Below are 124,390 nucleotides of genomic sequence, written 5' to 3'. Positions count from 1 at the left end.
ATGTGGCTATATACAGGGAGTAGAACATAACGTGGCTATATACAGGGAGTAGAAAATAACACGGCTATATACAGGGAGTAGAACATAATGTGGCTATATACAGGGAGTAGAACATAACGTGGCTATATACAGGGAGTAGAACATAACACGGCTATATACAGGGAGTAGAACATAACGTGGCTATATACAGGGAGTAGAACATAACATGGCTATATACAGGGAGTAGAACATAACACGGCTAAATACAGGGAGTAGAACATAACACGGCTAAATACAGGGAGTAGAACATAACATGGCTATATACAGGGAGTAGAACATAACATGGCTATATGCAGGGAGTAGAACATAACATGGCTATATGCAGGGAGTAGAACATAACATGGCTATATACAGGGAGTAGAACATAACATGGCTATATGCAGGGAGTAGAACATAACGTGGCTATATACAGGGAGTAGAACATAACGTGGCTATATACAGGGAGTAGAACATAACGTGGCTATATACAGGGAGTAGAACATAACACGGCTATATACAGGGAGTAGAACATAACATGGCTATATGCAGGGAGTAGAACATAACACGGCTATATACAGGGAGTAGAACATAACATGGCTATATGCAGGGAGTAGAACATAACATGGCTATATACAGGGAGTAGAACATAATGTGCCTATATACAGGGAGTAGAACATAACACGGCTATATACAGGGAGTAGAACATAATGTGCCTATATACAGGGAGTAGAACATAACATTGCTATATACAGGGAGTAGAAAATAATGTGCCTATATACAGGGAGTAGAACATAACATGGCTATATACAGGGAGTAGAACATAATGTGGCTATATACAGGGAGTAGAACATAACACGGCTAAATACAGGGAGTAGAACATAATGTGGCTATATACAGGGAGTAGAACATAACACGGCTATATACAGGGAGTAGAACAGAACACGGCTATATACAGAGAGTAGAACATAACGTGGCTATATACAGGGAGTAGAACATAACGTGGCTATATACAGGGAGTAGAACATAACATGGCTATATACAGGGAGTAGAACATAACATGGCTATATACAGGGAGTAGAACATAACGTGGCTATATACAGGGAGTAGAACATAACACGGCTATATACAGGGAGTAGAACATAACATGGCTATATACAGGGAGTAGAACATAACGTGGCTATATACAGGGAGTAGAACATAACATGGCTATATACAGGGAGTAGAACATAACGTGGCTATATACAGGGAGTAGAAAATAACATGGCTATATACAGGGAGTAGAACATAACGTGGCTATATACAGGGAGTAGAACATAACACGGCTATATACAGGGAGTAGAACATAACGTGGCTATATGCAGGGAGTAGAACATAACACGGCTATATACAGGGAGTAGAACATAACACGGCTATATACAGAGAGTAGAACATAACATGGCTATATACAGGGAGTAGAACATAACGTGGCTATATACAGGGAGTAGAACATAACACGGCTATATACAGGGAGTAGAACATAACGTGGCTATATACAGGGAGTAGAACATAACATGGCTATATACAGGGAGTAGAACATAACGTGGCTATATACAGGGAGTAGAACATAACGTGGCTATATACAGGGAGTAGAACATAACATGGCTATATACAGGGAGGAGAACATAACGTGGCTATATGCAGAGTAGAACATAACACGGCTATATACAGGGAGTAGAACATAACACGGCTATATACAGGGAGTAGAACATAACACGGCTATATACAGGGAGTAGAACATAACACGGCTATATACAGGGAGTAGAACATAACACTGCTATATACAGGGAGTAGAACATAACACTGCTATATACAGGGAGTAGAACATAACGTGGCTATATGCAGGGAGTAGAACATAACACGGCTATATACAGGGAGTAGAACATAACACGGCTATATACAGGGAGTAGAACATAACACTGCTATATACAGGGAGTAGAACATAACGTGGCTATATGCAGGGAGTAGAACCATAACACGGCTATATACAGGGAGTAGAACATAACACGGCTATATACAGGAGTGAAACATAACGTTGGCTATATACAGGGAGTAGAACATACAGTTGGCTATATACAGGGAGTAGAACATAACATGGCTATATACAGGGAGTAGAACATAACGTGGCTATATACAGGGAGTAGAACATAACGTGGCTATATACAGGGAGTAGAACATAACGTGGCTATATACAGGGAGTAGAACATAACGTGGCTATATACAGGGAGTAGAACATAATGTGGCTATATACAGGGAGTAGAACATAACGTGGCTATATACAGGAGTAGAACATAATGTGGCTATATACAGGGAGTAGAACATAACATGGCTATATACAGGGAGTAGAACATAACGTGGCTATATACAGGGAGTAGAAAATAACGTGGCTATATACAGGGAGTAGAACATACACGGCTATATACAGGGAGTAGAACATAACATGGCTATATACAGGGAGTAGAACATAACGTGGCTATATACAGGGAGTAGAACATAACGTGGCTATATACAGGGAGTAGAACATAACGTGGCTATATACAGGGAGTAGAACATAACACGGCTATATACAGGGAGTAGAACATAACACGGCTATATACAGGGAGTAGAATATAACACGGCTATATACAGGGAGTAGAACATAACACGGCTAAATACAGGGAGTAGAACATAACACGGCTATATACAGGGAGTAGAACATAACGTGGCTATATACAGGGAGTAGAACATAATGTGGCTATATACAGGGAGTAGAACATAACGTGGCTATATACAGGGAGTAGAACATAATGTGGCTATATACAGGGAGTAGAACAGAACGTGGCTATATACAGGGAGTAGAAAATAACACGGCTATATACAGGGAGTAGAACATAATGTGGCTATATACAGGGAGTAGAACATAACGTGGCTATATACAGGGAGTAGAACATAACACGGCTATATACAGGGAGTAGAACATAACGTGGCTATATACAGGGAGTAGAACATAACACGGCTATATACAGGGAGTAGAACATAACACGGCTAAATACAGGGAGTAGAACATAACACGGCTAAATACAGGGAGTAGAACATAACACGGCTATATACAGGGAGTAGAAAATAACATGGCTATATACAGGGAGTAGAACATAACATGGCTATATACAGGGAGTAGAACATAACGTGGCTATATACAGGGAGTAGAACATAACACGGCTATATACAGGGAGTAGAACATAACGTGGCTATATACAGGGAGTAGAACATAACACGGCTATATACAGGGAGTAGAACATAACACGGCTAAATACAGGGAGTAGAACATAATGTGCCTATATACAGGGAGTAGAACATAACACGGCTATATACAGGGAGTAGAACATAACGTGGCTATATACAGGGAGTAGAACATAACACGGCTATATACAGGGAGTAGAACATAACGTGGCTATATACAGGGAGTAGAACATAACACGGCTATATACAGGGAGTAGAACATAACACGGCTAAATACAGGGAGTAGAACATAATGTGCCTATATACAGGGAGTAGAACATAACACGGCTATATACAGGGAGTAGAACATAACGTGGCTATATACAGGGAGTAGAACATAACACGGCTATATACAGGGAGTAGAACATAACGTGGCTATATACAGGGAGTAGAACATAACACGGCTATATACAGGGAGTAGAACATAACATGGCTATATACAGGGAGTAGAACATAACATGGCTATATACAGGGAGTAGAAAATAACACGGCTATATACAGGGAGTAGAACATAACATGGTTATATACAGGGAGTAGAACATAACATGGCTATATACAGGGAGTAGAACATAACATGGCTATATACAGGGAGTAGAACATAACATGGTTATATACAGGGAGTAGAACATAACATGGCTATATACAGGGAGTAGAACATAACACGGCTATATACAGGGAGTAGAACATAACACGGTTATATACAGGGAGTAGAACATAACATGGCTATATACAGGGAGTAGAACATAACACGGCTATATACAGGGAGTAGAAAATAACACGGCTATATACAGGGAGTAGAAAATAACACGGCTATATACAGGGAGTAGAACATAACATGGTTATATACAGGGAGTAGAACATAACATGGCTATATACAGGGAGTAGAACATAACATGGCTATATACAGGGAGTAGAACATAACACGGTTATATACAGGGAGTAGAAAATAACACGGCTATATACAGGGAGTAGAACATAACACGGCTATATACAGGGAGTAGAACATAACGTGGCTATATACAGGGAGTAGAACATAACGTGGCTATATACAGGGAGTAGAACATAACGTGGCTATATACAGGGAGTAGAACATAACGTGGCTATATGCAGGGAGTAGAACATAACATGGCTATATACAGGGAGTAGAACATAACGTGGCTATATACAGGGAGTAGAACATAATGTGTCTATATACAGGGAGTAGAACATAACGTGGCTATATGCAGGGAGTAGAACATAACGTGGCTATATACAGGGAGTAGAACATAACGTGGCTATATACAGGGAGTAGAACATAACGTGGCTATATGCAGGGAGTAGAACATAACGTGGCTATATGCAGGGAGTAGAACATAACGTGGCTATATACAGGGAGTAGAACATAACGTGGCTATATACAGGGAGTAGAACATAACGTGGCTATATGCAGGGAGTAGAACATAACGTGGCTATATACAGGGAGTAGAACATAACGTGGCTATATACAGGGAGTAGAACATAACGTGGCTATATGCAGGGAGTAGAACATAACATGGCTATATACAGGGAGTAGAACATAACACGGCTATATACAGGGAGTAGAACATAACGTGGCTATATGCAGGGAGTAGAACATAACACGGCTATATACAGGGAGTAGAACATAACGTGGCTATATACAGGGAGTAGAACATAACGTGGCTATATACAGGGAGTAGAACATAACGTGGCTATATACAGGGAGTAGAACATAACGTGGCTATATGCAGGGAGTAGAACATAACATGGCTATATACAGGGAGTAGAACATAACGTGGCTATATAGAGGGAGTAGAACATAATGTGTCTATATACAGGGAGTAGAACATAACGTGGCTATATGCAGGGAGTAGAACATAACGTGGCTATATACAGGGAGTAGAACATAACGTGGCTATATACAGGGAGTAGAACATAACGTGGCTATATGCAGGGAGTAGAACATAACGTGGCTATATGCAGGGAGTAGAACATAACGTGGCTATATACAGGGAGTAGAACATAACGTGGCTATATACAGGGAGTAGAACATAACGTGGCTATATGCAGGGAGTAGAACATAACGTGGCTATATACAGGGAGTAGAACATAACGTGGCTATATGCAGGGAGTAGAACATAACGTGGCTATATACAGGGAGTAGAACATAACGTGGCTATATACAGGGAGTAGAACATAACGTGGCTATATGCAGGGAGTAGAACATAACGTGGCTATATGCAGGGAGTAGAACATAACGTGGCTATATACAGGGAGTAGAACATAACGTGGCTATATACAGGGAGTAGAACATAACGTGGCTATATACAGGGAGTAGAAAATAACACGGCTATATACAGGGAGTAGAACATAATGTGGCTATATACAGGGAGTAGAACATAACACGGCTATATACAGGGAGTAGAACATAACGTGGCTATATACAGGGAGTAGAACATAACACGGCTATATACAGGGAGTAGAACATAACACGGCTATATACAGGGAGTAGAACATAACACGGCTAAATACAGGGAGTAGAACATAACACGGCTAAATACAGGGAGTAGAACATAACACGGCTATATACAGGGAGTAGAACATAACATGGCTATATACAGGGAGTAGAACATAATGTGCCTATATACAGGGAGTAGAACATAACACGGCTATATACAGGGAGTAGAACATAACGTGGCTATATACAGGGAGTAGAACATAACACGGCTATATACAGGGAGTAGAACATAACGTGGCTATATACAGGGAGTAGAACATAACACGGCTATATACAGGGAGTAGAACATAACACGGCTAAATACAGGGAGTAGAACATAATGTGCCTATATACAGGGAGTAGAACATAACACGGCTATATACAGGGAGTAGAACATAACGTGGCTATATACAGGGAGTAGAACATAACACGGCTATATACAGGGAGTAGAACATAACGTGGCTATATGCAGGGAGTAGAACATAACACGGCTATATACAGGGAGTAGAACATAACACGGCTATATACAGGGAGTAGAACATAACACGGCTATATACAGGGAGTAGAACATAACACGGCTATATACAGGGAGTAGAACATAACACGGCTATATACAGGGAGTAGAACATAACGTGGCTATATACAGGGAGTAGAACATAACACAGCTATATACAGGGAGTAGAACATAACACGGCTATATACAGGGAGTAGAACATAACACGGCTATATACAGGGAGTAGAACATAACACGGCTATATACAGGGAGTAGAACATAACATGGCTATATACCGGGAGTAGAACATAACATGGCTATATACAGGGAGTAGAACATAACGTGGCTATATACAGGGAGTAGAACATAACACGGCTATATACAGGGAGTAGAACATAACATGGCTATATACAGGGAGTAGAACATAACGTGGCTATATACAGGGAGTAGAACATAACGTGGCTATATACAGGGAGTAGAACATAACGTGGCTATATACAGGGAGTAGAACATAACGTGGCTATATACAGGGAGTAGAACATAATGTGGCTATATACAGGGAGTAGAACATAACGTGGCTATATACAGGGAGTAGAACATAATGTGGCTATATACAGGGAGTAGAACATAACATGGCTATATACAGGGAGTAGAACATAACGTGGCTATATACAGGGAGTAGAAAATAACGTGGCTATATACAGGGAGTAGAACATAACATGGCTATATACAGGGAGTAGAACATAACGTGGCTATATACAGGGAGTAGAACATAACGTGGCTATATACAGGGAGTAGAACATAACGTGGCTATATACAGGGAGTAGAACATAACGTGGCTATATACAGGGAGTAGAACATAACACGGCTATATACAGGGAGTAGAATATAACACGGCTATATACAGGGAGTAGAACATAACACGGCTAAATACAGGGAGTAGAACATAACACGGCTATATACAGGGAGTAGAACATAACGTGGCTATATACAGGGAGTAGAACATAATGTGGCTATATACAGGGAGTAGAACATAACGTGGCTATATACAGGGAGTAGAACATAATGTGGCTATATACAGGGAGTAGAACAGAACGTGGCTATATACAGGGAGTAGAAAATAACACGGCTATATACAGGGAGTAGAACATAATGTGGCTATATACAGGGAGTAGAACATAACGTGGCTATATACAGGGAGTAGAACATAACACGGCTATATACAGGGAGTAGAACATAACGTGGCTATATACAGGGAGTAGAACATAACACGGCTATATACAGGGAGTAGAACATAACGTGGCTATATACAGGGAGTAGAACATAACACGGCTATATACAGGGAGTAGAACATAACACGGCTATATACAGGGAGTAGAACATAACACGGCTATATACAGGGAGTAGAACATAACATGGCTATATACAGGGAGTAGAACATAATGTGCCTATATACAGGGAGTAGAACATAACACGGCTATATACAGGGAGTAGAACATAACGTGGCTATATACAGGGAGTAGAACATAACACGGCTATATACAGGGAGTAGAACATAACGTGGCTATATACAGGGAGTAGAACATAACACGGCTATATACAGGGAGTAGAACATAACATGGCTATATACAGGGAGTAGAACATAACATGGCTATATACAGGGAGTAGAAAATAACACGGCTATATACAGGGAGTAGAACATAACATGGTTATATACAGGGAGTAGAACATAACATGGCTATATACAGGGAGTAGAACATAACATGGCTATATACAGGGAGTAGAACATAACATGGTTATATACAGGGAGTAGAACATAACATGGCTATATACAGGGAGTAGAACATAACATGGTTATATACAGGGAGTAGAACATAACACGGCTATATACAGGGAGTAGAACATAACACGGCTATATACAGGGAGTAGAACATAACACGGCAATATACAGGGAGTAGAACATAACATGGCTATATACAGGGAGTAGAACATAACATGGCTATATGCAGGGAGTAGAACATAACGTGGCTATATGCAGGGAGTAGAACATAACGTGGCTATATACAGGGAGTAGAACATAACGTGGCTATATACAGGGAGTAGAACATAACGTGGCTATATGCAGGGAGTAGAACATAACGTGGCTATATACAGGGAGTAGAACATAACGTGGCTATATACAGGGAGTAGAACATAACGTGGCTATATGCAGGGAGTAGAACATAACATGGCTATATACAGGGAGTAGAACATAACACGGCTATATACAGGGAGTAGAACATAACGTGGCTATATGCAGGGAGTAGAACATAACACGGCTATATACAGGGAGTAGAACATAACGTGGCTATATACAGGGAGTAGAACATAACGTGGCTATATACAGGGAGTAGAACATAACGTGGCTATATACAGGGAGTAGAACATAACGTGGCTATATGCAGGGAGTAGAACATAACATGGCTATATACAGGGAGTAGAACATAACGTGGCTATATACAGGGAGTAGAACATAATGTGTCTATATACAGGGAGTAGAACATAACGTGGCTATATGCAGGGAGTAGAACATAACGTGGCTATATACAGGGAGTAGAACATAACGTGGCTATATACAGGGAGTAGAACATAACGTGGCTATATGCAGGGAGTAGAACATAACGTGGCTATATGCAGGGAGTAGAACATAACGTGGCTATATACAGGGAGTAGAACATAACGTGGCTATATACAGGGAGTAGAACATAACGTGGCTATATGCAGGGAGTAGAACATAACGTGGCTATATACAGGGAGTAGAACATAACGTGGCTATATGCAGGGAGTAGAACATAACGTGGCTATATACAGGGAGTAGAACATAACGTGGCTATATACAGGGAGTAGAACATAACGTGGCTATATGCAGGGAGTAGAACATAACGTGGCTATATGCAGGGAGTAGAACATAACGTGGCTATATACAGGGAGTAGAACATAACGTGGCTATATACAGGGAGTAGAACATAACGTGGCTATATGCAGGGAGTAGAACATAACGTGGCTATATACAGGGAGTAGAACATAACATGGCTATATACAGGGAGTAGAACATAACGTGGCTATATACAGGGAGTAGAACATAACACGGCTATATACAGGGAGTAGAACATAACATGGCTATATACAGGGAGTAGAACATAATGTGGCTATATACAGGGAGTAAAACATAACATGGCTATATACAGGGAGTACCAGTACGAGTCTACTGTATGTACTGTACATAAAGGTAGGGGTAAAGTGACTAAGCAACAGGCTAGATTAGACAGTAGCAGCAGCGTGTGTGTGTTTCCGCATGCGTGTGTGTATGGTGTCAGTGTATGCATGTTATGTGGATGTGGATGTTTGCAGTTTGTGTTGTGGTGTCAGTGTAAGTATGGGTGAGTAGATTTGTGTGTAATGAGAGATTCCATTATGTTTCCCAGGCCTACTTAAACTAGAACAATTAAAAACGAGAGAAAATGTTGCTCTTTGCCTTACACTTCAAATGTTTGCCCAACAATATCTAATCCTTCCTTTGATCAAATAAATGGATGTATCTCTAGCATCAGTTACTTTCCTGATCAGTGAAGGCCTAATGGGAGACCATGCAGTAGACCCTATGCCCCCTATCTCCAACCCTGAATGTCTCTGCTAAAATGGTTTGTATAGGTATAACACAGTTATTAGCATATATCTTATGACTGTCTTGGAGATGAGAATTCCTTCAAATGTAGGCTTTCTGATCAGTCTCAGATTTTTCCTTACACAGCATGGAATAGCACGTACAAGCGGTAGGAGAGTGCCACCACCTGGTGAGAAGTACAGAAATTGTCACCTCTTTCTTTTCAGAACTGTATATTAAGGTTTATTAGAAACAGACTACACAAGGTAAAATAACTGCACATTTGTGCAGTAGTTTTACATGATTGGTCTACAACTGCTTGCACAGGAAACATCAAACTAGGCAGCTATGTTCATGAATCAAACACATTTACTCACATGCAGGCCAATATGTTTCTCATGTCCCTCACCAGTTGTGGGAAAGGAGCCTGGCATGCAAGGTTACTTCTTCACATGCAACATTCTCAGCAATGCTACAGTCAGCCGTGGCTAGGAGCCTGATAGCATGCAAGGGTACTTCCTCTCACGTAACATTCTCAGCCATACTACAGTATTGTGAGAGAGGAAAAGATGATCGAACAAAAGTGAGAAAAGGAATGATCAAACAAAATAAAAATAAGGAACTAACAGCAAATTATTTAGGTTGACAGGTCTGTGTCATTACCTCCTTGTCTTATTGAATAGAGCTTCAAACCCTCAACCATTGATCTGTAGAGGTGAAGAAAAAAAATTAAGTTAGACAGGCCCAATAGGTAAAAAATTGACCAGCACATGGTCAATCCGCCCCTGCAGGTCTACCTTTACTTCGCTTTTTCTTTTCAAATGTCAGACTCAAAGGTCATGGGATGATTCCGGACGCCAGCAAGTGGACTAGATAGAAAGGTTATACATTCACTCTGTCTTCAATAGAAGAGCCTAAAGCAGTTAGCAGTAATTTTAATGGCCACTAGATGGCTGTAGAAAGTAATTTACTGTGTAATAGGTGGGCCAGGAGAGATGAGAAGCCTGCAGCACAGTGGAGGCTGGTGTGAGGAGCTATAGGAGGACGGGCTCATTTGAATGGCTGGAATGGAATACATGGAACAGAGTCAAATATGTGGATTACATATGTTAGATGAGTTTGATACCATTCATTTATTCCATTCCAGACATTACAATGAGCATGTCCTCCTATAGCTCCTCCCACCAGCCTCCACTGCTTTAGCAGTGGTTAAAGTTAAGCTCGCTTGCCAGGCTTACATGTCTGAGAACAAAACTAAGAGTATAGCCTAGACAATGTGCGGGGGAAATTAGTCCCCCCCCCCCCCAGAAAAGTTTTCTAATTGCATCCAGTGACATTGACATACCCTAGTGATAACCACTACACACCTAACACCTAATCTAATATATTGTAGGCTACTCAGTACAGCCAACTTATTACATGTAATATGATTACAAAAAAACTAAATCAGTTACATTAGCAGCAAAAATATTGTGATCAGATTACAGATACTTTTGAAGAACTAGAGATGATTGCTACTTGAATTACCTTTAAATTCATAAAAGATGTTTGCAAAAACATACAGTACCAGTCAAAAGTTTGGACACACCTACTCATTCAAGGGTTTTCTTTATTTTTACTATTTTCTACATTGTAGAATAATAGTGAAGACATCAAAACTATGAAATAACACATATGGAATATTGTAGTAACCAAAAAAAGTGTTAAACAAATCAAAATATATTTCATATTTGAGATTCTTCAAAGTAGCCACCCTTTGCCTTGATGACAGCTTTGCACGCTCTTGGCATTCTCTCAATCAGCTTCATGAGGTAGTCACCTGGAATGCATTTCAATTAGCAGGTGTTCATTGTTTAAAGTTCATTTGTGTAATTTATTTTCTTCATAATGCGTTTGAGCCATCAGTTGTGTTGTCACAAGGTAGGGGTGGTATACAGAAGATAGCCCTATTTGGTAAAAAATACCATGTCCATAGTATGGCAAGTACAGCTCAAATAAGCAAAGAGAAATGACAGTCCATCATTACTTTAAGACATGGAGGTCAGTCAATAAGGAAAACTGCAGTCACACAAATCATCAAGCGCTATGATGAAACTGGCTCTCTTGTGAACCGCCACAGGAAAGTAAGACCTAGTTACCTCTGCTGCAGAGGATAAGTTAATTACAGTTACCAGCCTCAGAAAATGCAGCCTAAGTAAATGCTTCACAGAGTTCAAGTAACAGACACATCTCAACATCAACTGTTCAGAAGAGACTGGAGTGAATCAGGCCTTCATGGTCAAATTGCTGCAAAGAAACCACTACTAAAAACACCAAAAAGACAAAGAGACTTGCTTTGGCCAAGAAACACAAGCAACGGGCATTAGACCGGTGGAAATCTGTCCTTTGGTCTGATGAGTCCATATGTTCGATGTTTGGTTCCAACTGCCGTGTCTTTGTGAGACGCAGAGTAGGTGAACGGATGATCTCCGTATGTGTGCTTCCCACCGTGAAGCATGGAGGAGGAGATGTGAGGGTGCTTTGCCGGTGACACTGTCAGTGATTTATTTAGAATTCAAGGCACACTTAACCAGCATGGCTACCACAAAATTCTGCAGCGATACTCCATCCCATCTGATTTGTGCTTAGTAGGACTATTACTTGTTTTGCAACAGGACAATGACCCAACACACCTCCAGGCTGTGTAAAGGCTATTTGACCAAGAAAGAGAGTGATGGAGTGCTGCATCAGATGACCTGGCCTCCATAATCACCTGACCTTAACCCAATTGAGATGGTTTGGGATGAGTCGGACCACAGAATGAAGGAAAAGCAGCCAACAAGTGCTCAGCATATGTGGGAACTGTCACGACTTCCGCCAAAGTTGGTCCCTCTCCTTGTTCGGGCGGTGTTCGGCTGTCACCGACCTTCTAGCCATTGCTGATCCACTTTTCATTTTCCATTGGTTTTGTCTTGTCTTCCATCACACCTGGTTCCAATTCCATCAATTACATGTTGTGTATTTAACCCTCTGTTCCCCCCCCCATGTCCTTGTCGGTAATTGTTTCTTGTAGTGCTTATGCACGGTATGCTGGTATTTACTGGGTTTTGTTTGACCCATTTATTGTATTGTTCTGTTGACGGTGGTTTATGGATATTAAACGACACCGTTGTAAATCAGTTTTCGCTCTCCTGCGCCTGACTTCTCTGCCGCCAGTACGCACCTCACTACAGGAACTCCTTCATGACTGTTGGAAAAGCATTCCAGGTGAAGCTGGTTGACAGAATTCCAAGAGTGTGCAAACTGTCATCAAGGCAAAGGGTATTTTATATCACATTTTTGGTTACTACATGATTACGTATGTGTTATTTCAGAGTTTGGATGTCTTTACTATTATTCTACAATGTAGAAAATAGTAAAAATATTAAGAAAAACCATTGGAGTAAGTGTGTACAAACTTTTGACCGGTACTGTGTTTTCTCAATTATATTAAATTCAGCATTGACAAAAAGTACAAGTTTAAATTTGTTCCACTTGAGCGAGTCTGACCACAAGTCAGAGACCACTTTGATGACACACATTTTTGACTTCTTCTATTGCCTCTAAGGTGAAAGTAATCCAAAAGTAAATGAAACTAATCAGATTACATTACTGAGTTTGGGTAATCCAAAAGTTACATTTCTGATTACAATTCGTGACAGGTAACTGTAATGGATTACATTTAGAAAATAACCTACCCAACCCTGAGTACAGCACACCTCAGATGACACTGATCAACTGTCAGTCCACCCCACTAAGAGGGTCATTGCTATCCAGGTTGCTTGGAATGCCCCTACCATAAACTCTAAACCTAACCTTAACCCCTAGCCTAAACTTAACCATAACCCTTACCTAACCAATTTAAAATGTAAACTTCAATGGGGTACAGACGTCCCAAACAGATAGCACGGACCAATAAATGGTACTCTGGCCTTATACAGGTAACCATGTCCTACCAAAGGTCATGTTTGAGCTCAGGCCAACTGACATCGACAATGAACTGTCTTTTACAAGGGACTCTCTGCCCCACCTCCCCATGGCAACATAATAAACTATGGCCACAGCATGTAGAGTAGTCATAAAAAATAAGGGAACGAGGGAAAATTAACACGACATGTAGCATAGGCCACACTCCAGAATAGCTTTTCATTAACCAAGTAAAGTACATGTCAGATAAACAAATGTAATGACACACCTGATGGAAACAGAACATTTTTCTGTAAACTTTCCAAAATGTCGACAAAACAGTATGCTAGACAAGGTGGGATCTTTGTCTGTCGGTAAAAATTATTATGCGATAAATGTCGTTGGAAACGCTTTTATGCGCAAATATTGATATAATAACTATCATATCAAAGTAAATTTGGAGTCACAGCATGCAGCATGTTGGGTGGTCCTCCCACTACACTCGTCGGGAAAGCATGCAGTTTATTAGGCTACAGATTAAACAAATAATGAACTTCACAGGGTGGTGAAAGTGAAAAGTGATGAGCTTGATGCTCCTTTCCAATAAATATCCAGTTTTCTTTCTGGTGACATGATAATCGATGCTTGGCTGCCATTTGACAATAATCTCACTATTTTGTCCATGATAATAACAATCTCGTCATGGTCTATATGTGCGCTCTAGCCAACAGCACGTAGATAGCGCTGTTGGCTAGTGTCACTAGCCAACAGCGCCAACTACGTGCTGTTGGCTAGAGCGCAAATATAGACCATGACGAGATTGTTATCGAGAGACCATGACGAGATTGTGACTAGGGTGGGCATTCTAGTTTCTTTATTTCTATGTTTTCTAGTTCTTTGTTTTTGGCCGAGTGTGGTTCCCAATCAGAGGCAGCTGTCTATCGTTGTCTCTGATTGGGAATCATACTTAGGCAGTCCTTTTTCCCTCTTTCATTTGTGGGTTCTTATTTTTGCATTGGTTGTTATTTTGCCCTGCAGAACGTCACGTTCGTAATTTGTTTTGTTGTTGTCGGTGTTCATTAAAGAAATATATAGAATGAACACATACCACGCTGCGCTTTGGTCCACTTTTTCCCATGACGATCGTGACAGAAGAACCCACCACAAAAGGACCAAGCAGCGTGGCCAGGAGGAGAAGAGTTCCTGATCAAATCAAATCAAATCAAATTTTATTTGTCACATACACATGGTTAGCAGATGTTAATGCGAGTGTAGCGAAATGCTTGTGCTTCTAGTTCCGACAATGCAGTAATAACCAACAAGTAATCTAACATAACAATTCCACAACTACTACCTTATACACACAAGTGTAAAGGGATAAAGAATATGTACATAAAGATATATGAATGAGTGATGGTACAGAACGGCATAGGCAAGATGCAGTAGATGGTATAGTGTACAGTCTATACATATACATATGAGATGAGTAATGTAGGGTATGTAAACATTATATTAAGTGGCATAGTTTAAAGTGGCTAGTGATACATGTATTACATAAAGATGGCAAGATGCAGTAGATGATATAGAGTACAGTATATACATATACATATGAGATGAGTAATGTAGGGTATGTAAACATTATATTAAGTGGCATTGTTTAAAGTGGCTAGTGATACATTTTTACATAATTTCCATCAATTCCCATTATTAAAGTGGCTGGAGTTGAGTCAGTATGTTGGCAGCGGCCACTAAATGTTAGTGGTGGCTGTTTAACAGTCTGATGGCCTTGAGATAGAAGCTGTTTTTCAGTCTCTCGGTCCCTGCTTTGATGCACCTGTACTGACCTCGCCTTCTGGATGATAGCGGGGTGAACAGGCAGTGGCTCGGGTGGTTGTTGTCCTTGATGATCTTTATGGCCTTCCTGTGACATCGGGTGGTGTAGGTGTCCTGGAGAGCAGGTAGTTTGCCCCCGGTGATGCGTTGTGCAGACCTCACTACCCTCTGGAGAGCCTTACGGTTGTGGGCGGAGCAGTTGCCGTACCAGGCGGTGATACAGCCCGACAGGATGCTCTCGATTGTGCACCTGTAAAAGTTTGTGAGTGCTTTTGGTGACAAGCCGAATTTCTTCAGCCTCCTGAGGTTGAAGAGGCGCTGCTGCGCCTTCTTCACAACGCTGTCTGTGTGGGTGGACCAATTCAGTTTGTCCGTGATGTGTACACCGAGGAACTTAAAACTTTCCATCTTCTCCACTACTGTCCCGTCGATGTGGATAGGGGGGTGCTCACTCTGCTGTTTCCTGAAGTCCACAATCATCTCCTTTGTTTTGTTGACGTTGAGTGTGAGGTTATTTTCCTGACACCACACTCCGAGGGCCCTCACCTCCTCCCTGTAGGCCGTCTCGTCGTTGTTGGTAATCAAGCCTACCACTGTAGTGTCGTCCGCAAACTTGATGATTGAGTTGGAGGCGTGCATGGCCACGCAGTCGTGGGTGAACAGGGAGTACAGGAGAGGGCTCAGAACGCACCCTTGTGGGGCCCCAGTGTTGAGGATCAGCGGGGTGGAGATGTTGTTACCTACCCTCACCACCTGGGGGCGGCCCGTCAGGAAGTCCAGGACCCAGTTGCACAGGGCGGGGTCGAGACCCAGGGTCTCGAGCGTGATGACGAGTTTGGAGGGTACTATGGTGTTAAATGTCTTGAAGCGTGGAATCAGATTGGTCGGACCAGCGTTGAACAGACCTGAGCGCGGGAGCTTGCTGTTTTAGTTTCTGTTTGTAGGCTGGAAGCAACAAAATGGAGTCGTGGTCAGCTTTTCCGAAAGGAGGGCGGGGGAGGGCCTTATATGCGTCGCGGAAGTTAGTATAACAATGATCCAAGGTTTTACCAGCCCTGGTAGCACAATCGATATGCTGATAGAATTTAGGGAGTTTTGTTTTCAGATTAGCCTTGTTAAAATCCCCAGCTACGATGAATGCAGCCTCAGGGTGTGTGGTTTCCAGTTTACAAAGAGTCAGATAAAGTTCGTTCAGGGCCATCGATGTGTCTGCTTGGGGGGGAATATATACGGCTGTGATTATAATCGAAGAGAATTCCCTTGGTAGATAATGCGGTCGACATTTGATTGTGAGGAATTCTAAATCAGGTGAACAGAATGACTTGAGTTCCTGTATGTTGTTATGATCACACCACGTCTCGTTAATCATAAGGCATACACCCCCGCCCCTCTTCTTACCAGAAAGATGTTTGTTTCTGTCGGCGCGATGCGTGAAGAAACCAGCTGGCTGCACCGACTCCGTTAGCGTCTCTCGAGTGAACCATGTTTCCGTGAAGCAAAGAACGTTACAATATCTGATGTCTCTCTGGAGTGTTACCCTTGCTCGGATTTCATCAACCTTATTGTCAAGAGACTGGACATTGGCGAGTAGTATGCTAGGGAGTGGAGCGCGATGTGGCCGTCTCCGAAGCCTGACCAGGAGACTGCTTCGTTTGCCCCTTTAACGGCATCGTTGTTTAGGGTCTGGAATCAGATCCATTGTATTGGGTGGAAGGCAAAACACAGGATCCGCTTCGGAAGAGTCATATTCCTGGTTGTAACGATGGTGAGTTGACATTGCTCTTATATTCAGTAGTTCCTCCCGACTGTATGTAATGAAACCTAAGATTACCTGGGGTACCAATGTAAGGAATAACACATAAAAAAACAAAATACTGCATATTTTCCTAGGAACGCGAAGCGAGGCGGCCATCTCGGTCGGCGCCGGAAGTAGAGAGGATCAGCGCTGATCACGGGAGAGAAGGGAGTTTAGGACATCGTGGACATGGGAGGAGATCATGGCAGGCGACAAAAGCCTGCAATGGAAACAGGCGGAGGCAGATAGAGAGGAGCGGATAGATCAGGAGTTACGGCAGAGTCGGGAGCACGAGAGGCAACCCCCCCAATTGGCACACGGGTTGGCGAGCGGGGCGAGCGGAGTTGGTCATGGTTCCAGTGCCATGTTTTCCGGTTTTACGTGCAGTACATGCTCTCCGTACCTGCCGCGTAAAGAGGGGTATCCAGACAGGAAGGGTGGTGCCGGCTCAGTGCTCCTGGTCTCCAGTGCGCCTCTTCGGACCGGTATATCCTGCGCCGGCTCTGCGCAAGGTGTCTCCAGTGCGCCTGCACAGCCCAGTGCACGACCGGAGACTGAGATAGCTACTAGACAGACTGAGAAGCATCAACTTGATATTGAATATGGACAAGTGCAAAATCAGAATGACAGAAATTCTCTACATTGACATGTGTTAAGCAAAGTAGACTTGAAACCAGCCTCCAAAAAGGTCAGAGCAATACAAGAAAGGCCAGGGCCAGAGGACAAAGCAGCGCTTCAGAGGTTCATGGGAATGTTGCAGTACATCACAAGGTTCATCCCAAATCTCTCAGATGTCAGCGCACCACTGAGACAACTGCTGGAAGGAGAAATTCAGTGGGACTGGGAGTCTGCACAGGAACAGAGCTTCAAAAGCATGAAAACACTTCAAATCAAATTTGTCACATGCGCCAAATACAAACGGTACCTTACAGTGAAATGCTTACTTACAAGCCCTTAACCAACAATGCAGTTAAGAATAATGTGTTAAGTAAAAAATAGATAAGTATAAAAATATAGAATGAAAGTTACAAATAATTAAAGAGCAGCAGTAAAATAACAGTAGCAAGGCTATATACAGAGGGTACCGGTACAGAGTCAATGTGCGGGGGCACTGGTTAGTAGGTAATATGTACATGTAGGTAGAGTTAAAGTGACTATGCATATATAATAAACAGAGTAGCAGCAGCGTAAATGAGGGGGGAGGGGGGGCAATGCAAATAGCCATTTGATTAGCTTGTCAGCAATGCGCCAGTGTTAAAGTACTATGATGTTAAAAAAACTGACTGTGGATGCAAGCTCAGAAGGCTTGGGAGCTGTGATCCTGCAAGATGGTCAGCCAATCGCATACGGGTCAAGATCCATCACAGACTGTCAAAAGAGATACGCTCAAATTGAAAAAGAGCTAACGGCAATAGTGTATGGCTGCAAGAAGTTTCATCAATACCTGTATGAAAAACAGATCCAGGTGGAGTCAGACCACAAACCCTTGGAAACAATCTTCAAGAAGTCGCTCCAGAAAGTACCAGCCAGACTGCAGAGAATGCTGATGAGACTACAGAGATACAGTCTACATGTGACAGACAAGCCAGGAAAGGAGATACACGTCGCTGATGCACTGAGCCGAGCATACTTGAAGGATTAGAGAGAGAAATTGTTCGATGGTGAGCTGGATGTAAACTACATCGATCAAAAGCCTGTTTCAGAGGAGAAACTGCAGCAATTCAAAACAGCAACAGCAGAAGATGGAGAGTTAAAACTGGTCACAGAAACAGTTAAAAAAGGATGGCCAGACACGAGAGGGAAAGTTGCAAAGAAAATACAGCAACACTGCACCTTCAGAGAGGACTTGAAATACTCAGATGAACTGCTGTTCAAAAGTTAAAACTTGTTGTCTCTCAGAAAATGAGAAGAAATCTGAAAAATCCATGAAGCACACATGGGAATTGTAAAATGTAAGGAAAGAGGAAGGGAAGTTCTGGCCAGGCGTGGCTAAACAGATTGAAGATGTAACAAAATGTGCAGTCTGCAACAAACACAAAAACAACAACCAAACAGCCGCTCATGTCCCATCCAATATAAGAGAGAGCTTGGGCCAAAGTTAGAGTGGACCTCTTCCATTACAATGACACAGAATTTCTACTATGTGTGGATTATTACAAAATACCCAGAAATCTCCAAGTTCAGTGGGACAGCAAGTAAACACGTAATTACAGCACTAAAGTCGATCTTTGCAAAGCATGGGGTGCTCAACGTTTTGTGCCCCACTCACAGCTTGTGAGTCAAGAAATGTCTTGTGAGTCAAGAGTTTTCTACCAGCTGAGAGTTCAAACATGTCACGTCGAGCCCTAGATTTCCACAGTCAAACGGCCAAGCTGAGAGGGTAGTTCAGACTGGAGAAGATGTATAAAAAGCAATTTTTTGTACCTTTATTTAACTAGGCAAGTCAGTTAACAACAAAATCTTATTTACAATGATGGCTTGGGAACAGTGGGTTAATCTGCCTTGTTCAGGGGCAAAACAACAGATTTTTACCGTGTCAGCTCAGGGATTCGATCTTGCAACCTTTCGGTTACTGACCCAACACTCTAACCACTAGGCTACCTGCTGCCCCACATACACTGCATTTGGAAAATATTCAGACCACTTGACATTTTCCACATTTTGTTATGTTACAGCCTTATTCTAAATTTGATTAATTTTATTTTTCTCCTCAATCTACACACAATACCCCATAATGACAAATCGAAAACATGTTTTTATAAATTCTTGCAAATGTATAAAAAAACTAAAACAGAAATACCTTATTTACATAACAAATTCAGACTCTTTGTTAAAAGACGCGAAATTGAGCTCAGGTGCATCCTGTTTCCATTGATCATCCTTGAGATGTTTCTATAACTGGATTGGAGTCCACCTGTGGTAAATTCAATTGATTGGACATGATTTGGAAATGGCACACACCTGCCTATATACAGTCTCAAGGTTGACAGTGCATGTCAGAGCAAAAACCAAGCCATGAGGTCGAAGGAATTTTCCGTACAACTCAGAGACAGGATTGTGTCGAGGCACAGGTCTGGGGAAGGGTACCAAAACATTTCTGCAGCACGGAAGGTCCTCAAGAACACAGTGGCCTCCATTCTTAAATGGAAGAAGTTTGGAACCACCAAGACGCTTCCTAGACCTTGCCGCCTGGCCAGACTGAGCAATCGGGGGAAGAGGGCCTTGGTCAGGGAGGTGACAAAGAACCTGATGGTCACTGAATGAGTTCTAGAGTTCCTCTTTGGAGATGGGAGAACCTTCCAGAAGGATAACCATCTCTGCAGCACTCCACTAATCAGGCCTTTATGGTAGAGTGGCCAGACAGAAGCCACTCCTCAGTAAAAGGCACATGACAGCCCACTTGGTGTTTGCCAAAAGGCAACTAAAGGACTCAGACCAAGATTGAACTCTTTGGCCTGAATGCCAAGTGTCACGTCTGAAGGAAACCTGCCACCATCTCTACGGTGAAGCATGGTGGTGGCAGCATCATGCTGTGGGGATGTTTTTCAGCAGCAGGGACTGGGAGACTAGTCAAGGTTGAGGAAAAGATGAACGGAGCAAAGTAGAGAGAGATCCTTGATGAAAACCTGCTCCAGAGCGCTCAGGACCTCAGACTGGGGCGAAGGTTCACCTTCCAAAAGGACAAATACACTAAGCACACAGCCAAGAAAACGCAGGAGTGGCTTCGGGAAAAGTCTCGGAATGTCCTTGAGTTGCCCAGCCAGAGCCTGTACTTGAACCCGATCAAACGTCTCTGGAGAGACCTGAAAATAGCTGTGCAGCGACGCTCCCGATCCAACCTGACAGAGCTTGACAGGATCTGCAGAGAAGAATGGGAGAAACTCCCCAAATACAGGTGTGCCAAGCTTGTAGCGTCATACCCAAGAAGACTCAAGGCTGTATTCACTGCCAAAGGTGCTTCAACAAAGTACTGAGTAAATGGTCTGAATGCTTAAGTAAATGTGATTTCAGTTTTTAATTTTATTTCCAAAAATATTTGTTTGTTTTTTCTTTGTCATTATGTGGTATTGTGTGTAGATTGATGAGGGGAAACGATTTAATCAATTTTAGAATAAGGCTGTTACATAGTGAATACTTAGCGCTCATTGAGTAAAGAAACACCCCTGGATGGAGTAGGTCTCTCACCTGCACACCTACTGATGGGAGGGAGGCTGCAGACAAAGATTTTGAAGTCAGAGAGATTGTTAAATCCAGGACTTTATCAGCATATCAGGAACAGGCTCACAAGCAGACAACAGAGACAAAACACTACCTTGACCAAAGCACATGTAAGCTTTTGGTCATGAAGGAAGGAGAACGAGTCAGGAACAGACAAGACAACAAATGGCAACCAGCGATTTTAATTGGAAAACATGACCAGCCAAGGTCATACATAGTACAAACACAAAATGAGAGAATCTACTGAAGGAACCGGAGACACCTGTTAAAAAACACATGAAACACACCCAGAGAGACACTCAGAAACCATAATGGACTTACCTTATCCAGTGGAAAGAGAACCTGAAACAAGTGTCAGCCTGGAAGAAAACTACTCACCTGTGTGTTCTCCAGCACCAACAAAACCAAAACAAACAATGTAAAGCAACAATGTAAACACTGACACACCAGTGAATTCAACTCGTTATGGAAGACCTATCAGAATGCCAATTCTGTCAGTGTTTGTAGTTCAAACAGAGACTGTTGAAAAACAAACAAAAAACAAAATAGAAGAAAAAATAAAACATTGACAAGACATTAATAATAACAATGTAATGACTATTGTGATGTCTATATTACCAAAAAAAAAGCAACGTTTGTTTGCATATTGTTTGCAATGTGAAACACTGAGTTGAAACAACATTGTTTTGAGAAACAAATGATCCAAAGAAAGGGAGATGTGATGCATATACTAACCTGTAGTGCCTGAGGGCTGCTCTGTTACTATTTACTATATGTCATCATCTGTACGTTGCACTTCACCAATTACATCAGATAAACATGGTTATTTTACCCGCATTCCTGTGTGCTAGTATATTACAAAGCCTATTGCTCATATGCCACAAGAAAGGAAAGGTCAGTTATTTCCATTACAACTTAAACAACGTTAGAAACGGATAGTAGTATCCAACTTTCACTTAGGGAAGTGTTTTTGTTCCATAATGTCCATCTAATCATCATATGTGTAGGTGTTGTTTTGGCCTTTGTCATCACTAACCAGGTCAGTGTACTCAAATACCAAGATTGACACCTTAACCCTGTTGTGTGGTCCGGAAACTTTCCCCAGGTCAGCCACAAGTAACCAAAGTGAAACCATAAGAGGTGCACAGCACAGCCTGACATGCAGCTGAGACTGGGAGATTTTAGAGATGCAAACATTTGAAACACAACCTTGTGACATGTTATCATATTAATGTGCTGAAGAGTGGGGTTTGAATATGTTGACTTGACCTGTATTTTACTACAGTACTTTCGCACAGAAAGAGAAAGAGGAAGAGAATAGAAAAAGAAAGCGAATTACACACTGACACATCAGGAAAGTGAATGGACTCACATTGAACAGTGCCAAAACACTATCAAAATCTATCGGTTCGATTTGGTTTATAGTAGTAGCTGACAAATCACATTGTAAAATCTATTTAGGGGAAGGATGTGAATGACTCATTTTCACTTAAAGGTCAATGTTTATCACGCCCTCGTTTTCTCATTGGTTGTGAGTGGTGTTCCTCTTTCTCTATGAGAGTAGTGTGAATAGTAGGAGGGCCAGTCCCCTACGTGAAGAGTTATCTAGTCTCTTTGTTTTCCTTCAGTCACTCAGGAAAGTACCAGCCCAACCTGCCTCCTGTCCTGGACAGCTACAGAGGAACACAGAGCAGAACACAGACATAAAGACGTCCTCGTCGGATACAGACGCAACACACACACAGCAGTGTTCTGAGGTTTCACAGCAGAGGAAGCCAAGAGGACAAACACACACAGTGGCTCCATCTCTCTCTCTTCCTGCACTCCCTCTGCTGCATCTCAGGGGACTGAGGTTGCTCTACCCGAGCCTCTCTCTCCCCCACAGCCGGACGTTGCAGATTGATGATGCCGCAGCAGTCAATGGATCGCTGTGAGGTTTCAGAGAACTGCCACCATCATAGCCCGGGGGCCCATTCGAGCCAGCGGCGCCTGGTCAGTGGACTCCTTCTCTGGGTCGGTCTCCTCACCGTCAGCCATGTGGTCTCCATCACCCTACTCATCATCACCAGGCCACACGCACTGGTAAGAATGCTAACCTGCATAGACACACACTTACACACTCTTTGGTGTGTGTTAACTATGTAATGCTGTTGCTAGTTGTTTATTGAAAAAGAGCCCCTGACCATCACAACTTAGGGAGGGACATAGTGAAATCAAGTTGAATTAAATCTGAGATATGTATTGTAGCTCCCTTTGTGTAAAAATAAGATGAGATCTTGAAGTTGGATCAATGTGTGTCAATAGAGCGGTGTATTGTAGCTGTGGTAACACCTGCCTGTTGCACCTGTTGAGTACAAGCCTCTGAAGTGGTTTCAGTAGCATCACAGCTGGTGGGGGAAACGCATCACTATGTGTGGTTTAGTACTGGTGACATCAGAACCCTGTTCTCCAATATGAAAGGGCTGGTTGTGTGCTACTGAATGATCACTGTGTATATCATATTAATACTGTTTCATAAAGCCTACAGTAGAGCTGAATACAAATGTCTTTCTCAGGCAAAACGTAGTTACTTAAAAGTTACTGATAAGACAATCGTCATGATATTTCCCATCTCCCTCCCCCAGCCTCTGACAGAAATAGTTTCAGCTCCAAAACCCACAGCAGACTCATCTCTGGTAAGCTAACCACAAGACGGGTTTAAACATGTTTCCAACCTCTAACAAGTTTTAACATGTCTCATACAAACGTTTTGTTCATTTTTGCCCCCTCCAAGACAGAGAGTAGTCAAAACATCATCATCATCATCATCATATACATGGCCCGCCAATAGGATATACAATAGACCAGGGTTTCCCAAAACTCAGTCCTGGGGTCTCCCTGGGGTACAGGTTTTGGTTTTTGCCCGAGTACTACACAGCTGATTCAAATAATCAAGGCTGGATTATTTTAATAAGCTGTGGTGCTAGGGCAAAAACCAAAACGTGTACCTGTGGGAGGACCAGAGCCTAGGCTAGGCCATACCTCGTCAGTCCTGCTTTCTCTGTCTGACTTATCAACCTCCAGGCTCTCAGACAGTAGAGGGCTCAACCACCAGCCTCACCGCACTGCAGGGAAAGGTGACATGTCATAACATCATATCCACATGCAGGGAAATGCCACTGTGCAGATTTTCCTTCTCTGAAATCAGATTTCAATCTCTATTTTACGATCATGAAAGTGTGGCATACTCCATTAGTAAATGTTAATGGAAGCAACTAGTTCAAATTAATTCCTAAATGTGATAGGCATGCAACATCTAGCCCAAATCTAGACACCTTTATTACTATTTAATGTATCAATAAGCCGTGTCTAAGGGCATTCCATAGAGCTTGCGAGAAATCGCCCGACCCGTTGTTGTACATGTTTTAGCAGCATGTTTCCCGTGTTGGATGGTATCCGTAATCGTTTCTAATGGAAACGTTGTTGTACATGTTTTAGCAGCATGTTTCCCGTGTTGGATGGTATCCGTAATCGTTTCTGATGGAAACATTGTTGTTTGCGTCGCTGAGCAGTGCACAAGAAAGTATTAAATCCAATCGTTTGATGCTAACCCCATCCCCTCTAATTTAATTAGAAGATGGATTCCCCAACTGAGCACTCACATGGCACGCTCTCACTTCTAGACAGGTAAACAGAATGTCAGCAATCAGACAATAAAATGTCACTTAAGGCCCCCAAAAGGTTAGGGCCAGCTCTGACTGCATGTGTGGATATGGATGTGGGTATGCAGACCTGCAAGCCATTGCAGCCCATCATGCTGAGTTCAGATAGTGTGTGGCCCCCTTCCCCATCAAAGTTGCACATCCCTGCCCTATATGGAACATCACTGTTAAAATAACTGTACTTACTGTTATATCTGTATAAGTGACAGCAAACTCTGTAGGGATATGTAACATCTAGACATAAGTAATATAATAACTACAGGTTCTACTATGCCCACTGAAGGAAAACAGTAGAAAGGCAGATATAATTTTTTTTTTTTTAAAGGTTATTAAGCTTAGAGGTTTAGGTTTGCTTGTTGGACACTATAAATAAACAGTAAATATTTCACTGAAATATAAAACGCACAACAGAATAAACAATTACCTTAATGGAGGTCTGAGTCACTATACTGGTTGCACTCCCAATGCCTCTCCAAACACAGAATAGTCTGCAGCCAACTAAAAAATAAATCCACTATTGCAGTGGCAGCACAGAACAATAGAACATTTTTAATATTGTCACACATACAGTACCAGTCAAAGGTTTGGACACATCTACTCATTCCAGGGTTTTTCTTTATTTTGGCTGTTTTCTACATTGTAGAATAATAGTGAAGACATCAAAACTATGAAATAACACATATGGAATCATGTAGTAACCAAAAAAGTGTTCAATAAAAATATATTTTAGATTTTAGATTCTTCAAAGTAGCCACCCTTTGCCTTGACGACAGCTTTGCACACTCTTGGCATTCTCTCAACCAGCATCATGAGGTAGTCACCTGGAATGCATTTCAATTAATGCATTTTTGTTAAAAGTTAATCTGTGGAATTTCTTTCCTTCTTGATGCTTTTGAGCCAATCAATCAGTTGTGTTGTGACAAGGAAGGGAAGATATACAGAAGATAGTGCTATTTGGTAAAAGACCAAGTCCATATTATGGCAAGAACAGCTCAAATAAGCAAAGAGAAATGACAGTCCATCATTACGTTAAGACATGAAGGTCAGTCAATGCGGAACGTTTCAAGAACTTTAAGCGTTTCTTAAAGTGCAGTCGCAAAAACCATCAAGTGTTATGATGAAACTGGCTCTCATGAGGACCGCCACAGGAAAGGAACACCCAGAGTTACCTCTTATGCAGAGGATAAGTTCATTAGAGTTACCAGCCTCAGAAATTGCAGCCCAAATAAATGCTTCACAAAGTTAAAGTAACAGACACATCAACTGTTCAGAGGAGACTGTGTGAATCAAGCCTTCATTGTCAAATTGCTGTAAAGAAACCACTAATAAAGGACACCAATAATAAGAAGAGACTTGCTTGGGCCAAGAAACACGAGCAATGAACATTAGACCGGTGGAAATCTGTCCTTTGGTCTGATGACTCCAAAATGTAGATTTTTGGTTCCAACTGCCGTGTATTTGTGAGATGCAGAGTAGGTGAAAGGATGATCTCTGGATGTGTTGTTCCCACCATGAAGCATGGAGGAGGAGGTGTGATGGTGTTGGGGTGCATTGCTGGTGACACTGTCAGTGATTTATTTAGAATTCAAGGTACACTTAACCTGCATGGCTACCACAGCATTCTGCAGCAATACACCATCCCATCTGGTTTGCGCTTAGTGGGACTATCATTTGTTTTTCAACAATACAATGACCCAACACACCTCCAGCCTGTGTAAGGACCATTTGACCAAGAAGGAGAGTGATGGAGTGCTGCATCAGATGACCTGGCCTCCACAATCACCCGACCTCAACCCAATTGAGATGGTTTGGGATGAGTTGGATCGCAGAGTGAAGGGAAAGCAGCCAACAAGTGCTCAGCATATGTGGGAACTCCTTGGAAAAGCATTCCAGGTGAAGCTGGTTGAGAGAATGCCAAGAGTGTGCAAAGCTGTCATCAAGGCAAAGGGTGGCTACTTTGAAGAATCTAACATATGAAATATATTTTGATTTGTTTAACACTTTTTTGGTTACTACATGATTCCACATATTCCATATTTTATAGTGTTGATGTTGTCACCATTATTCTACTATGTAGAAAATAGACAACCCTTGAATGAGTAGGTGTTTCCAAACTTTTGACTGGTACTGTATATCAGCATTGATACAAATAATGTAACAAACATACCTTCAGAGCACATTTGACCTCACCCCAAACTCTTCTTCAAAAAAATCAGCATGATTCTCAAAATGGTTTCCCTCAAACATGAACTTGCTCAGCACCAATACAGTACAACATCTCCAAATTCTCTTCAGGGACAAAAAGCTCTCTTGAACAAATACCAAAAATGGTGGATAAATTAAGATAGAAGAAGAATGGCCTGAGTGAACTATGGTATAATGGCGTTCGCAAAAATGTAACTGTGATGTGCATTCCGCCAGCTACTGTGCAGGTGAATAATAAGGATCCCCAAAAAGGAAATAATGTGGGTAAAAATAAATAAAATATCTTATAATCTATCAAAAAAGAAATTAACTAAACAAAATCAACCTGCTTTTCTGTAAAAAAAAAAAAAAATCCAATCAGGTCCCTAAACAGGCTATAAAGACTCCTGTGAGGGCGAGTACATTTACAAGCAACAATAGTCTTTGCAGTGCTTCTGCCATGAAGTCTTGGAGCCCCAAAAACTTCTCGGCTGCAGATATGATGATGTCCAGCTTCTTGGACTTCTTAGACACTTAGTCACTGTGGCTATAAATGCCACAAAATCCACTTTCTTCACAATGAGTGTATCCAGATCACTCAATTGACTTAAAACACTAGCAACTGGTTGGAATGCATCCACCTCCATATCTTCAACACTGTTGCCTCTTGCCCCTTCAACTCTCTTCACCGCCTCCACATAAGAGATCTGCTGCCAGCCCTGATTCTTGGCACCTCAACCTCTTTCACCCTAACAGGGCACTCAAGGAAGTCCGGAGACTGATCCCCACCACAGTTGCAACATTTTCCATTGACAGATTCTTCAATACTATACTTCTCCCATCTGCAAACATTTGACACGTAACCATATCCTTTCCAAATGTATCTTCCGTCTCTGCAGAAACTGAGGGGTGCTTTTATACCTTCCTGCCTGTGCTTCCCTAAATAGGGTCCCCAGGGAAACATAGACAACAGCTGTAGTTCGTACCCTGTCACAGATAAAAAGGATAGTTTGAAGATCATACTTTGTTCCAGGGTTGGGGTTAATTATATTTAAATTCCAGTCAATTCAGGAAGTACACTGAAATTCAAATTCCAGTTCCAATTATCTTCAGTGCTTTTCAATGAGGAAAATTACATTTTGAATTGACTGGAATTTAAATGGAATTGACCACAACCCTTCTTTGTTTTACTGTTAGGATTTGAGTCGTGTTGCTTGGATGCCCACCATTACTTCAATGAGTAGAGAGATCAGTGACTAATGATGAGTTATTTCTGTCTCCACAGAGCATACCCCTGGAGCATCAAAGAGTGCCATGGCAAATGCTCACCTTTGAACCCACAAGTATAGACGGTGAGAGTTCTTAGAAAGTTCAGTCTCTTTGAATTTTTAGATATAGTCACAATTCATTTATATTCCAATTCTAGCCACATTACTGATGCCAGTTTTCAATTGATCATCCACAGATAATGATGTCTCGGTGGCGAGAAGTGGGATCAAGTGGAAGACGCAGTCCAAGGCGAATAATTCTGTCTCCCTAAAGGAAGGATCCCTGACCATCAACCAGGATGGTTGTTACTTCCTGTATCTTCAGGTGACTCTGGAGACACCAGAGGTGTCTGGACAGCACATAGTGAGAGTGAACAAGCCCAACAGAGTCCTGCTGGAAGTAAGGATGACCAACACCTCCCTCAGCACAGGGTTCCTGGGCAGGGCTGTGGATCTAGCAGCCTCTGACATCCTCACAGTCACTGTCTCCCCTGGTGCCAGGATCAACACCACCTACACCGCCACATACCTGGGCATCATAGGTCCAAAATTATATCTTTAGAATCTATTGGATATAGACACTCCTGTCTTCATAGACACATGCTGGGGGCTAGATCAGGGAGTCATTTGGTAGGGGTTGATTGAATAGATCCTGGGGATCTGGAGCTAACTGGGATCAACCCATCATCCCACCACCTGTCAGAGAGGTGGAGTAGTGGGGAAGATCATGTGGGAGACACGGTATATTTGACTGAAACTGATTCAGTCCGACTCCCTGCTCATCACAGAAGATTATTCCACTGCTTTATACTCTACCTAGCCTTCCAACTGGTTTTGAGCTGCAAGGATTTTCTTTCCAGAATTCTACTGATTTAAAAAAAAAAAATGTTTATTAACCTTTATTTAACTAGAAAAATCAGTTAAGAACACATTCTTATTTACAACGAGGGCCTACCAAAATGCAAAAGGCCTCCTGCAGGGAAGGGGGATTAAAAATATAAAATAATAATATGTCTTGTAATGTTGGAAAAATATGTTTAAAAGTATTGGTCATCATGGGTTATGGGTTGTACTGTTACTTTGGCCTTTTTCTCTCTTGGATGAAGTAGCACTGTTTTTACCGCTCAGGATTATAGTTAGTATGTTTTTCCAGTAAATATTGTTTTTTAAGCTATGAATGAGGGGATTGTCTTATCAAGTCATGTGCACAGGGTTGTTGAGAGAATGCACAGTATCAACATATCTTTAATGTTTACTTTAATATTTGCGTATTGCTTTGTATTTAAAATATTCGTTTTTTTACCTATTTATGTCTTATTACAATATTATCTTATTATTATTTTCTTCTTATTTATTTTCTATATCTAATTTGAAGGACATGTTGAGTATGTTGTAGGATGAGATGTAGAGATAATCCATGAATGTATGTCACTAACCAGGTTTCCATTCAATCCTTTTATGCGAGTAAAGTACGTCAGGTAAAACATTTAATGACAGGCCTGATAGAAACAGAAAATGTTTCGGTAAACCTTCCAAATGTAGACAATACAATGTACGCTATACAAGGTGGGGTCGTTTTGTGTCGGTAAAATTAGTTATGCGAGAAATGGCAGTGGAAACACCTTCATGCGCAAATATTGATGTAATAACCATCATATCGATGTAAACTTGGAGTCACGCCATGATAAATTGTGTGGTTCTCCCACTACGACTCGGGAAAGCATACCGTTTATTAGGCTACAGATGAAATACATTATGATGAACTTCACAGGGTGGTGAATGTGCAAGGTGATGCTCCTTTTCAATAAATATCGAGGGTCTTCTTCTGGACGATGATCGATTCTTGGCTGCCTTTTGAAAAATACAAATAATATTGCTCTTATCCAATAATCGCACAATGTTGGTAGCCTACCGCACTGAATCTGCGAGCTATTGGCTAGAGCGCGTATTCCAAGATCAGAGTGCGCGTTTCCTAACTCCATCAGTAGAGTTGAAAATGCGGTGGAAACCCATTTTCCATTCGGTAGGCTACATGGGAATTTAACGGCAGAAGTTATTTTTTATCTGCACTACGTCCTCAAGCACAGCCTTTTACCCATAAAAAAAGTATGTTTGATGGAAACATGCCTGGCGGGGGAATGCACATATCGTTTTAGCAGATTTTAGAATATTAGCATGAAAATCTAACGCAAATTGGATGGAAACCGACTTTATAGCGCCAACTAAACTAGGATAAAATGTACGTTGTTACGAATTCCACAAGTGAAGTTCCCGCTGCGAAACATGAATGTAATCTATTATATTAAGAAAGCACTGGAATATTTTGTTCTCCAAACAAATAAATGAAGTACAATATTTGACTTGTATATGGCTTTTATTTCACCTTCAAATATTGTTTGTTGAAGCCATAATTACAGAAATGAGGACTAAATCATGACATGTTGTGAAATGATATACAAATAAAGCACAAATAGATGTAAGCCTAATGGTGTCATACCAACGCTGTAGGGGGTGAGAGCTATTATAAACAGATGTGAAACCACCAGATGTGAATCATTACCAACACAGTGAAATAAGGGTCATATCGAACTACAGATGTAGGATCATCATTTGATCCCCCTGTTGCAGAGTAACTTGTAGCGTATTTGAGGTTTAAAAGGCTTCTAAAGTTTGTAATTTCTACACTGAAATTTCCGACTTGATTTTCCATTAAGAAAAATGTATCTACAGTACGTTCAGAAAGAATTCAGACCCCATGACTTGTTCCACATTTTGTTACATTAGAGCCTTATTCTAAAATGTATTAAATATTTCTGTGCAAACAATACCCCATAATGAGAAAGCAAAAATAGGTTTTTAGAAATGTTTGCAAATGTATAAAAATAAAAATAAACGGAAATATCACATTTACATAATTATTCAGACCCTTTACTCAGTACTTTGTTGAAGCACCTTTGGCAGCGATTACAGCCTCGAGTCTTCTTGGGTATGATGCTACAAGCTTGGCACACCTCTATTTGTGGAGTTTCTCCCATTCTTCTCTGCAGATCCTCTCAAGCTCTGTCAGGTTGGATGGAGAGCATAGGTGCACAGCTATTTTCAGGTCTCTCCAGAGACGTTCGATCGGATTCAAGTCCAGGCTCTGGCTGGGCCACTCAAGGACATTCAGAGACTTGTCCGAAGCCACTCCTGCGTTGTCTTGGCTGTGTGCTTAGGGTCATTGTCCCGTTGGAAGGTGAACCTTTGTCCCAGTCTGAGGTCCTGAGCAGGTTTTCATCAGGAATCTCTCTTTACTTTGCTCTGTTCATCTTTCCCTCGATCCTGACTAGTTTCCCAGTGCCTGCCGCTGAAAAACATCCCCACAGCATGATGCTGCCACCACCATGCTTCACCGTAGGGATGGTGCCAGGTTTCCTCCAGACGTAACGCATGGCATTCAGGCCAAATAGTTCAATCTTGGTTTCATCAGACCAGACACTCTTGTTTCTCATGGTCTAAGAGTCTTTAGGTGCCTTTTGGCAAACTCCAAGTGGGCTGTCATGTGCCTTTTACTGAGGATTGGCTTCCGTCTGGCCACTCTACCATAAAGGCCTGATTGGTGGAGTGCTGCAGAGATGGTTGTCCTTCTGGAAGGTTCTCCCATCTCCACAGTGGAACTCTGGAGCTCTGTCAGGGTGACCATCGGGTTCTTGGTCACCTCCTTGAAGAAGGCCCTTCTCCCCCGATTGCTCAGTTTGGTCGGGTGGCTAGCTCTAGCAAGAGGCTTGGTGGTTCCAAACTTCTTCCATTGAAGAATGATGAGAGTCTCATAGCAAAGGGTCTGAATATTTATGTAAATAAGGTATTTCTGTATTATTAATACATTTGCTGAAATTTCTAAAAACCTGTTTTCGCTCTGTCATTATGGGGTATTGTGTGTAGATTGATGAGAAAAACATTTGATTTAATCAATTTTAGAATAAGGTTGTAACGTAACAAAATGTGAAAAAAGTCAAGGGGTCTGAATACTTTCCGAATGCACTGTACCCCTACAAAAATGTCTATTAATTATAAAACACATAATAATTCAAATTTCCTGGTGCTAAGGGATTATTTTCCTGCTGTAACCAACTGGCTCAAATTAAGATCCTACATCTGTATAGTTGTGTGACTGAACCATGAGACCCCAGAGATCAAGTGAAAGTAGGAGGTCCTTACAGTGTGTCCCCCACACGTTGGTTGAATAATACATTCAAGGGCCCTCCCTTTAACTATGCTGTCGAGGAACAGACCCTCCAGAGGCTGAGAGCTAAGTAAAGAAGATCTTATATTGGCTTATATTGTAAACTGTCACAGAGGTATCACACAGCACATCAAATCAGTGATATTTTCTACTTATATCCTTGCAAGAGGGAGAGAAAGTGTTGTGTAGCACAGCATGACTCATCACAACCCAGACACAACACACATTTTTCCAGTCGTTGGGGTTTTATTTTTTTTAATCTTCTCCATTTCAACGATAACCTTACATCTTTCTAATCATTGTAACATTAGCTGTTAAAACCACAGATTCCGATTACGCACTGAGTTTATCCAGAATGCTGTCCCACGTAAACAGAGATCAGAGACTAGCGTCCACCCACTCCTTGGAGAGGTTTCATGAGGAAGCCTAGACCACGTTTCTTAATGTGATGACTTTCCACTGCCAGATGTGAGGTTAAAGACAGGAGGTATGGGCAAGTCCACACGAGAGAGAGAGTGTTTTGTGTGTGTTTCAGTACGGATGCAGTCCGCGTTGCCTCTGCTTCTTATTTCCACGCATTAAGACGTCATCATGACAATTTCCTCAAAATGTTTATTTGCTCTTCTCTCTCTCTCTTTCTATCTCTCTCTCTCTTTTCTTTCTAACGTTCTGTCTTTCTAACGCTCTGTCTCTCCCAGTCAATGGAAAATTATATTGAAACATACGAATATGATTATCCAGAATTCATAGTTTGCTTGACAATGTTTCTGGAGAGAGCATATGAAATGATGCAACTCAACTGTGAAATGATACTCACATATATTTCTAACAGTGTGGTACACATTCATCATGGCATGTATAGGTAACTGACAAAATAAAGGAAACACTGGAGTAAATGAGGGATACAACATATATTGAAAGCAGGTACTTCCACACAGGCGGTTCCTGAGTTAGGTAAGCAATTAAAACATCCCATCATGCTTAGGGTCATGTATAAACATTTTCAGTTGCCCATTATTTTGGCTACCTTGGCTAAAAGAAGAGATCTCAGTAACTTTGAAAGAGGGGTCTCAAAAGTGCATATGGGGGTTTAAAGTGTGTGTGTGTGTGTGTGTGTGTGTGTGTGTGTGTGTGTGTGTGTGTGTGTGTGTGTGTGTGTGTGTGTGTGTGTGTGTGTGTGTGTGTGTGTGTGTGTGTGTGTGTCTCAGTCACCAGATCTCAATCCAATTGAACACTTATGGGAGATTCTGGAGCGGCGCCTGAGACAGTGTTTTCCACCACCAACAACAAAACACCAAATGATGGAATTTCTCATGGTAGAATGGTGTCGCATCCCTCCAATAGAGTTTCAGACACTTGTAGAATCTATGCCGAGGCACATTGAAGCTGTTTTGGCGGCTTTAGCAGCTCGTGGTCGTCCAATGTCCTATTAAGACGCTTTATGTTAGTGTTTCCTTTATTTTGACAGTTACCTGTAGTTTCAAGTGAAATGTTCAAAGTTGGGGACACCCCCCCCCCCCCCACACACAACATATTTATTTTATTGTCACATTCCCAGGATAGGTGCAGTGAAATGTGTTGTTTTACAGGGTCAGCCCAAATAGTACAGCACCCCTGAACCATATTAGGGTTAAGTACCTCAATATGAAATCAATGTGAATTAGTTACTTCTTTGTTCATATTTAACTAAATAAATATATTTTACTGTACATATTAACTCAAATGGAATATGTGCCAACACAAATTGGATACAACGATCCAGTCTGTTTGGTTCCATATAGAATAAGATGCTGTTGTATTCGAAGGAGACACCAGGGAGCAGTGTTTCGCTTTAAGTAGGACCACATTAATTCTCTGGGGTCTCACAACATTTCTCACTGACATTACACACCACACGACCTTTCTCAACCCAGGTATTTCCAAAGGTTGTAGGAAACACATGATCCATAAAACTAACGGACAAATGTGAACGTGTTGCCTCTTCAAACTGCTATGGGCCTATTGTATAGATATTCCTTCATAAATGTTCCACTTCATGGTTGGTTGATGACTTCAAATGAAATGGCTGCTACAGGCCTACGTTTTCAACATGCTTAGCTGAGCCATTAAGGACAGGATAAGTAGTCAAGAACAGTAAGAACTGGAAAATCCAACTGCATCTCATACAGTCATCTCTGTCTTTCCATCTCTACCACAGAGTTACAGGGCATGGTTAGACCACTGAAGGTTGAAGATGTGGTGATGACTCAAGTATGGACACAGTCGTACACCTGTACACTGTAACATTATGACATGTCTCAACATGCTGTTTTAATCTAAGGCCTAAGTCAGTGTCCCAAATCACACCCTATTTCCTATATAGAGTGCACTATTTTTGACCAGAGCCCTATGGTCAACGGTAGTGCACTATATAGGGAATGTGATGCCATTTGGGACTTTATGATCACAGAATTAGACATTCTTATGATTGAAATTAGACCTGTAGAAACACCAGCCAAGTTCATACCAGAACAGTGACACAAGTGTGTTTGATTAAACAAACATTTGGATCATTGTAGAGATGATTACTGAGGGGGATGGGTTCAATATCATATTAGCTGCTCATTACCCCCCTTCACACGCACCCTACTTGATTCGTAAATGTACTTGTCCCCAGTACATGGGTTGGAAAATTCCAGAGAGAGAAAGGCCATGAATCAGCGAAACAACAGATATACTGAGCTGCTTGCATCGCCCCCAACCAGCACCCAGAACCCCCACCTCCACTTCCTCTTCAGTGTACTAATATACAACACACGCCTGCACCGGGGGAGACCTCAAAGAGCTGCTTCTTAGAATAGGACAGAGGTGAGAGGAAAGAGCAAGACAAAGACACAAATATGTTCTCAGGACTACAAAAAAAGCTGCAGTGTGTGAGTGTGTGAACGTGTGAACGAGTGAGTGTGTGTGAACGAGTGATTGAAAGTTTTGTATGAACATATATATAGTACCAGTCAAAAGTTTGAACACACCTACTCATTCAAGGGTTTTTCTTTATTTTTACTATTTTCTACATTGTAGAATAATAGTGAAGACATCAAAACTATGAAATAACACATATGGAATCATGTAGTAACCAAAAAAGTGTTATAAAATATAAAAAAATATATTTCAGATTCTTCAAAGTAGCCACCCTTTGCTTGATGACAGCTTTGCACACTCTTGGGATTCTCTCAACCAGCTTAATGAGGTAGTCACCTGGATTGCATTTCAATTAACAGGTGTGCCTTGTTAAAAGTGAACTTGTGGAATTTATTCCCTTCTTAATGTGTTTGAGCCAGTCAGTTGTGTTGTGACAAGGTAGAGTGGGTATACAGAATATAGCCCTATTTGGTAAAAGACCAAGTTCATATTATGGCAAGAACAGCTCAAATAAGCAAAGAGAAATGACAGTCAACTCAAATTTTATTTGTCACATGCGCCGAATACAACAGGTAGACCTTACAGTGAAATGCTTACTTACAAGCCCTAAACCAACAATGCTTTAAGACGTTTTAAGAAAATAATAGATAAAAGTAACAAATAATTAAACAGCAGCAGTAAAATAACAATAGCGAGGCCATATACAGGGGGTTTTGATACAGAGTCAATGTGCGGGGGCACCGGTTAGTCAAGGTAATTGAAGTAATATGAACATGTAGGTAGAGTTAAAGTGATCATGCATAGATAATAAACAGAGATGAGCAGCAGCGTAAAAGAGGGGTCTGGGTAGCCCTTTGATTAGCTGTTCAGGAGTCTTATGGCTTAGGGGTAGAAGCTGTTAAGAAGCTTTTTGGACCTAGACTTGGCGCTCCGGCACCGCTTGCCGTGCGGTAGCAGAGAGAACAGTCCATGACTAGGGTGGCTGGAGTTTTTGACAATTTTTAAGGCCTTCCTCTGACACTGCCTGGTATAGAGGTCCTGGATGGCAGGAAGCTTGACCCCCAGTGATGTACTGGGCCGTACGCAATAATCTCTGTAGTGCCTTGAGGTCAGAGGCCGAGCAGTTGCCATACCAGGCAATGATGCAACCAGTCAGGATGCTCTCAATGGTGCAGCTGTAGAACCTTTTGAGGATCTTTTCAGTCTCCTGAGGGGAATAGGCTTTGTCGTGCCCTCTTCACGACTGTCTTAGTGTGTTTGGACCATGATAGTTTGTTGGTGATGTGGACACCAAGGAACTTGAAGCTCTCAACCTGCTCCACTGCAGCTCTATCGATGAGAATGGGGGCGTGCTCATTCCTCATTTTCCTGGAGTCCACAATCATCTCCTTTGTCTTGATCACGTTGAGGGAGAGGTTGTTGTCCTGGCACCACACGGCCAGGTCTCTGACCTCCTCCCTATAGGCTGTCTCATCGTTGTTGGTGATCAGGCCTACCACTGTTGTGTCATCGGCAAACTTGATGATGGTGTTGGAGTCGTGCCTGGCCATGCCGTCATGAGTGAACAGGGAGTACAGGAGGGGACTGAGCACGCACCCCTGAGGGGCCCCCGTGTTGAGGATCAGCGTAGCGGATGTGTTGTTACCTACCCTTACCACCTGGGGGCGGCTCGCCAGGAAGTCCAGGATCCAGTTGCAGAGGGAGGTGTTTAGTCCCAGGGTCCTTAGCTTAGTGATGAGCTTTGAGGGCACTATGGTGTTGAACGCTGAGCTGTAGTCAATGAATAGCATTCTCACATAGGTGTTCCTTTTGTCCAGGTGGGAAAGGGCAGTGTTGAGTGCAATGGAGATTGTATCATCTGTGGATCTGTTGGGGCGGTATGTAAATTGGAGTGGGTCTAGGGTTTCTGGGATGATGGTGTTGATGTGAGCCATGACCAGCCTTTCAAAGCACTTCACTGCTCCAGACTTGAGTGCTACGGGTCAGTAGTCATTTAGGCAGGTTACCTTAGTGTTCTTGGGCACAGGGACTATGGTGGTCTGCTTGAAACATGTTGGTATTACAGACTCAGTCAAGGACAGGATGAAAATGTCACACTTGCCAGTTGGTCAGCGCATGCTCGGAGTACACATACTGGTAATCCGTCTGGCCCTGCGGCCTTGTGAATGTTGATCTGTTTTAAGGTCTTACTCACATAGGGTACGGAGAGCGTGATCACACAGTCATCCAGAACAGCTGATGCTCTCATGCATGTTCAGTGTTACTTGCCTCGAAGCGAGCACATAAGTAATTTAGCTTGTCTGGTAGGCTCGTGTCACTGGGCAGCTTGCGGCTGTGCTTGCCTTTGTAGTCTGTAATAGTTACTTTAAGACAATCCGTAAAATGTCAAGAACTTTGAAAGTTTCTTCAAGTGCAGTCACAAAAACCATCAAGCACTATGATGAAACTGGCTTTCATGAGGACCCCCACAGGAGAGGAAGACCCAGAGTTACCTCTGCTGCAGAGGATAAGTTCATTAGAGTTACCGGCCTCAGAAATCTGCAATTAACTGCACCTCAGATTGCAGCACAAATAAATGCTTCACGGAGTTCAAGTAACAGACACATCTCAACATAAACTGTTAAGAGGAGACTGCGTGAATCAGGCTTTAATGGTCGAATTGCTACAAAGAAAAAGGACACATATAAAAAGAAGTGCCTTGCTTGGGCCAAGAAACATGCGCAATGGACATTAGACCGGTGGAAATCTGTCCTTTGGAGATTTTTTGTTGTTGTTCCAACCGCTGTGTCTTTGTGAGACACAGAGTAGGTGAACGGATGATCTCCGGATGTGTGGTTCCCACCGTGAAGCATGGAGGAGGAGGTGTGATGGTTTTGGGGTGCTTGCTGGTGACTCTGTCTATCATTTATTTAGAATTCAAGGCACACTTAACCTGTGTAACGGATGTGAAATGGCTAGCTAGTTAGCGGGTACGCGCTAGTAGCGTTTCAATCAGTTACGTCACTTGCTCTGAAACCTAGAAGTAGTGTTGCCCCTTGCTCTGCAAGGGCCGCGGCTTTTGTGGAGCGATGGGTAACGACGCTTCGAGGGTGACTGTTGTTGATGTGTGCAGAAGGTCCCTGGTTCGCGCCCGTGTTGAGGCGAGGGGACGGTCTAAAGTTATACTGTTACATTGATGCTGTTGACCCGGATCACTGGTTGCTGCGGAAAAGGAGGAGGTTGAAAGGGGGGTGAGTGTAACGGATGTGAAATGGCTAGCTAGTTAGCGGGTACGCGCTAGTAGCGTTTCAATCAGTTACGTCACTTGCTCTGAAACCTAGTACTGTTACACCTGCATGGATACCACAGTATTCTGCAGCAATACGCCATCCCATCTTGTTTGCGCTTAATGGGACTATCATTTGTTTTTAACAGTACAATGACCCAACACATCTCCAGGGTGTGTAAGGGATATTTGACCAAGAAGGAGAGTGATGGAGTGCTGCATCAGCTGACCTGGCCTCCACAATCACCCAACCTCAACCCAATTGAGATGGTTTGGGATGAGTTGGACTGTTGGAAAAGCATTCCAAGTGAAGCTGGTTGAAAGAATGCCAAGAGTGTGCAAAGCTGTCATCAAGGCAAAGGGTGGCTACTTTGAAGAATCTCAAATTGATTTGTTTAACACTAAATGATTCCATATGTGTTTTTTCATAGTTTTGATGTCTTCACTATTATTCTACAATGTAGAAAATAATAAGAAATAAAGAAAAACCCTTGAATGAGTAGGTGTGTCCAAACTTTTGACTGGTACTGTAGGTACAGTATTTGTATAATGTGAGTGTGAATGCATGTGATTGCATGGTATACATTTTTCATTTAACCTTTATTTTAACAGGGATTCATATTGAGGTCCAGGTCTCTTTTACAAATGAGCCCTGCAGAACGGAAACAGAATACACACATCCAATACAAAATGCAGAGCCGGTTAGGAAAGACATTGGAAATGTATTTTGTTACGTGTTTTCAATCAATGAGGTCAGATACTTTTGGTAGGGAAGTAATATCAAAGTTGTGATCACATGTGGTTAGCATTGCTCTAAAACCTGCACAGTGCAGTCTTATCACCTCTGTCACCAGTAAACAAGTTAATCAGGTCAGGGAAACAAGACAATAATCTCTATGTGAACACAGGTCACATACTGTCATATACTCAGGTTGCATACCTTACTCGTATCTATTACCGTTGATTTGAGACCTATGAGGTCTTGTTCCTATATGTCAGTAAAATGGAGCAGAAATGCAAAGACACTGTATACGGGGGGATTATATGCTTCACTGTAATGCAGGGGGTTGGTGGGGATGGGGGACGGTGAAATGAGAAGTGGTTTTCACCTCGTGTGGTCGCAGGCTGACTGTCTACAATGCAACTGAGTGGGTGCAGCATCCGCTGCTACTGAAGCCACGCTCTAGACTCAATTCCAGCACAGAAGCCCTTTTGTTACATGATGACTCTGTATGTCTGTTTGTGATTACATTCCTGCATGCATATACTTTTGTGGATCAATTAAAGTAACAAAAAATGCTCACACAGAATCGTAAGAAAGATAAAAAATTCAACATTTATTTATTTGAATATTTGCAGGATAGAATATACAAAATACACAGTATGTGTTACAGCTATAGCCTACTGCTTGCATAGCGTTGGCGTCCAAGAAGAAGAAAAAACATATATTATTTTTTATTTCTCACTATATATGGAAGTTGATAAGTCGTGTTTATCAGAATATGGAAGACAATGACTACTTTACATTTGTATAAAATGTTAAATAAATATAAAACACCAAAAGGTGAAATACTACATGTCAAGGGTATTGAAATTAGTTAATTACTTGGTCATTTTATGGAGGTTATACAAAGAGGGAAATAGATAGTCCAACATTTGACCTTATCATGAACACTATGCAGTGGTTTACATGCAATTTACCTGAATATCAGGTATTCTTAAATCGTTTCAATAATGTAGAATATATCTACTTGTCTCTATTTGGAATTATCTAAATATCTAAATATTTTTCTCTATATCTATATTATGTTTTTCCTTATACTATTATGGATATATTATTTTTAATCAGGTGAATATAACAAACAAGTAAGAGTATAAAGAGCTGATGTCTGTAAATATGCATTGAACCCTAGCATACAGAGGTAATGTTCATACACTTCTTTTGTTCTTGTTCTTGAGGGCGGACTATCAACATAATGTGTTACCTCCTGACCTAAACCCCCATCAATAACAACACTACTTACAAAAGAGAAGCAACACGGAGTGAATACAAACATCCCTAATAATGTTAACTCCAGAATATTCAGCACTTTCACCACCAACACTGATAAAAAAATGGTTTTATTCTACAAGAGCAAAATCAATCAATATATTATTATTTTATTTTATGATTTACCTTAGCAACAGGGCCGGTTTAATGCAGGGGTTTACCGAGGCTGAAACACCTGCGTCCAGGCCCATTGGGGGCCCAAGAGGCAGCAATGAATTTTTTTTGTTTTTAAATAAATGTTTAACTTTCAAGGAAATATATACTGTATATATTATATGTTATATATATATATTATATGTCGTATATATTATATATGTAGCATATATTTTATACTTTTTCACTACAACCGCCAATCACAGGAAGACTCTGCTCTCAATGAGTCTAGCTGCTGCCTGCTGCCGCTCTGCTAATCATCAGAAGGGGGGGAGGAGAGGAGGTAGGGGGTCCCCTGTCTTGATTGGGTAATTGATTAATAAAAAATATATAAATAATAACTGCATAATAAATAAATAGGACTGGTCAATTGTGTGGGTCAAGGACTGGGCCCAAGAGGCAAAAAATAATAATACTTTTTATTTTATATATATATATATATTTTATCCAACCACAGGCGCCCGCTCTCAATGTTCAAAATACACCAGAAAGCATAATTTAGCTGCAGAGGATAAATCGTTTATAAAAAAATAACTGTGAATTAAGTTTTATCACAAGCACATACAGATATCTTCCAAAATTAAGGAAACACCAACAAAAAGTGTCTTAAAAGGGTGCTGCGCCACCATGAACTGCCAGAACAGCTTCAAAGCTCCTTGGCATAGATTATACATGTGGCTCTAAACCATGCCAGGAAAATGCATCCCACACCATAACATACTGTATACCTTGTTAACTCATGTGTTTCCTTTATTTTGGCAGTTACTGGTATGCCTACAGTCAGGAAGGTCATGCCCCAAATAGGCTACAGCTTGTTGCTTTTTGGCCATAGATATATACTCCATTGAAGTGGTACACCAGCAGTGGATGCCAGTTCTGACTTGAATGGGAACTGCCATCTATGGATTGTACTTCTATGGTTGGGAAGCAGCTGTCAGTTTGCAGATTTCAAAATAAAATTGTGGGAAAAACGCACAGTTTGGAAAGCAAATGCCTACTGGTGAAAAGAGAAGACTAATCTGTCTATAGAACCAATAAAAAAATGTTCTTAACAACTCCCAATTTTTAGCTAACAGCAGCCCTCACCGTGAGAAGCCTATGGCTTCATCTTCATCATTAGGTGAATCAGTGTGCCACTCGACATTTTATTTAGTAACCTACTGTAACCTATGATATACAGTATATACTGTATATATATTGCCTCTTAATACTGTACAATCCGTGTGTCGCTTCATTGGCCTGGGCTATTGTTTGTTTGAATTCAAGACCAGATTGATCTCAGTTTGTCAGTGTCAGAGTAGCCAGTCATTTCAGTCAGTTGTGTGGTAATAAAAAGATTCAACTAATGTCTTTAGGTCATGTAAATGACGTAGAACTGCATAAATGCATTTTTTTTAAAAAGCGGATTCTTTTACGACCCTGCTAAAAAAAATCCCCATGTGTGGAAATCCTAAAAATGCCTCTGCTCAACTGTAGCCTAGTGTATGCCACATGGCAAACGTTATTATGGCTTTATTATAAAGGGGCTTTTTCTTCAACAGTCAATTTTCCACGCATCGAATTGCATCTTGATGCAAGGATTTGTTTAAAGAAAATGATGGTGTGCCGGGAAGGGGGAAGGCCCTGCGTAGCAACATTACATGTAAATTGGCCTACAGTATTATTATGCCTTAAACAAATGATAATCAGCTAGCAATCTAAAAATAAGTATCTTCATCATCAACCCCAGGCTTATTATATCATATAGATACCAAACACGTTCTCTGTGGAATATTGTATCCGAACTTGAGTGACATTTTTCACTTTGACAAAGATGGAGTCATCTTCAAAGAAGTGGAACACCCCTCCCAGGTAGCTGTTTGATGTGGACATCATTTTCCCAAACTTGGGGTAATATCTTCTGGACTTAAGGAGTTCAATGTCCTTCCCAAGATACCGTGGAGTAGTTCTGCAGACCGAGTGTGTGAACGCAACATTGACCTCACTGAAGAAGATCTTAGAGTAGACGTAGTAGTAGCCTTGCTTCTGGATGACAAGCTTGCCATCTTTGTACTCCATTTCATGGAGGAGCGGTTCTGCCTGCATGTTCCATACCATGACTCCATCTCCATGAGGTGCTTGAGGTCCAGCTGGAGAACAAATACAGGACAATATGTGGGAAAAGTTTTCTGTCGTAAGAGCTCATTTTAATTTATCGTCATGTCCTATTTCAAACACCATACTATCTGATAAACTACTACATACTTCTATTTCACCGTCTTCTGTCATGACCAAATATTAATATAAAGGGTTGTGTGTAGTTGCAATGGCCTGGTGGTAATGGTCTTACCTGTCAGATGTGCAACAGGTTTTGAAGGCAACACAATAGGGTTTGGTCTTGAAGTTGGGGGAACATCCTTCGGAATGTCCTCTTGGTCTGTTTTGGGATCAAGGTTTATGTTGATGTGATGTGCATTTTAGAAATTGAATGATTCAGAAATGCATTTATCAAATGTGTACAAAATACTCAGTCGGGGTACAATATATACAGTGTCTTCTTCTACCAAAGATGAGTCCCTTGTCATTTTGTCACAGTGTTTGAACAAGAGAAGAAGATATAGTCTCAGACATACCTTGGATACTCATACCAGCTGACCCTGACTCCACCTGCAGTTGAGAATAGAGATTTCATCATAGTGAACAGAGAGGTTTGTGGTAATACAGTACAGGCATGTGTGAGAATGTTAATTTGTTCCTATTTAAATGGTTCTTTGGGCCTTCAGCAATGTGACCTTTACATTAAGCAAAGTAGATCACCCATCCCATCCCAGATCACCCCACCCCCTGTCTTCCCCTGTCAGTACATGTGCATGCAGCAAGACTAGGTTAGCTCTATCCTCTTCCAATAAACCATCGCACCCTTGCCACCAGATTGGGTCAGGGGAAATGATGTCACATGAAGCTCAACATAACCACAAACACCTGACCAACGAACCAATTCTGTGGAACACGGAATGCTGGCCCCTGCTCCAGCAAGGTACGTCACGGAACATTCATATTCTCCGAAATGATGCCAATTCTGATAAACTTCTCCATCTCAACTGTTGCCAAATGTACAAGAATGAATAAAACTGTTTAATGCGTATATCATGGGGAATCCCAACTCAAACTTAGGACAGAAACTGCTGACCATGACAGAACTTGACTATGTTGTCATGAGACCTGTTTGTACGTAAAGCAAAATTGACATGACAAAAAACCTACATGGTAGTGAATAATGCCCTGGTACCTCGGAAGTTAATATTTGTTTCTGTTCCCTATAGACTTTCACAATTACAGTCTAACAAAACAACCAATTGTAGCAAGGTTCCAATATTCCAAGTGACATATCACCACACATTACTCTATTCTCAACCAGGATAATGCCATAATAAAATGGAGTAAAGGAACAAATGCAAAAAGCCAACAGTAAATTACTACATTGTACAAAATACATTGAGATTGGATAACAAAATGTGACTTTTTAAATAATGATTTATTAATTTAATGTAGTATCTTGGGTTTTTAAAGTATTGTCTTAATGTAACTGTGCATTCTGCATAATTTCAGTCTTGTCGACTGCGACTACGAAAGTAAATCAAATCCAGTAATTATTTCCCATATGATGATACAAATGGGTTGTAGATTATTTTTGAGAGAGAAAGAACACATCAACTAATGACACTGAAAATGTATTCACTTTCATTTTGGAATGAAAGAAAGATGTTTCTGAGAATAGTGTACACGTTGTGGGGTTGAGAGCAAGACAGAGATTGGGGGAAATAAAACAGTGAGAGATGAAAGAACACAGTAAAGAGTACATAGTTGTTACTAGATGTGTGTAGTGTGAGAGAGAGAGATGTGTGAAGAGAGACTCTCAGGTGTTGAGGGAGACGGAACAGAGATGGAGATGGGTAGACAGCCACATCATGGTGACAATACTCACAGATCCCTGTTTAGAGTAGAGGTGGTAGATGAAGCAGGCCTCTATGGCCAAGCCACACAAAGCCAGACCAACCAGCAAGAACAGCAGGCTTTGGGCCACACCACCCCGACCAGGAGGTCTCGGCTTGGGGGGCAGCGGTGGGTAGGTTGCATGGCTATCCACCATGAACACGGAGGGGTACGGGACACCACCCTCAGCCATGATGTCTCCGATCAGAGAATATAAGGAACTGAAAAAGGATCCTCCAAGAGGAAGTCAAGTAGTACCTGAGTGAGGTCCACGCACCAGGGGTCCCGGCACACAACGAGAGACACAGAGATATTCTTTCCCAGAGCAAGACCAAGCACTAGTGTGGGTTGTACAGTATGACTCCTCAGGTCGTCTTGTCAGCAGAAAAGACAAGACACACAGTAGTGGAAGAAAACTTCCAGATATGAGAAATGTGGAAATCCTTCACAGAAACGACCACCTCCCCAAAGAGCAGTCACAGAAAGCAAAACTTGTCTTAACCAAAATAAATCTTGACAGAGAGAGAACGGTTACCTCTGGTGTTAAGTTTCAATCGGTCAGATAGAGCGAGGCAAATGCAAATGAGCATCTTATAGAGTGGCCATGCACTGAGTATGATCACCTCCCCACTACACTACATACACCCTCCCACTCTAGCCTACTACAGCATACATGGAGTTTCGCAATAATTTGTCTCTCTGTTCACACTTCCTCTCACTCACTCTCAGCCACTCTCATGATGAGTATCTGGTCTGGTAGAGAGTGAATTGTATTTTTAGGTGTAGGAGATACGGTTTGGGTTAGGAGCTAGGTTTAGGTTTAGGGTTAGGGTTAGGATTAAGGTTATGTTTTGGGGTTCAGGTTAGGGTTAAAATTAGGATTAGTGTTAGGTTAGGGCAGGGGTTCCCCAACTTTTTTGATATTTAAAAAAAACATGTGACCCCACCATGTAAAAAAAAGTGTGATATAATCAAAAGCCAATGTTTACTTTTTTAAATCTCTCTAGGGTACGTGGGACGGTAGCATCCCACCTGGCCAAAATCCGGTGAAATTGCAGAGTGCGAAATTCAAAAATACTCAATTCAAATATTTTACGTTTTTGAAAATATGTGTTATACATCAAAATAAAGCTTAACTTCTTGTTAATCCAGCCGCTGTGTCAGATTTCAAAAAGGCTTTACGGCGAAAGCAAACCATGCGAATATCTGAGGACAGCGCCCCGCATACAAAACCATGAAAAATATATTTCAACCAGGCAGGTGCGCCATAAAAGTCAGAAATAGCAATATAATTAATGCCTTACCTTTGAAGATCTTCTTCTGTTGGCACTCCAAAATGTCCCAGAAACATCACAAATTGTCCTTTTGTTCGATAATATCCTTCTTTAGGTCCCAAAAATGTCCATTTATTTCGCGAGTTTGATTCAGAAATACACCGGTTTCAACTCGCCCAACATGCCTACAAAGTATCTAATAAGTTACCTGTAAACTTGGTCCAAACATTTCAAACAATGTTCCTAATCCAACCTCAGGTACCCTAAAACGTAAATAATCGATAATATTTAAGACGGAATAAACTGTTTCTAATACCGGATAAAAACAATGTGAAGCGCGCTCCTGTTCACACGCACCAAAACAATAGAGCCCACCTGGAGTGACACTTACAATGAATAGGACTACTTCTTAATTTCTCAAAAGAAAAACATCGAACAATTTCTAAAGACTGTTGACATCTAGTGGAAGCCATAGGAACTGCAACCAGGTTCCTAATAATAAGGGTATCCCATAGAAACTCATTGGAAAATCCCGTACCGCAATTTTTTTCCCCCCTGGATGGTTTGTCCTCGGGGTTTCGCCTGCCAAATCAGATCTGTTATACTCACAGACATTATTTTAACAGTTTTAGAAACTTTAGAGTGTTTTCTATCCAAATCTACCAATTATATCCATATCCTTAATTTGGGCACGCGTTTCATCCGGATGTCAAAATACTGCACCCTACCCCAGAGAGGTTTTAAATGGGGCTTTGACAGTCTATTACAAATCAGTCTGACAGTACTTTTGAAAGTATTTCAATCTGAAGAAAGTATGGTTTGAAGTAACTGAAATGCATCAAAGGTATTGGGAAGTTCAGAAGATCATCAGGCAATAATTTTGTATGATCTTCTGTGCAGTCTGATGTAGTGTCTGGTCTTGTCCACTCTGTTCTGAGTGTCTTCTGGGCATTGTAGAGGGACACATGCGTGTTCCTGAGAGTCATGTCTTTCAGTGATGGGGTCATAATATTTTGTAGCTTAAACCATTCAAAAGATAAACCATTCATCTCTGTTTACTACAAGCGTAATCTAGCGGCTACCGGAGGTTACTGACATAACCCCAGTGGTGGAAAAAGTACCAAATTGTCATAATTGAGTAAAAGTTTAAAAAAAATACCTTAATAGATAATGACTCAAGTAAAAGTGAAAGTTTCCCAGTAAAATACTACTTGAGTATCAAAAGTAAAAGTATAAATCATTTCAAAATCCTTATATTAAGCAGTGGTGGAAAAAGTACCCAGTTGTCATACTTTAGTAACAGTAAAGATACCTTAATAGAAAGTTACTCAAGTTAAAGTGAGTCACCCAGTAAAATACTACTTGAGTAAAAGTTTTAAAGTATTTGGTTTTAAATATACTTCAGTATCAAAAGTAAATGTAATTACTAAAATATACTTAATTATCAAAAGTAAAAGTATAAATTATTTCAAATTCCTTATATTAAGCAAACCAGACGGCATAATTTTCTTGTTTTTTTTAATTTACGGATAACCAGGGGCATGCTCCAACACTCAGACATAATTTACAAACGAAGCATGTGTTTAGTGAGTCCTCCAGTTCAGAAGCAGTAGGGATACCCAGGCATGTTCTCTTGATAAGAGTGTAAATTAGACCACTTTGGGTGTCAGGGAAAATGTATGGAGTAAAACGTACATTATTTTCTTTAGGAATGTAGTGAAGTAAATGTAAAAGTTGTCAAAAATATAAATAGTAAAGTAAAGTACAGATACAAAAAACGACTTAAGTAGTCCTTTAAAGTATTTTTACTTAAGTACTTTACACCACTGCTATACATTGGTATTGCACACCCTTCCAGTCAATCATACGCGCTACTTTGTAGAAGTTATTGTAAAAGATAGGGCTACAGGGTGAGATTTTTTTCCTCCAGTGGTCTAGTCTAACTTCGATATAATAGGTTATCTTGTTGGGTGAGATGCCATAAAATCGACTCACTTTCAGTTGTGCTCACAGTGGTCAGAACTGATCTGAAGCTAGTTGTTCGGTGAAGTAGGCGACTTGATTTCTGCTATGACTAACTTTGATCACAAGCAATAAATAGCCTACAACTCGTGGTCGCTGACAGTCTATGGAAAATGTACGTATACAATGCGGTATGAGTGAAGCGAAGTAGACTACTAGACTACAAGAACAAGCATTCATGGCTGCCGATGAGTCAACAGTGATTGTAACTTTTACTGAAGTCCAAGGTCGCTTCTAGGCTACAAATGGGTTCCATGTTTGATCTGAGCGCTGCTGTAAGACTCTATTTGCTGTCTTGTTTCGTTGTATCTGTGGACTTCACTTTAGGCTTGGGACAAAGCCAAGATACTGAATTCATGTTTCAACTCCCTGCGGGTAGAACAGAATGTTTCTACCAAACAGCTACGAAGAACGGAAGCCTGGAAGTAGAATACCAGGTAGCAGGCTTGGACAATTTAGTTTTCTGTGATATTGAAAACACAGCTGACATTCTCTGTGTCATTCTCTCTCTCTCTCTCTCTCTCTCTCTTTCTCTCTCTCTCTCTCTCTCTCTCTCTCTCTGTGTGTGTGTGTGTGTGTGTGTGTGTGTGTGTGTGTGTGTGTGTGTGTGTGTGTGTGTGTGTGTGTGTGTGTGTGTGTGTGTGTGTGTGTGTGTGTGTGTGTGTGTGTGTGTGTGTGTGTGGTGCAATTTCGTGCCTCTATTATAACAATGTTATAAGTTGTATTAGTCAGTCAGTTACTGGATGCTTTATTGTTACAGCCAAAGGACTTTGCTCAGATGCAAATAATAAGATAAGGCATCTTCCTTCCATACAGGTGGAGTCTATAAGACAGAGCCAGCTTGAATAGCTGCTGGCATTGGCATGAAGGGTCAAGGCAGGGGAAGTGTTTACAAAGGGATCCACTGTGTCAGCATGAGGCCAGATACTCTAACTAACCTCTGAGCTATAGTAGCTGTAGTAGGCCTGTGGCTTCTTCTTCTCCTCTAGACATGTAAAGAGAAGGAGAGCGCTTACCACCAAGTGTAGGCCTACTTGGTGTGTTAGTAGTCATGCGCTTTGCTGCAAAATGCATATTAAATATGAAGATGAGCCATCCCTGGCCCGGCCTTGTTACAATTTATATATAGCATTTTTGTCATTTAGAAGACACGGTTGCAGAGTTAGTCAGTTGACTAGTATAAAAGTGTAAACCACTACAGGTTAAGCCCTTCATAGATTAAAGTTGAAGTGATGCTCATCATGCTACGGTATCAATGTCTACTCTATATACTGGAAACCCCTGTTCCCAATCCTCACACTGTACAAAGGCCCTCTGGCAGACACATGACTGATAGGATGTCATGTTCCTTGCCACCCAACCCGCCAAGCCGTGACACATTTCTGTGGACTGTGTGTGTGGTGTGTGTGTGTGTGTGTGTGTGTGTGTGTGTGTGTGTGTGTGTGTGTGTGTGTGTGTGTGTGTGTGTGTGTGTGTGTGTGTGTGTGTGTGTGTGTCTGTGTGTGTGTGTGTGTGTGTGTGTGTGTGTGTGTGTGTGTGTGTGTGTGTGTGTGTGTGTGTGTGTGTGTGTGTGTGTGTGTGTAGTCTGTGTAGTCTGTGTAGTCTGTGTGGAGCCTGGCAGGCTTACTGTGGTATCCACACAGTAACAGCTGAGATGCACAGGGCTGAGAGAGATGACAGCTTGAGAGAGCAAGCTGAAGGACTATGGGGATTGAGGCGTTTTATACAGCAGTGTGTGGTGTGTGTCTGTCTGCCTGGTTGTCTCTGCCTGTCTGTCTGTCCGTCTGTTACCCTTTCTCAACCAAGACAATGACACCACACTGGCAATGGTAGTGACTCATGCCTAAGGCCTAGTTTATATGGCCTAACATGCTGTATTTCCCTCCTTATGTTTCTGCTGCCTGAGAGTGGTGTTACTTTGACATAAACAGACAGGTGCTGGGGAGTGGGTATACCGGCTAGCCTCTCCTTGCTGTTGGATTGTAGCTTTAACTGAAGTTACTGTAGGTTGGTCCTGACCTGGTGGATCTATTTTAACTCATATCTACTGTGTTGTAGAGTGTGAATATGGCAATCTGAGACTGCTAATGACCGGATGAACTATGAGCTGTGCAAATACTTGGAACAAATACTATATCCATTGTTGTAGTGGAAGGAATATGCAGGTATACACTGTATACACACTTATTTTTCAGTTGGCATTGCGTATACTCACTTTTTAATCCCCACAATGCATATTAAAGTAGTGTAGTGGAGGTATACGCCATATCAGTTAATAAGGCTGATGGAACAGATGAGAATTTTTTGCTTATAATGTTGATAAACTATTATGAGGTAGACCTATGCACAAATGTTCCAAAATGACATTTGAATGAAAACACTGTTCTAAAAAGCGATTTCGTGGACAGAGATGGAAACATCTGTTAGAAATGTAGAAAGAAGGGAGATCTAAAGATGCAACAGCTATCATGGGTTGTTAATATGACTAGGATCATGCCTTTGGCTGCCAGACAATGACAGACAATTTATAGAAAACCAATAGAACAGGAGAACGAATATGAGGAAGTCTTTCTAAAGGAATTGCCTCTATGTTTCTATGGTGGGATTTTGGCTTTAGGCTACTTTGAAGCAAAGAAAAACATGACTCATATGAAGTAAAACGTCCAGGTTTCAAACAATTAAGGATCAGGAAAAATATAACAATGCATAGATGGAAAGGCTTTCCCAAAATCCGTATCAATGAAATGTTAACTAGCTACAAAGTAGTCTATGCTTACCTGGCAGAATGATATCATGATTATCTGCATCAATCCAGTGGTAATTTGTTTTGCAAACTCCATATCATGTGCTACAGAAACACAGCTAACCAAACAACAGTACTAGGTGTCTGTGCACTTGAATTAAAAGGTAACTACACTCAAAAACATTTTTTATTTATTTATCCCAGACAAGTTTTTCTGTTAAGTGTGACTTTGAAAGCAAATTTTTTTTTAAACTTGACTGAATTTCTGACTCAATTGACAGCCTAATTTATCTGTTTCAATAGTAGGCCTGTTAACTTATTTGCACGGTACAGCTTCGGTTGGCCTGACTGTGAAAGACCATTATGGGATTTATAATTTTAGGCCATTCAGAGTGTATGTCACTGTTTGTCATTCAATTTTTTACACAGGGCACTTTTCCATCGTCGGCCGGGCCATTTTGGAAATGGGCAAAATTAGTGTAAAATCACTTCTTTTAGTCTGATTTCAGTCTGTCTTTAGGATTTCAGTCTGTCTTTAGTGTCTGTCTGTAACACTGGATATTCTCATAGGAACACTTTGAGTTGGATTATAATATCATTCAATACATTCCCTCCTGTTCCAGGTGATTGCAGGTGCAGGCCTGGATGTGGGCTTCACCTTGATCTCCCCCAGCGGATACAAGCTGGCCTCTGAGTTCAGGACATCTGACGGCATCCACACGTGAGTGGGCAAAACCTACTAACACAACCCTGACCTCTAACTTCTCTGGAGTGGTATGAAGGTCTCACCATGCTCAATGGTTTGTGATTCAAAGTTTTTGTAAGGTGATGCAAAAGACACCTTTCCATCCTCTGGCTTACAGACAGTAAAGTTCTACACTATTCTATATGACAGTCTGAATACTGTCTGACTTGCTCTGACCCTCTCTGACATCATGTTGTTCTTCCTCATTGGTCTGTCTCCCAGGGTGGAGCCTACAGAGGACGGAGACTACCGGCTGTGTTTTGACAACAGCTTCAGTAAGCTTTCTGAGAAGATGGTGTTCTTCGAGGTGATCGTGGAGGGCCAGCCTGGGGACGCCTGGGGCGACGAAGAGTGGGCTGACATGGCCGAGCCAGAGAGCATGGTGGAGTACAAACTGGAAGACATCAGGGTGAGAAGGACAGGAGGAACACCCAAACGCTCAGCCACTGGGACTGGTGTCTTTCTATCACTCTATTTTTACACATCCCTTTTTTGTCATTTTGTCTTTTCATCTTGTTTCACGTTTTTCCTCTCTTTCCTGCTGTCAATGTTCTATCTGTATTGCAAAGATGTTGATGTTTTTATCACTGGTGTGTAAAACCAAGAAACATTTATTGCACAGCTATACATTCCTGTGTTCTCTCTTTTCCTCTCCCACCTTACCCACTGTCTCTCTCCCTGTAGGAGACCATGGACTCAGTGCACAGGCACCTGGAGCGGAGCCGGCAGCTTCAGACCATGCTGAGGGCCTTCGAGGCCCGGGACCGCTACCTACTGGAGGACAACCTGTGGAGGGTCTCCTTCTGGTCCTCCATGAGCCTCCTGGTCATCCTGACCGTGGCCGTCACACAGGTCTACACCCTCCGACGCCTCTTCGACGACAAGACGGTCTGCAAACCCTAGTGTCCAGTGGTATCTTCCACGACCCCCACACCCTTCCCAGTGGTATCTTCCACGACTCCCACACCCTTCCCAGTGGTATCTTCCACGACCCCCACACCCTTCCCAGTGGTATCTTCCACGACCCCCACACCCTTCCCAGTGGTATCTTCCACGACTCCCACACCCTTCCCAGTGGTATCTTCCACGACCCCCACACCCTTCCCAGTGGTATCTTCCACGACCCCCACACCCTTCCCAGTGGTATCTTCCACGACCCCCACACCCTTCCCAGTGGTATCTTCCACGACTCCCACACCCTTCCCAGTGGTATCTTCCAGCAGACTCACACCCTTCCCAGTGGTATCTTCCACCACCCCCACATCGTGCCCAGTGGTATCTTCCAGCAGACTCACACCCTTCCCAGTGGTATCTTCCACCACCCCAAACCCTTCCCAGTGGTATCTTCCAGCAGACCCACACACAGCCCAATGGTATCTTCCACCACCCCAAACCCTTCCCAGTGGTATCTTCCAGCAGACCCACACACAGCCCAATGGTATCTTCCACCACCCCAAACCCTTCCCAGTGGTATCTTCCAGCAGACCCACACACAGCCCAATGGTATCTTCCACCACCACCAAACTCTTCCCAGTGGTATATTCCATCACCCCCACACCATTTCCAGTGGTATCTTCCACCACCCCAAACCCTTCCCAGTGGTATCTTCCAGCAGACCCACACCCTTCCCAGTGGTATCTTCCACAAAGATGCCATAGAAGGGTGTTGGGACTAACAGGAACCTACTGTAAAGTAATGGGTCTCAGAGATTGAAGAGAGACTATTGACAACAGTGATGCGTGGTAAATGAGGGACTGTTAGTAAGGATTTAGTGATGTTTGTGTGTGATGAGCTTGATTCAGCTTTTGAGTGGCAGAAAAGTGCATGTTTGTATGTGAGTCATAAACACTGTATGTTTTGACAATTTAGTGTCAATCTATCAAACAAGAAACCAATGCAACAACAGATCATGTGGTTGTATGTTTTTAACATGGGATCTTAAGAGTGACATTACAAATAGCATTTATTTAATGACATGGTTATAACACAACTACAGCAAAATAAACACACACAAAAAAAAAACATTCTACTGTGAAATAAATTAATTCTGGAGAAAGAGTAGCCTCGCAAAGCTCTGATCCCACAAGCTTACATTAAAAGCTGCAGTGGTTATCAGTCTGGTAATTACGAGGCAAGAGAAAGAAGTCTTACATGCAACAATGACTGTTCTCATGGGATGGTTTTATTGAATTACAGATATTACATTTTTATTGTAATGTATAGTGTTTGACAGAGATCTGGTGAGACAAAGCCAAAGAGTTGAGACATTCAAAAAAGTATTCCTGCCAGGAGAATGTTGCAAAGTCAACCACAAGCATAGTTGTTATATACACCTCCAACACCACAAAACAAGATACAATCATTCATTTGAAAAAAGATTGTATTTATAAAAGCATAAAATCTCAATGATCCATTCCTTTCAATTACAGGTACAGTAGTGCAAGTTTGAGTGTCAAAAGTGTGCAGCGAAAGAAAATAAGGCAATCTTATTGGCTACCATAAAACAGCACTGGATTAAAGGCATATCGCAAAGTTCCGCAGTTGACATCAGTTGGATCTATTATTGACACTGTACTACATTATAATCACATTACCGGTATATCCCCTTCTTCATACAATTACCCTTACTACAGTATAAATAAACTGTATAATAATAATATACAGCATATGCCATATAGAAGAGGCTTTTATTCAAAGTGATTTACAGTCACCTGTGCATACATTTCACGTATGAGTGGTCCCAGCAGAATTCGAACCTACGACCCTTGGAGCTGCAAGCACAATCCTCTACCGTCTGACCCTTGCATAAGGCATCCACTGGAACATGCATGGTTTGAAGTTCTCTTCTGAACATGACATGACGCTCGCTGTTAAAAGCTTTGTATGCTTCTGTGCTCACTCAGCAGTGGAGTACCCAGCACTACCTGATTAATTGAACTGTTCCTAGCATCCTTCACCTCATCCCTTCAAATAGTCAACTTACTGTTTGGTTTTTGGGGCCCTCCCAATACACTACCATATAATATTAATGGCTGTCATCATCCCATGTGGTGTTCCCCAACTGACACGTCAAATGATTAACTGTAGCATCGAACACAATGCAGTATGAGTGAGATCTCGAATAATCATATCTACAGTTCCACCTACACACAATGTATTTACAATCATCTAAATAAACCAAACTTCTAGACTTCAATCATTTTTATAGGAGTGTTCTACAAACGTGTTCAATAGTAAATCAGACACTAATCTGTTGAGAAATGCCCATATTTTAAAACTGCACTGTACATAAAACCAAGAGGAGAGGTTGTGCCCCAGGAGATAGCTAACACAAACAATCACTGGATTTCATTATTTGGCACATGAGCAGTCAAACAATTTTATCAGTACAAAAATAATTTCATTTTCTCAATGTTTGTTTAGTTAGGAAATAGTGAACAGAAGTTGAACCCGTACTGAGAGTGGTGTCAGAATTCAGCCAGGCTACAGCTCGTTAAGGGGGGTTGGAGGGGTTGAAAATTTCAGAATACATCCCCCACACTTCTAGGACAGTCTGGGTAGGTGCCAGCTGTTAAAGGCCCAATGCAGCTGTTTTTATCTCAAAATCAAATCATTTCTGGATAACAATTAAGTACCTTACTGTGATTGTTTTCAGTTAAAAAAATGTAATAAAACAAAAATAGCTTCTTAGCAAAGAGCAATTTGTCAACCAAGAATGTTGCTAGGACTGTCTGGGAGTGGTCTGAGCAGGGAGGGGAAAACTGAAAACTAGCTGTTATTGGCAGAAAGGTTTGGAAGTCTCTGTCTTACTGGTGGATTAACTAATATACAGCCTGGTGATGACAACAGGCAGGCTAAAACTCCATCCCACCAAAACAGGCTGAAATTTCAGGCGTTTTTTCAAACCGCCCTTACACTAAAAGTACATTATCATAATTGTCACAGTATAATTTCAACCTCATAGTGTGGAACGATATATAAAGCATAGAAATATCACACTTTTGACTGCACTGGGCCTTTAACAGTTTTAATGAGATGGTGAGTGAGGGTAAAGTTGTCTTCTTTACCACGTGACCGTTCTCTCCGTATTTTATTACAGCTTATGCAATGAGATTTCATTTCACTTTATAAAACAAATATATTTTTTTGATTTTCCTGAAATGCCATCAGTTATTGTAAAACTAGTACGTTTGACAGTTGCCATTGAAAAAGCTGCCTCTTGTATTTCATGTTATAAACTAAGTTGTGGCTTTTAGAGTTTAATCAGCTCTGAAACCTATTCTTTGGAGAATATTTAAGGTTAAGGTGTTCAAGGTGTATGATTCTTCGCAGGTCTGGTTCTCTTGCTGGTATGTGGACAGTGCATCTCCAATCCTATCCTGCTTTGGGGCAAGGTCACCACTGGTTATGACGAGCAGGAGCAGGCCGCCTGTTCAGGGACAATCATAACGACAGACCAACATTAATAACTTTCTCCCATACAAGTATTTTTGATGCGTAATACAGTTTGGTGATTGTGAGGGGTCTAACAGACCTTTTTTGTAAGGGAAGACTTAGGAACATTTATTTCCTAAAATTGTGTTCATCACATTTTTACATCTTTCTGCTTTCTTTAGCTGATGATTCCTCCTATTACCATAGCTGTCTGTTTTCTACAGACAATGTGATCTATTATGTGCAGCAGGAGAGAAATCAAATCAAGTTGATTAGTCCATAAACTTGAACATTTAATTGAAAAACAGTATACTTGTACACCAAGGCCTTCTACAACCCACCACCACTATTATTACTACTAACACTACAGCAGAGTATTGAGTTGTAGAGTATGTGCACCTTGCATTCAGAGAAACATCAGGAAGGAAGAAAGAAGAATGAATAAGTTATTATTCCAGGAATTCTTGTCCTTCACAAATTTCATTCCACTTTTAACTCAAGTCAAAAGGCAAGCAGCCATTTGGCACAGAAACACCATAGCAACATCCACAGTGAAGGAGGGGGAAGAAGAGAGGAAGGCATACCAGGAGAGAGAACCATGAGTGAGGACAACCAATGAGAGAGGAGAGAGAAGGGGGACCACACAAGACACAAGGAGACACCAACCACCAGTCTCTTTATTGTACACAACACCTCTTTATTAGCGCTCATGTTCCAAATGGGTTCATTTGTTTATTCAAATCCAGGAAATTACTAGAGGCACTTGACAAGGCTTTGCAAAAACTAAAGAAAGATTGATGCAGGTCAGTTCCCCCACCCACAAGATGAAAGATGCAGAGCATGAGTGAGTGGGGGGGGGGGGCATCCATTATGGAGAAAAGGTAGTCACCAACATCTTACACTTTACAGATCAGGAGATGGGGTGTAGGGGACAGGCTACAGTGACCGGTACCGTCAGGTGACAGGGACACTTTCATAAGAAGGGGACGTTTTCGAGTCCCTTAAGACTCTTCAACATCAGAGAGTGACAGCATAAATGTAAGGCCAAATCTCTTCCTAGTAGGGGTTCTATACTTGGTCAAGAGATTGAAACCTTTTGGAGCATGGATAGACTCCATTTCCCAGAGGCTTTACTTGGAGTTAGCTGAGATCAGAGTCAGACACCCACTAGCAGCACGGTCACTGTAGACAGACCTGATGGGAAATGTATGGGAAGAAAAGCACATTCTGCCCAGAAAATATGGTTTTAGACAGTTCCTACCAAATTCACCCTCTATCTGTACCACAATCTGTAAGGGGTACAAGGTATTGGACTGAGCTCTATATAGTTTGGACAGGTTCTCCAGGCAGGATGTGTATGTACACCAGAAAGAGCAACAAAAGTTGAACTCCCACCCCCTGCTCACCCTCAATATTTATCACCAAATCAAAACATCAATGTAGTCCATTTGTCACTCACCCTCCAAACTCCTCCCCATCCCACTCCCAAAATCAATGATCAAATTACCATCAGAGGAATCAAATGATATTCATCAGTACAGAATCCCAGCTTCACTCCTATTTAAACCCTCCCCGTGGCAACAGTTATTGCAACTAGAACCCTGTAGTGGAACTCACTAGCAGAAAGACGTTCAGTCTTCCAGAGGGGGAGTAGTAGGCTGCAGGTGCAGTATACAGCGGACATTATTTCTATCAAAACGATACATGACAAATGCCCAGGGTTATAAATAATGAATTAATGCGATCTGGAGATCACAAATCTCAACGTTTCCCTACATCCCAAGCCAAGTCAATATAACGGCTGTGTGTTAGTGCTTCAATTAGTATAACGATTACTACACATTAAAATGTTTGGTTTTCAATGAACACCATTAAACATCATTCTCCATCCATTCTTTTTAAAACTGGAGACATCACCATCTGTGTGTCTGTACTGACTGTCCATCAGCTACGTACAACAGTGTTTCCAAGACACCGGGAGGGTCTCTCGTCCATAAAGACAAATGACCATTGAATTGTGACAGGAAGAAGTTTCGGTCCTAAACCACCATCTCTCCAGCTCTAACCACATAGCTCCCCCTTCCCGCCTCCCCACCCTCCTCCAGGAGAACCTACTGTACTCTCCCCTTTACCTGTCCCTGTCCTGAATGGGACTTTGAATGAAGGTTGGTTAAGGCCTCAGTGAGGTTGACTTAAGGTCCTGGGATAATTCTATACTTAAGGATGCGTGGAGAAATCATCTCAAAGTGCTGACAACTCTCTGTTTATTGTGAATAGTCTTAAAGTAATGACAACCTCAACACTACCACTGGATGTACACAGAAGTGCTTCAAGTGGTCAATCTAGATGACATTTTCTCAACGGTGGCAGGACATTCCAATAACGGGCACATTTTACAAGGCTGCTCTCAGCCTCATATGTAGCCCTGCACTGCTAAATTGTCTTTTTACGCCTCCTTTTGCTGTGATTTGAGACTGGTTTTAAAGCTACATTTAGGGGGCATTAAAACAGACAAGTCACTCAAATAAAATAACAAGAAAGTATTCATCAACACCACCGTAGTCGTAATAACAATAACTATTTTCCAGTATGAAATCAAGTTAGAAAAACCACAAAACAATGAACAGGATGTCTGTGTATATTACACAGAGGTGTAGGGTGTAGAGCACGAGGTGAGGGCACGTCTAAAGATGGAGGGAGGGTAGCTAGCCTTTTACGTTTAGAAAGGTTGTGGACTATTCTGCAGTCCACATTTTCAGAGAGGAAATTAACAATTCTGTTACCACAGAAAATAGGTCACTTAGGGGCACGTCACTTCCATGTAACCATCCACATCTGATGCCGTGACTGCACCCTGCTGGTCAAAGGTGAGCGATTAAGTCTTTATGAATCTTTTGATACATATGGTACAATATCCAAAACAGTGTAATTATATATCTTCTGATTCTGAAGATTCAAGTGGTTATGGTTCCTTTGCTTCTTTAGAATGTGGAGACCAGAGAGAGCCCACATGTGTAGGAGACTAAGGGAGGGTTAGCAGCTTATAACAGAGAACAGTTTGAGTCGACTACATTAGATAAGTCTGGTTGAAATAGCATATATCAATGTGCATAGATACTGTATAGGGGCCCCCTCCTCCCCTGCTCTCTAGCCCTCCCCTCTGGCCTCAGTACACACATAGTCTCACACACACACAGGTGAGCCTGGCTGGTTCTACTGGGTAGTCTAGTCTAGCAGGGAGGGCTCGGCAGGGCGGATTATGGTGGGCCGGTGAGGAGCGCCAGGGGGTCTTCGGCTGCAGGTAGCGAGAGAGAGAGAGAACAGGAGGTGAGATACGCTCACGGAGAGACGAGAGAGAGAGCAATGAAACAAACCCAGAGAGATAGAGCAAGCAGGAGAACAGATGAGAGATTGTGAGACGTGAATGGAGGGAAACACTGCCACAGAGAGATAGGGAGAACAGAAGAAGAAACAGAGAAAGGGAGTTGAGCACAAAAGAGAGAGGAGTTAAGAGATGGGGTTTATGAAACAGAGAAGATAACCAAGATAGAGGAAAGAGAAAGGAAGAGAAGTGTGTAAAGAAAAGGTTAAAGTAGTAATGTGAAAGGTGGGACTGGGAGGAAACTTAAATCCATCTATTGACGTCAACAGACAGTCAGAGCCAGGTGCTGCAGTTACAGTGATAACCTGGCAATTCAACAATGAATAAAGAGGGTTACACAGGTTAAAATAGTGTTGATGAGGAGACATTATTCCTGTGTGAGGATAAGTAGGTAGGTACTGCTCCCTTCTGAGAGGTGGAGGTGGTCTTACCTGGGCACGCCAGGGGGGATGCGAGCGGGCCGAGAGGGGATCAGTGGGGGGGCACTGAAAGGGTCCTGATGGTTGTTGCTGCCAAAGGCGTTAATGGGAGGCGGGCCTGGGCGAGAGGGGATGGGGGGCCCCCCAAATGCTGGGGAGGGGTTGAGGGGTGGTCCCGGCCTTGGGCCACTCACTGCAGGAGGACGGCTTGGGGGAGGGGCTGCTGCGGCCGGGGGGCGGCGCTGGGGGGTAGGACTGGAGAGAGACGAGAACAGAGAGAAAGAGGTGTGGGGAATGGAAAAAGAACAGACAGACAATGAAATATACATTATACAAACACTGCACAACGACAATAAGCTTTGGTCGACTGTACAGTCTCTTACACATGACCCCCTTTAGTTCCCACATGACCCCCTTTAGTTCCCACATGACCCCCTTTAGTTCCCACATGACCCCCTTTAGTTCCCACATGACCCCCTTTAGTTCCCACATGACCCCCTTTAGTTCCCACATGACCCCCTTTAGTTCCCACATGACCCCCTTTAGTTCCCACATGACCCCCTTTAGTTCCCACATGACCCCCTTTAGTTCCCACATGTGAAAATGGATGACGCAAAACATCTTCCATTACATGAATTTGAGAGAATTTAAGGTACATTCACTCAACCACATTAACGTCAAAGTTAACAAATCCCTTTTGTATGTGTGAATGTGTACACACACACGCACACACACACACACACACACACACACACACACACCTCTCACCTGGCCTCCTGCATCCAGCTGTCGTTGACGGGCGGCGGCACGGGGACCGTCACGGTGGTGGTGGTGATGTCACCGATGATGTGCAGTGCCTCCTTGAGGGCGTGGTACATGCGGAGCATCTCGTCGCGGCGCTGCGCCTGGTCAGCTGACTCCTCCATCAGGCTGTTTTGGTCACCTGACGAGTACAGGTAGGCCAGCAGCTCTGAGTGGATGAAGTCCTTAGCCTGGGGAGGAGAGGAGAGGAAGACCATCGACTACGGAGAAACGGTGGTGTCCTACTCCTTTCCCTACTCACATCATACTAGTCTGCATGGAAAGATGGAGTCACTGAATAGTCAATCTTCAGTGATGCTAGAAAACACAAACACCCCGGCGCTTGTGGAAACGCGTCAACACACAGGAACACAAAGCTGGCATACAACCATCTGATGGAATCCCCTGCTATAAGACAGAGCCTGCTAAGTATAGACTGTCTCTAGGCTTTTCTCACTCACGCTGTTGATCATGAGGTGCATGATGGTCTTGGGCATGAGGTCCCTGATGGACTTGTTGACGATGCCAATGTAGGAGTCCACCAGGTTACGGATGGTCTCCACCTGCCTCTCCAGCTGGGGGTCCATGGAGAAGGTTTCTGACGGGGCCGTATCCTCAGTGTCCACCTGAGGAACACAGAGAGAGACGTTACCTCAGTGAGGACACATGACCGGTCCAAACAGGTCCTTTGAATTGAGGCTAAACGTACCTGTTCTGAGTGTTTGAGGTCAATACACCATAGCTAATACTACTGCATGCCATTGGGATACATTTGCGGTAGATGTATGCCATTGTAAATCATACATCCAATCGCTCTGATATTATTACCTCATAATCTCCCTTGAATCATGAATTGGTGTGCATGAGAAGAAAGAAACAAGCAGTAGGACAATCATCAGTGACGTCATCAAGAAGTATAGTTGCATGCCTAGTGTTCATCAAATACTGACAAAGGCTGTCACCACAACACATCTGTTCGTTTGACCTCTGCTTCTGCTAACATTCAAACTTCAAGGGTCGGTTTACAAGACACAGATGAAGCCTAGTCCTGGACTACAAAACCCTTTCAATGGAGAATCTCCATTGAGCATGTCCTTAAGTCCATCCAGGAATAGGTTTCATCTGTGTCCGGGAAAGCGACCCAAAGAATATTTGAGTGAGTTTGGGTTCAGTACCTGGTCCTTCTCAGGGTAGACCCCAGCCCTCAGAAAGGAGGCTTTCCAACTGTCCACGTCCTCCTGGGTGCCACAGGCCAGCTCAATCTGACGCAGGTCCTTATACACATTCCTGCTTGATGGATGGCAAAACACAAACACAATCAGGGTGGGTGTAAATTCTATTTAATTTCAGTCAATTCACTAAGTGAATTTCCCTCAATGCTTCTCGATGAGAATTTTATAACATTTAAATGTCAGTTTACTTCCTGATTCACTGAATTGAAATGACAGACTTGTGTGGAACAGGACCCACATACACATCCATTTCCCTGACCTGGATTCAGTGTTGAAGACGCCAAATACGTGTTTGGTGGACATGAAGCCTTTCTCCACATCCCTCAGCTTGAGGTTATCTAGGGGAAGCATGTACTTCTTCTCTTTCTCCTAAAACACAGAGAGGGGCGACGGGGGACCTGAACTCATAGCAATAACATCTTGAGAAACAAATCCTTGAAGCCATTAAAAACACTAAAGTACACAAATAAGAGGGAGCCATTAAGAAACTGCTTCATGGGTAACTTTGAAAAACAGTGGAATACAACACTAGGCTTCTCCACCAATGAGCAGACAGAGTGGAATGCATTTCCTCTGTATAAGACCCAGACCACCAGGCTGGTGAGAAGAGAGGGAGAGAGGAGGAGCATGAGGGAGAGAGAGAGATGGGGGGGAGGGATGCCAGCTTTGCACTGTTGAGGAGAAGCATCTGGAAGCGTTTATGTCTGCACTAACACAGAGAGCCACTCAGTCCCAACAGTTACATCACTCTACGCCAATGTCCTCGTCTCACACACACACACAGAAACACAAATATATAACCACACACATGAAAACATACAAACACCCATGTGCTTGTGCAAATGCAAACACGTAAACACAGACGCATGAAAGTGGCATAAAACCACAAACCAAGACAAACATACACCCCCACCCCACCCACCCCCCAACCCGCCCCCAGTAACCCAGTACGATTTCCTGCAAATTCCAAAGGCAGATCCCTGCTGGAACATTTCAACCCGCCTGCCACGTCAGTTTGCTTCCACCATCCTCCCTCGCTCCTCTTTCTCTTCTGCACTTTCTCCTTCTCTCGCTCTTTCCGCCACAGAGGACTGGTAGAAACTGAACGGTACCAGTTGTTTTGAGGCGTAGTCAGACTGACGGGTTAAAGGTTTGTCTTTAGCTCTGGTCAGCGATAACTTTTGAATCTCTTTTTGTTTCGCTGAGAGAGGGGACATCTTTGCCAAGGCCTGGGCTGCTCTGACCGAACTAATGGTAAGTTTAAAAGTAAGACTATATATCCGAACGCATCCATCTGTAAATGTTTAACTTTCCTAGGATGATCCCTAGTGCTTTCTGATCCCTAGTGATCCCTAGTGTTTATTTCTTTAATATTATTTCAACTTTGTTCCAGTAAAACATCATAAAATATGTATTATTGAGATGCCGTTTCCATATATTTTACAGCCTTTGAAATGGCCTACAGAGCATTTGAAATCTGACTGTAGAGAGTAGTGTGTGGTCACACAGCGTGGGCAAACACTTTGCTGTTTTGTTAATGTGCACAAAGTAAATACAGTAATGGCTGTTGGAACTTTAAGTTGATCAAATTCTATTAAAAAAAAGTTGTAAGCTCAACATCTCTCCATTACATCAACATACTAAATTAGTCAATACAGTTATATATTTGGGCCTCAGTCTGAGTATGGTTGCTTTCTTTATCAGAGGAATGTTTACTCTCCCTCCATCTCTCCCCCCCCCCCCCCCCCACCTCTGTCCTGTCCCTAGGGCAGTGACCTGCAGCCGGAGCGACCCCGCGGGCCTTCCCCCCTCCTCACCCCCCCGCCTGCCCAGTGTTCAGACTACCTGTTCATCAGGCTGAAGCTGAACAGTAGTCTGCACATTGGTTAGGCTGGGCCGGGACACACACACACTCAGGACACATCTAACCACCAGCCAGCAGGGGCTCTGGTGAGAGGCTCTGGCCGGATCTGATTCTCCACCATGACAATGAGAGGGAGGAGGGAGCATGCAATGCAGATCATATATCAGCCCATGGAGTAGTAGCAGAATCTTTCTGGCAGTTTGTATTGTATTATTTAGTGTTGTACTTATCCCAGTGTTAGACACTCACCTCCTCATCCTTGTACCAGGATAGTGACTCTGCGGTCAGGATGAACCAGTACTCCTTGGAGCCTCCCTTCATGATGCTGATGTTGATGGTGAGCCAGCCTTTGCGGATCACCTGTTAGGGGAGATAGGGGTGGGGGAACAGGGGAGCGAGGGGTGGTGGGGGACAAGGTATACCAGGAGGATGGAGGGAAAACCACGTCATTAAAGTACTCATGATATACCTCCTGGAGATCTTGTGATATGACTAACTTAACTGACCAATAAAACCTTACCTGGGTACTCAGTGTGAGTTTTGGTTGATCCTGACTTACCAATATAAGCACTAAGATGTTCTACATACTCTAAATTAACTTCTATTCTGAGTGTAAAGATTTACAATTTAAACAATGTTTCTGAACATGAACCCTGATGTATACAGTAAGCATACAAAAGTATCATTCAGAAAGGATGACTAACTGAAGGGGTGGAGATTTAAACAGGAAACCTCAAACAAACCTTAATAACCTCAATACTAACTAATATGGGTCATCCAGACCAAATGGGACCCACACAGGGTCAGGGATCAAGGGTCGGCGGTGGTATGTTAGAGTGAGCGGGTCAGTAAAAGCTAGCCTATACACGGTTAGCCAAAACAGACTAGGGTTAGTGGGTTAACTGGGCAGAGTCGTCAGACATACACTCCAGTGTAGGGCACTGTAGGAGGCTAAACACCTATCTAAGGATCAGGAGATAAAAAGAGATGGAGAGGCAAGAGGAGGAGGGCCAGACTGTATATCGCTGTATTCCTCTCCCACAGAGACAGTGGAGACGGGTAGAGAGAGAGGGATGAAAAAAGTAAAAGGAGGATTTAAGGAAGGGAGAGGGAGGGAGGAAAGAGAGATGAGTCAGGGTTGAGAGGTTCTTTCTGTAGACGAGTTGTATTAGAGCAGGGGTCTTCAACCTTTTCATGCCCAGGGACGCCCTCGCAGGCAAACCGACAACCAAGGGAACCCCATCCTAAGTTAGCAAACATTGTTTTCACGACTTGTCTTATCAGGTGAATGATAATGTCAAGCAGAAGTAATAACATTTTAAAATGAATAGATTTGGTAAATAGTTTTTCATTATTTTGACCTTGCCACATTATAACTGGAAGAGGAAGTGTAAACTAACAGCCTATTCGCTAGAAAAGGTAACTAAACACATTTTCGCTTAGAACAACTGTTTAGCGCTGGTTAAACAAAGGTTAGCCATGTCTGGCCAAAAATGTATGTCCAAGTCAACAAAGCTTTGCAGCAGCACTTGCCACAGTGGAAGTCTATTCACAGGTACTGTTTCAAAGCCTATGTCAGATACACCAGTGAGTGTAATTATCTTTAATGAATGTAATCTGTTCAATATTAGGAGTTGAAAAATAAAGTTGACATCAGAACGATACTCTTATTTTCTACTGCATGTAATTCAACATTTGCTGATTCTGTTGCTAGCGATGTTCATAAAAACCTTTAAATAAAAATCACTTTTTTGGGACCCCCTGCAGTACCTCGTTGGATACCTAGGGGGCTGCTGACACCTGGTTGTAGTACCCCTGTATTAGAGTAATGCTCTCATTGTTAGTGCCATTACAAAGAACCATCAGGGGTGGCAGATATCAAGCTTGCACAAGGATGCTGTCAAGTTATGCCGATAAGACAGAGAGAACATCAACCTTTCTCTCCCTCTCCTGTGTCTTAAAGACTGATTGGGGTTTATGACAGGGGGGGGGGGGGTGTAATTGGTAGGAAAGTAGCAAAAGAAATGAGGAAGAGGCTGTAACATAGGAGTTAGCTAAATTCTCAGTTTGCCTTGGCGAGGAATTGCCTTACACCCTCTGTAATGAGAATTATTATTTTTTTCTTTTCAAACCTGGCTGGCAGTCAGTGGTCAGTGTCGTAAGTGTTGAAGGTGAGAGACAGACAAGAGGAGTGTGAGGTGACAGAATAGGGATAGTGAGATGCTTTTAATGCCATGACACTTCTTACCTCACTGTCTAAACAGAAGCCCTGACATGCAGGATAGGTCAGTGATGACAAAGAAAGACATTTAGCCTGTTCCATCTTCAGCTACATCGAATGTTCAGGTTATTATCACTCTAGAAAAGTTAGGCCACTTGATGGCATCATTGCCTCAATTCCTGTCAAAAGCTTCCTTACAATGAAATCACTCATTTCTAAAGTAAACACATTATTTTAGGTCTTCTACCAGCTGGTAAATCAAACATTGATACATTAGATGTATGGATATATACACATTCCAAATCATTATTAAACCCAATTTATATTACTTCAAAATCATATTTGATCAGAGTTATTTTAAGTAAATTCTAATCATTGATTGAATCATGACGCCCCCACATGCCATTCTACCCTCTACTGCCACCATCTGGTCGCTGATTGGAATGACAGTCACGGGTCCCACACCGAATGGTTTGTGGACAGTTGTGAGGTGTGCTACTAACATATTGTTATAGTGATGATTGGAATATTGAGTTGTGGAAAGTTGACATGCCACGATAAGCTAAAGAGAGAAAACATCAAGAGGAGATTTCAATGACACCAAAAGGATGAAAATGTGAACATCTAGTGTATGATTGTTGGTGATTCATGTCTCCTCCCCCCATCCCTGGAATGTTCAGGACCCTTCGACAGCAAGGCAAACTGTGGCGGTCACTAGTTAAACCCCTGGACAGGGCAGCATGGGTAAGGACCAAAAGCAGGAGAACTGACACCAGCCACTCTCACATCCTCCCAACTCTTCCATAGTCTTTCACAGGGAATCATGACATTCCCTTCAGTGTGGTTCAAGAACGTGACAAAAAAATGTAACAATTCTGCCTGTGCTTGGACAGACCTGGTTTCAACAGGTTTGAGAGTAAAAAGTAAATGTTAGTAATATTCTATCTACTTGTCCAATTAAAGACAATTGCTGTCTTGTTAAGTGAAACCAATAATTATTGAGCATAACCCGGATGTTATTGAGAAAGCCGTTACCGATTACGGGTAAGGGTAAAGCCGATGAGAATTACATCTCTACGATACGATTCTAATTGATCTCCGGTTTGCCATAAGTCTTGAGACTTTGAGACTCTACTACCTTCTCCTGCTCGCCCTCTCTCAGTCCCTGTGGAGTAGGGAAGATATGACGAGAAAAAACAGCTCATCATTTTGAAGAGGAGTTCTGTACAAAGAAGTAACCTGGAACAAGTTGTCATAACACCAATTCCCATAACCCCCCATTCTTTCCTAAGTGTCAGATGTCTGGCCTCAGTTATCCTGCTCTGGTGACCCCTGCTGACTCCTAACAGGGTGTAGCTTGGATCTGCGGGGTACTTACCAGAATCTCACCCTGCAGGGATGGGGGGGGGGGGGGGGGGTTGGGGAGTGGTTAGGGCAAAAGATGGCAGGATAAATCATAGACCAGGGAAAAAGGGGGAAGCAAGCAAGCCAGGGAGGGAGGGAGATGGGGGAATGAGAAAATGGGTAAGGGGAGGAGTGTGTGTGTGTGGGGGGGGGGGGGGGGGGGGGGGGGGGGGGCAGGAAACATTTGAAATGGTAGAATGAAAGGTTTGAAGGTGAGAGACAGAAATGGAAGGAATCCATGAGACAACCGGAGAGATGGAGAGAGAGGTTGAGGGATAGAAAGAAAGATGGAAGGAGAGAAAAGATGGAGACAGAGAGAGGTGAGAGAGAGGGAGCAAGAGAACAAGATTTACATGCGATTAGATTTCCTTCAAGTACCACACATCGGTTATTTGATATTGGTTGCTTCATTGAGCGAAGCTGGGTCCCATGCACAATCTGAATTACAATACAAAAAGTGCTTGGGTTAGTTGAAAAACATAAAACAATTCTATGATTGTTGCTTTGTTGCTGGGTATCATGCCTTGGTTGTGTTGTAGTGCTGTGCAAATAGTGATAGTTGTAGTAGAAACATAGCTGTTCATTTCCTATGCAGGGAAGCAGGGAGGGCTTGAATGACTCTAGTCTAGGGCAACTCTCCCCTCGCTGAAATACAGTGTTAGAAGGTATTTCTATAGGATGTAATGTATATCCTATAAAATGTGTACCCTTACTATGTTTCCAGGAACCTGAGAAGTGCACTCTATAAGTGTTGATGACATTGAAGCTGACATAACAGTCACATGATTTCAGGTATTTAGATATCACATCAATAAAGCAGAGACTTCAAAACACTTTTAGAACTGTTTGGATAACACAGGAAGAGGTGCCAGGTTTATAACACAGTGGCCAAGGACTAAAATTAACATCTGACTTAGACAGGATGGTACTTGGCCATGATTTGCAGGGGTTATCTTGAAGCTACTTATTCTTACGTAAATAAGTGCTGTTAGGTTGTAAGTGTCAGGTTAGGTTACTAGTAGTTGAGTCTATTCATTGGTAGCATAGGGTCAGAGGTCAGGTATGTTACAACATGTAAATATGATAGAGGGGGAAGTGTCAGTCTGGGGAAGCTTAATCTGGGGGTTGATCAGATTGGGAGGGCTGGGTAAGTAAGAGGGTGGGAGGAGGAGGGACCAAGTGTACCTGGTTTGGAATGGCCCTCTTCTTGTTCTGATGTGTATTTCTCTGCTGGGCACTGTTAGAAAAGGACAGGTTCAGAAGGGAAAAAAACCACATTCAAAATCACAATCAGCATCAACAATGTTTGGGTAATAATGTGTATTGATCAATCAAATCGTTTAACAGCTATCAAACCTGTCCTACAATTCAAGTTATCAAACATAGTCGTGGGAACAGTGGGAGTGGGGTCTGGGGGAACAGTGGGAGTGGGGTCTGGGGGAACAGGCGGAGAGGAAGAGGGACAACCAATTCGTGACAGCCCACCTGTTGTTGCCGTACCCTGGTGGGCTACCATCATCGTGCCTTCTGAAGTCAAGACTGAAAGTGACGCCACGAGAGACAAGTTACCACCCCTACCTACCTGACAACACTTCTCATCAATCCATCAACCCATTCTCCATGCGGATGATTGGAAAGGAACCCGCACGCCATTCAGACCCGCAAAGGACAATGCTATGTTACGTAATCAGATGCATACCTCAGGCAGAGGGAAGAGACCATAGAAACAGAAGTCATTATATTTCTATGGAAGAGACTTTCAACTCAGCTAGCTACATGCTGTGCATCCTATAGTAATTGCTACACTGGAGACAGTGTAGAGGGCAGAGGTCAACACATGTCAAGCTCTGGCAGGACATCCAGTATGAGTGGCTACGGCTGGCCTATTAGCAAGATGCAGGAACTCAGGATTCCAAAACACCATGTTATTAGTAATAACCAATGCAGTCAACAGATAAAAACTCCACTAACTCACTCAGGTCAATCCCTAAGCACACAACAAATAAGGGTCCTTGAAAAATCTAAACAGCTCCAGAGAGACAGAGTCAGAAAGGGAGGGTACACAACCTAGCATGCTTGATTCAGCTCATTAGAGGCCGAACTAACCGTGACGGACCATGCAGCAAGCTAGATCGACCTTGTCTGACCCCTAGCCTCCCCTCCCCTAGAGCGTATTCTACGGTGTTCTAACCACGTTCATTGATCTGCCTTCATGGTGGATCAATCAGACTGACTGTGTCACAGCTGGTTTACAGCATGTAGATCAAGGATCCACAGATACAGCCCCTTGTTAGGCTCAGTAATACTGATAAAAGTAGCGTTAATTGTGGTTTGTAGCGACAGCGGTCTCTGTGAGTGTCTTTGGGGGTTGTGATAAAGTGGCCAAACAGCGATTGAGGTATTGATTGTTTCAAGTCTATAGGGAATGGCACTTACTGTAGGAATAACTATCAAGCACAGGCAGTCAGACACACAAGCTTATGGGACTCTACCAGATCTATCTTCAGCAGAGTTCAGTCCATGCCCAGTTCAGCAAACAGTACACATCTGACTTTGGGCAGTATTGAGTTAGTCTGGTGCCCAGGACTACATCACAACCACACCTTCAGCTGAGAGCTGGGGCACGAGCATTAGGGAGAGAGGGGGAAGGGTAGGGGAGCTTGGGTAAAGGGTGAGGTGTATTAGGGTGGTGGGGTGGGGGGGGGGGGGGGTAGTAGGATTCATACTTGGCGAAGCCTATAAAGTCCTCGTGGTTGGTGTTGATGTAGGACAGCTCAATGTCAATCAGCAGCATCACCTAGAATGAAGACAGAGCTTCACTATGACAATAGAGTTCATTTTATATCACATTTACATTAATTTAGTCGTTGAACAGACGTAATTTACAACCCGCGCATCAACAACCACTTAGCACAATCAAGCAAAGCCAGTCCTTGTACAGAAAAGACAAGTGCAAGAAAGGCAAGTACAAACAATTGATTTCAAATGGAGAAATATATTTCTTAAATAATATTTATAATATTTCTTAAAAATCTCCTGTTGGGAGTGTTTCTCTGTCAGTGGTCAGGTCCTGCATTAAAAAAAGCATCTCAGAGTAGGAGTCAGGTCCCCCTGACCATATCATCTAATTCATTATGATCTAAAAGGCTGAACTGATCCTACGTCAGCAATCCCACCCAGAGACTCCTCGTAAAAACAGGCCCTAAATGCACTGACCTGGTCCTTGGTCTTGCCCTCTCTCTCTCTGACGTAGGTGGTGACGATCCTCTCGGTCTCCTCTCTCAGCCGGGGGTAGGAACCCAGCTGCAAGGTAACACAAAACAACTGCAACACTGACCATATAGACAAAGAGAATCACTAGCATACACTAACACTCTGGCATGACTATCCATGCTGACCTACCTTCCATTTACATATACAACAGACAGGAGGTGAAGTGCATACACTGAGTGGACAAAACATTAGGAACGTTCGTTCCATGATAGACTGACCAGGTGAATCCAGGTGAAAGCTATGATACCTTACTGATGTCACCTGTTAAATCCACTTCAAATCAGTGTAGATGAGGAGAGGAAACAGGTTCAAGGATTTTTAAGTGTCGATACGATTGAGACACAGATTGTGTATGTGTGCCATTCAGAGGGTGAATGGGCCAGACGAAATATTTAAGTGCCCTTGAACAGGTTATGGTAGTAGGTGCCAGGCGCACCGGTTTGTGTGTCAAGAACTGCAACGCTGCTGTGTTTTTCACACTCAACAGTTTCCTGTGTGTATCAAGAATGGTCCATCACCCAAAGGACATCCAGCCAACCTGACACAACTGTGGGAAGCATTGGAGTCAACATGGGCCAGCATCCCTGTGGAAAGCTTTCGACACGTTGTAGAGTCCATGTCCCGGCGAATTGAGGCTGTTCTGAGGTCAAAAATTATTAGTCAGGTGTTCTTAATGTTTCTTACACTCAGTGTGCAGGAAAGGGGAAGGACATAGGCATTCAGCGGTGAATATAGTAATCATACTGACTACCACACACACACTCCTTAATGGGCATGCACACAGGATGAATGTCTGATCTATGGCATAAGGGCAGCGCTTTCAGCCTCAGCTGGGAATGACCATGATGGACACCATGAGGACTGATGTCATGATGATTAGCTCTAGTTGACTGGAGTCAACCTTTAAATGGATCAATGGCTAAAATACATAGAAACATTTCGGAATTTAGATCATTCAATGTAAAAAAAAGAAAGGTAACTTACAGTTGACACTATTGTTTTCCTGTGACAGTAAACAATCATTCCAAGCTGACGGTGATTGCTGATATTATTTCATGTTAGTGAAGAACAGATCAGGAGAATGAAGAAGAAGAGGGTGAAGGACGATCCTTTCTTCAGCTGAACTAATACCAGAGGTAGAGTGACAGTGAAAGGGATGGACTGTGGTGGGTCTTTGAAATGCAATTCCCCCCTCCATCCACAAGATGGCATGGTTGTTGAGCAGCACTGTTGCTATGGCAACCCCCGGCACAGCGCGCCAGCAGATATTTATATTGTTTCCCTCACGTTGTATTTCCATCCGGTTAGGCAGACAGAATAATGTCAATGGTGCAGTGCTGGGTCAGTGAGGGAGCATAGCCTTATAGCCCTGGAGCTCTGCAGGACATGTAAACATAGCTCTGGAGATCTGGGCTCTGATGTTCTGATAGACAGAGGTCTGGGTCTTGAGGAGGAGGGGAGATGGGGATGGAGGTGGCAGATGGAGGGTGGAGGCAGATGGAGAATCAGTCTGAATGTGCTCAAATCAAACAGGGCACGGGTGAGGAGAGGGGCTGCTGAAAGGAAGTTAAGACGCGCTGCTTAACATCAGACGTGATTTGCAAGTCAATGCTTGATCGGACACGTGTGGCTTGGACAAAAGGAGAGGATGTGCGTGGCGAGGGAGGGATACACACACAATCCAGGCACTGAGGAGAGATGGCGTGGGGGATGATTTCATTAGGATAGGTTGCTGATTGGAGAGCGGTGGAGGAGAGGTGCGAGGGGAACAGGGACGGGCATTCAATCACAGATGAGAGGATACGCTCCGGAACACTCTCTCTCTCTTCCTTCTTTCCCCCCCTCTTTCCTGTGAGGGGTGAGTCTGCTCTTGGTTACCTTGACGGAACACTTCATGACGAGCGCGGTCAGCTCGGACACCACCAGATCCACACATTTCAGGCTGGGCTCTTTCAGTTTGAGGATCTGCTTTTTGACTATGGCCTCGAAGGCCAGGTCAGGGGTGAACAAGCCCGTTCTGAGGGGGTACGGGGGAGTGGGGGAGCGTAGTGTAGGGGGGCAGCAGAGAGAGAGGGATAGACAGAGAAATAACAACAGAGGCGAGAGAGAGAGAAATACAGGAAAGAAAGAAAAACAAAAAGATTCTTAGTTTAGTTAGTTATCTGTCAAACTAGAAATCTGGTCTCTAGAAATACAAGTAAAGCAAGAAGATAAGGACAAGCCGCAGGCGTTCACATCCTCTTCTCTTGACAGGGCAGTTCTTCTCAAACTAGGTGTATAATATAGATATGTGGGCACATTCAACTCACAGTACCCACATAACTAACACCCTAGCTATGTCAGTCCTAAGTGTGTATCATTCTTAGACAGATGAAACCTGCAGCTTGTCCATGTGAGACCAGTGATGCTCGGGGAATGGCCATCCCCAACCATCCCGTCTCCACGACGACGTCACCACAACCGTCACAAAACACGACAGCGGCACCTGGCACACAGGCTAGCTGTGGCTGGCTGAGGGGGAGTCAAACTGTCCCCATATCTGCACCATCCAGTCCTCTGGACATACACCACACTACATCTACACCACATCTACACTATACAACTGTGTATAGCGTGTTTTTATTTTATTTATTTAACCTTATTTAACAAATTCTTATTTAGAATGATGGCCTACACCAGCCAAACCCGGACGACGCTTGGCCAATTGTGCGCCACCCTATGGGACTCCCAATCACGGCCGGTTGTGATACAGCCTGGATTTGAACTGAGATGGAGTGCATTAGACCGCTGTGCCACTCAGGAGCCCCAGGGTGGTTACACAGTAGACGTTCTGATTAGGACCAGGAGTTTTTATTTACTAACTAACTACATGACCTGACTGGAAAATCTCTGGGCCCTAGTTGTGCTATCTAAAGGGTCATAGAGGCCATGGATGGACAGCTGTTGTGGAGCAGAGTGGGTCAGTGTTGTGCCCCCCTCAGCGTCGCCCCCTTGTGGCCAGGCTGGGTCGAGACAGGACGGGAGTCTGGACACCAGGCTGCAGTACCTTGTTGGTGCACTGCCTGACTGTGTTGATGAGCTCCTGAATGACAAGGTCGATACATTTGATACAGGGCTCTTTCAGCTTAATGATCTGCTTTTTCACAATGGCCTCAAACGCCAGGTCGGGAGTGAACAGGCCCGTTCTGAGGACGCACAAAGACACAGACAGGGGGGGGAGGACAGAGATAAGGAGACAGACAGACAGGGACAAAAAAAAAGACAGACAGAGGTAGGACGACAGACAAGTTATTGTCCAGAGAGAAAACAGACAAAAGCAGATAGACGAGTCAGTCCAGACAATGAGAACAGTACATAAAATAAAAAAGATAATAAAACAGACATACACAGACAGACAGAAATAAGGAAGAGAGAGCAGAGCCAAGGTTATCAGCATACAAACACGAAACAGCACACAAATCAGTGATTGATTTATGCACAAGGAAATAGCAAGGAAGATATGACAGACAAATAGAGGTGGGGAGGAAGGAGTGGGGGAAGATTAAATGGTTTAGATTTCACATTGAACAACCACCATTTGAGTGTATGATAGGCCGTTCTGTGGGAGAGTGATCTGTGGGCATTTTAGGCTAATTGCTCTGTGATTGCTAAGCATGCTGTATGTCAGTTTTACATGAAAGGAGGAAACAGAGAGGGTTGACAGTGAAGAGGAAGGAGCTGAACACAGTGGTGGTGGTGTGTGAAGACACAGGACGGCCCCTCCTCTCCTCCACTTGCCTGACACCATGGACATTCTTGATGGCATGACTGATCTCCCTCCTCAACTCCTTCTCATCAAACACAATCTGACAGAGAAAAGAGAGAAGAACAAACAATAGAAAAACTGTTCATCCATTCTGCACTCCAAAATTCACACTTCTAAACAAGGTCTACCAACTGTGGTCAAAACAGTCAAGCAGGCAGATGAACTTCTCTTGTAGAAATATTGTAACAGTGAGTATTGAGACCGCAGCGCTCACCTTGACCAGCTCGAAGGGGAAGCGCTCATGGAAGATCCGATTGATTTTGGCACCGCCCGACAGCTCCGCTGTGTCCACCTGGTCCCCAGAGCCCTCGATACGCTTCTCAAAGTCCACCCCAAACTGCTGCACCATCCTGGGGAGAAAGACAGAGAGTCAGGGTCAACTCTGGAGCTACTCACTATGGTGGTGTGTGTGTGTGTGTGTGTGAGTAGGTGTGTGAGTAGGTGTGAGCGTGTCCTCTACTCACTGCAGCAGGGCCTTGGTCTTGCGTGTGGGGTCGTCGGGACGGAAGTTCTTGTACTCCTCCACCTCTTTCTCCAGGGAGAGCACCTGGCTCTGCAGCTTACTGCGCAGCCCAGGCAGAGTGTCCCTGATGTGGTTGGTCAGTTGCTGAGGAGAGAGGGACACCATGAGGGAGGGAGGGAGGGAGGGAGGGAGGGAGGGAGGGAGGGAGGGAGGGAGGGAGGGAGGGAGGGAGGGAGGGAGGGAGGGAGGGAGGGAGGGAGGGAGGGAGGGAGGGAGGGAGGGAGGGAGGGAGGGAGGGAGGAGGAGAATAGGAGGGGAGAGAATGTGTAGTGAATGAAAGATCAAGTGAGTTTCAAGGAACATTATAGCCTGGTTTAAGATCTGTTGGTGCCGTCTCTCAGAGTTCACAAGAAAGCAAAAAAACTGATCTGGAAGTCAGACTAGAACATCAGTGTAGAATAACAGAAAGGTGAACATTGAGTAATCTCTCACCTGGTTTAGTTGTTTCTGCAGGTGTGGGGTGCCCATGCGCTCGGCCATGTGTCTGTAGCCCGGGTGAGACAGGAAGAACTTCCTCTCAGCAGCCAGCGCAGCGCGGATGTCCTTCCTGCCGTCTATGTCCTTCTGACTGCGGTTCACCACGCCGATATAACCTGGAGAGAGAGCGCACACTTATTCCTCTGCAGTCAATGAGGTGTGTGTGTGTGTGTGTGTGTGTGTGTGTGTGTGTGTGTCTCCCCTCACCTCTACGATATAACCTGGATAGAGAGCGCACACTTATTCCTCTGCAGTCAATGAGGTGTGTGTGTGTGTCTGTGTGTGTGTGTGTGTGTGTGTGTGTGTCTCCCCTCACCTCTACGCAGAGGTAGCAGTTTGTTCTCCAGGATGTCTTTAGCATCCGTCCCTTCGTCCATCAGGTCCAGCTTTGTGATCACGCCAATAGTGCGCAGACCTGAACAGAACCAAACAGTCTTCATCTCATCATATTAATCCTGACTACTGCCTGTCCACCATCCACCCAGCCTTCCATTCCTCATCTCCTTCAACTCAACACAATTGTTCAGTAGGAAAAACAATGGGGGAAAAAAATATCAATTAGCGTTTCTTATTGGATAAGTCCAGGTACTGCGTCAATGTTTCAGTCTATTTGGTGCACCAAATGAACACCACCCAGAAATCAAGTACCCATTCTCATCCTTTGGTGCTGGGAGTTCCAATAGAGAACCAGTAGAGAACCAGTACAGCACCACTAGGCTAGTCCCTTACCCTGTGGGTCCACCTCCTTGGCGATCTTGAGGGCGTCTGAGTTTGCCAGGTCCTGGTTGGCGGGGGTGACGGCCAGGATGAGGCAGCTCTCCTTGGTGATGAACTGCAGCAGCATGTCCCTGATCTGGTGCTCTATGTCCAGCGGCTGGTCCCCCACTGCCACCTTAGTCATCCCCGGCAGGTCAATCAGAGTCAGGTTTAGCACTGAGGGCAAGATGGACGGGGAGAGAGGGAGAGATGGAGGGCGAGATGGAGGGGGAGGGAGAAGGTTATGACTGTTGCCAAGTAGACTGCATGATGTGTGTTACATTGTGTATACAAGTCCTTGCATGGCGAAGGTAGTTTCTTTGATACATGAATGCAAGTGTTTTCTGCGCTTTTATGTGTGCATGCGCATGTGTGTGTGTGTACGCGTGTGTCCAACTGAACGTGTGCATGCATATGTTAAAATGAACACCAAATGAATAACTGTTGCTGAGCATTACCGTTAGGGGAGTAGACCCGGAGGTTGATGGGGATGGGGGAGATGCCCTTGTTGGAGCCTGTGATCCTGTCTGTCTCCGCCTCGATCTCCGCCCGGACCTCCTCAAAGTCCACAAACTTCCTCCCTTTACAGTGTAGGAACTCTGCATACTCTACAGACACGACACAGAGAGACCGAGAGAGACACAGAGAGAGAGACACAGACAGAGAGAGAGAGCGAGAGAGAAAGAGAGAGAAAGAGAGAGACAGAGAGAGCGAGCGAGCGAGACACACAGAGAGCGAGCGAGACAGACAGAGAGACACAGACAGACAGAGAGAGAGAGAGAGCGAGACAGACAGAGAGACACAGCGAGAGAGCGAGACACAGCGAGAGTGCGAGACACAGCGAGAGAGCGAGACACAGCGAGAGAGCGAGACACAGCGAGAGAGCGAGACACAGCGAGAGAGCGAGAGAGCCAGACACAGCGAGAGAGCCAGACACAGCGAGAGAGCGAGAGAGCCAGACACAGCGAGACACAGCGAGAGAGCGAGACACAGCGAGAGAGCGAGACACAGCGAGAGAGCGAGAGAGCCAGACACAGCGAGAGAACGAGAGAGCCAGACACAGCGAGAGAGCGAGAGAGCCAGACACAGCGAGAGAGCGAGAGAGCCAGACACAGCGAGAGAGCGAGAGAGCCAGACACAGCGAGAGAGCGAGAGAGCCAGACACAGCGAGAGAGCGAGAGAGCCAGACATAGCGAGAGAGCGAGAGAGCCAGACACAGCGAGAGAGCGAGAGAGCGAGACACAGCGAGAGAGCGAGAGAGCGAGACACAGCGAGAGAGCGAGACACAGCGAGAGAGCGAGACACAGCGAGACACAGCGAGAGCGAGACAGAGATAGATAGAGAGACAGAGATAGATAGATAGAGAGACAGAGAGCGAGAAGAGAAGAAAGTCTTTACCAGGCACCAGACAGTGTTGCTGAGTGGAGGAGGCAGGTCAATGGCAGCAGCAATGAGGACAGACAAGGCCATGGTTGTATGAGAATTCAGACTCACCGGCTTTGTTAAAGCACAGCTGCAGGATCAGAGGTCTACGGGTGACAATGCCTGATCCTCGAGGAAGAAAATCCCTGAGAGAGAGAGAAAGAAGAGAGAAAGAAGAGAGGAAAAATGTATTAAGTGAGAGAGATGGAAAGAAAAAGAGACCAAGAAAGTGAGGGGGCGAGCCCCAGACAGACAGAAAAAACAGAAAGTGAAATTACTCAGTACACTCAAGGTCCATTTCCTGACACTATATCCTGTGCGAAATAGATGAGCACGGGGAAATGTAACACTTCATGACCCGTCTGTCAACAAATTAGAAGTGACAAAGTAATTTGGTTTCATGATGCCCCTGAAGATCAATGAATTTGCTCAGCCACTTTGTTGTCATGGTTACATAGATGTTGGTAATGTGGCGATTTAGAACGATGCACAGCACGAAGGAACAGGGGAGAGCCTCTTGATGAGGAAGCAAGGCGAGGCGCATACTTTCAGTTGAATATTTCAAGTGATTGTGTGTGTTGCAAGCTGGCTGTGTTAATATGTAAGATATCGCCTAAAATAAGATTACGTCCACAGTAGCCATGATACTTGACATTGAGCTGAAGTATATTTAATACAATCACTTATCTGACAACTAAGATGATTCATTAGTCCTAGCCAGTCCACATTGAACATAGATAAACTCAGAAAAAAAAGAAACCTCCCTTTATCAGGACACTGTCTTTCAAAGACAATTAGTAAAAATCCAAATAACTTCACAAATCTTCATTGTAAAGGGTTTAAACACTGTTTCCCATGCTTGTTCAATGAACCATAAACAATTAATGAACATGCACCTCTGGAACGGTCGTTAAGACACTAACAGCTTACAGACGTTAGGCAATTAAGGTCACAGTTATGAAAACTTTGGACACTAAAGAGGCCTTTCTACTGACTCTGAAAAACACCAAAAGGGTCCCTGCTCATCTATGTGAACGTGCCTTAGGCATGCTACAAGGAGGAATGAGGACTGCAGATGAGGACTGCAGATGAGGACTGCAGATAAATTGCAATGCCCGTACTGTGAGACGCCTAAGACAGCGCTACAGGGAGACAGGACAGACAGCTGATCGTCCTCGCAGTGGCAGACCACGTGTAACAACACCTGCACAGGATCGGTACATCCGAACAGCACACCTGAGGGACAGGTACAGGATGGCAACAACAACCTACCGAGTTACACCAGGAACGCACAATCCCTCCATCAGTGCTCAGACTGTCCGCAATAGGCTGAGAGAGGCTGGACTGAGGGCTTGTAGACCTGTTGTAAAGGCAGGCCCTCACCAGACATCACTGGCAACAACGTCGCCTATGGGCACAAACCCACCGTCTCTGGACCAGACAGGACGGGCAAAAAGTGCTCTTCACTGACGAGAAGCGGTTTTGTCTCACCAGGGGTGATGGTCGGAATCGCGTTTATCGTCGAAGGAATGAGCGTTACACCGAGGCCTGTACTCTGGAGCGGGATCAATTTGGAGGTGGAGGGTCCGTCATGGTCTGGGGCGGTGTGTCACAGCATCATCAAACTGAGCTTGTTGTCATTGCAGGCAATCTCAACGCTGTGCGTTACAGGGAAGACATCCTCCTCCCTCACGTGGTACCTTTCCTGCAGGCTCATCCTGACATGACCCTCCAGCATGACAATGCCACCAGCCATACTGCTCGTTCTGTGCGTGATTTCCTGCAAGACAGGAATGTCAGTGTTCTGCCATGGCCAGCGAAGAGCCCGGATCTCAATCCCATTGAGCAAGTCTGGGACCTGTTGGATCAGAGGGTGAGGGCTAGAGCTATTTCCACCCGGAAATGTCGGGGAACTTGCCTTGGTGGAAGAGTGGGGTAACATCTCACAGCAAGAACTGGCAAATATGGTGCAGTCCATGTGGAGGAGATGCACTGCAGTAGTTAATGCAGCTGGTGGCCACACCAGATACTGACTTACTTTTGATTTTGACCCCCCCTTTGTTCAGGGACACATTTTCCAATTTCTGTTAGTCACATGTCTGTGGAACTTGTTCAGTTCATGTCTCAGTTGTTGAATCTTGTTTTGTTCATACAAATATTTACAAAATGTTAAGTTTGCTGAAAATAAACACAGTTGACAGTGAGAGGACGTTTCTTTTTTTCTCTGAGTTTATTTGAACTTTAGTCTGACAGAAACATGGGCCTACAGTGCAGACTAGCCTGACCATGTGTAACTGTGCATAGAGTTGCCTATTGTTGTTTCTTTCGTGTGTATATTATGTCTGTTTCCCTCTTAAAAAGTGACAGACCATCACCAGGCACCAGTCAGGACCATTCCAAACCCAACAGCCCAATTGAGTCATCTCTCAGAGGGGAACCCATACCCCACAACCACCAGCCACCACACCCTGCCTCTCCCCGGGACTCTCCCGCTCTGGGTTGGGGCCCTGCCTGCCTGCCTGCTGTAGCATCTAGCCTGACTTTGGGGCTCCCAAATGGCACAGCGGTCTAAGGCACTGCATCTCAGTGCAAGAGGAGTCACTGTTCGTTTCCAGGCTGTATCACAACCGGCCGTGATTGCGAGTCCCATAGGGCGGCGCACAATTGGCCCAGCGTCGTCCGGGTTAGGGTTTGGTCGGGGTAGGCCGTCATTGTAAATAAGAATTTGTTCTTAACGGACTTGCCTAGTTAAATAAAAGGTTAAATAAAATAAATAAAATGTGCAACAGAAAACTCCCTACATCTGGTGGTAATAATGCTGAACTCTGGGCCTGGTACAGCACAGTCCAACAAACCTACCTCCTCCTCCTCTTTCTAACCCAACATCTAATGCCACATGCAGAGAGACGCCTGAGGGAATGGAGATGGAGTCAGTCTGCTTTAGACTAGAAGCTATGTGTCACACACAGAACAATCAGGATGGAGTCATACTGTTGACTATTACAGAGGCACTCACACTATAGACTAGACCTGTTGAACAGTGGCAACATTCTGGATGACCTGAGTTCAGCACTAATGTTGTGTGCTGCAGATCATGTAGAGTGCTTTGTTTGTCATAGAGAAAGCCTGCCTAACTGGGAGAGTGGGATGCCAGTATAGAAAAGCTCTGGCAGGGGGTGAGAGAGAAGGGGAGAGGTGGAGAGAGAGGGAGAGGGGGAAAAGGGAGATGGTGCGTGAGGGAAAGGGAGATGGTGCATGAGGGAATAGGGGAGAGAGGGAATAGGGGAGAGAGGGAATAGGGGAGAGAGAGAGGGAAATGGGAGAGCAAGAGCTGGACTAGCCTAAGTGGAGTGGACACAGAGAGCAGACTGAGGACGTGTTGAGAGAGGGAGCTGAGGAGCAGAGGGCTGACCTCCAAGTGTTAATGTAGTTATACATCCCCACCACTCTCACTGGACCCGTCCTCCTCTCCCATCACACACACTTCATCAGTTCAACTGGACAAAGACGGCCACACAGCCACTCGATCACAGAATCACACAGATAGTCAGAGACACGGCCAGAACAACATACTTCTGTGAGTACATGCGCTTTGTGCACAGAAGAAATACATGACCTAACACACACACACCATATCCACAAAGATATACAGCCATAAAAGCCCCCACTAGAAGGGAAGAGAGGACATGTGGGTGCATGTCCATTATTGATGTGCTGTAAATGATAGAGGAGCTGAACAGATTGTGTATCATTCAATGCATTATGAATAGGCCAAGCAAAGACCAGCAGCCTCTGAGCCTCCCTCCTTCAATGCCGCAGAAAATAGATATAATGAAAGAGAAGGGTCAGACAGAACCAACATTGAACACTCCCTTGCCTCTGATCTGACTCTCACTACCAGGGATTCCACAGCCATCAGGGTTGGGGTGAATTCCATCTAAATTCAAGATCAGGGTTTGAATAGGATCCCTATGGAATAAATCTACTGACAGAAATGGAATTGTTCCCAACTTCAACCAACCCTGACTGTTATACTGAGGCTGGAAGCAGCCCGGCATGGTCTGGTTCAGAGAAGCCTATGTACTGTAGTAGACTGGATGACAGTAATAGACTGTGTGCCTAGCCTATTACATATGCTCAGCTCTGCAGTAGACTACTTGACTGTTGTAGACTGTGTCCCTGGATGACTGAGTAGACTGTGTCACTGGATTACTGTGTAGACTGTGTCCCTGGATTACTGTGTAGACTGTGTCCCTGGATGACTAGTAGACTGTAGTAGATGTGTTCAAGACTGTGTCACTGGATGACTAGTAGACTGTAGTAGATGTGTTCAAGACTGTGTCCCTGGATGACTAGTAGACTGTAGTAGATGTGTTCAAGACTGTGTCCCTGGATGACTAGTAGACTGTAGTAGATGTGTTCTAGACTGTGTCCCTGGATGACTAGTAGACTGTAGTAGATGTGTTGTAGACTGTGTCCCTGGATGACTAGTAGACTGTAGTAGATGTGTTGTAGACTGTGTCCCTGGATGACTAGTAGACTGTAGTAGATGTGTTCTAGACTGTGTCCCTGGATGACTAGTAGACTGTAGTAGATGTGTTCAAGACTGTGTCCCTGGATGACTAGTAGACTGTAGTAGATGTGTTCAAGACTGTGTCCCTGGATGACTAGTAGACTGTAGTAGATGTGTTCAAGACTGTGTCACTGGATGACTAGTAGACTGTAGTAGATGTGTTCAAGACTGTGTCACTGGATGACTAGTAGACTGTAGTAGATGTGTTCAAGACTGTGTCACTGGATGACTAGTAGACTGTAGTAGATGTGTTCAAGACTGTGTCACTGGATGACTAGTAGACTGTAGTAGATGTGTTCAAGACTGTGTCCCTGGATGACTAGTAGACTGTAGTAGATGTGTTCAAGACTGTGTCCCTGGATGACTAGTAGACTGTAGTAGATGTGTTCAAGACTGTGTCCCTGGATGACTAGTAGACTGTAGTAGATGTGTTCAAGACTGTGTCCCTGGATGACTAGTAGACTGTAGTAGATGTGTTCAAGACTGTGTCCCTGGATGACTAGTAGACTGTAGTAGATGTGTTCAAGACTGTGTCCCTGGATGACTAGTAGACTGTAGTAGATGTGTTCAAGACTGTGTCCCTGGATGACTAGTAGACTGTAGTAGATGTGTTCAAGACTGTGTCCCTGGATGACTAGTAGACTGTAGTAGATGTGTTCAAGACTGTGTCCCTGGATGACTAGTAGACTGTAGTAGATGTGTTCAAGACTGTGTCCCTGGATGACTAGTAGACTGTAGTAGATGTGTTCAAGACTGTGTCACTGGATGACTAGTAGACTGTAGTAGATGTGTTCAAGACTGTGTCACTGGATGACTGTAGTAGTAGATGTGTTTTAGACTGTGTCACTGGATGACTGTAGTAGTAGATGTGTTCAAGACTGTGTCACTGGATGACTGTAGTAGTACATGTGTTTTAGACTGTGTCACTGGATGACTGTAGTAGTACATGTGTTTTAGACTGTGTCACTGGATGACTGTAGTAGTAGATGTGTTCTAGACTGTGTCACTGGATGACTGTAGTAGTAGATGTGTTCTAGACTGTGCCACTGGATGACTGTAGTAGTAGATGTGTTCTAGACTGTCACTGGATGACTGTAGTAGTAGATGTGTTCTAGACTGTGTCACTGGATGACTGTAGTAGTAGATGTGTTCTAGACTGTGTCACTGGATGACTGTAGTAGTACATGTGTTTTAGACTGTCACTGGATGACTGTAGTAGTAGATGTGTTCTAGACTGTGTCACTGGATGACTGTAGTAGTACATGTGTTTTAGACTGTGTCACGGGATGACTGTAGTAGTACATGTGTTTTAGACTGTGTCACGGGATGACTGTAGTAGTACATGTGTTCTAGACTGTCACTGGATGACTGTAGTAGTACATGTGTTTTAGACTGTGTCACGGGATGACTGTAGTAGTACATGTGTTTTAGACTGTGTCACTGGATGACTGTAGTAGTACATGTGTTCTAGACTGTCACTGGATGACTGTAGTAGTACATGTGTTTTAGACTGTGTCACGGGATGACTGTAGTAGTAGTACATGTGTTTTAGACTGTGTCACGGGATGACTGTAGTAGTACATGTGTTCTAGACTATCACTGGATGACTGTAGTAGTACATGTGTTTTAGACTGTGTCACTGGATGACTGTAGTAGTACATGTGTTTTAGACTGTGTCACTGGATGACTGTAGTAGTAGATGTGTTCTAGACTGTGTCACTGGATGACTGTAGTAGTAGATGTGTTCTAGACTGTGTCACTGGATGACTGTAGTAGTAGATGTGTTCTAGACTGTCACTGGATGACTGTAGTAGTACATGTGTTCTAGACTGTCACTGGATGACTGTAGTAGTACATGTGTTTTAGACTGTGTCACGGGATGACTGTAGTAGTACATGTGTTTTAGACTGTGTCACGGGATGACTGTAGTAGTACATGTGTTCTAGACTGTCACTGGATGACTGTAGTAGTACATGTGTTCTAGACTGTGTCACTGGATGACTGTAGTAGTAGTGTTCTAGACTGTGTCACTGGATGACTGTAGTAGACTGTAGGTTTGGGCGGTATACAGATGTTCATACCGTCATACCCTTCGTGTCCCTTTTTTCCAGGGTATACAGTATTACCGGAAGTGCAGACAAGGGCCACCATTTCAAAATAATGTATATTTTATTTATATTTTTGCGAGCACAAAACAATTTAGGCAACAGAGATGTTGATCTAGGAGGGGATTGAATGTCTCTGCTGTAACCAAGAAGCTTGATCTTGACATCTAGCCCCTAAGCTAGCTAGTTAGCAAACCAAATGCATAGCTGGAGCTCCGAGCTGGATATAATTTATTTGACGCATCTTAGATTTCCTATAGTTATGCTTAACTTATAGTTCTAAGCAATGGTCTTACATTTTTTTGAGGGAAATGTGCAAATTTCAGGTCAGCGGAGTGCAAATTTGAACATTGTCAAAATTCTGTGCAACTTCCGGCGTGTGCTTACTGTGAACACGGAGGCTGTACCCGCTTTAACTTACAGTTTTAAGTGGCCAAGTAGTCTACTGTGGCTATTTCATCATAATGTATGCCTACCAGAGTGGCCTACCATCAAAAACAATGGAGAGAAAAAGCATCACATAACATTACGGAAATAGCTGTTCTATCATTCAGTTTACAGTAGCAGCAAATGTGTGGTGTTCAGTGTAGGCATACAGTGGTTCGTCCTTTAAAAGTTGCAGCGTACTGCGGCGCAGCTTGCATGGTGCTGCAGAATTCTATGGCATTTTATTTAAGTGTGAACCACTGGTACCATTAATGCTAGTTAGTGCCAGTTTGACCACCAGAGGGCATCTGAGAAGCATTTGATTGCCTTCAATAGTGGCTGTATAGAGAATTTAAAACCTTTTTTGTAAGAACATAGTATATGGGAATGATATTAAGAAAATTAAATAAGCAACATTTCTGAAAATGGTGTTTCTATTCCAAGAAAAACAAGGTTGGAACCGTTAGGTTGGAACGGAAAATATGGCGCTGTACAAAGTGACGATCGGGAGTAGGCTACAGTACTGGCCTATTTAGCTAAAGAATCCCCGTGTCGTGCTGGCACGCGAGAGACCGGGGTTCAATTCCCCGACGGGGAGGAAGGAGTAGGCTGTCCTTGTAAATAATAATTTTTTCTTAACTGATTCCATATGTGTTATTTCATAGTTGTGATGTCTTCACTATTATTCCACAATGTAGAAAAGAGTAAAAATAAAGAAAATGCCTGGAATGAGTAGGTGTCCAAACTTTTGACTGGTACTTTCTTAATTAATATTATGGTGTTTCTATTCCAAGAAAAACAAAAAACCCTCTGGGTTTCCGTCAGGATGGAATGGAAAATACAGCACTGTACAACGTGACGGTCTAGAGAACAGTACTGGGCTATTTAGCTAAAGAATCTAGCTAAAGAAGGAGTAGGCTGTTCTTGTAAATAAGAATTTGTTCTTAACTGACTTGCCAAGTCAAATATAAGGCCCAGAAGCTAAGATATGCATATTATTAGTAGATTTGGATAGAAAACACTCTGAAGTTTCTAAAACTGTTTGAATGATGTCTGTGAGTATTAACAGAACTCATATGTCAGGCAAAAACCTGAGAAAAAAATCAAACCAGGAAGTGGGAAATCTGAGGTTTGTAGGTTTTCAAGTCTTTGCCTATCCAATATACAGTGGAAATTTGGTCCGATTGCACTTCCTAAGGCAATTCCCACTAGATGTCAACAGTCTTTAGACCCTTGTTTCAGGCTTCTACTGTGAAGGAGGAGAGAATAAGAGCTGATTGAGTAAGAGGTCTGGCAGAATGCCATGAGCTCAGTCAGGCGTGCGCCCGAGAGAGGTAGCTGCGTTCCATTGCATTTCTGAAGACAAAGGAATTCTCCGGTTGAAACATTATTGAAGAGTTATGTTAAAAACATCCTAAAGATTGATTCTATACATCGTTTGACATGTTTCTACGAACTGTAAAGGAATTTTTTTACTTTGTCTGGCCTGCGCATCGTGAATTTGGATTTTGGAACTAAATGCGAACAAAAAGGAGGTATTTGGACATAAATGATGGACTTTATCGAACAAATCAAACATTTGTGGAACTGGGATTCCTGGGAGTGCATTCTGATGAAGATCATCAAAGGTAAGTGAATATTTATAAAGCTATTTCTGACTTCTGTTGACTCCACAACATGGCGGGTATCTGTATGGCTTGTTTTGGTCTCGGAGTGCTGTACTCAGATTATTGCATGGTGTGTTTTTTCTGTAAACTTTTTTGAAATCTGACACAGCGGTTGCATTAAGGAGAAGTTAATCTAAAGTTCCATGCATAACACATGTATTTTCATCAACATTTATGATGAGTATTTCTGTAAATTGATGTGGCTCTCTGCAAAATCACCGGATGTTTTGGAAGCAAAACATCACTGAACGTAACGCGCCAATGTAAACTGAGATATTTGGATATAAATATGAACTTTATCGAACAAAACATACATGTATTGTGTAACATGAAGTCCTATGAGTGTCATCTGATGAAGATCATCAAAGGTTAATGATTAATTCTCTCTATTTCTGCTTTTTGTGACTCCTCTCTTTGGCTGGAAAAATGGCTGTGTTTTTCTGTGACTAGGTGCTGACCTAACATAATCGCATGGTATGCTTTCGTCGTAAACCCTTTTTGAAATCGGACACTGTGGTGGGATTAACAACAAGTTTAGCTTTAAAATGGTGTAAAATACTTGTATGTTTGAGGAATTTTAAGTATGAGATTTCTGTTGTTTGAATTTGGCGCCCTGCACTTTCACTGGCTGTTGTCAAGTCGATCCCGTTAACGGGATCTCAGCCGTAAGAAGTTAACTGACTCGCTTTTCAAAGATGGCTAGAAATGCCCACATTTTGAACTCTTCTAGGAAGCAACCACTCCATTGTTGACTAGAAGTTAGCTATAACTGGGACAATAACTCACTAACTAGCAAGGAATATGAACACATGTGCACAGGTGGCTACATGCAGTTCTCGCTTTGATCTCAAAACAAGCGCATCTACTAGTGACCGCTCATGCTGTAAACACAGTCCAGTTCAAAGTGAATGGTAGATCCATATATGGCAATGGCTATTTGTATATAGGCCTACTGCAGCTCTGATTGGTTATGGTGTGTCGGTCTGTGTAGAGTACAGGCCTGATCTAAATATAAAATGGTTCCATAGTAGAATGTTTAAACAAAGACAAAAGGTTAGCATGTTCAATTAATAAATTATAATTATAAATAATGTTTGTCTGTTTTCATTAAGATGCAAAAAGTTTAAGATGACTGTAGTAGACTGTGTGTAGTAGACAGTTTCTGGATGACTGAAGTAGACTGAAATGTTGAGGTCACTGGTTTACCAGGAGGGGTGTGGAACACAAACATGGGTCTGAGGTTTGGTGAGAGGCGTGGGATTAACTCATGTGGCATCTTAGACCTCTATCATTATGGTTCCCACATTCACAGCCTCAAGTCTGACTGCCTCGCCAGGCTTTCAGTCCACTTTCAAGAATCAAATAGACTACAAAAGCTGAGTGGACAATGTATGTGGCTGAGCTTTTGCAAAGATGCAGCTTGATGTACAAGACAGATTTTAGATGGTTAACATTCCTATTGCTTTTCCCTCCAAGGGGTTTGCATCATTTCCCCTCAATTTGTTACCATTTAGGCAAAACCTTCCAATTCACAAACCATGTGAGTCAGTCAGTTCCTGGTCACCTCCCAGGTTCACAGTCCACTAGTATCCTCTACTCCGCTGCCAGCACTGGCACAGCAAATCAGATAACAGCCCAGCCCCAACCAGCTTGTACAGCTAGATATGACCTCCATATTCCCGCCCCCAGGGACAATGACATCACAGTCCAACAGCCACACAGAGAGCCAGAGTGGAGACCTCATGATCCTCATCAAGTTATTAATAGTCCAATAACACACATTTTAAAAAATGGGAGAAGCATGGAAAATGACATTTTACTAATACCACAGAGTGCAATTCAGCACGCAGAAACATTCTACAGAAAGCCAAAGCAGAGTGGTAACCATTTAATGGCAGCATCTGCTAATAGCGTTTTTATTGTCCTTAGTGTGGTATTTGTTTATTAGAGTACAGGTGTTGGTAGTATTTCAGCAGTTTAGATGCAGCCATGTCAGATGACTCTCTGAGAAGGGGAGCACCAAGGGTTAGGCTACTGATTCACCCTGAACAGGAACTTAGATGACCTAAGTTAGCTTATTGCCATGCTCAAATGCACAGAAGCTTTTAACTTCTTATGGCTGGGGGCAGTAGAGTAGCTTGGATGAATAAGGTGCCCAGAGTAAACTGCCTGCTACTCAGTCCCAGAAGCTAAGACATGCATATTATTAGTAGATTTGGATAGAAACTCTGAAGTTTCTAAAACTGTTTGAATTATGTCTGTGAGTATAACTCATATGGCAGGCAAAAACCTGAGACAAATCCAACCCGGAAGTGGGAAATCTGAGGTTTGTAGGTTTGCCTATCCAATATACAGTGTCTTATTGCACTTCCTAAGGCTTCCACTAGATGTCAACAGTCTTTAGAACCTTGTTTGATGCTTCTACTGTGAAGGATGAGGGAATAAGAGCTGATTGAGTCAGGTGTCTGGCAGAGTGCCACGAGCTCATGAGAGAGAGTTAGCTGCATTCCATCGCATTTCTACAGACAAAGGAATTCTCCGGTTGAAACATTATTGAAGATTTATGTTAAAAACATCCTAAAGATTGATTCTATACATCGTTTGACATGTTTCTACGAACTGTAATGGAATTCTTTTACTTTTTGTCTGGCCTGCGCGTCATCAATTTGGATTTTGGAACTAAACGCAAACAAAAAGGAGGTATTTGGACAAATTATGGACGTTATCGAACAAAACAAACATTTATTGTGGAACTGGGATTCCTGGGAGTGCATTCTGATGAAGATCATCGAAGGTAAGTGAATATTTATAAAGCTATTTCTGACTTCTGTTGACTCCACAACATGGCGGGTATCTGTATGGCTTGTTTTGGTCTCGGAGTGCTGTACTCAGATTATTGCATGGTGTGTTTTTTCTGTAAACTTTTTTGAAATCTGACACAGCGGTTGCATTAAGGAGAAGTTAATCTAAAGTTCCATGCATAACACATGTATTTTCATCAACATTTATGATGAGTATTTCTGTAAATTGATGTGGCTCTCTGGAAAATCACCGGATGTTTTGGAGGCAAAACATTACTGAACATAACGCGCCAATGTAAACTGAGATTTTTGGATATAAATATGAACTTTATCGAACAAAACAAACATGTATTGTGTAACATGAAGTCCGATGAGTGTCATCTGATGAAGATCAAAGATTAGTGATTCATTTTCTCTATTTCGGCTTTTTGTGACTCCTCTCTTTGGCTGAGAAATGGCTGTGTTTTTCTTTGACTAGGTACTGACCTAACATAATCAGATGGTGTGCTTTCGTCGTAAAGCCTTTTTGAAAACCGGACACTGTGGTGGGATTAACAATAAATTTAGCTTTAAAATGGTGTAAAATACTTGTATGTTTGAGGAATTTTAATTATGAGATTTGTTTGAATTTGGCGCCCTGCACTTTCACTGGCTGTTGTCAAGTCGATCCCGTTAACGGGATCTCAGCCATAAGAAGTTCAAAATATCCTCCTGGGTGTCAGCAAAGTCTTATATGAACCCTTTGGTTGTCCTTATGTACATACACACACAGAGTTGCTGAGTCAGTGACTGTTTTTATTTTATATTTAACTAGGCAAGTCAGTTAAGAACAAATTCTTATTTACAATGATGACCTACCAAAAGTCCTCCTGCAGGGACGGGGGATTAAAAACAAAAAAATCTAATAAAAATATAGGACAAAACACCCATCACGACCAGAGAGACACCACAACACTACATAAAGACAGATCTAAGACAACAACACAGCAACACATGACAACACAGCATGGCAGCAACACATGAAAACACAGCATGGCAGCAACACAACAACACGGCAGCAGCACATGGCAGCAGCAAAAAAACATGGTACAAACATTATTGGGCACAGACGAAAGCATAAAGGGCAAGAGGGTAGAGACAACAATACATCAGGCGAAGCAGCCACAGCTGTCAGTAAGAGTATCCATGATTGAGTCTTTGAATGAAGAGATGGAGATAAAACGGTCCAGTTTGAATGTTTTTTGCAGCTCGTTCCAGTCGCTCGCTGCAGCGTAATTAGATTTGATGTATAAACATGCCCTAAAATCACGCAAAACACAAACACTCTGTTCAGTTTCAGGGAACAACAAGGAAAGTCAATCACGTCTCCAACATGAACAGAATACCACAGACTAACGCCATCTCACCTGACCAGCGGCAGTCAATAGCAGCATGGCACCTGGGAGACGGAGGTCCACATTCAATTAGACTGCCTTATGAAAGGCTGCTACACCACTCATTACAAGATATCTTGCGGTGGTACATTTCAATGACAACCGAACTGACTTTTGCATGTTGTGAAACGTCATAATCATCAATGGAAGAGGAACGCATGAGTCAGAGTCAAAGACTTAAGCGACTGCCAGTCAACCATTAGGCTAGATGACATCAGAGCTCAACGGAATTCACCTAGCACAACAAAAGGGTGGAGGCAGGCAGCCAAGGCGGGACAGAACAAGAGCTGCTCTAATTTCTAGGGTGTATTCCCACTCCCACTCCTACTGCTGGACTCATTCATTGTTGCTGCTGTAGACAGAGGAGATATACTACGGCCAGTCCCCCCCACCCACACACACAGAGAGAGAGAAACCTCCACAACCAGTCTGTCATTACACTTCTCTCGCATGTCTCCATGTCCACACTGACAGAAATTACCATCTTCACCCCCAGAGGAACTTCTGTGATGGTATGACGCTACTTCAAAGATATTCATAAAAACGAGTCAAACACTCCACTTCTCTCTCAGAAGGTTTCTCTTTCACCCACATGCCATGTATGTTTGCTTCTGTAGCTTGCATTATGCCACAGGAGTCATACTCTCTTAAAGTAAGCCTGTCTCAAACCAAGAGCTAAAACACTTCATATAGCCTAAGCACCCCTTAACACAACAACTTGATATCAGCACACTGGCATTGTAATATTCACAGTATATTCCATAAATGCTTACAATAAATCCTTAGTTATTACTTGATTTTTTAATTACTTTATTGTACACTTTTATGCTATTAATGACAGTATTAGTTTTACTGATAATTGTATTATTACTGCAGTGTTGAGGAAGTCCACAAGAAAATATATGTATATTGCACCGTTTATGCTGTATCCTGTGAATATGACGAATACATGTTGATTTGAACTTATGTAACAAAAAGGTACCCAACATCAAAACAGAAGAAAACATTTCTAACAGTCTAATTGCCATAGTGATTGGCAGCAGCACCCAAACCCTTCCGTGTTAAGAACGGTGGACACAGACTTGCTAGCTACGTTAGCTAGATAGCTAGAATTTTCTACAAGGAATCTGCCTCCCCAAAAAAGCTTCTCCCAAGTGGCTGTGACACCTACTCCCGTTGCCTGCTGCACTGCTGCTTGGATTCCACCTGGCGATCTGTTCACTGTCTGCCCTAGCCTGTCTCCCCCTGTTTGCTATAGGTACCCCCGCCACACTCCCCGCTCTCTTCCGGGCTTTCACTCACCTCCAGCACACATGCACTTACACACACACATGCACTTACACACAGCAGACTTTGGACTGATCATAATTTTAGGTAGGCTAATTAACTTCCTCAGAAACACTTCAATTAACTAGGATAGGACTACTATTGATTTATTTTCTCTCAGACTTTTATAGCTTACTGGACTCAGAGAGCTACTCTCTCAAGCTCGTTGGGGCGAGTGACTCTGAACTTACATGGCTAGCCCCAAGTCCTTATATTTCATTCTGCTGCTTTATGCTATTTGCCTCATGACTCCTGCGCACTTTGTTGACTATGAACTTGCTTGTTTACCCAACCGTGGGACAGACTATTTGTTCCCACACTCGGGACTCTGACTCTATTGGTTACATGGACTCTTGGCATCCCATCCTATCCAGCTCTCGTCGGCTTTATATTCATGTTAGCTGATGAAATTGTACAATATGATCTTGTTGCCATCTGATGCACATTCAAATGTCATAAAACATCAACATTGCAGAGCTCTCCCTGTCCTCTGCCATGCCCTGATTGTATTAATGCTGATCATATCTGGAAATGTGCATGTAGACCCTGGCCCATCTACTGTTGCTAGCCCCAATTCTGACTTGTGCACTGATATCTGTTTCACTGATTTCTGCTCTCGTAAAAGCCTGTTTTTTTTGCACGTTAACAATAGAAGCTTATTACCTAAAATGTATCAATTAAAAGTGTAGGTTCACAGCTCCAATCCAAATGTGTTGGTCATTACTGAGACGTGGTTAAGAAAGAGTGTTTTGAACACTGAATTTAACCTTTTTCAGCAAGACAGATCTTCCAAAGGTGGTGGAGTGGCAATTTTTTTACCAAGGATCACCTTCAGTGCTCGTTTGTCTCCACCAAGTCTGTCCCTAAACAATTTAATTAGCTGGTTTTAAGCATTAAACTTTCAAATAGCTCCATTGACCGCTGCTGGGTGTTTTTGGCCACCATCAGCACCAACCTGTACCCTACCTGCCCTAAGCTCTCTCCTGGCCCCTTACACTAAGTCTGAATTTGTCCTGCTAGGTGACCTTAACTGGAACATGCTTAAACCACCTGACCAACTCCTAAAGCAATAAGACTCGCTACATCCTTCAGATTATTACCAATCCCACAAGGTATGACTCCAAACACCCAGATTTGTATTATTATTATTATTTTTATTTTTTAAACTAGGCAAGTCAGTTAAGAACAAATTCTTATTTACAATGATGGCCTAGGAACAGTGCGTTAACTGCCTTGTTCAGGGGCAGAAGGACATATTTTTACCTTGTCAGCTCAGGGATTCGATCTAGCAACCTTTCGGTTACTGGCCCAACGGTCTAACCACTAGCTACCTGCCGCCCCAAATGCTACTCTCCTTGGTGTTATCCTCACAAATAATCCTGATAGGTATCAGTGTGAGGTTTTCTGTAAAGTGTGTGTGTGTCATATTCTTCTGAGTGAGTCTTTGAATTGGGAAAACCTGCTTAACAAGCTGCTTTCATAGGTCCTTGTTTTGTGTCTTTATATGAAGGGTGATCTCACACACTGCTGATGTGGGAGACAGAGACAGGACCAGCCTGTTAAAGAGGGCTGTGGGTTAGAGCACACAACACAAACAGGCAAGGAGAGATTGTTTTCTATCGAACAGTAGAAATTCACAATCAAATGTGGTGAGAAAGAGGAAGCACTCAAGTGGAAATGATGAGTTGCCTATTTCTGCAATAAGCTGTATGAGTCAACACAATGCTATAGTCGTGAAATTCTATTGAATGCCTATTTCTTGCTGATAGATCATTTTAGTTTAAAAACAGACTAGGCTAGCGAGAAAATAGGAAATGATGACAGACCCCACAGGGCCAGGTACACACCTGCTGTTCATACATCATACACACATCCTATCCAAGTCTCCTCAGAGCCAACACTAAACTGGGTTAGTGAGTGAGAGGGACAGTCAGTGCATTATAAATTAACAAAACTGGTGCAGCTCATGTATAAAGTACACATTTTCATTCATTAGCCTCACAGGGGGAAAGTATTAGGCCCAAGGCTATTATGTTCAACACAAAAGTATAGGCTGTAGCCTAGTGATAGACTGCCATAATATAGGTTGTGCATAGTGGGTCCTGTCCCGCTGCCGATTTCCAGGTGTGGCATGGAACTTATAAATAGACCAGTGGGAGACAAGCCTACACCGAGGTTTCCCTTTGAAACAAGGGCAGAACATCAGTTAGCACAAAATGTACTCTTAAGAAGACTACCGTTACTCCTTAAGGTCCAAGGATCTTGTGTTGTTATTTTCAGGAGGTAGACTGGCTCTGGCAGCCCACAACTCCATCTAAACGTGAATCGATTCTCAATTGCGAAACGGTTCTAGAATCATAAAGCCCTTTATTTTTAATGTTACACCAATATCATTTCACTATGCAAAACATACACTTAGTATACAATGTTTTAACAGGCTTTATCACAGTTGCACCTGACAGTATTTTTCAGGGACAACACGTTTCTGGCAGCCATCTTCCGTTACACACAGGTGTTCATAGCATGCTACATAGCTAATGATCACAGGTGGTCCATCTGTTTCACATAAACATGCGCTGTAACATGGAGATATGGCGTTGTGAGAACAGTAACCATAACCCTATAAAAAAGGTCTATAACAATTTATGCTTTCGTCTTTAGAAAATGATTTCCCACTGATATGAAAGATAAGGTCTAAGGCTAAGGATAAGGCTTCCAAAACCGTACCGCAAGCGATGCACGTTACGCCTTGATCACACCTACAGTGTACTTGCGCAAAATGGTTTGCAGCATCTGGATGTGTGCAACAAAAGTTTAACATTCACCTTCTGCTAACATTTCTGTCAAGCTGTCTATGCGTACAGTTGGACGTATACCTTTGATAAATCCAACGTATGCCCCACACAGAACGCACGGCTGCAAGGCAAACGCAGTGTTCCATTGGAAATTAATGTACTCCTGGTGTACCAAAATGCAATGACGCTGTCAGTGTGATCAAGGCGTTACTGTTCAGACCGAGCGTTGGGGATATTAACAAAACTCCTTCCTCCAATGACTTGTGTAATGTAATGGAACGGAGTCATTCAAGGGCTTAAACACCAGTGTGACATCACACAAAATAAATTTTTCTCCAGTCTACACTACACCCACCTATTATCTCTGTACTCACCCACTATAAACGAGTTCTTTGGACCCCACAAAACTATACAGTATATTTACACAGGATACAGTGCCTAACTACAGGTAATATTTTTTTGTTTTTACAGGCAAAGGGTATAAAATTCATAAGGGTATAGAAATTATACATAACAGCAGATCCTATGCAAACACCACTGGGAAACCAATGTTGTTGGCCTCTTTGTGGCATCCAATCTTGCCAAGCGCAGCATCATATTTGAGGAGATTAAAGGGGGACAAGCAGCCTAATATTCAACTAAATGTTTTTCATATACCTAAATTCTAGACTACACTCCATACAGATTATGCTCAACATAGCCTGTCAGACTGAAAAAAGCAGCTACTGTAGCTAGTTGTGTTCTGTTGTTGTGTAATGTCATCATGTCACCTAGAGAGTTATAAATTACATACATCTTAAATGGAAAACAATACAATGTGTACTGGGAACAGTCTACAATACACAAATAATTAAGATATCTAATCTACTGATCAGTCGACTGAAGTAGCCTGATTTAATTTCCGTGTTCGGCCCTTCTGACTACCGCTGACACTATTGCAGGAGCAAGTTATTTGGTCCATGTTTATTGAATTTTGTTTAATTTCCTTACATAAATAGATACTACTATGTAATATTTCTGGTCTTAGACCAGTGCCTCCAGGCAACTTTTCACGATTTCCTTTGAAACATTTGTTATTCGCCCTGGCTTGCCACGCAAACGTCGCATCTAACGTCAACATTTCGTTCCTCCTCTTTCGTTTTGTTTTGTTTGCTTACGCCAAGTGCGTAAATGAGTATGTGACCAAATACCCGTTTAGGAGCACAGATCATCTCACAACATTACCAACTGGTTATCTAGCTAACGAAATTCCTTACTAAAAACTGACTCCAGGGAGCTTTTGCAAATTGAGTTGAGTGAGCTAAACCACAAATATGATAGCTGTCTAGCTAACGTTAGCTTTGTGCACCACCAACCTGCCAACGAAATTTTCCAAGACCGAGCTTTTTCCAGCACTCTGCCCACCGACCACAGCAATTTGCGGTAGGTCCAAGTTACAACTCTGGCCGATGGAACTGAAAGCGTCCTGAAGTTTGTTGATAAGGGGGATCAAATCTTCCATCCCCCGGTTCCCCATGGTTTCGTTGGATCGGCTCCCCTCTGGAACTAACGTTAGACTACTACGTTAACGTTACTAGTTAGCAAGGTGCTCGGGTTACTCCGAAGTGTTGAACTCCACCTTTCAAGCCGCCCTGTCTTCACTCTGTCAAAGGAAAATATGCTGTTTAAAATTGTGTAACTCCCAATTTAGTGGGATTACAATAACGTGTTCTTATATATACAAAAAATACTCAAAGTCAACCAAACGAAACGGATAGAAAACTCACAAAACAAAACTTCCACCATCCGGTCAGGCAAGTCGACATCCGACCTAACCGGTGATAAGGCTACCGCCTCCTGTCAATTAAATAATTGGTCAATCTCACTGCTCGTCTCTAATCACTCTCCTTTCATTGGCTAGTTGTTTTTAACGTCAAAGGGGTGCGTTCACCCCTGGACATTGCTTCAATGGGCAAATTAATACTTGATGATACAATTATTAAATGAAAAGACATGCAAGGATAGCTTCTACGAGTTTGCTGTCAATAGTATTGTAATGGAGACATATTTTTGACAACTCAATGCAAATATTAGATTATTGTAGTTCCGGTATGTCACGTGCTTGTTGACGTCGTCTGTGTGCAACAACATGGCTGCGCCCATAGCCAGAGGAGCTGCAACGAGCAGCCTTGAAACAGGCATGGTTGTCAAGAAAGCCGTTTCTATCGTTGCTCCTCTTGCTCTCCGAATCATCGCCGAATGTCCAGTGACCAAAGCGAGGGCTTGTGATCTCACACTCCCTCACTGTACGGTCAGCACCCCAGTGTTCATGCCTGTTGGTACACAAGGCACGATGAAGGGAATCACTGTGGACCAACTCGATGATCTGGGATGTCAGATTTGTCTTGGCAACACATACCACTTGGGTATGAGGCCGGTAAGTGTAGCCCAATAATGTAAGAAAGGAGCCTAAGTTACTCGTTATAGTCCAATGACCTTACATGTTCTGTGTAAAGGGGAAATCAGAATTTGCTACATCTATTTTTGGATTTATACATTAATGATATGTACCCTTTGATTCTTGAAGAATATAATTTATAAATGCCTCATGAGCTTAGTTCAACTGTCATACCCCCCAAAATATATACAATATAACTTTGTTTTACTCCAATCTTTGTGAACAAAGTTAATGTAAACAAACACAGTATAGCTTCAACATGGTCAAAGCTATAATTCTGATATCATGGATGGTCAGTCCTTGCATCCATACCTCTGTCTATGAATTTGAGAATGGTTACAACAGTGGTGGAGAGGGTTTTTTGTTATTGTTTCAACTGCTGATTTGCGCTTTAAAGGCAAATTTGCTCAGGAAGCCAAAACAGCCAAATACTCCATCTAAACGTTAATTGATTCTCACTTGCGGTCCGGTTCTAGAAACATAAATCCCTCTACTTTCATATCACATCAAAATAATTTCGCAAATGCACACTTACTGTAGACTGTTTTAACTGTTTTAACACAGTTGCGGCCAACAGTGTTTTTCAGGGACAAAAAGCTGTAAAGCTGTGTATAACCCTATAAAGCTGTGTATAAATGTAACCTTTTGTTTTTCGAAAATTATTTATTGCTAATATGAAAGATATAAGGTCCTTATGCTTCCAAAACTGTACTGCAAGCGATGCGTGTTAATGTTCAGACTGAGCTTCAGGGCTCTTAACAGAACTCCCCTGTATAGAAGACGCCTTCGTCCAATAACTCTTATGTGTAATGTAATGGCACTGAGAGTCATTATCAAGGGCTACATTAAGTGGTGCTAGGGCTATTCACATTGTGTATCAAAGATGATTGACCTTGTAGACAGCTCTTTGTTGTCAGTGTCTGGTGTGCTGCAGACAGTGAGGATGGTGTTGTCTGTCTGTCCGATCACAGGGTCCTGAGCTGATTGAGAAAGCAAATGGCCTGCATGGCTTCATGAACTGGAAAAGAAACCTTTTGACTGTGAGTATCAGCTAATGTGTTGACTGCGTAAGTGGGCTAAAAAGAACAAGGGTCTCTTTCACCCAAATGTCTGCTTTTCAAGATATGTGAGCATCATATGATGCAAAATGCATCATATGGGGAGGATTTCTGTATTTTGAAGGTCACATATCTTGAAAACTTGAGTGCTGACAAGAAAAACATTTTGGGACTACAGTATGTCAATGATGGACTATTGAAACACAAACCAAAATATAGTTTTTGGTTGGAATTTTACTTGAATCCCTACCATTTCTACATAGGACAGTGGGGGCTTTCAGATGGTGTCTCTTGTTGAACTATCTGAGGTTACTGAGGAGGGGGTCAAGTTCAAATCTCCTTACGATGGGAAGGAGATCCTTCTGAGTCCTGAGCAGTCAATCGCCATACAGAACAGTCTGGGTAAGAAGGACACAATCCAGTATCCACTCCCAATGAATCAGTCTGGAAAGTAAAGCCACTATACTTCAGGTAGTACTCCTGTTCTTAATTTTAATATCGCACCATTTCTGTTTTGTCCAGGGTCAGACATCATGATGCAGTTGGATGACGTGGTCAGCAGTACGGTGACTGGGCCGCGGGTGGAGGAGGCTACGTGGAGATCGATTCGCTGGCTGGACCGCTGCATTGCAGCCAATAAGAATCCAGATAGACAGAACCTGTTTGCCATCATCCAGGGGGGCCTGAACGCAGAGCTGCGCAAAGCCTGTCTAGACGGTAATATGTTCCCCCCTGTTTCATCTATGTCTATCCTCCCTCAAAGCCATTCAGCACAGCAAATTGCTCTGTCTTCATGCCAATTAGCTAATTAGTTTAACATCTTATTTTGGAAATTTCCACTGGAAATACAGTGGAAAAGAGCTAATGAAAAATACATTATCTGATACCAAATTTCGTGAAATTTGCTTATTTCCAGAGGATACATTATTTTTATTTTTTTTCTGTTCCTGTGCTTTTTACAGAAATGACAAAACGGGATGTTCCTGGCTTTGCTATCGGTGGGCTGAGCGGAGGTGAGGAGAAGGATGATTTCTGGAGGATGGTGACACTCAGCACAGATCACCTGCCTCGGGAGAAGCCTCGCTACCTCATGGGGGTTGGGTATGGCTGCCATCTTCCTTATGTTATAACAGCACATTTCCATGCATAAATGACATAAATTGCAAATGTTTTGTTGTGCCGTACAGATATTTTTATGTATGTGGTTCATGTGTTTTGCTGTGGGTCACAGTTATGCAGTAGACCTGGTGGTGTGTGTTGCTCTGGGTTGTGACATGTTTGACTGTGTCTTCCCAACACGCACTGCAGTAAGTATTCCATTCTCTTACATATTATGAGTCACCTACTCTCTATTAATTTACTTCAAAATAAGTATTCTTATCACAAGTGCAGAGATACCCAATAGCTTCTTTTATAATTTAGTCCATAGCAGTACTACTTTCTTTATAATGATTATGTTGATGATTATGGTTATGATGATAATGAAGTGATCTTCTTCCTTTCATCCCAGAGGTTTGGCTCAGCCCTGGTCCCGTGGGGATCTCTGACGATTACCAAGAAGCAGTTTGCCAAGGATCTACAGGCAATAGACCCAGACTGCCAGTGCCCCACCTGCAGGAGGTAAAGCCATATTAACCCTGGTACACTGAGGGACAGAATACGGAGGGTTGAAGGAATGGAGTTTGTAGGGGTTAGAGAAACTGGTTTACAAATCTCAATTCTCTTCAATGGATGTTTTTAGTTGTAGGCTGAATGATTCTGAGGATTGTTTTCTCATGGGGCGGCAGGTAGCCTAGTGGTTAGAGCATTGGGCCAGTAACCGAAAGGTTGCTAGATTGAATCCCCGAGCTGACAAGGTAGAAATCTGTCGCTCTGCCCCTGAACAAGACCATCATTGTCAATAATATAACTGACTTGCCTAGTTAAATAAAGGTTAAATATATCTATTTTTTAAATACATTATCGGTTTTCTTTTGCTCCCCAATGACTCCAGGCACAGTCGGGCCTATCTGCATGCTCTGTTCAAGAGTGACACCGCAGCCATGCATCACATTACCATCCACAACATCTCCTACCAGGTCTGTGTTTTTAGAATGGTTTACTTACTATTTGCCATAGATGAGATAATAACCTTATCTTTGCGTCCAGCTCACTCTGATGCGGTCGCTGAGACAGAGCATCATAGATGGTCGCTTCCCAGACTTTGTGAGGGCATTCATGAAGAGAATGTTCCCCTCTCCTGAACAGTATCCAGGCTGGGCGGTGGATGCTCTAGGAACAGTCAACATCACATTGAATTAAACTGCTTTACACAGCCTGGGACTTCCTCTGAAATGGCCAATAAGACCTTTTATATGAGAAATCAGATCTCCTTTTTAAAAATTGTTTTGTTTGTTATGAAATCGCTTTTTCTACTTTTATGCTTCACTTGGGTAATTGCTTCTGCCTGTATATTCTGTCAGACTTATTACTGAATGGTTCAATGACGGTGATGTGCCTGAATATTTTACTGTCTTTATGATTTAGTTACGTTCATGTTTTGTTACAGTACGGGTAGTTTTTTTTTGTCATTTATATGCTAAACATTCTGTTGAAAGTTATGAATTTACATTGTACTGCTTTCAACTCCTGTCAGACATACAGTACTTTTGTGACATCCAGTTTTCACTGCAGACCTTTTCAGTGTATGATAATGTGGGAGTGGAGTAGTGTTGTTGAAGTCCAGGAACTGTCTCCTCTGATATATTCAGACACTTTTAGTTGTTACCATGGCTACAGACCAGCGGCCCACCCTCTTTAAATTCCATGCATGACTTCTAACACAGAAATGTGGTCATAAACTAACAATTAGAGAGATTCGGAACATTTCCTAGGGCTTATTATCGACCTTTACCAGCAGGAGGAAGCAAATACATTTCTATAATTGAGTTCTGTTTTGTTGTGCAAGAGATGAGGACACAGGAACCCACATTTGTGTGCTTTTGACTTTGGGCCACTAGAGGGCAAAAATATTCTAAACCTGATGAAAATGCACGTGAGCCAGATTACACCATCTGTTTAGTTGACATGCTGGAGAAGTTTCATAGGAAGGAATGGGAATTATACCCACCCAGTTTGGTTCAAAAGCAGAGAAGTAGAGCATGTATGGTTTAGTCAGATTTGCATGCTGAGGGCAGACAGAGTAGTGGCAAACCAATTCTCAAGGAAGTGGCTTAGGGGATCACAATTTCCTGTGTCTCCGAAGTGCTACTTTCTCAAACAAAAAATGACACCCAATACAATGAGTTCCAGCAGTCAAGACAGTCGGAGGACAGAGAATAATAGGGTGTCATAATCTGCCATTGAAGCACACCAGGATCAAAGACACATTGGAAAACAATAGGCAAGATTTTTTTGTTTGATTGGTTCCTGTTTTTCTGTTAGAAATTGAGGTCCTTTCTGTTTCAGTTTTTCATTGTAAGACATCTAATTAAAGCTTTAATAGGCTACATTGCAGTTGTAAAAGCACCTGTTGCCTCTAGTTGAGAGACAAGATCTTTAAATAAAGGCACCCTGTATAGGCTACATAGTTTATACATGGGTTGTAATTGTTAATACCTGTCAGTTATTAGTTTATCATGCTAAACATATAATAATAAACATGTAATAGTAATGAGCAAGTTATTCTTTAATGAATCAACACGGTTGACAATCACATTTTTACCTAAATCTGTGCGTGTCACTTGAATTAGATTATTTTATGGGATATTGTAGTCCTATTGGATGAATTCTCTAAGAGAACACAAATATTAATTTTCACAAAGTCTGCTGCCTCAGTTTGTATGATGGCAATTTGCATATACTCCAGAATGTTATGAAGAGTGATCAGATGAATTGCAATTAATTGAAAAGTCCCTCTTTGCCATGCAAATGAACTGAATCCCCAAAAAACATTTCCACTGCATTTCAGCCCTGCCACAAAAGGACCAGCTCACACCATGCCAGTGATTCTCTCGTTAACACAGGTGTGAGTGTTGACGAGGACAAGGCTGGTGATCACTCTGTCATGCTGATTGAGTTCGAATAATAGACTGGAAGCTTCAAAAGGAAGGTGGTGCTTGGAATCATTGTTCTTCCTCTGTCAATCCTGGTTACCTGTAAGGAAACACGTGCCGTCATCATTGCTTTGCACAAAAAAAGCCTTCACATGCAAGGATATTGCTGCAAGTAAGATTGCACCTAAATCAACCATTTATCGGATCATCAATAACTTCAAGGAGAGTGGTTCAATTGTTGTGAAGAAGGCTTCAGGGCGCCCAAGAAAGTCCAGCAAGCGCCAGGACCATCTCCTAAAGTTGATTCATCTGCGGGATCGGGGCACCACCAGTACAGAGCTTGCTCAGGAATGGCAGCTGGCAGGTGTGAGTGCATCTGCAAGCACAGTGAGGTGAAGACTTTTGGAGGATGGCCTGGTGTCAAGAAGGGCAGCAAAGAAGCCACTTTTCTCCAGGAAAAACAACAGGGACAGACTGATATTCTGCAAAAGGTACAGGGATTGAACTGCTGAGGACTGGGGTAAAGTCATTTTCGCTGATGAATCCCCTTTCCGATTGTTTGGGGCATCTGGGGAAAAAAGCTTGCCCGGAGAAAACAAGGTGAGCGCTAGCATCAGTACTGTGTCATGCCAACAGTAAAGCATCCTGAGGCCATTCATGTGTGGGGTTGCTTCTCAGCCAAGGGAGTGGGCTCACTCACAATTTGGCCTAAGAACACAGCCATGAATAAAGAATGGTACCAACACATCCTCCGAGAGCAACTTCTCCCAACCATCCAGGAACAGTTTGGTGACGAACAATGCCTTTTTCAGCATGATGGAGCACCTTGCCATAAGGCAAAAGTGATAACTAAGTGGCTCGGGGAACAAAACATCAATATTTTGGGTCCATGGCCAGGAAACTCCCCAGACCTTAATCCCTTTGAGAACTTGTGGTCAATCCTCAAGAGGCGGGTGGACAAACAAAAACCCACAAATTCTGACAAACTCCAAGCATTGATTATGCAAGAATGGGCTGCCATCAGTCAGGATGTGGCCCAGAAGTTAATTGACAGCATGCCAGGGCGGATTGCAGAGGTCTTGCAAAAAAATTGAAGGGTCAACACTGCAAATATTGACTCTTTGCATCAACTTCATGTAATTGTCAATAAAAGCCTTTGACACTTGTGAAATGCTTGTAATTATACTTCAGCATTCCATAGTAACATCTGTCAAAAATATCTAAAGACACGAAAGCAGCAAATTTTGTGGAAATTAATATTTGTGTCATTCTCAAAACTTTTGGACACGACTGTACACAGCTGCACAGTTATTTATTTTGCACAGTTGCCTGCATAACAATTGGCACGCCATGCAGAATCGACCAAGTGTGAACAAATACAACTTAACTGTTTCTTAATGCACTTTGGTAAAAACCAACGACCAGGGGGGTCTAACTCATTTTGCCCCAGGGGCCGCATTCGGTCTTCAACAAGGTCCAGAGGGCCGCATTGAAAATGTGTTATATTTCCTTGTAGTCAAATTTTGCAAAAAATATTTGACTATCCATCGTTTTGGGAATGTTCTGTGCTCTCTGAATGTTTGGGGATTAGCCTATTATCGAGCTGGACAGTCAAGGAATGGTATGAATGTACAGTTGAAGTCGGAAGTTTACATACACTTAGGTTGGAGTCATTAAAACTCGTTTTTCAACCACTCCACAAATTTCTTGTTAACAAACTATAGTTTTGGCAAGTCAGTTAAGACATCTACTTTGTGCATGACACAAGTAATTTTCCCAACAATTGTTAACAGACAGATTATTTCACTTACAATTCACTGTATCACAATTCCAGTGGGTCAGAAGTTTGCATACACTAAGTTGACTGTGCCTTTAAACAGCTTGGAAAATTCGATTAAATGATGTCATGGCTTTAGAAGCTTCTGATAGGCTAATTGACATCATTTGAGTCAATTGGAGGTGTACTTGTGGATGAATTTCAAGTCCTACCTTCAAACTCAGTGCCTCTTTGCTTGACATTATGGGACAATCAAAAGAAATCAGCCAAGACCTCAGAAAACAAATTGTATACCTCCACAAGTCTGGTTCATCCTTGGGAGCAATTTCCAAACACCTGAAGGTACCACGTTCATCTGTACAAACAATAGTACGCAAGTATAAACATCATGGGACCACGCAGCCGTCATACCGCTCAGGAAGGAGACGCGTTCTGTCTCCTAGAGATTAACTTACTTTGGTACAAAAAGTGCAAATCAATCCTAGAACAACAGCAAAGGACCTTGTGAAGATGCTGGAGGAAACAGGTACAGAAGTATCTATATCCACAGTAAAACGAGTCCTATATCGACATAACCTGAAAGGCCGCTCAGCAAGGAAGAAGCCACTGCTCCAAAACCGCGATAAAGACAGACTATGGTTTGCAATTGCATATGGGGACAAAGATCCTACTTTTTTTTCTGATGAAACAAAAATAGAACTGTATGGCCATAATGACCATCGTTATGTTTGGAGGGAAAAGGGAGAGGCTTGCAAGCCGAAGAACACCATCCCAACCGTGAAGCACGGGGGTGAAGCATCATGTTGTGGGGGTGCTTTGCTGCAGGAGGGACTGGTGCACTTCACAAAATAGATGGCATCATGAGGTAGGAAAATGATGTGGATATATTGAAGCAACATCTCAAGACATCAGTCAGGAAGTTAAAGCTTGGTCGCAAATGGGTCTTCCAAATGGACAATGACCCCAAGCATACTTCCAAAGTTGTGGCAAAATGGCTTAAGGACAACAAAGTCAAGGTATTGGAGTGGCCATCACAAAGCCCTGACCTCAGTCCTATAGAAAATGTGTGGGTAGAACTGAAAGAGCGTGTGTGAGCAAGGAGGCCTGCAAACCTGACTTAGTTACAGCAGCTCTGTCAGGAGGAATGGGCCAAAATTCACCCAACTTATTGTGGAAAGCTTGTGGAAGGCTACCTGAAACGTTTGACCCAAGTTAAACAATTTAAAGACAATGTTACCAAATACTAATTGAGTGTATGTAAATGAATGACCCACTGGGAATGTGATGAAAGAAATAAAAGCTCAAATAAATAATTCTCTCTACTATTATTCTGACATTTCACATTCTTAAAATAAAGTGGTGATCCTAACTGATTTAAGACAGGGATTTTTTACTAGGATTAAATGTCAGGAATTGTGAAAAACTGAGTTTAAATGTATTTGGCTAAGGTGTATGTAAACTTGCGTCTTCAACTGTAGGTCCATTGACTGCACAGTGATGATTAGCGAGCGGGACAGTCAATAAACGGTATGAATATAAGTCCATTATCATTTCTACACAGTTTTGATTTGGTTTTAGTCATTTGAAAGTATATAGAGAAATTAGGTCCTTAAATGGATTAATTTAATATCGCATATGACTCATAAATGGTTTATTGAGCTTACATTAACAAGAATTAGAGCATGATCTGAATAAATTAAATAAATAAACAAGGCATCTTCAATAAAACGACAACACATCACTATAAAGCTCATGCAAATATGATTAGCTTGTTCAGTATTTAAAATGTGCCCTGCAGGGATTTGGGGTCGTAAACTACTGCTCGTAGACTCAGAGTATGTAATTGTTCGAGCAAATGGGTCTGCTTTCGCTGCGTCCATAAGGAGCCAGCGGGTGTTCAAAGAGACAACCAGTTGCTCCGCATCCTGTCAAGCCAAAAGTACTTACGTGCATGTCACGGCGGAGCATCCTCGACCTGTTGCAGAAGATATTACATTGTGTCAGTAATAAATTAACAACATTTTAGGGTGCTCATACAGGTATGTGTTATTTGGAAGTTGAATAACAAAAGAGTAGTTAATTTTGATAAGCCTCTCTAGAGGCGTCTCTGTTTGTTCGCGTCTCAATCTCTGGCATTGTGCGCTGGTGGGTTCGGCGCTCAGGAGAGGACCATGGTAGTGGTAGAGCTGGAGAAGGAGGTGCTCCCGCTGCCTCCACGGTACCGGTTCCGAGACCTGTTGCTGGGTGACTGGCAGGCGGATGACAGGTAGGAAATCTATTCCAACTTGTTTATTCAGAAGAAACCTGTGTTGGCGCACAACAATCTAGCCTACCCATTGTACCCTGTAATTTCTCACAAGTTAAATTAATCGTAATTTGCAGTCCCTCACTAAGCTAAGAAATTAATCTTTTGCGTTGCCATCGCAACCAAAAAAAGAGAACGTAGGCTACGGTAATAATGTCATTTTTATTGATCTGGCTCTGTTGATGGCGCTGTGAAAGAGGATAGGCTACAACGAGCCACTGTGCAGCATCAACAGGTTTCATAATGGAAAAGACTGAACTAAATGCACAGACTCAATGTTAATGCTTGTGTGTGTGTGCATGCGTGTGTTTGCATATGCATTACGTTTTTTCAGCTATGCATCTTGTCCATGCGTGGAAGTCAGGCATGGCAAATCCATTTTGATATGAATAATTATGAACGTACATTTGGGAAAGTGTTAATAATTAGGTAGTAATGTGAGCCTCTGGCAGCCATTCATTTAGTCATTATACCACCTATCTATTATTTATCAAGCCTTAGATTGGGTTGACTTATCATGCTCCCTTTCTTTACCCTGGCTAGGTATGGTCAGGGCTGTTCCAAAAGCAGAACATAACCTGTACTTAACCATCCATTTTCAGGATAATGTATTTGTTATGGTTTCCCCATGCATATTTATTAATATGGGTATGCTTGCCACACTTGGTGTCGATATTTCATTATAGGGACTAATGCAATACTGAACCACCATTTCACAACTGGACCCCTGGTTGGTAGGTGAGAAATGAGGACCAAAATAGCAGGTTGACGTTTTATTGGGATGAGTTTTGTCCTGGAGGCATAACTGAGCGATTTCTGATAGATAGGCCAGCTGCAAAGTCAAAATTCATGACGAAAAACACTAACCTGCACCAAAACACTTGCTTGTGGTCTTCCTCCTGAGTGGGTGTTTAAAATCACATAATTTAAGAAGACTGTATGAACTGAACAAAAATATAAACGCACATGTAAAGTGTTTGTCCCATTTTTCATGAGCTGAAATAAAAGATCCCAGAAATGTTCCATATGCACTTAAAGCTTATTTCTCTCAAATTTGGTGCACAAATTTGTTTACATCCCTATTAGTGAGCATTTCTCCTTTGCCAAGATAATCCATCCACCAGACCGGTGTGGCAAATCAAGAATCTGATTAAACAGCATGATCATTACACAGGTGCACCTTGCGTTGGGGACAATAAAATGCCACTCTAAAATGTGAAGTTTTGTTAGACAACACAATGCCACAGATGTCTCAAGTGTTGAGGGAATGTGCAATTAGCATGCTGACTGCAGGAATGCCCAACAGAGCTGTTGCCAGAGAATTGAATGTTCATATCTCGATCATCAGTGGCCGACAACGTCGTTTTAGAGAATTTGGCAGTACATCCAACTAGCCTCACAACCGCAGACCACGTGTAACCACGCCAGCCCAGGACCTCCACATCCGGCTGAGGAGTATTTCTGTCTGTGATAAAGCTCCTTTGTGTGGAAAACTCATTCTGATTGGCTGGGCCTGACTCCCCGGTGGGTGGACCTGGCTCCCATGTGGGTGGGCCTATGCCCTCCCAGACCCACTCATGGCTGCGCTCCTGCCCAGTCATGTGAAATCCATAGATTAGGGCCAAATGAATGTATTTCAATTGACTGATTTCCTCCCATGAACTGTAACTCAGTAAAATCTTGGAAATTGTTACATGTTGCGTTTATATTTTTGTTCAGTATAAAAAGGGTTGAAGAAGGCTTCCATTTAATCAACGTTATCCAATACTACAGAGGCAGTAATACTACGGTTGAATGGCCCTGGTCGCAAAAATAAACAGTAATGCTATAACATTACTGAAACAATATCTGAGATATGTCACAAATGGGGTGTTATAATCGTATTTGTCTCTCAGAGCTGAAAAGAACCCTAGCTTCACTTACAATACTATTATTTCCCATGAACTCCCAAAGGTCTTATTGTTAAGTGTGAAGTACAGGCCTTGTGGTCTGTGCATGGTCATCCTCTCACCAGTAGCCTCTTGTAATGTGTAACCTCACTCAGATGGGGAGAAAGATCCATCCTGGTTACAGTTCAGTGGTGAAAGCCAAGGTTGTCTTTAGCACAGTGAGACACTTTCCTTTCTTCGGAATGCGGATAGAATGTGATCTACATAGATATCTGTCCATCCAACCCCTAGAAAGAATAGAAGATCAGTCTTCTTGGTATTAACTAAAACACCGTAGCCAAATGTCTGAGGAGGAGGATGGAAAATGCATGTGACAGAAACAAAGTGGACATTAAGTGGGGAACATGGGGGCCATAAACATCAGGACTGTCCCCATTGTCTGCATGGCTGAGAGCTTCCAGGAACACTGAGCAGATGTGCTTCAACTGCTGCTCCCAGAGAGAGCACATTGTTGTACTACTTATGTATAATGTATTCCCTGCTGTAGTGTTTTGGAGATGGCAGGGTGCTCATCACTCCAAAGGCTTCAGCAGGCACAGTGCTGCTCCGAGCGACACTGTGGGATCTCTTCATGTTCACTCTGCACTCCTCTTTGTTGAATGTGGCAGCAGACACACTCTCTCGCACGCACGCACGCACGCACGCACGCACGCACGCACGCACGCACGCACGCACGCACGCACGCACGCACGCACGCACGCACGCACACACACACACACACACACACACACACACACACACACACACACACACACACACACACACACACACACACACACACACACACACACACACACACCTCCTCTAATCACACACCCAGCAGTTGGAACTGAGTGCCACTCCTCTTCAATGGGACTGGGTTTCAATAAGAGAAAAGTGACTAAATGATGTTTGAAGCTGATGTGGTGATGGGAATGTAAGGGTTTGTGTGTGTGTGTGTGTGTGTGTGTGTGCGTGCGTGCGTGCGTGCGTGCGTGCGTGCGTGCGTGCGTGCGTGCGTGCGTGCGTGCGTGAGGTCGTGTGAGAGAGAGTTAGTGAGAAAAAGAGTGAGAGAAAGACAGAGACAGGATGAAAGCGAGAAGGAGGGATGCAGGGCATTTTATCCTATCCTGATTCATGGTGTTGATCCCAATGGCTGTGGGAGTATTACCAGGTAAAAAATGGACGCGGTGCAGAAGAGAGTCGGCTGATTAATGGTGACAGACAGCTTAATTCCCAAGCTGAATCACAGACAGTTTGTCCCGCATGTCACAATGTTTGCTCTATAATTCAACGCTTCAACACTCTCCCACTTATACACACACACACACACACTTACACACACACATACACACACACGCACACACACACACACACACAAACACACACACACACACACACACACACACACACACACACACACACACACACACACACACACACACACACAAACAACACACATACACGCACACACACACAAACACGCAAACAATCAAACACGTACATACTCACACAAGGATCCTCACACACATGCTTACATATGCACACACACACACGTACATATCACATACTCACACACACACACACAACCAGAGAATGTTCACACATCTACGTACATAGTCACACATGTTCACACATCCAGGCACACACACGCTTGCACGGATAAGTTATCTTTTTTCACATACACACACATTGTGCTCTGGGAAAACACACATTACTGAGCCCTTTAACTCCCTCTCCACTCCGTCGCCCATGGACCCTCTTCCCCCTCCACTATTTCCTCAACACATAGTACCATGTCGTTACTTTACCCTCCTTGAACTCCCTCCTCCCCTTGCCATGTTTGTTTTGATTGCTGGAGTGCCTCTTGTCTTCACACACCACAAATACTCTGCTCAGACCTCCACTGAAGTAGCCTCATGGCAAACATTCCTGTAAGCTCGCGAGATCAGGCGGGTTACAAGGCTACCGCTCAAGGCCTCTCGTCTGGATTCTGAATTCTGAATTTAACAACTGCAGTGGTGTTATTGTATGGTTTATGCTGTGATATGCTAAAAATATTAATTTGTCAACTATCAGCGAACATTATTGTTACAGACAGTACCTTCTGTTAGCAGATATGACACAAGTATTGTAAACGTTCATCCTTGTCACGCCCTGACCTTAGAGAGCCTTTTTATTTCTCTATTTGGTTAGGTCGGGGTGTGATTTGGGTGGGCATTCTAGTTTTTCTATTTCTTTGTTGGCTGGGTATGGTTCCCAATCAGAGGCAGCTGTCTATCGTTGTCTCTGATTGGGGATCATACTTAGGCAGCCTTTTTTCCACCTTTTGTGGGATCTTGTTTGTGTGTAGTTGCGTTCTGCACTGCATATACTGTAGCTTCACGTTCGGTTGTAGTTTGTTATTTTTGTTTCGTGTTCATCTAATAAAACGATGTACGCTTACCACGCTGCACCTTGGTCCAATCCTTCTCTAAACGAACATGACAGAAGATCCCACCACCCACGGACCAAGCAGCATGCCCAGGAGGAGTGGAGGACATCCTGGACGTGGGACGAAATCATGGCAGGAGACAGAAGCCTGCCATGGAAGCAGGCGGAGGCAGCGAAGGAGCAACAGCGACGACGCCAGGGTTCGCGGCCACAAAGACAGCCCAAAGGACAGCCCAATTTTTTGGGGGGGGGATGGGGCACACGGGGTGGTTGGCGGTGCCGAGGTGTGAACCAGAGACAACCTGGTAGGAGGTAGAGAGGTGGTCGGTCGACCCAGGGAGAGTGCCAGAGCCCGCCTGGGATTCAATAGAACAGTGCGAGGAGGGATACCGGAGAATGGAGTTGGCGAGGAGTATTACCACGCTGCACCTTGGTCCAATCCTTCTCTAAACGAACGTGACAATCCTGAGCTGAAATGCAATGATCACCACAAAAGACAAGGGTTTACAGCTTGAAGTACAGCTGTAAACTCTTGTTATTTTCTGCTGATTATTGCCTTTCAGCTCAGAGTGAACCTTTACAATTACTTCCCTCGTTTGTTTGACCTATCATCATCGTATAGGTCAGGTGAAGGGAGCTGGACTTGCTCCCTCATTGGTTGTTCCATGTGAGCGGTTATGGAGTTGTCTAGTGACGAGGATATTTTCCTTTCATTCGTAAAGCAGTGATGGTCTTGAATCAAGCACTTGATGGACCATTTGTACACAACCCAGAGCTTAATACTTCATCAAGTGTTTGTTTGATGGTTGTCTATACACAACAAGAATAATGTCTGTGCAGCCTTCATACTTGGCGCTCACTATGGCATGGCAATCTATTCAAGTGCCAATGTTTCGCTCCAACACCCACTTGTCAGTCTGAGGTTGGATGACACACACACACACACAGACACACACAGTTTATGACACACACAGAGGGAAAGGAATCCCCCCCCACAGTATGACTTGTTTGGCTGAATTGTTTAGAGTGGAATGAGACAGTCTCATCACAGCAGCCAGTCTCAGTGGGGCTTGGAGCAAAGTCTGCTATTATCATACAAATGAGAGCTTTTTGTCTTGAAGACAAAATCTCTTTTTGACTGTCTTCTTCCCCCATCATCCCTCATTCAATCTCACCCACATCTCTGCTATTTTCTCTTCCAATGCTCCAGCTCCTTCTGGCCCTCTCTCCAAGGCTCAATTTGGCAAGGATGAAAGAACCGGAACATGATTAGTAGCCATTGAAACTGCTAATATTCATAGTGTGCTTCTCCCTGATCACTTTGAGGTAGTGATCTGTTACTGCTCAGTATCTAGATCTGTGATGGGTTTTACATCTTGTAAATTAACTAATCTAATGTGATTCTCCGATAAGGAATCCAGCATTACAGAGAATTCTGCAGCACAATGGTTGATACGAGGGAGAGAATAGTACAAAGAGAGTGATACAGAGATACAGATGGAGTCTGTGATCAGATCTGAGGCAGGGAGAGAGGAGGTGGTGGAAGTGAGAGGGGCATTGTGGGTGTCGTAGTCCACAAAGCTCTCATGAGCTTCCTGATTGATGTGAAGTGTTTTGGGTAACCCTCCAACACACCCAGTAGGTAAACATTAGCATCAAAGTAAACAAAAAAAACAGTTTTAATGTGAATACATTTGGTTGAGGTTTTTAATCATCCACAATGTTTAGCCCTGAAGCTGAGGCACGGTGGGCAGATACTGGCGGCAGCTCAGCCTTGACAAATTAAACAGTTCCTGACTTTTAATGACAAAAATTAACTCCAACAAGCTAATTAATAAGACCAAAGAGGAGAGGGTGGGCGGGCGGGCGCCTGGGCTGAACGGAGGAGGCAGGACTTCATTCAGAAAACAAATTAGCAGGGAGGTAGAGAGCCTAGGCAGACTCCTGGCCTGTCTCGTTGGTTGGTGTGTTCTTCTCTCACCATGCAGTGGGGAATACTCTGGTTCATATTGTGTAATGTTGGGTCTCCCTCTCTGCTAGGTACAAGATACTGTAGCCATATCCCCTCTCTTAGTAGGAATGCTGTGTATCAGAACAGTGTGTATTGTACCTCACCTGGTCTCAGTTTAATGTATGAAATATGTTTATGTGTTCTCCTCTCCTCTCAACATCCAGTGGGGAGTACTCTGATTCATAATAATACTGTATAATGCTGGGGCTGCCTCCATACTCTGTATCATAATAATACTGTATAATGTTGGGGCGCCTCCATACTCTGATTCATTATAATACTGTATAATGCTGGGGCTGCCGTCATACTCTCTATCATAATAATACTGTATAATGCTGGGGCTGCCTCCATACTCTGTATCATAATAATACTGTATAATGTTGGGGCTGCCTCCATACTCTGTATTATAATAATACTGTATAATGTTGGGGCTGCCTCCATACTCTGTATCATAATAATACTGTATAATGCTGGGGCTGCCTCCATACTCTGTATTATAATAATACTGTATAATGCTGGGGCTGCCTCCATACTCTGTATTATAATAATACTGTATAAAGCTGGGGCTGCCTCCATACTCTGATTCATAATAATACTGTATAATGTTGGGGCTGCCACCATACTGTGTATCATAATAATACTGTATAATGTTGGGGCTGCCTCCATACTCTGTATCATAATAATACTGTATAATGTTGGGGCTGCCACCATACTCTGTATCATAATAATACTGTATAATGCTGGGGCTGCCTCCATACTCTGTATCATAATAATACTGTATAATGCTGGGGCTGCCTCCATACTCTGAATCATAATAATACTGTATAGTACTGGGGCTGCCTCCATACTCTGTATCATAATAATACTGTATAATGCTGGGGCTGCCTCCATACTCTGTATTATAATAATACTGTATATTGTTGGGGCTGCCTCCATACTCTGTGTTATAATAATACTGTATAATGCTGGGGCTGCCTCCATACTCTGTATTATAATAATACTGTATAATGCTGGGGCTGCCTCCATACTCTGTATTATAATAATACTGTATAATGCTGGGGCTGCCACCATACTCTGTATCATAATAATACTGTATAATGTTGGGGCTGCCTCCATACTCTGTATTATAATAATACTGTATAGTACTGGGGCTGCCTCCATACTCTGTATTATAATAATACTGTATAGTACTGGGGCTGCCTCCATACTCTGTATTATAATAATACTGTATAATGTTGGGGCTGCCTCCATACCCTGTATTATAATAATACTGTATAATGCTGGGGCTGCCTCCATACTCTGTATCATAATAATACTGTATAATGCTGGGGCTGCCTCCATACTCTGTATTATAATAATACTGTATAGTACTGGGGCTGCCTCCATACTCTGTATCATAATAATACTGTATAATGTTGGGGCTGCCTCCATACTCTGTATTATAATAATACTGTATAATGTTGGGGCTGCCTCCAAACTCTGTATTATAATAATACTGTATAATGTTGGGGCTGCCTCCATACTCTGTATCATAATAATACTGTATAATGCTGGGGCTGCCTCCATACTCTGTATTATAATAATACTTTATAATGCTGGGGCTGCCACCATACTCTGTATTATAGTAATACTGTATAATGCTGGGGCTGCCTCCATACTCTAAATCATAATACTACTGTAAAGTTCTGGGGCTGCCTCCATACTCTGAATCATAATACTACTGTAAAGTACTGGGGCTGCCTCCATTCTCTGTATCATAATAATACTGTATAATGTTGGGGCTGCCTCCATACTCTGTATTATAATAATACTGTATAATGCTGGGGCTGCCACCATACTCTGTATTGTAGTAATACTGTATAATGCTGGGGCTGCCTCCATCCTCTGAATCATAATACTACTGTAAAATACTGGGGCTGCCTCCATACTCTGTATCATAATAATACTGTATAATGCTGGGGCTGCCTCCATACTCTGAATCATAATACTACTGTATAATGCTGGGGCTGCCTCCATCCTCTGAATCATAATAATACTGTATAATGTTGGGGCTGCCTCCATACTCTGTATTATAATAATACTGTATAATGCTGGGGCTGCCACCATACTCTGTATTATAGTAATACTGTAAAATGCTGGGGCCGCCTCCATACTCTGAATCATAATAATACTGTATAATGTTGGGGCTGCCTCCATTCTCTGAATCATAATAATACTGTATCGTACTGGGGCTGCCTCCATACTCTGTATTATAATAATACTGTATAATGTTGGGGCTGCCTCCATACTCTGAATCATAATAATACTGTACACTGTTGGGGCTGCCTCCATACTCTGAATCATAATAATACTGTATAGTACTGGGGCTGCCTCCATAGTCTGTATTATAATAATACTGTATAATGTTGGGGCTGCCTCCATACTCTGAATCATAATAATACTGTATATTGTTGGGGCTGCCTCCATACTCTGTATCATAATAATACTGTATAATGCTGGGGCTGCCTCCATACTCTGTATTATAATAATACTGTATAATGTTGGGGCTGCCTCCATACTCTGTATTATAATAATACTGTATAATGTTGGGGCTGCCTCCATACTCTGTATTATAATAATACTGTATAATGCTGGGGCTGCCTCCATACTCGGTATTATAGTAATACTGTATAATGCTGGGGCTGCCTCCATCCTCTGAATCATAATACTACTGTATAATGCTGGGGCTGCCTCCATACTCTGTATTATAATAATACTGTATAATGCTGGGGCTGCCTCCATCCTCTGAATCATAATACTACTGTATAATGCTGGGGCTGCCTCCATACTCTGTATTATAATAATACTGTATAATGTTGGGGCTGCCTCCATACTCTGAATCATAATAATACTGTATATTGTTGGGGCTGCCTCCATACTCTGTATCATAATACTACTGTATAATGCTGGGGCTGCCACCATACTCTGTATTATAGTAATACTGTATAATGCTGGGGCTGCCTCCATCCTCTGAATCATAATACTACTGTAAAATACTGGGGCTGCCTCCATACTCTGTATCATAATAATACTGTATAATGCTGGGGCTGCCACCATACTCTGTATTATAGTAATACTGTATAATGCTGGGGCCGCCTCCATACTCTGAATCATAATACTACTGTATATTGTTGGGGCTGCCTCCATACTCTGTATCATAATAATACTGTATACTGTTGGGGCTGCCTCCATACTCTGTATTATAATAATACTATGTAATGTTGGGGCTGCCTCCATACTTTGTATTATAATAATACTGTATAATGTTGGGGCTGCCTCCATACTCTGTATCATAATAATACTGTATAATGCTGGGGCTGCCTCCATACTCGGTATTATAATAATACTGTATAATGCTGGGGCTGCCTCCAAACTCTGTATTATAATAATACTGTATAATGCTGGGGCTGCCTCCATACTCTGTATTATAATAATACTGTATAATGCTGGGGCTGCCACCATACTCTGTATTATAGTAATACTGTATAATGCTGGGGCTGCCTCCATACTCTGTATCATAATAATACTGTATAATGTTGGGGCTGCCTCCATACTCTGAATCATAATAATACTGTATACTGTTGGGGCTGCCTCCATACTCTGAATCATAATAATACTGTATAGTACTGGGGCTGTCTCCATACTCTGTATTATAATAATACTGTATATTGTTGGGGCTGCCTCCATACTCTGTATCATAATAATACTGTATACTGTTGGGGCTGCCTCCATACTCTGTATTATAATAATACTGTGTAATGTTGGGGCTGCCTCCATACTCTGTATTATAATAATACTGTATAATGTTGGGGCTGCCTCCATACTCTGTATCATAATAATACTGTATAATGCTGGGGCTGCCTCCATACTCGGTATTATAATAATACTGTATAATGCTGGGGCTGCCTCCAAACTCTGTATTATAATAATACTGTATAATGTTGGGGCTGCCTCCATACTCTGTATCATAATAATACTGTATAATGCTGGGGCTGCCACCATACTCTGTATTATAATAATACTGTATAATGTTGGGGCTGCCTCCATACTCTGTATCATAATAATACTGTATAATGCTGGGGCTGCCTCCATACTCTGTATCATAATAATACTGTATAATGTTGGGGCTGCCTCCATACTCTGTATTATGATAATACTGTATAATGCTGGGGCTGCCACCATACTCTGTATTATAGTAATACTGTATAATGCTGGGGCTGCCTCCATACTCTGAATCATAATACTACTGTAAAGTACTGGGGCTGCCTCCATACTCTGTATCATAATAATACTGTATAATGCTGGGGCTGCCTCCAAACTCTGTATTATAATAATACTGTATAATGTTGGGGCTGCCTCCATACTCTGTATTATAATAATACTGTATAATGCTGGGGCTGCCTCCATACTCTGAATCATAATACTACTGTAAAGTACTGGGGCTGCCTCCATACTCTGTATCATAATAATACTGTATAATGTTGGGGCTGCCTCCATACTCTGTATTATAATAATACTGTATAATGTTGGGGCTGCCTCCATACTCTGAATCATAATAATACTGTATACTGTTGGGGCTGCCTCCATACTCTGAATCATAATAATACTGTATAGTACTGGGGCTGTCTCCATACTCTGTATTATAATAATACTGTATATTGTTGGGGCTACCTCCATACTCTGTATCATAATAATACTGTATAATGCTGGGGCTGCCTCCATACTCTGTATTATAATAATACTGTATAATGTTGGGGCTGCCTCCATACTCTGAATCATAATTATACTGTATAATGTTGGGGCTGCCTCCATATTCTGTATCATAATAATACTGTATAATGCTGGGGCTGCCTCCATACTCTGTATTATAATAATACTGTATAATGTTGGGGCTGCCTCCATACTCTGTATTATAATAATACTGTATAATGTTGGGGCTGCCTCCATACTCTGAATCATAATAATACTGTATAGTACCGGGGCTGCCTCCATACTCTGTATCATAATAATACTGTATAATGTTGGGGCCGCCTCCATACTCTGTATTATAGTAATACTGTATAATGTTGGGGCTGCCTCCATACTCTGTATCATAATAATACTGTATAATGCTGGGGCTGCCTCCATACTCTGTATTATAATAATACTGTATAATGCTGGGGCTGCCTCCATACTCTGTATCATAATTAAGCAATAAGGCAGGAGCGTGTGTGATACATGGCTAAAATACCATGGCTAAGGGCAGTTATTTTGCACGCGCAAACCGGAGTATATCATATACCCCTGAGGTGCCTTCTTGCTATTATAAACTGGTTACTAACGGAATTAGAACAGAGAAAATAAAGGTTTTGTCATATCCATGTTATGCAGGCTGATATACCACGGCTTTAAGCTAATCAGCATTCAGGGCTCGAACCACCTGGTTTATAATATTGTATAATGCTGCGTCTGCCTCCCTACTGTGTACAATATTGCTATCTCCCCTCTCGTGGTCTAAGTAAGAATGCTATGTATCGGAACATTGTGTACCTCACCTCTGGTCACAGTGTAATGTATAAAACCTCCCTTTGTGGAGTGTTCCTCTCCTAGCCTTAAGAGTGTTAAGTATGATAATTGACTGCTAAGAGATACAGTAGTTCTTATATTAGGGATGATTTGATAAGAACTTGTTGAATCCACAGTGTAATAGACCCTACGGTATGTCCTTTTTACATTTTTATTTTACCTTTATTTTGACTGGGAAGATTGAGACCTAGATCTCTTTTCCAAATGTGCCCTGTATAATACAATAATAAATACAAAATATATATACACTATATATACAAAAAGATGTGGACACCCCTTTAAATGAGTGGATTCTGCCGAGCACACAGCCATGCAATGTCCATAGACAAACATTGGCAGTAGAATGGCCTTATTGACGAGCTCAGTGACTTTCTACGTTGCACCGTCATAGGATGTCACCTTTCCAACATGTCAGTTCATAAAATGTCTGCCCTACTAGAGCTGTCCCGGTCAACTGTAAGTGCTGTTATTGTGAAGTGGAAATGTCTAGGAGCAACAATGGTTCAGCCGCGAAGTCGTAGGCCATACGAGCTCACAGAACAGACCGTCTGTCCTCGGTTGCAACACTCACTACCGAGTTCCAAACTGCCCCTGGAAGCAACGTTAACACAATAACTTTTCATTGGGAGCTTCATGAAGTGGGTTTCCATGGCCGAGCAGCCGCATACAAGCCTAAGATCACAATGCACAATGCCAAACTTTGGCTGGAGTGGTGTAAAGCTCGCCACCATTGGAGCATTGGAAACGCGTTCTCTGGAGTGATGAATCACACTGACGAATCTGGGTTTGGCGGATGCCAGGAGAACACTACCTGCCCCAATGCATAGTGTGAAGTCCAACTGGAAAGTTTGGTGGAGGCGAAATAGGTCTGGGGCTGTTTTTCATGGTTCGGGCTAGGCCCCTTAGTTTCAGTGAAGGGAAATCTTAATCATACAACGACATTTTATACGATTCTGTGCTACCAAATTTGTGGCAACAGTTTGGAAAAGGCCCTTACCTGTTTCAGCATGACAATGCCCCTGTGCACAAAGCGAGGTCCACACATAAATGGTTTGTCGAGATCGGTGTAGAAGAACTTGACTGGCCTGCACAGAGCCCTGACCTCAACCCCATCAAACACCTTTGGGATGAATTGGAACACCCACTGCAAGCCAGGCCTAATCGCCCAACATCAGTGTCCAACCTCACTAATGCTTTGGTTGCTAAATGGAAGCTAGTCCCCGCAGCACAGCATCACTTCTTGTTTTTTTATGAGAAATGTTACTGTGATAAAAATTCCAAAATGTCTGTATAAACAAAAAGCATACAGTTCTGACAGACATACAGTACGTATCCCACCAGACATGCCACCAGTGGTCTCTTCACAGTCCCCAAGTCCAAAACAAATTTAAGGCAACGCATAGTATTGTATAGAGCTATGGTTACATGAAACGCCCTTCCGTCTCAAATTACGAAAACAAACAACAAAATCAGCTTCAAAAAACGAATAAAACAATACCTCACAGCCTCTCCCCTATCTGACCTAAATAACATGTACGGTGCATTCGGAAAGTATTCAGACCCCTTGACTTTTTCCACATTTTGTTACGTTACAGCCTTATTCTAAAATGGATACAATTTTAAAACATCCTCATCAATCTACACACAATACCCCATAATGACAAAGTGAAAACAGGTTTTTAGAATTTGTTGCTAATTTATTACAAATACATAAATATTCAGAGCCTTTGGTATGTGCCTCCCGGGTGGCGCAGTGGTCTAGGGCACTGCATTGCAGTGCTAGCTGCGCCACCAGAGTCTCTGGGTTCACGCCCAGGCTCTGTCGCAGCCGGCCGCAACCGGGAGGTCCGTGGGGCGACGCACAATTGGCATAGCGTCGTCCGGGTTAGGGAGGGTTTGGCCGGTAGGGATATCCTTGTCTCAGTATGTAAATGTAATAAAATGTATGCACTCTACTGTAAGTCGCTCTGGATAAGAGCGTCTGCTAAATGACTAAAATGTAAATGTAAATGTGCCTCGAAATTCAGCTCAGGGGCATTCTTTTTCCATTGTTCATCCTTGAGATATTTCTACAACTTAATTGGAGTCCACCTATGGTAAATTCAATTGATTGGACATGATTTGGAAAAGCACACACCTGTCTATATAAGGTCCCACAGTTGGCAGTGCATGCCACAGCAAAAACAAAGCCATGAGGTCAAAGGAATTGTTCGTAGAGCTCAGAGACAGGATTGTGTCGAGGCACAAAAAATGTCTGCAGCATTGAAGGTCCCCAAGAACACAGTGGCCTCCATCATTCTTAAATGGAAGAAGTTTGGAACCACCAAGACTCTTCCTAGAGCTGGCCGCCCTGCCAAACTGAGCAATCGGGTGAGAAGGGCCTTGGTCAGGGAGGTGACCAAGAACCCAATGGCCACTCTGAGACAGCTCCAGAATTCCTCTGTGGAGATGGGAGAACCTTCCAGAAGGACAACCATCTCTGCAGCACTCCACCAAACAGGCCAGACGGAAGCCACTCCTCAGTAAAAGGCACATGACAGTTGGAGTTTGCCAAAAGGCACCTAAAGGACTCTCAGAACATGAGAAACAAGATTCTCTGGTCTGATGAAACCAAGATTGAACTCTTTGGCCTGAATGCCAAGCGTCATGTCTGAAGGAAACCTGGCAGCATGGTGGTGGCAGCATCATGCTGTGGGGATGTTTTTCAGCGGCAGGGACTGGGAGACTAGTCAGGATCGAGGGAAAGATGAACGGAGCAAAGTACAGAGAGATCCTTGATGAAAACCTGCTACAGAGCGCTCAGGACCTCATACTGGAGGCGAAGGTTCACCTTTCAACAGGACAACGACCCTAAGCACACAGCCAAGACAACGCAGAATTGGCTTCGGGACAAGTCTCTGAATGTCCTTGAGTGGCCCAGCCAGAGCCTGGACTTGAACCCATCTATGCATGTGTGCTTGTTGTGTGTATTGTGTGTTGGAGTGTCAGTGTAGTATGTGTGAGTGTCTGGATAGAGTATAGTGAGTTTGCATAGAGCCAGTGCAAGAGAGTCAGTGCAAAAAAAATAAAGACAAAAAAATTATAATCAAAAGGGTCAATGTAAATTGTCCAGGTAGCCATTTGATTAAGTGTTCAGCAGTCTTATGGCTTAGGGGTAGAAGCTGTTCAGGATCCTTTTTGACCCAGACTTGGGTGCTCTGATACCGCTCGTTGTGGAGTAGCAGAGAGAACAGTACATTTTTTATTGCATTTTATTTAACCTTTATTTAACTATGACTTGGGTGGCTGGAGTCTTTGACAATTTTTCGGACCTTCCTCTGACACCGCCTGGTATAGAGGTCCTGGATGGCAGTGAGTTCGACCCCAGTGATGTACTGGGCCGTACGCCCTACCCTCTGTAGCGCCTTGCCGCCGAATGCTGAGCAGTTGCCATACCAAGCGGTGATGCAGCCATTTAAGATGCTCTCAATGGTTTAGCTGTATAACTTTTTGAGGATCTGAGGGCCCATGCCCATTGTACCCCTGCACATTGACTCGGTAATGGTACTCTGTGTGTATAGCCAAGTTATTGTTACTCATTGTGTATTTATTTCTTGTGTAATTATTATTATATATTTTTTTTCTCTCTGCATCATTGGGAAGGGCCCGTAAGTAAGTGATTTGAAGGGAACGTTCTAAAAAGTTGTGAGAACGTTTGTTGTTAGCTGGGTAGAGCTTGGCTAGAAATCGGTTTGAGTAAAAGGGTATTGAGCACACTTACTTACTGTCATTGGGGCCTGCACAGTGCACAGCCCTGGTAAATGATGACTTTCATTTTGTGTGCAGGGGGAAAGGGTGAGCATCGGAGGCTCAAGCATGGATACACAATCACATCAGTCACAGTGCAGAAGACGACTAGTGTTTTCCCTCATATCATGCTAACTGTATACGGCAGGTAGCCTAGTGGTTAGAGCGTTGGACTAGTAACCCGAAAGGTTGCAAGAACAAATCCCCGAGCTGACAAGGTGAAAATCTGTGGTTCTGCCCCTGAACAAGGCAGTTAACCCAGTGTTCCTAGGCCGTCATTGAAAATAAGAATTTGTTCTTAACTGACTTGCCTAGTAAAATATATATATATTTTTAAATACAGCAACATGATCTTCCTCCCTCCGGTCCTGTGGTTGGCCTGAGGCAGGTGTAGGGAGGATAGACCAGAGAGCCTTGAGCAGACCCTGAATGGTTATCTTATTCTCAGGCAGTGAGGCGCACAGCTTCTGAGGGAGCGGCCGCATTAAATCCACAGTTTTGTTTAACGAATGTTTATTTCCTGCCCAACCGCTATGCGTTAATGAGCCTGGTATGAGTATTCCCCGACCACTGCTTTCTAGTAAGACAAGCACTGTCAACACACAGTAGCTTGCTGCCGGGTAAAATACAAGGGGTGGCTAGCGCCCAGCCTTTTGGCTGCCTTTGCTGAACTGAGGTCAGTGCTGTGTGCTTCAGATAGGTAAGGCCTTGTGACATCAGTGTGCAGGTTGGAGAGACGGGGGGGGGGGGGGGGGGGGGGGGGGGGGTATTGTGACATTCATGGCATTTTGGTTGCAAAAACGAATCCCCGAGCTGACAAGGTAAAAATCTGTCGTTCTGCCCCTGAAAAAGGCAGTTAACCCACCGTTCCTAGGCCGTCATTGAAAATAAGAATGTGTTCTTAACTGACTTGCCTAGTTAAATCGGCCAATCGGTGTCCAAAAATACCAATTACCAATTGTTATGAAAACTTCAAATTGGCCCTAACTAATCGGCCATTCCAATTAATTGGTCGACCTCTAGTCCCTACCTTAAGCCCTAACCCTAACCTTAACCCATACCCTTACCCTAATCATAAACCTTACCTTAACCCTTACCTTAATTCGTACTTAAAACATTTTAAATGTCAACTTCAATAGGGTAGCAGGACCATTAGAGATTCCATTAGAGAAGTCCATTCTATTCATTCTGTTTCTATGTCTGCTGCTGCATTGGGGGTGGGTTTCCTAGGCAACCGAAGACTAGTTTGCTTGTTTCAGCAAGGAGCAACAAAGTTTCATCCCATTGTTAAGAGTTCATGATATATCATATATATATACTGTATATTAAACGGTTATGGCAGTTATTTTATTTTCATGGCGGCCTTCATCCATAACCGTCGGTTACACGGTTATACAGTAATTGTGCCGGCCTATGTAGCAGTACACTGAAGCATGGGAATCAGAAGTAAACCTATACACCTGAGTAATGATGACAGATAGACTACAGGGATGGGTGTTTTCATAGAAATGTCATGCATTAAATCCAAGGCCTCCTTCAATGTTACGTTACATAAATAGCCTGTTAGGCTGTCAACTTCATGTTCTGCTGAGGGCTTGTTACTGATATATACACTACCGTTAAAAAGTTTTGGGTCACTTAGAAATGTCCTTGTTTTTTGAAAGAA

At 42.8% G+C, this 124,390-nt stretch overlaps 5 protein-coding genes across 15 annotated transcripts; 3 read left to right on the top strand and 2 right to left on the bottom strand.

Moving 5' to 3' along the window:
- The first annotated feature begins 22,975 nt into the window (after positions 1–22,975).
- On the top strand, positions 22,976–30,510 carry tnfsf18 (TNF superfamily member 18). The gene is made up of 3 exons (XM_038989346.1): positions 22,976–23,794; positions 28,883–28,949; positions 29,063–30,510. Exons 1-3 carry the CDS (start codon positions 23,615–23,617, stop codon positions 29,425–29,427), a joined length of 612 nt encoding a protein of 203 aa, XP_038845274.1. The 5' UTR covers positions 22,976–23,614; the 3' UTR covers positions 29,428–30,510.
- Positions 30,511–40,566: 10,056 nt separating this feature from the next.
- LOC120040823 (tumor necrosis factor ligand superfamily member 14-like) lies at positions 40,567–46,579 on the bottom strand. The gene is made up of 4 exons (XM_038985846.1): positions 45,421–46,579; positions 44,069–44,102; positions 43,786–43,872; positions 40,567–43,585 (listed from the first exon to the last, which is right to left on the bottom strand). The coding sequence occupies exons 1-4, from the start codon at positions 45,619–45,621 to the stop codon at positions 43,191–43,193; spliced, it is 717 nt and encodes a 238-aa protein (XP_038841774.1). The 5' UTR covers positions 45,622–46,579; the 3' UTR covers positions 40,567–43,190.
- Positions 46,580–48,688: 2,109 nt separating this feature from the next.
- LOC120040838 (transmembrane emp24 domain-containing protein 1-like) lies at positions 48,689–54,117 on the top strand. 3 transcript variants are annotated; one of them, XR_005475780.1, is made up of 5 exons: positions 48,689–49,161; positions 52,091–52,188; positions 52,435–52,621; positions 52,897–53,190; positions 53,224–54,117. XR_005475780.1 is itself a non-coding variant. In XM_038985847.1 (4 exons), exons 1-4 carry the CDS (start codon positions 48,970–48,972, stop codon positions 53,113–53,115), a joined length of 696 nt encoding a protein of 231 aa, XP_038841775.1. In that variant the 5' UTR covers positions 48,689–48,969; the 3' UTR covers positions 53,116–54,117. The 3 variants fall into 3 exon arrangements, 2 of the variants coding, with proteins under 2 accessions (XP_038841775.1, XP_038841781.1); XM_038985847.1 differs by having other exon boundaries at positions 52,897–54,117; XM_038985853.1 differs by having other exon boundaries at positions 48,691–48,839; positions 52,897–54,117.
- Positions 54,118–55,908: 1,791 nt separating this feature from the next.
- On the bottom strand, positions 55,909–97,177 carry LOC120040756 (dynamin-2-like). Of its 9 annotated transcripts, none has more exons than XM_038985821.1 (23): positions 97,118–97,177; positions 96,707–96,993; positions 78,298–78,371; positions 77,262–77,411; positions 76,777–76,980; positions 76,364–76,462; positions 76,003–76,163; positions 75,512–75,654; positions 75,262–75,397; positions 75,020–75,087; positions 74,289–74,427; positions 71,186–71,272; positions 70,696–70,766; positions 69,155–69,206; positions 67,944–67,955; positions 67,704–67,730; positions 64,594–64,704; positions 62,740–62,849; positions 62,424–62,535; positions 61,710–61,874; positions 61,216–61,439; positions 60,460–60,702; positions 55,909–56,641 (listed from the first exon to the last, which is right to left on the bottom strand). In XM_038985821.1, the coding sequence occupies exons 2-23, from the start codon at positions 96,865–96,867 to the stop codon at positions 56,608–56,610; spliced, it is 2,583 nt and encodes an 860-aa protein (XP_038841749.1). In that variant the 5' UTR covers positions 96,868–96,993; positions 97,118–97,177; the 3' UTR covers positions 55,909–56,607. The 9 variants fall into 9 exon arrangements, with proteins under 9 accessions (XP_038841749.1, XP_038841727.1, XP_038841730.1 ...); XM_038985799.1 differs by lacking the exon at positions 55,909–56,641 and adding an exon at positions 57,306–59,941; XM_038985802.1 differs by lacking the exons at positions 55,909–56,641; positions 74,289–74,427 and adding exons at positions 57,306–59,941; positions 73,121–73,259.
- Positions 97,178–97,475: 298 nt separating this feature from the next.
- LOC120040744 (queuine tRNA-ribosyltransferase catalytic subunit 1-like) lies at positions 97,476–102,440 on the top strand. The gene is made up of 9 exons (XM_038985793.1): positions 97,476–97,767; positions 98,760–98,828; positions 99,110–99,248; positions 99,369–99,563; positions 99,809–99,947; positions 100,078–100,153; positions 100,357–100,466; positions 100,840–100,924; positions 100,995–102,440. Exons 1-9 carry the CDS (start codon positions 97,480–97,482, stop codon positions 101,145–101,147), a joined length of 1,254 nt encoding a protein of 417 aa, XP_038841721.1. The 5' UTR covers positions 97,476–97,479; the 3' UTR covers positions 101,148–102,440.
- The last annotated feature ends 21,950 nt before the right edge of the window (positions 102,441–124,390 follow it).

Source organism: Salvelinus namaycush, chromosome 3 (genome assembly GCF_016432855.1).
Source record: "Salvelinus namaycush isolate Seneca chromosome 3, SaNama_1.0, whole genome shotgun sequence".
In the NCBI taxonomy this organism is placed as follows: Eukaryota; Metazoa; Chordata; class Actinopteri; order Salmoniformes; family Salmonidae; genus Salvelinus; species Salvelinus namaycush.
This window is presented reverse-complemented; position numbering and strand designations above follow the sequence as displayed.

What these genes read in the sequence shown, in the direction of transcription:
- tnfsf18 (XM_038989346.1), top strand. Translation starts at nt 23,615, where the DNA reads ATGATGCCGCAGCAGTCAATGGATCGCTGTGAGGTTTCAGAGAACTGC. An exon ending in TCACCAGGCCACACGCACTG is followed by an intron (nt 23,795 to 28,882) that starts GTAAGAATGCTA and finishes CTGTCTCCACAG; the next exon opens with AGCATACCCCTGGAGCATCA. An exon ending in TGAACCCACAAGTATAGACG is followed by an intron (nt 28,950 to 29,062) that starts GTGAGAGTTCTT and finishes GATCATCCACAG; the next exon opens with ATAATGATGTCTCGGTGGCG.
- LOC120040823 (XM_038985846.1), bottom strand. Translation starts at nt 45,621, where the DNA reads ATGGCTGAGGGTGGTGTCCCGTACCCCTCCGTGTTCATGGTGGATAGC. An exon ending in TCTACTCTAAACAGGGATCT is followed by an intron (nt 44,103 to 45,420) that starts GTGAGTATTGTC and finishes TCTCAACTGCAG; the next exon opens with GTGGAGTCAGGGTCAGCTGG. An exon ending in ACCTGTTGCACATCTGACAG is followed by an intron (nt 43,586 to 43,785) that starts GTAAGACCATTA and finishes TTTGTTCTCCAG; the next exon opens with CTGGACCTCAAGCACCTCAT.
- LOC120040838 (XM_038985847.1), top strand. Translation starts at nt 48,970, where the DNA reads ATGGGTTCCATGTTTGATCTGAGCGCTGCTGTAAGACTCTATTTGCTG. An exon ending in GCCTGGAAGTAGAATACCAG is followed by an intron (nt 49,162 to 52,090) that starts GTAGCAGGCTTG and finishes CTCCTGTTCCAG; the next exon opens with GTGATTGCAGGTGCAGGCCT. An exon ending in ACAAACTGGAAGACATCAGG is followed by an intron (nt 52,622 to 52,896) that starts GTGAGAAGGACA and finishes CTCTCCCTGTAG; the next exon opens with GAGACCATGGACTCAGTGCA.
- LOC120040756 (XM_038985799.1), bottom strand. Translation starts at nt 96,867, where the DNA reads ATGGGGAACCGGGGGATGGAAGATTTGATCCCCCTTATCAACAAACTT. An exon ending in TGCAGAAACAACTAAACCAG is followed by an intron (nt 75,655 to 76,002) that starts GTGAGAGATTAC and finishes CTCTCTCCTCAG; the next exon opens with CAACTGACCAACCACATCAG. An exon ending in AAGACCAAGGCCCTGCTGCA is followed by an intron (nt 75,398 to 75,511) that starts GTGAGTAGAGGA and finishes CTTTCTCCCCAG; the next exon opens with GATGGTGCAGCAGTTTGGGG.
- LOC120040744 (XM_038985793.1), top strand. Translation starts at nt 97,480, where the DNA reads ATGGCTGCGCCCATAGCCAGAGGAGCTGCAACGAGCAGCCTTGAAACA. An exon ending in ACCACTTGGGTATGAGGCCG is followed by an intron (nt 97,768 to 98,759) that starts GTAAGTGTAGCC and finishes GTCCGATCACAG; the next exon opens with GGTCCTGAGCTGATTGAGAA. An exon ending in TCCACAACATCTCCTACCAG is followed by an intron (nt 100,925 to 100,994) that starts GTCTGTGTTTTT and finishes CTTTGCGTCCAG; the next exon opens with CTCACTCTGATGCGGTCGCT.